The sequence below is a fragment of the Hyperoodon ampullatus genome (assembly GCF_949752795.1).
Source record: "Hyperoodon ampullatus genome assembly, chromosome: 2".
In the NCBI taxonomy this organism is placed as follows: Eukaryota; Metazoa; Chordata; class Mammalia; order Artiodactyla; family Ziphiidae; genus Hyperoodon; species Hyperoodon ampullatus.
In genome coordinates this window covers 194342193-194486371 of record NC_136915.1, presented here as the reverse complement: position 1 = coordinate 194486371, position 144179 = coordinate 194342193, and the positions used below count along the sequence as shown (strand labels likewise).

At 38.0% G+C, this 144179-nt stretch overlaps 1 protein-coding gene across 1 annotated transcript; it reads right to left on the bottom strand.

Annotated features, from left to right (window-relative positions):
- Positions 1-45537: 45537 nt before the first annotated feature.
- On the bottom strand, positions 45538-130535 carry NEK7 (NIMA related kinase 7). The gene is made up of 10 exons (XM_079697591.1): positions 130464-130535; positions 112464-112604; positions 101774-101836; positions 100085-100195; positions 81633-81741; positions 80662-80769; positions 67065-67159; positions 62857-62970; positions 48374-48506; positions 45538-46216 (listed from the first exon to the last, which is right to left on the bottom strand). The coding sequence occupies exons 1-9, from the start codon at positions 130518-130520 to the stop codon at positions 48396-48398; spliced, it is 909 nt and encodes a 302-aa protein (XP_079553717.1). The 5' UTR covers positions 130521-130535; the 3' UTR covers positions 45538-46216; positions 48374-48395.
- Positions 130536-144179: the final 13644 nt, after the last annotated feature.

The window sequence follows — 144179 nt, the reverse complement described above, 5'->3', positions numbered from 1 at the left end:
TTGGCAAATGTTTGCTATTAGTAGTCTCAGGGTCCTTTGAATTTCCATGATGTTGATTGTAACTGCTTGTTTTTCATTGGTACATTTATTGGTTTGAGCTCTCTCCCTTTTCTTTCCTGAGGAGTCTGGCTAAGGATTTTGAATATTGTTTACCTTTTCAATGAGCCAGGTTTTAGTTTCATGGAGCTTTTGTTTGTTTGTTGTTTGTTTTTTAGGCTCTATTTCATTTATTTCTTCTCAGATGGTTATGATTTCTTTCCTTCTGCTAACTTTGGGTTTTGTTTGTTCATTTTTCTGGAGTTACGTTTGGTGTAAAGTTACATCATTTATGTAAGCATTTTCTTCTTGTTAACTTCTATCACTGAAACTTCCCTCTTAGATCAGGTATTGCTGCATCCCATTGGTTTTGGGTCATTGTGGGTTTTTTTATTTTTCTCTACGATTTTCTTTTAATTGATTTAATTGAAGTATACTTGATTTACAATGTTTTGTTCCTTTTGCTGTACAGCAAATTGATTCAGTTACACACCTCTCTGTCTATCTAGGCATTCTTTCGCATTTTCTTTTCCAGTGTGCTTTATCACAGGATATTGAATACAATTTCCTTTGCTACTCACTAGGACATTGTTCCTTTTTAAAATTAAATAATTAATTTACATTAAAAAATGTTTATCTTATTTTAGAATAGAGTTGAATAACAATGCTGTGTTAGTTGCAGGTGTGCAGCAAAGTGATTCAGTTATAAATTATATATGTTCCTATTCGTTTTCATATTGGTTCCCATTTAGGTTATTAAAAAATACTGAGCAAAATCCCTGTACTATACAGTAGGTCCTCATTTGTAATCTGTTTTAATAGAAGAGTGTGTACGTGTAAATCCGAAACTCCCAAACTATCCCTCGCCCCCACGCCATTTCCTCTGGTAACCATAGGTTTGTAATCTGAGTGTGTGAGTCTGTTTCTCTTTCGTAAATGAGTTCATTTGTATCCTTTCCTTTTAGGTTCCTTATAGAAGCCATATTGTGTGATAGTTTTACTTCACTTAGTATGATCATCTCCAGGTCCAGCCATGTTGCTGTAAATGGCATTATTTCATCTTTTTGTTGGCTGAGTAATATTCCATTATATATATGTACCACTTCTCCTTCATCCATTCTTCTGTCAATGGACATTTTGGTTGCCTCTGTGTCTTGACTAGGGTAAAGAGTGCTGCAATGAATATTGGGATGCATGTATCCTTTAGAACTATGTATTTCTCTGAATATATGCCCAGCAGTGGGATTCCTGGATCATATGGTAGGTCTACTTTTAGTTTTATAAGGAACCCCCATACTGTTCCCTATAGTGTCTCTACCAATTTACATCTCCTTTAAGAGTATACAAGGGTTCCCTTTTCTCATGACCTTGTTCTTTCTCCATTCTATGTACAATAGTTTGCATCTGCTAACCCCAAACTCCCAATCCATCTCTTTCATGCTTCCCCTCTCCCTGGCAACAACCAGTCTCTTCTCTATGTCTGTGAGTCTGTTTCTTTTATGCAGCTCCGTTCTTTTGTGTCAGATTTTTCATTCCACATATAAGTGATAACATATGGTATTTCTCCTTCTCTTTGTGACATGCTTCACTTAGTGTGATCATTTTTAGCTCCATTCATATTGCTGCAAATGGCATTATTACATCCTTTGTTATGGCTGAGTAGTATTCCACTGTATATATGTATACCACAACTGCTTTAGCCATTCAGGTGTCAGTGGACGTTTGGGTTGCCTCCATGTCTTGGCTATGGTTAATAGTGCTGCTGTGCACACAGGGATACACGTACCTTCTTGAATTAGACGGTTGTCTGGATATATACCCAGGAGGTGTGTTGCTGGATCGTATGGCAAGTCAATTTTTAGTTTTTTGAGTAAGCTCCACTCTGTTTTCCTCAGTGGCTGTGCCAGTTTACATCCCCATGCACAGTGTAGGAAGGTTCCTTTTTCTTCACACCCTCCCCAGCATTTATTGTTTTTACATTTTTTGATGATGGCTATTCTGAGTAGTGTGAGATCATATTTCCTTTGAGTTTTGATTTGCATTTGTCTAATTATTAGGGATGTTGAGCATCTTTTCATGTGCCTGTTGGCCATCTATATGTCTTCTTTGGAGAAATGTCTATTTAAGTCTTCTGCCCATTGTGGCTGATTCTTTCTTTGGTTTTTTTTGTTTTTTTTTTTTTTATTGACCCACATGAGTTCTTTTCAAATTTTGGAGACTAATCCCCTGGAGGTAGTATCATTGGCAAATATTTTCTCCCACTCTGTGGGTTGTCTTTTTCTTTTGTCTATGGTTTTCTTTGCTCTGCAAAAGATTTTCAGTTTAATTAGGTCCCGTTTGTTTATTTTTCTTCTTATATCCATTACTCTAGGAGATGCCTAGACAAAGATATTGCTCCGGTTTCTCATTGAGTGTTCTGCTTATGCTTTCCTCTAAGAGTATTATAGTATCCTGTCTTATATTTTGATCTGTCATCCACGTTGTGTTTATTTTTGTACATGCTGCTAAAGAATGTTTTAATTTCATTTTATTTACGGGAGTTGTCCAGCACTCTTTGTTGAACAGACTGTCTTTCTTCCATGTATATTTTTGCCTCCATTGTCACAGATTAATTGACCATCGATGTGTGGGTTCATTTTGGGATTTCTATCCTGTTCCATTCATCTATATTTCTGTTTCTGTGCCAGTACCACATTCTTTTGATGACTTAATCTGTGTAGTACAGTCTGAAGTCAGGGAGCCTGATTCTTCCCGCTCCATTTTTCTTTCTCAAGATTGCTTTGAATATTTGCCTCCATACAAATTTTAAGACTATGTGTTTTAGTTCTGTGATAAATGCCATTGGTAGTTTGATAGGCCTTGCTCTGTATCTTTACACTGCCTAGGATAATATAGTCACTTTGACAATGTTGATTATTCTAATCCAGGAACATGGTATATCTTTCCATCTGTTTGTGTTGTCTTCTATTTCTTTCATCGGTGTCTTAGATTTTTTGGAGTCCTGGCCTTTTGTCTACTTAGGTAGGTTTATTCCTAAGTATAGTTTTCTTTTTGATGTGATGGTAAATGGCATTGTTTCTGTAATGTATTTTTCTGACCTTTTGTTGTTAGTGTTTAAAAGTACAACTGATTTCTCTGTATTTATTTTGTATCCTCCAACTTTACGAGATTCTTTGATGAGCTCTAGTAGATCTCTGCTTACATGTTTAGGATTTTCTATGTACACTACCATGTCATCTGCAAACAATGACCGTTTTATGCCCCCTTTTCCAATTTGGATACCTTTTGTTTCTTGTTCTTCTCTGATTGCCATGGCTAGGACTTCCAAAACTATGTTGAATAATAGTGGCAAGGATGCACATCCTTGTCTTGTTCCTGATCTTAGCGGAAATGCTTTCAGCTTTTTACCATTGAGTTTGATGTTAGCTGTCGGTTTGTCACATACGTCGAGGTGTGTTCCCTCTATGTCCGCTTTCTGGAGAGTTTTCCTGATAAATATGTGTGGAATTTTGTCAAAAGGTTTTTCTGCATCTCTTGAGATGATCATATGATTAAGATTCTTCAACTGGTTGATGTGGTGTATCACACTGATTGATTTGCGGATATAGAAAATTCCTTCCATCCCTGGGATAAATCCCACTTGATCATGCTGTACGAGCCTTTTAATGTACTGTTGGAGTCTGTTTGCAATATTGTGTTGATGATATTGGTATCTATGTTCATCAGTGATGTGGGTCTGTCCTTTTATTTTCTCTGTGAGATATCTTTGTCTGCTTTTTGGTATCAGAGTATTGGTGGCCTCATAGAATGAGTTCAGAAGTTTTCTTTCCTCTGCAGGTTTCTAGAAGAGTGGCAGAAGGATAGGTGTTAACTCTTCTCTAAATGGCTGGTAGAATTCCACTGTGAAGTCATCTGGTCCTGGATCTTCATTTGTTGATTCAGCTTTTAATTACTAATTGAATCCAGGAAAGGTAGTTGTTTAGTTCATATATTCCAGTACTAGTACTTCCCGGTTCAGTTTTAGGAGATTGTACCTTTGTATAAATGTGTCCATTTTCTCTAGGTTGTTCATTTTATTGGCAAATGTTTGCTATTAGTAGTCTCAGGGTCCTTTGAATTTCCATGATGTTGATTGTAACTGCTTGTTTTTCATTGGTACATTTATTGGTTTGAGCTCTCTCCCTTTTCTTTCCTGAGGAGTCTGGCTAAGGATTTTGAATATTGTTTACCTTTTCAATGAGCCAGGTTTTAGTTTCATGGAGCTTTTGTTTGTTTGTTGTTTGTTTTTTAGGCTCTATTTCATTTATTTCTTCTCAGATGGTTATGATTTCTTTCCTTCTGCTAACTTTGGGTTTTGTTTGTTCATTTTTCTGGAGTTACGTTTGGTGTAAAGTTACATCATTTATGTAAGCATTTTCTTCTTGTTAACTTCTATCACTGAAACTTCCCTCTTAGATCAGGTATTGCTGCATCCCATTGGTTTTGGGTCATTGTGGGTTTTTTTATTTTTCTCTACGATTTTCTTTTAATTGATTTAATTGAAGTATACTTGATTTACAATGTTTTGTTCCTTTTGCTGTACAGCAAATTGATTCAGTTACACACCTCTCTGTCTATCTAGGCATTCTTTCGCATTTTCTTTTCCAGTGTGCTTTATCACAGGATATTGAATACAATTTCCTTTGCTACTCACTAGGACATTGTTCCTTTTTAAAATTAAATAATTAATTTACATTAAAAAATGTTTATCTTATTTTAGAATAGAGTTGAATAACAATGCTGTGTTAGTTGCAGGTGTGCAGCAAAGTGATTCAGTTATAAATTATATATGTTCCTATTCGTTTTCATATTGGTTCCCATTTAGGTTATTAAAAAATACTGAGCAAAATCCCTGTACTATACAGTAGGTCCTCATTTGTAATCTGTTTTAATAGAAGAGTGTGTACGTGTAAATCCGAAACTCCCAAACTATCCCTCGCCCCCACGCCATTTCCTCTGGTAACCATAGGTTTGTAATCTGAGTGTGTGAGTCTGTTTCTCTTTCGTAAATGAGTTCATTTGTATCCTTTCCTTTTAGGTTCCTTATAGAAGCCATATTGTGTGATAGTTTTACTTCACTTAGTATGATCATCTCCAGGTCCAGCCATGTTGCTGTAAATGGCATTATTTCATCTTTTTGTTGGCTGAGTAATATTCCATTATATATATGTACCACTTCTCCTTCATCCATTCTTCTGTCAATGGACATTTTGGTTGCCTCTGTGTCTTGACTAGGGTAAAGAGTGCTGCAATGAATATTGGGATGCATGTATCCTTTAGAACTATGTATTTCTCTGAATATATGCCCAGCAGTGGGATTCCTGGATCATATGGTAGGTCTACTTTTAGTTTTATAAGGAACCCCCATACTGTTCCCTATAGTGTCTCTACCAATTTACATCTCCTTTAAGAGTATACAAGGGTTCCCTTTTCTCATGACCTTGTTCTTTCTCCATTCTATGTACAATAGTTTGCATCTGCTAACCCCAAACTCCCAATCCATCTCTTTCATGCTTCCCCTCTCCCTGGCAACAACCAGTCTCTTCTCTATGTCTGTGAGTCTGTTTCTTTTATGCAGCTCCGTTCTTTTGTGTCAGATTTTTCATTCCACATATAAGTGATAACATATGGTATTTCTCCTTCTCTTTGTGACATGCTTCACTTAGTGTGATCATTTTTAGCTCCATTCATATTGCTGCAAATGGCATTATTACATCCTTTGTTATGGCTGAGTAGTATTCCACTGTATATATATATACCACAACTGCTTTAGCCATTCAGGTGTCAGTGGACGTTTGGGTTGCCTCCATGTCTTGGCTATGGTTAATAGTGCTGCTGTGCACACAGGGATACACGTACCTTCTTGAATTAGACGGTTGTCTGGATATATACCCAGGAGGTGTGTTGCTGGATCGTATGGCAAGTCAATTTTTAGTTTTTTGAGTAAGCTCCACTCTGTTTTCCTCAGTGGCTGTGCCAGTTTACATCCCCATGCACAGTGTAGGAAGGTTCCTTTTTCTTCACACCCTCCCCAGCATTTATTGTTTTTACATTTTTTGATGATGGCTATTCTGAGTAGTGTGAGATCATATTTCCTTTGAGTTTTGATTTGCATTTGTCTAATTATTAGGGATGTTGAGCATCTTTTCATGTGCCTGTTGGCCATCTATATGTCTTCTTTGGAGAAATGTCTATTTAAGTCTTCTGCCCATTGTGGCTGATTCTTTCTTTGGTTTTTTTTGTTTTTTTTTTTTTATTGACCCACATGAGTTCTTTTCAAATTTTGGAGACTAATCCCCTGGAGGTAGTATCATTGGCAAATATTTTCTCCCATTCTGTGGGTTGTCTTTTTCTTTTGTCTATGGTTTTCTTTGCTCTGCAAAAGATTTTCAGTTTAATTAGGTCCCGTTTGTTTATTTTTCTTCTTATATCCATTACTCTAGGAGATGCCTAGACAAAGATATTGCTCCGGTTTCTCATTGAGTGTTCTGCTTATGCTTTCCTCTAAGAGTATTATAGTATCCTGTCTTATATTTTGATCTGTCATCCACGTTGTGTTTATTTTTGTACATGCTGCTAAAGAATGTTTTAATTTCATTTTATTTACGGGAGTTGTCCAGCACTCTTTGTTGAACAGACTGTCTTTCTTCCATGTATATTTTTGCCTCCATTGTCACAGATTAATTGACCATCGATGTGTGGGTTCATTTTGGGATTTCTCTCCTGTTCCATTCATCTATATTTCTGTTTCTGTGCCAGTACCACATTCTTTTGATGACTTAATCTGTGTAGTACAGTCTGAAGTCAGGGAGCCTGATTCTTCCCGCTCCATTTTTCTTTCTCAAGATTGCTTTGAATATTTGCCTCCATACAAATTTTAAGACTATGTGTTTTAGTTCTGTGATAAATGCCATTGGTAGTTTGATAGGCCTTGCTCTGTATCTTTACACTGCCTAGGATAATATAGTCACTTTGACAATGTTGATTATTCTAATCCAAGAACATGGTATATCTTTCCATCTGTTTGTGTTGTCTTCTATTTCTTTCATCGGTGTCTTAGATTTTTTGGAGTCCTGGCCTTTTGTCTACTTAGGTAGGTTTATTCCTAAGTATAGTTTTCTTTTTGATGTGATGGTAAATGGCATTGTTTCTGTAATGTATTTTTCTGACCTTTTGTTGTTAGTGTTTAAAAGTACAACTGATTTCTCTGTATTTATTTTGTATCCTCCAACTTTACGAGATTCTTTGATGAGCTCTAGTAGATCTCTGCTTACATGTTTAGGATTTTCTATGTACACTACCATGTCATCTGCAAACAATGACCGTTTTATGCCCCCTTTTCCAATTTGGATACATTTTGTTTCTTGTTCTTCTCTGATTGCCATGGCTAGGACTTCCAAAACTATGTTGAATAATAGTGGCAAGGATGCACATCCTTGTCTTGTTCCTGATCTTAGCGGAAATGCTTTCAGCTTTTTACCATTGAGTTTGATGTTAGCTGTCGGTTTGTCACATACGTCGAGGTGTGTTCCCTCTATGTCCGCTTTCTGGAGAGTTTTCCTGATAAATATGTGTGGAATTTTGTCAAAAGGTTTTTCTGCATCTCTTGAGATGATCATATGATTAAGATTCTTCAATTGGTTGATGTGGTGTATCACACTGATTGATTTGCAGATATAGAAAATTCCTTCCATCCCTGGGATAAATCCCACTTGATCATGCTGTACGAGCCTTTTAATGTACTGTTGGAGTCTGTTTGCAATATTGTGTTGATGATATTGGTATCTATGTTCATCAGTGATGTGGGTCTGTCCTTTTATTTTCTCTGTGAGGTATCTTTGTCTGCTTTTTGGTATCAGAGTATTGGTGGCCTCATAGAATGAGTTCAGAAGTTTTCTTTCCTCTGCAGGTTTCTAGAAGAGTGGCAGAAGGATAGGTGTTAACTCTTCTCTAAATGGCTGGTAGAATTCCACTGTGAAGTCATCTGGTCCTGGATCTTCATTTGTTGATTCAGCTTTTAATTACTAATTGAATCCAGGAAAGGTAGTTGTTTAGTTCATATATTCCAGTACTTCCCGGTTCAGTTTTAGGAGATTGTACCTTTGTATAAATGTGTCCATTTTCTCTAGGTTGTTCATTTTATTGGCAAATGTTTGCTATTAGTAGTCTCAGGGTCCTTTGAATTTCCATGATGTTGATTGTAACTGCTTGTTTTTCATTGGTACATTTATTGGTTTGAGCTCTCTCCCTTTTCTTTCCTGAGGAGTCTGGCTAAGGATTTTGAATATTGTTTACCTTTTCAATGAGCCAGGTTTTAGTTTCTTGGAGCTTTTGTTTGTTTGTTGTTTGTTTTTTAGGCTCTATTTCATTTATTTCTTCTCAGATGGTTATGATTTCTTTCCTTCTGCTAACTTTGGGTTTTGTTTGTTCATTTTTCTGGAGTTACGTTTGGTGTAAAGTTACATCATTTATGTAAGCATTTTCTTCTTGTTAACTTCTATCACTGAAACTTCCCTCTTAGATCAGGTATTGCTGCATCCCATTGGTTTTGGGTCATTGTGGGTTTTTTTATTTTTCTCTACGATTTTCTTTTAATTGATTTAATTGAAGTATACTTGATTTACAATGTTTTGTTCCTTTTGCTGTACAGCAAATTGATTCAGTTACACACCTCTCTGTCTATCTAGGCATTCTTTCGCATTTTCTTTTCCAGTGTGCTTTATCACAGGATATTGAATACAATTTCCTTTGCTACTCACTAGGACATTGTTCCTTTTTAAAATTAAATAATTAATTTACATTAAAAAATGTTTATCTTATTTTAGAATAGAGTTGAATAACAATGCTGTGTTAGTTGCAGGTGTGCAGCAAAGTGATTCAGTTATAAATTATATATGTTCCTATTCGTTTTCATATTGGTTCCCATTTAGGTTATTAAAAATACTGAGCAAACTCCCTGTACTATACAGTAGGTCCTCATTTGTAATCTGTTTTAATAGAAGAGTGTGTACGTGTAAATCCGAAACTCCCAAACTATCCCTCGCCCCCACGCCATTTCCTCTGGTAACCATAGGTTTGTAATCTGAGTGTGTGAGTCTGTTTCTCTTTCGTAAATGAGTTCATTTGTATCCTTTCCTTTTAGATTCCTTATAGAAGCCATATTGTGTGATAGTTTTACTTCACTTAGTATGATCATCTCCAGGTCCAGCCATGTTGCTGTAAATGGCATTATTTCATCTTTTTGTTGGCTGAGTAATATTCCATTATATATATGTACCACTTCTCCTTCATCCATTCTTCTGTCAATGGACATTTTGGTTGCCTCTGTGTCTTGACTAGGGTAAAGAGTGCTGCAATGAATATTGGGATGCATGTATCCTTTAGAACTATGTATTTCTCTGAATATATGCCCAGCAGTGGGATTCCTGGATCATATGGTAGGTCTACTTTTAGTTTTATAAGGAACCCCCATACTGTTCCCTATAGTGTCTCTACCAATTTACATCTCCTTTAAGAGTATACAAGGGTTCCCTTTTCTCATGACCTTGTTCTTTCTCCATTCTATGTACAATAGTTTGCATCTGCTAACCCCAAACTCCCAATCCATCTCTTTCATGCTTCCCCTCTCCCTGGCAACAACCAGTCTCTTCTCTATGTCTGTGAGTCTGTTTCTTTTATGCAGCTCCGTTCTTTTGTGTCAGATTTTTCATTCCACATATAAGTGATAACATATGGTATTTCTCCTTCTCTTTGTGACATGCTTCACTTAGTGTGATCATTTTTAGCTCCATTCATATTGCTGCAAATGGCATTATTACATCCTTTGTTATGGCTGAGTAGTATTCCACTGTATATATATATACCACAACTGCTTTAGCCATTCAGGTGTCAGTGGACGTTTGGGTTGCCTCCATGTCTTGGCTATGGTTAATAGTGCTGCTGTGCACACAGGGATACACGTACCTTCTTGAATTAGACGGTTGTCTGGATATATACCCAGGAGGTGTGTTGCTGGATCGTATGGCAAGTCAATTTTTAGTTTTTTGAGTAAGCTCCACTCTGTTTTCCTCAGTGGCTGTGCCAGTTTACATCCCCATGCACAGTGTAGGAAGGTTCCTTTTTCTTCACACCCTCCCCAGCATTTATTGTTTTTACATTTTTTGATGATGGCTATTCTGAGTAGTGTGAGATCATATTTCCTTTGAGTTTTGATTTGCATTTGTCTAATTATTAGGGATGTTGAGCATCTTTTCATGTGCCTGTTGGCCATCTATATGTCTTCTTTGGAGAAATGTCTATTTAAGTCTTCTGCCCATTGTGGCTGATTCTTTCTTTGGTTTTTTTTGTTTTTTTTTTTTTATTGACCCACATGAGTTCTTTTCAAATTTTGGAGACTAATCCCCTGGAGGTAGTATCATTGGCAAATATTTTCTCCCATTCTGTGGGTTGTCTTTTTCTTTTGTCTATGGTTTTCTTTGCTCTGCAAAAGATTTTCAGTTTAATTAGGTCCCGTTTGTTTATTTTTCTTCTTATATCCATTACTCTAGGAGATGCCTAGACAAAGATATTGCTCCGGTTTCTCATTGAGTGTTCTGCTTATGCTTTCCTCTAAGAGTATTATAGTATCCTGTCTTATATTTTGATCTGTCATCCACGTTGTGTTTATTTTTGTACATGCTGCTAAAGAATGTTTTAATTTCATTTTATTTACGGGAGTTGTCCAGCACTCTTTGTTGAACAGACTGTCTTTCTTCCATGTATATTTTTGCCTCCATTGTCACAGATTAATTGACCATCGATGTGTGGGTTCATTTTGGGATTTCTCTCCTGTTCCATTCATCTATATTTCTGTTTCTGTGCCAGTACCACATTCTTTTGATGACTTAATCTGTGTAGTACAGTCTGAAGTCAGGGAGCCTGATTCTTCCCGCTCCATTTTTCTTTCTCAAGATTGCTTTGAATATTTGCCTCCATACAAATTTTAAGACTATGTGTTTTAGTTCTGTGATAAATGCCATTGGTAGTTTGATAGGCCTTGCTCTGTATCTTTACACTGCCTAGGATAATATAGTCACTTTGACAATGTTGATTATTCTAATCCAAGAACATGGTATATCTTTCCATCTGTTTGTGTTGTCTTCTATTTCTTTCATCGGTGTCTTAGATTTTTTGGAGTCCTGGCCTTTTGTCTACTTAGGTAGGTTTATTCCTAAGTATAGTTTTCTTTTTGATGTGATGGTAAATGGCATTGTTTCTGTAATGTATTTTTCTGACCTTTTGTTGTTAGTGTTTAAAAGTACAACTGATTTCTCTGTATTTATTTTGTATCCTCCAACTTTACGAGATTCTTTGATGAGCTCTAGTAGATCTCTGCTTACATGTTTAGGATTTTCTATGTACACTACCATGTCATCTGCAAACAATGACCGTTTTATGCCCCCTTTTCCAATTTGGATACATTTTGTTTCTTGTTCTTCTCTGATTGCCATGGCTAGGACTTCCAAAACTATGTTGAATAATAGTGGCAAGGATGCACATCCTTGTCTTGTTCCTGATCTTAGCGGAAATGCTTTCAGCTTTTTACCATTGAGTTTGATGTTAGCTGTCGGTTTGTCACATACGTCGAGGTGTGTTCCCTCTATGTCCGCTTTCTGGAGAGTTTTCCTGATAAATATGTGTGGAATTTTGTCAAAAGGTTTTTCTGCATCTCTTGAGATGATCATATGATTAAGATTCTTCAATTGGTTGATGTGGTGTATCACACTGATTGATTTGCAGATATAGAAAATTCCTTCCATCCCTGGGATAAATCCCACTTGATCATGCTGTACGAGCCTTTTAATGTACTGTTGGAGTCTGTTTGCAATATTGTGTTGATGATATTGGTATCTATGTTCATCAGTGATGTGGGTCTGTCCTTTTATTTTCTCTGTGAGGTATCTTTGTCTGCTTTTTGGTATCAGAGTATTGGTGGCCTCATAGAATGAGTTCAGAAGTTTTCTTTCCTCTGCAGGTTTCTAGAAGAGTGGCAGAAGGATAGGTGTTAACTCTTCTCTAAATGGCTGGTAGAATTCCACTGTGAAGTCATCTGGTCCTGGATCTTCATTTGTTGATTCAGCTTTTAATTACTAATTGAATCCAGGAAAGGTAGTTGTTTAGTTCATATATTCCAGTACTTCCCGGTTCAGTTTTAGGAGATTGTACCTTTGTATAAATGTGTCCATTTTCTCTAGGTTGTTCATTTTATTGGCAAATGTTTGCTATTAGTAGTCTCAGGGTCCTTTGAATTTCCATGATGTTGATTGTAACTGCTTGTTTTTCATTGGTACATTTATTGGTTTGAGCTCTCTCCCTTTTCTTTCCTGAGGAGTCTGGCTAAGGATTTTGAATATTGTTTACCTTTTCAATGAGCCAGGTTTTAGTTTCATGGAGCTTTTGTTTGTTTGTTGTTTGTTTTTTAGGCTCTATTTCATTTATTTCTTCTCAGATGGTTATGATTTCTTTCCTTCTGCTAACTTTGGGTTTTGTTTGTTCATTTTTCTGGAGTTACGTTTGGTGTAAAGTTACATCATTTATGTAAGCATTTTCTTCTTGTTAACTTCTATCACTGAAACTTCCCTCTTAGATCAGGTATTGCTGCATCCCATTGGTTTTGGGTCATTGTGGGTTTTTTTATTTTTCTCTACGATTTTCTTTTAATTGATTTAATTGAAGTATACTTGATTTACAATGTTTTGTTCCTTTTGCTGTACAGCAAATTGATTCAGTTACACACCTCTCTGTCTATCTAGGCATTCTTTCGCATTTTCTTTTCCAGTGTGCTTTATCACAGGATATTGAATACAATTTCCTTTGCTACTCACTAGGACATTGTTCCTTTTTAAAATTAAATAATTAATTTACATTAAAAAATGTTTATCTTATTTTAGAATAGAGTTGAATAACAATGCTGTGTTAGTTGCAGGTGTGCAGCAAAGTGATTCAGTTATAAATTATATATGTTCCTATTCGTTTTCATATTGGTTCCCATTTAGGTTATTAAAAATACTGAGCAAACTCCCTGTACTATACAGTAGGTCCTCATTTGTAATCTGTTTTAATAGAAGAGTGTGTACGTGTAAATCCGAAACTCCCAAACTATCCCTCGCCCCCACGCCATTTCCTCTGGTAACCATAGGTTTGTAATCTGAGTGTGTGAGTCTGTTTCTCTTTCGTAAATGAGTTCATTTGTATCCTTTCCTTTTAGATTCCTTATAGAAGCCATATTGTGTGATAGTTTTACTTCACTTAGTATGATCATCTCCAGGTCCAGCCATGTTGCTGTAAATGGCATTATTTCATCTTTTTGTTGGCTGAGTAATATTCCATTATATATATGTACCACTTCTCCTTCATCCATTCTTCTGTCAATGGACATTTTGGTTGCCTCTGTGTCTTGACTAGGGTAAAGAGTGCTGCAATGAATATTGGGATGCATGTATCCTTTAGAACTATGTATTTCTCTGAATATATGCCCAGCAGTGGGATTCCTGGATCATATGGTAGGTCTACTTTTAGTTTTATAAGGAACCCCCATACTGTTCCCTATAGTGTCTCTACCAATTTACATCTCCTTTAAGAGTATACAAGGGTTCCCTTTTCTCATGACCTTGTTCTTTCTCCATTCTATGTACAATAGTTTGCATCTGCTAACCCCAAACTCCCAATCCATCTCTTTCATGCTTCCCCTCTCCCTGGCAACAACCAGTCTCTTCTCTATGTCTGTGAGTCTGTTTCTTTTATGCAGCTCCGTTCTTTTGTGTCAGATTTTTCATTCCACATATAAGTGATAACATATGGTATTTCTCCTTCTCTTTGTGACATGCTTCACTTAGTGTGATCATTTTTAGCTCCATTCATATTGCTGCAAATGGCATTATTACATCCTTTGTTATGGCTGAGTAGTATTCCACTGTATATATATATACCACAACTGCTTTAGCCATTCAGGTGTCAGTGGACGTTTGGGTTGCCTCCATGTCTTGGCTATGGTTAATAGTGCTGCTGTGCACACAGGGATACACGTACCTTCTTGAATTAGACGGTTGTCTGGATATATACCCAGGAGGTGTGTTGCTGGATCGTATGGCAAGTCAATTTTTAGTTTTTTGAGTAAGCTCCACTCTGTTTTCCTCAGTGGCTGTGCCAGTTTACATCCCCATGCACAGTGTAGGAAGGTTCCTTTTTCTTCACACCCTCCCCAGCATTTATTGTTTTTACATTTTTTGATGATGGCTATTCTGAGTAGTGTGAGATCATATTTCCTTTGAGTTTTGATTTGCATTTGTCTAATTATTAGGGATGTTGAGCATCTTTTCATGTGCCTGTTGGCCATCTATATGTCTTCTTTGGAGAAATGTCTATTTAAGTCTTCTGCCCATTGTGGCTGATTCTTTCTTTGGTTTTTTTTTTTTTTTTTTTTTTATTGACCCACATGAGTTCTTTTCAAATTTTGGAGACTAATCCCCTGGAGGTAGTATCATTGGCAAATATTTTCTCCCATTCTGTGGGTTGTCTTTTTCTTTTGTCTATGGTTTTCTTTGCTCTGCAAAAGATTTTCAGTTTAATTAGGTCCCGTTTGTTTATTTTTCTTCTTATATCCATTACTCTAGGAGATGCCTAGACAAAGATATTGCTCCGGTTTCTCATTGAGTGTTCTGCTTATGCTTTCCTCTAAGAGTATTATAGTATCCTGTCTTATATTTTGATCTGTCATCCACGTTGTGTTTATTTTTGTACATGCTGCTAAAGAATGTTTTAATTTCATTTTATTTACGGGAGTTGTCCAGCACTCTTTGTTGAACAGACTGTCTTTCTTCCATGTATATTTTTGCCTCCATTGTCACAGATTAATTGACCATCGATGTGTGGGTTCATTTTGGGATTTCTCTCCTGTTCCATTCATCTATATTTCTGTTTCTGTGCCAGTACCACATTCTTTTGATGACTTAATCTGTGTAGTACAGTCTGAAGTCAGGGAGCCTGATTCTTCCCGCTCCATTTTTCTTTCTCAAGATTGCTTTGAATATTTGCCTCCATACAAATTTTAAGACTATGTGTTTTAGTTCTGTGATAAATGCCATTGGTAGTTTGATAGGCCTTGCTCTGTATCTTTACACTGCCTAGGATAATATAGTCACTTTGACAATGTTGATTATTCTAATCCAAGAACATGGTATATCTTTCCATCTGTTTGTGTTGTCTTCTATTTCTTTCATCGGTGTCTTAGATTTTTTGGAGTCCTGGCCTTTTGTCTACTTAGGTAGGTTTATTCCTAAGTATAGTTTTCTTTTTGATGTGATGGTAAATGGCATTGTTTCTGTAATGTATTTTTCTGACCTTTTGTTGTTAGTGTTTAAAAGTACAACTGATTTCTCTGTATTTATTTTGTATCCTCCAACTTTACGAGATTCTTTGATGAGCTCTAGTAGATCTCTGCTTACATGTTTAGGATTTTCTATGTACACTACCATGTCATCTGCAAACAATGACCGTTTTATGCCCCCTTTTCCAATTTGGATACATTTTGTTTCTTGTTCTTCTCTGATTGCCATGGCTAGGACTTCCAAAACTATGTTGAATAATAGTGGCAAGGATGCACATCCTTGTCTTGTTCCTGATCTTAGCGGAAATGCTTTCAGCTTTTTACCATTGAGTTTGATGTTAGCTGTCGGTTTGTCACATACGTCGAGGTGTGTTCCCTCTATGTCCGCTTTCTGGAGAGTTTTCCTGATAAATATGTGTGGAATTTTGTCAAAAGGTTTTTCTGCATCTCTTGAGATGATCATATGATTAAGATTCTTCAATTGGTTGATGTGGTGTATCACACTGATTGATTTGCAGATATAGAAAATTCCTTCCATCCCTGGGATAAATCCCACTTGATCATGCTGTACGAGCCTTTTAATGTACTGTTGGAGTCTGTTTGCAATATTGTGTTGATGATATTGGTATCTATGTTCATCAGTGATGTGGGTCTGTCCTTTTATTTTCTCTGTGAGGTATCTTTGTCTGCTTTTTGGTATCAGAGTATTGGTGGCCTCATAGAATGAGTTCAGAAGTTTTCTTTCCTCTGCAGGTTTCTAGAAGAGTGGCAGAAGGATAGGTGTTAACTCTTCTCTAAATGGCTGGTAGAATTCCACTGTGAAGTCATCTGGTCCTGGATCTTCATTTGTTGATTCAGCTTTTAATTACTAATTGAATCCAGGAAAGGTAGTTGTTTAGTTCATATATTCCAGTACTTCCCGGTTCAGTTTTAGGAGATTGTACCTTTGTATAAATGTGTCCATTTTCTCTAGGTTGTTCATTTTATTGGCAAATGTTTGCTATTAGTAGTCTCAGGGTCCTTTGAATTTCCATGATGTTGATTGTAACTGCTTGTTTTTCATTGGTACATTTATTGGTTTGAGCTCTCTCCCTTTTCTTTCCTGAGGAGTCTGGCTAAGGATTTTGAATATTGTTTACCTTTTCAATGAGCCAGGTTTTAGTTTCTTGGAGCTTTTGTTTGTTTGTTGTTTGTTTTTTAGGCTCTATTTCATTTATTTCTTCTCAGATGGTTATGATTTCTTTCCTTCTGCTAACTTTGGGTTTTGTTTGTTCATTTTTCTGGAGTTACGTTTGGTGTAAAGTTACATCATTTATGTAAGCATTTTCTTCTTGTTAACTTCTATCACTGAAACTTCCCTCTTAGATCAGGTATTGCTGCATCCCATTGGTTTTGGGTCATTGTGGGTTTTTTTATTTTTCTCTACGATTTTCTTTTAATTGATTTAATTGAAGTATACTTGATTTACAATGTTTTGTTCCTTTTGCTGTACAGCAAATTGATTCAGTTACACACCTCTCTGTCTATCTAGGCATTCTTTTGCATTTTCTTTTCCAGTGTGCTTTATCACAGGATATTGAATACAATTTCCTTTGCTACTCACTAGGACATTGTTCCTTTTTAAAATTAAATAATTAATTTACATTAAAAAATGTTTATCTTATTTTAGAATAGAGTTGAATAACAATGCTGTGTTAGTTGCAGGTGTGCAGCAAAGTGATTCAGTTATAAATTATATATGTTCCTATTCGTTTTCATATTGGTTCCCATTTAGGTTATTAAAAAATACTGAGCAAAATCCCTGTACTATACAGTAGGTCCTCATTTGTAATCTGTTTTAATAGAAGAGTGTGTACGTGTAAATCCAAAACTCCCAAACTATCCCTCGCCCCCACGCCATTTCCTCTGGTAACCATAGGTTTGTAATCTGAGTGTGTGAGTCTGTTTCTCTTTCGTAAATGAGTTCATTTGTATCCTTTCCTTTTAGATTCCTTATAGAAGCCATATTGTGTGATAGTTTTACTTCACTTAGTATGATCATCTCCAGGTCCAGCCATGTTGCTGTAAATGGCATTATTTCATCTTTTTGTTGGCTGAGTAATATTCCATTATATATATGTACCACTTCTCCTTCATCCATTCTTCTGTCAATGGACATTTTGGTTGCCTCTGTGTCTTGACTAGGGTAAAGAGTGCTGCAATGAATATTGGGATGCATGTATCCTTTAGAACTATGTATTTCTCTGAATATATGCCCAGCAGTGGGATTCCTGGATCATATGGTAGGTCTACTTTTAGTTTTATAATAACCCCCGTACTGTTCCCTATAGTGTCTCTACCAATTTACATCTCCTTTAAGAGTATACAAGGGTTCCCTTTTCTCATGACCTTGTTCTTTCTCCATTCTATGTACAATAGTTTGCATCTGCTAACCCCAAACTCCCAATCCATCTCTTTCATGCTTCCCCTCTCCCTGGCAACAACCAGTCTCTTCTCTATGTCTGTGAGTCTGTTTCTTTTATGCAGCTCCGTTCTTTTGTGTCAGATTTTTCATTCCACATATAAGTGATAACATATGGTATTTCTCCTTCTCTTTGTGACATGCTTCACTTAGTGTGATCATTTTTAGCTCCATTCATATTGCTGCAAATGGCATTATTACATCCTTTGTTATGGCTGAGTAGTATTCCACTGTATATATGTATACCACAACTGCTTTAGCCATTCAGGTGTCGGTGGACGTTTGGGTTGCCTCCATGTCTTGGCTATGGTTAATAGTGCTGCTGTGCACACAGGGATACACGTACCTTCTTGAATTAGACGGTTGTCTGGATATATACCCAGGAGGTGTGTTGCTGGATCGTATGGCAAGTCAATTTTTAGTTTTTTGAGTAAGCTCCACTCTGTTTTCCTCAGTGGCTGTGCCAGTTTACATCCCCATGCACAGTGTAGGAAGGTTCCTTTTTCTTCACACCCTCCCCAGCATTTATTGTTTTTACATTTTTTGATGATGGCTATTCTGAGTAGTGTGAGATCATATTTCCTTTGAGTTTTGATTTGCATTTGTCTAATTATTAGGGATGTTGAGCATCTTTTCATGTGCCTGTTGGCCATCTATATGTCTTCTTTGGAGAAATGTCTATTTAAGTCTTCTGCCCATTGTGGCTGATTCTTTCTTTGGTTTTTTTTGTTTTTTTTTTTTTATTGACCCACATGAGTTCTTTTCAAATTTTGGAGACTAATCCCCTGGAGGTAGTATCATTGGCAAATATTTTCTCCCATTCTGTGGGTTGTCTTTTTCTTTTGTCTATGGTTTTCTTTGCTCTGCAAAAGATTTTCAGTTTAATTAGGTCCCGTTTGTTTATTTTTCTTCTTATATCCATTACTCTAGGAGATGCCTAGACAAAGATATTGCTCCGGTTTCTCATTGAGTGTTCTGCTTATGCTTTCCTCTAAGAGTATTATAGTATCCTGTCTTATATTTTGATCTGTCATCCACGTTGTGTTTATTTTTGTACATGCTGCTAAAGAATGTTTTAATTTCATTTTATTTACGGGAGTTGTCCAGCACTCTTTGTTGAACAGACTGTCTTTCTTCCATGTATATTTTTGCCTCCATTGTCACAGATTAATTGACCATCGATGTGTGGGTTCATTTTGGGATTTCTCTCCTGTTCCATTCATCTATATTTCTGTTTCTGTGCCAGTACCACATTCTTTTGATGACTTAATCTGTGTAGTACAGTCTGAAGTCAGGGAGCCTGATTCTTCCCGCTCCATTTTTCTTTCTCAAGATTGCTTTGAATATTTGCCTCCATACAAATTTTAAGACTATGTGTTTTAGTTCTGTGATAAATGCCATTGGTAGTTTGATAGGCCTTGCTCTGTATCTTTACACTGCCTAGGATAATATAGTCACTTTGACAATGTTGATTATTCTAATCCAAGAACATGGTATATCTTTCCATCTGTTTGTGTTGTCTTCTATTTCTTTCATCGGTGTCTTAGATTTTTTGGAGTCCTGGCCTTTTGTCTACTTAGGTAGGTTTATTCCTAAGTATAGTTTTCTTTTTGATGTGATGGTAAATGGCATTGTTTCTGTAATGTATTTTTCTGACCTTTTGTTGTTAGTGTTTAAAAGTACAACTGATTTCTCTGTATTTATTTTGTATCCTCCAACTTTACGAGATTCTTTGATGAGCTCTAGTAGATCTCTGCTTACATGTTTAGGATTTTCTATGTACACTACCATGTCATCTGCAAACAATGACCGTTTTATGCCCCCTTTTCCAATTTGGATACATTTTGTTTCTTGTTCTTCTCTGATTGCCATGGCTAGGACTTCCAAAACTATGTTGAATAATAGTGGCAAGGATGCACATCCTTGTCTTGTTCCTGATCTTAGCGGAAATGCTTTCAGCTTTTTACCATTGAGTTTGATGTTAGCTGTCGGTTTGTCACATACGTCGAGGTGTGTTCCCTCTATGTCCGCTTTCTGGAGAGTTTTCCTGATAAATATGTGTGGAATTTTGTCAAAAGGTTTTTCTGCATCTCTTGAGATGATCATATGATTAAGATTCTTCAATTGGTTGATGTGGTGTATCACACTGATTGATTTGCAGATATAGAAAATTCCTTCCATCCCTGGGATAAATCCCACTTGATCATGCTGTACGAGCCTTTTAATGTACTGTTGGAGTCTGTTTGCAATATTGTGTTGATGATATTGGTATCTATGTTCATCAGTGATGTGGGTCTGTCCTTTTATTTTCTCTGTGAGGTATCTTTGTCTGCTTTTTGGTATCAGAGTATTGGTGGCCTCATAGAATGAGTTCAGAAGTTTTCTTTCCTCTGCAGGTTTCTAGAAGAGTGGCAGAAGGATAGGTGTTAACTCTTCTCTAAATGGCTGGTAGAATTCCACTGTGAAGTCATCTGGTCCTGGATCTTCATTTGTTGATTCAGCTTTTAATTACTAATTGAATCCAGGAAAGGTAGTTGTTTAGTTCATATATTCCAGTACTTCCCGGTTCAGTTTTAGGAGATTGTACCTTTGTATAAATGTGTCCATTTTCTCTAGGTTGTTCATTTTATTGGCAAATGTTTGCTATTAGTAGTCTCAGGGTCCTTTGAATTTCCATGATGTTGATTGTAACTGCTTGTTTTTCATTGGTACATTTATTGGTTTGAGCTCTCTCCCTTTTCTTTCCTGAGGAGTCTGGCTAAGGATTTTGAATATTGTTTACCTTTTCAATGAGCCAGGTTTTAGTTTCTTGGAGCTTTTGTTTGTTTGTTGTTTGTTTTTTAGGCTCTATTTCATTTATTTCTTCTCAGATGGTTATGATTTCTTTCCTTCTGCTAACTTTGGGTTTTGTTTGTTCATTTTTCTGGAGTTACGTTTGGTGTAAAGTTACATCATTTATGTAAGCATTTTCTTCTTGTTAACTTCTATCACTGAAACTTCCCTCTTAGATCAGGTATTGCTGCATCCCATTGGTTTTGGGTCATTGTGGGTTTTTTTATTTTTCTCTACGATTTTCTTTTAATTGATTTAATTGAAGTATACTTGATTTACAATGTTTTGTTCCTTTTGCTGTACAGCAAATTGATTCAGTTACACACCTCTCTGTCTATCTAGGCATTCTTTCGCATTTTCTTTTCCAGTGTGCTTTATCACAGGATATTGAATACAATTTCCTTTGCTACTCACTAGGACATTGTTCCTTTTTAAAATTAAATAATTAATTTACATTAAAAAATGTTTATCTTATTTTAGAATAGAGTTGAATAACAATGCTGTGTTAGTTGCAGGTGTGCAGCAAAGTGATTCAGTTATAAATTATATATGTTCCTATTCGTTTTCATATTGGTTCCCATTTAGGTTATTAAAAAATACTGAGCAAAATCCCTGTACTATACAGTAGGTCCTCATTTGTAATCTGTTTTAATAGAAGAGTGTGTACGTGTAAATCCAAAACTCCCAAACTATCCCTCGCCCCCACGCCATTTCCTCTGGTAACCATAGGTTTGTAATCTGAGTGTGTGAGTCTGTTTCTCTTTCGTAAATGAGTTCATTTGTATCCTTTCCTTTTAGATTCCTTATAGAAGCCATATTGTGTGATAGTTTTACTTCACTTAGTATGATCATCTCCAGGTCCAGCCATGTTGCTGTAAATGGCATTATTTCATCTTTTTGTTGGCTGAGTAATATTCCATTATATATATGTACCACTTCTCCTTCATCCATTCTTCTGTCAATGGACATTTTGGTTGCCTCTGTGTCTTGACTAGGGTAAAGAGTGCTGCAATGAATATTGGGATGCATGTATCCTTTAGAACTATGTATTTCTCTGAATATATGCCCAGCAGTGGGATTCCTGGATCATATGGTAGGTCTACTTTTAGTTTTATAATAACCCCCGTACTGTTCCCTATAGTGTCTCTACCAATTTACATCTCCTTTAAGAGTATACAAGGGTTCCCTTTTCTCATGACCTTGTTCTTTCTCCATTCTATGTACAATAGTTTGCATCTGCTAACCCCAAACTCCCAATCCATCTCTTTCATGCTTCCCCTCTCCCTGGCAACAACCAGTCTCTTCTCTATGTCTGTGAGTCTGTTTCTTTTATGCAGCTCCGTTCTTTTGTGTCAGATTTTTCATTCCACATATAAGTGATAACATATGGTATTTCTCCTTCTCTTTGTGACATGCTTCACTTAGTGTGATCATTTTTAGCTCCATTCATATTGCTGCAAATGGCATTATTACATCCTTTGTTATGGCTGAGTAGTATTCCACTGTATATATGTATACCACAACTGCTTTAGCCATTCAGGTGTCGGTGGACGTTTGGGTTGCCTCCATGTCTTGGCTATGGTTAATAGTGCTGCTGTGCACACAGGGATACACGTACCTTCTTGAATTAGACGGTTGTCTGGATATATACCCAGGAGGTGTGTTGCTGGATCGTATGGCAAGTCAATTTTTAGTTTTTTGAGTAAGCTCCACTCTGTTTTCCTCAGTGGCTGTGCCAGTTTACATCCCCATGCACAGTGTAGGAAGGTTCCTTTTTCTTCACACCCTCCCCAGCATTTATTGTTTTTACATTTTTTGATGATGGCTATTCTGAGTAGTGTGAGATCATATTTCCTTTGAGTTTTGATTTGCATTTGTCTAATTATTAGGGATGTTGAGCATCTTTTCATGTGCCTGTTGGCCATCTATATGTCTTCTTTGGAGAAATGTCTATTTAAGTCTTCTGCCCATTGTGGCTGATTCTTTCTTTGGTTTTTTTTTTTTTTTTTTTTTTATTGACCCACATGAGTTCTTTTCAAATTTTGGAGACTAATCCCCTGGAGGTAGTATCATTGGCAAATATTTTCTCCCATTCTGTGGGTTGTCTTTTTCTTTTGTCTATGGTTTTCTTTGCTCTGCAAAAGATTTTCAGTTTAATTAGGTCCCGTTTGTTTATTTTTCTTCTTATATCCATTACTCTAGGAGATGCCTAGACAAAGATATTGCTCCGGTTTCTCATTGAGTGTTCTGCTTATGCTTTCCTCTAAGAGTATTATAGTATCCTGTCTTATATTTTGATCTGTCATCCACGTTGTGTTTATTTTTGTACATGCTGCTAAAGAATGTTTTAATTTCATTTTATTTACGGGAGTTGTCCAGCACTCTTTGTTGAACAGACTGTCTTTCTTCCATGTATATTTTTGCCTCCATTGTCACAGATTAATTGACCATCGATGTGTGGGTTCATTTTGGGATTTCTCTCCTGTTCCATTCATCTATATTTCTGTTTCTGTGCCAGTACCACATTCTTTTGATGACTTAATCTGTGTAGTACAGTCTGAAGTCAGGGAGCCTGATTCTTCCCGCTCCATTTTTCTTTCTCAAGATTGCTTTGAATATTTGCCTCCATACAAATTTTAAGACTATGTGTTTTAGTTCTGTGATAAATGCCATTGGTAGTTTGATAGGCCTTGCTCTGTATCTTTACACTGCCTAGGATAATATAGTCACTTTGACAATGTTGATTATTCTAATCCAAGAACATGGTATATCTTTCCATCTGTTTGTGTTGTCTTCTATTTCTTTCATCGGTGTCTTAGATTTTTTGGAGTCCTGGCCTTTTGTCTACTTAGGTAGGTTTATTCCTAAGTATAGTTTTCTTTTTGATGTGATGGTAAATGGCATTGTTTCTGTAATGTATTTTTCTGACCTTTTGTTGTTAGTGTTTAAAAGTACAACTGATTTCTCTGTATTTATTTTGTATCCTCCAACTTTACGAGATTCTTTGATGAGCTCTAGTAGATCTCTGCTTACATGTTTAGGATTTTCTATGTACACTACCATGTCATCTGCAAACAATGACCGTTTTATGCCCCCTTTTCCAATTTGGATACATTTTGTTTCTTGTTCTTCTCTGATTGCCATGGCTAGGACTTCCAAAACTATGTTGAATAATAGTGGCAAGGATGCACATCCTTGTCTTGTTCCTGATCTTAGCGGAAATGCTTTCAGCTTTTTACCATTGAGTTTGATGTTAGCTGTCGGTTTGTCACATACGTCGAGGTGTGTTCCCTCTATGTCCGCTTTCTGGAGAGTTTTCCTGATAAATATGTGTGGAATTTTGTCAAAAGGTTTTTCTGCATCTCTTGAGATGATCATATGATTAAGATTCTTCAATTGGTTGATGTGGTGTATCACACTGATTGATTTGCAGATATAGAAAATTCCTTCCATCCCTGGGATAAATCCCACTTGATCATGCTGTACGAGCCTTTTAATGTACTGTTGGAGTCTGTTTGCAATATTGTGTTGATGATATTGGTATCTATGTTCATCAGTGATGTGGGTCTGTCCTTTTATTTTCTCTGTGAGGTATCTTTGTCTGCTTTTTGGTATCAGAGTATTGGTGGCCTCATAGAATGAGTTCAGAAGTTTTCTTTCCTCTGCAGGTTTCTAGAAGAGTGGCAGAAGGATAGGTGTTAACTCTTCTCTAAATGGCTGGTAGAATTCCACTGTGAAGTCATCTGGTCCTGGATCTTCATTTGTTGATTCAGCTTTTAATTACTAATTGAATCCAGGAAAGGTAGTTGTTTAGTTCATATATTCCAGTACTTCCCGGTTCAGTTTTAGGAGATTGTACCTTTGTATAAATGTGTCCATTTTCTCTAGGTTGTTCATTTTATTGGCAAATGTTTGCTATTAGTAGTCTCAGGGTCCTTTGAATTTCCATGATGTTGATTGTAACTGCTTGTTTTTCATTGGTACATTTATTGGTTTGAGCTCTCTCCCTTTTCTTTCCTGAGGAGTCTGGCTAAGGATTTTGAATATTGTTTACCTTTTCAATGAGCCAGGTTTTAGTTTCTTGGAGCTTTTGTTTGTTTGTTGTTTGTTTTTTAGGCTCTATTTCATTTATTTCTTCTCAGATGGTTATGATTTCTTTCCTTCTGCTAACTTTGGGTTTTGTTTGTTCATTTTTCTGGAGTTACGTTTGGTGTAAAGTTACATCATTTATGTAAGCATTTTCTTCTTGTTAACTTCTATCACTGAAACTTCCCTCTTAGATCAGGTATTGCTGCATCCCATTGGTTTTGGGTCATTGTGGGTTTTTTTATTTTTCTCTACGATTTTCTTTTAATTGATTTAATTGAAGTATACTTGATTTACAATGTTTTGTTCCTTTTGCTGTACAGCAAATTGATTCAGTTACACACCTCTCTGTCTATCTAGGCATTCTTTCGCATTTTCTTTTCCAGTGTGCTTTATCACAGGATATTGAATACAATTTCCTTTGCTACTCACTAGGACATTGTTCCTTTTTAAAATTAAATAATTAATTTACATTAAAAAATGTTTATCTTATTTTAGAATAGAGTTGAATAACAATGCTGTGTTAGTTGCAGGTGTGCAGCAAAGTGATTCAGTTATAAATTATATATGTTCCTATTCGTTTTCATATTGGTTCCCATTTAGGTTATTAAAAAATACTGAGCAAAATCCCTGTACTATACAGTAGGTCCTCATTTGTAATCTGTTTTAATAGAAGAGTGTGTACGTGTAAATCCAAAACTCCCAAACTATCCCTCGCCCCCACGCCATTTCCTCTGGTAACCATAGGTTTGTAATCTGAGTGTGTGAGTCTGTTTCTCTTTCGTAAATGAGTTCATTTGTATCCTTTCCTTTTAGATTCCTTATAGAAGCCATATTGTGTGATAGTTTTACTTCACTTAGTATGATCATCTCCAGGTCCAGCCATGTTGCTGTAAATGGCATTATTTCATCTTTTTGTTGGCTGAGTAATATTCCATTATATATATGTACCACTTCTCCTTCATCCATTCTTCTGTCAATGGACATTTTGGTTGCCTCTGTGTCTTGACTAGGGTAAAGAGTGCTGCAATGAATATTGGGATGCATGTATCCTTTAGAACTATGTATTTCTCTGAATATATGCCCAGCAGTGGGATTCCTGGATCATATGGTAGGTCTACTTTTAGTTTTATAATAACCCCCGTACTGTTCCCTATAGTGTCTCTACCAATTTACATCTCCTTTAAGAGTATACAAGGGTTCCCTTTTCTCATGACCTTGTTCTTTCTCCATTCTATGTACAATAGTTTGCATCTGCTAACCCCAAACTCCCAATCCATCTCTTTCATGCTTCCCCTCTCCCTGGCAACAACCAGTCTCTTCTCTATGTCTGTGAGTCTGTTTCTTTTATGCAGCTCCGTTCTTTTGTGTCAGATTTTTCATTCCACATATAAGTGATAACATATGGTATTTCTCCTTCTCTTTGTGACATGCTTCACTTAGTGTGATCATTTTTAGCTCCATTCATATTGCTGCAAATGGCATTATTACATCCTTTGTTATGGCTCAGTAGTATTCCACTGTATATATGTATACCACAACTGCTTTAGCCATTCAGGTGTCGGTGGACGTTTGGGTTGCCTCCATGTCTTGGCTATGGTTAATAGTGCTGCTGTGCACACAGGGATACACGTACCTTCTTGAATTAGACGGTTGTCTGGATATATACCCAGGAGGTGTGTTGCTGGATCGTATGGCAAGTCAATTTTTAGTTTTTTGAGTAAGCTCCACTCTGTTTTCCTCAGTGGCTGTGCCAGTTTACATCCCCATGCACAGTGTAGGAAGGTTCCTTTTTCTTCACACCCTCCCCAGCATTTATTGTTTTTACATTTTTTGATGATGGCTATTCTGAGTAGTGTGAGATCATATTTCCTTTGAGTTTTGATTTGCATTTGTCTAATTATTAGGGATGTTGAGCATCTTTTCATGTGCCTGTTGGCCATCTATATGTCTTCTTTGGAGAAATGTCTATTTAAGTCTTCTGCCCATTGTGGCTGATTCTTTGTTTGGTTTTTTTTTTTTTTTAATTGACCCACATGCGTTCTTTTCAAATTTTGGAGACTAATCCCCTGGACGTAGTATCATTGGCAAATATTTTCTCCCATTCTGTGGGTTGTCTTTTTCTTTTGTCTATGGTTTTCTTTGCTCTGCAAAAGATTTTCAGTTTAATTAGGTCCCGTTTGTTTATTTTTCTTCTTATATCCATTACTCTAGGAGATGCCTAGAGAAAGATATTGCTCCGGTTTTTCATTGAGTGTTCTGCTTATGCTTTCCTCTAAGAGTATTATAGTATCCTGTCTTATATTTAGATCTGTCATGCACGTTGTGTTTATTTTTGTACATGCTGTTAAAGAATGTTTTAATTTCATTTTATATACTGGAGTTGTCCAGCACTCTTTGTTGAACAGACTGTCTTTCTTCCATTGTATATTTTTGCCTCCATTGTCACAGATTAATTGACCATAGTTGTGTGGGTGCATTTTGGGATTTCTATCCTGTTCCATTCATCTATATTTCTGTTTCTGTGCCAGTACCACATTCTTTTGATGACTCAATCTGTGTAGTACAGTCTGAAGTCAGGGATCCTGATTCTTCCCGCTCCATTTTTCTTTCTCAAGATTGCTTTGAATATTTGCCTCCATACAAATTTTAAGACTATGTGTTTTAGTTCTGTGATAAATGCCATTGGTAGTTTGATAGGCCTTGCTCTGTATCTTTACACTGCCTAGGATAATATAGTCATTTTGACAATGTTGATTATTCTAAGCCAAGAACATGGTATATCTTTCCATCTGTTTGTGTTGTCTTCTATTTCTTTCACTGGTGTCTTAGATTTCTCGGAGTCCTGGCCTTTTGTCTACTTAGGTAGGTTTATTCCTAAGTATATTTTTCTTTTTGATGTGATGGTAAATGGCATTGTTTCTGTAATGTATTTTTCTGACCTTTTGTTGTTAGTGTATAAAAGTACAACTGATTTCTTTGTATTTATTTACTGTCCTCCGACTTTACGAGATTCTTTGATGAGCTCTAGTAGATCTCTGCTTACATGTTTAGGATTTTCTATGTACAGTACCATGTCATCTGCAAACAATGACCGTTTTATGCCCCCTTTTCCAATTTGGATACCTTTTGTTTCTTGTTCTTCTCTGATTGCCATGGCTAGGACTTCCAAAACTATGTTGAATAATAGTGGCAAGGATGGACATCCTTGTCTTGTTCCTGATCTTAGCGGAAATGCTTTCAGCTTTTTACCATTGAGTTTGATGTTAGCTGTCGGATTGTCACATACGTCGATGTGTGTTCCCTCTATGTCCACTTTCTGGAGAGTTTTTCTGATAAATACGTGTGGAATTTTGTCAAAAGGTTTTTCTGCATCTCTTGAGATGATCATATCATTATGATCCTTCAATTGGTTGATGTGGTGTATCACACTGATTGATTTGCGGATATAGAAAATTCCTTCCATCCCTGGGATAAATCCCACTTGATCATGGTGTATGAGCCTTTTAATGTACTGTTGGAGTCTGTTTGCAATATTGTGTTGATGATATTGGTATCTATGTTCATCAGTGATGTGGGTCTGTTCTTTTATTTTCTCTGTGAGGTATCTTTGTCTGCTTTTTGGTATCAGAGTATTGGTGGCCTCATAGAATGAGTTCAGAAGTTTTCTTTCCTCTGCAGGTTTCTAGAAGAGTGGCAGAAGGATAGGTGTTAACTCTTCTCTAAATGGTTGGTAGAATTCCACTGTGAAGTCATCTGGTCCTGGATCTTCATTTGTTGATTCAGCTTTTAATTACTAATTGAATCCAGGAAAGGTAGTTGTTTAGTTCATATATTCCAGTACTTCCCGGTTTAGTTTTGGGAGATTGTACCTTTGTATAAATGTGTCCGTTTTCTCTAGGTTGTTCATTTTATTGGCTAATTTTTGCTATTAGTTGTCTCAGGGTCCTTTGAATTTCCATGATGTTGATTGTAACTGCTTGTTTTTCATTGGTACATTTATTGGTTTGAGCTCTCTCCCTTTTGTTTCCTGAGGAGTCTGACTAAGGATTTTGAATATTGTTTACCTTTTCAATGAGCCAGGTTTTATTTTCATTGAGCTTTTGTTTGTTTGTTGTTTGTGTTTTAGGCTCTATTTCATTTATTTCTTCTCAGTTGGTTATGATTCCTTTCCTTCTACAAACTTTGGATTTTGTTTGTTCATTTTCCTGGAGTTACTTTTGGTGTAAAGCTACATCATTTATGTAAGCATTTTCTTCTTGTTAACATTTATCACTGAAAATTTCCCTCTTAGATCAGGTATTGCTGCATCCCATTGGTTTTTGGACATTGTTAGTTTTTTATTTGTCTTTAGTATTTTCTTTTAATGGATTTATTTGAAGTATACTAGATTTACAATGTTTTGTTCCTTTTGCTGTACAGCAAGTTGATTCAGTTACACACCTCTCTGTCTATCTAGGCATTCTTTCGCATTTTCTTTTCCAGTGTGCTTTATCACAGGATATTGAATACAATTTCCTCAGGGACACACGAGGACATTGTTCCTTTTTTAAAGTAATTTACATTAAAAATTGTTTATCTTATTTTAGAATATAGTTGAATAACAATGCTGTGTTAGTTGCAGGTGTGCAGGAAAATGATTCAGTTATAAATTATATATGTTCCTATTCGTTTTCATATTGGTTCCCATTTAGGTTATTAAAAAACACTGAGCAAAATCCCTGTACTATACAGTAGGTCCTCCTTTGTAATCTGTTGTAATAGAAGAGTGTGTACATGTAAATGCGAAACACCCAAACTATCCCTGGCCCCCACGCCATTTCCTCTGGTAACCATAGGTTTGTAATCTGAGTGTGTGAGTCTGTTTCTCTTTCGTAAATAAGTTCATTTGTATCCTTTCCTTTTAGATTCCTTATATAAGCCATATTGTGTGATAGTTTTACTTCACTTAGTATGATCATCTCCAGGTCCAGCCATGTTGCTGTAAGTGGCATTATTTCATCTTTTTGTTGGCTGAGTAATATTCCATTATATATATGTACCGCTTCTCCTTCATCCATTCTTCTGTCAATGGACATTTTGGTTGCTTCTGTGTCTTGACTAGGGAAAAGAGTGCTGCAATGAATATTGGGATGCATGTATCCTTCAGAACTATGTATTTCTCTGAATATATGCCCAGCAGTGGGATTCCTGGATCATATGGTAGGTCTACTTTTAGTTTTATAAGGAACCCCCATACTGTTCCCTATAGTGTCTCTACCAATTTACATCTCCTTTAAGAGTATACAAGGGTTCCCTTTTCTCATGACCTTGTTCTTTCTCCATTCTATGTACAATAGTTTGCATCTGCTAACCCCAAACTCCCAATCCATCTCTTTCATGCTTCCCCTCTCCCTGGCAACAACCAGTCTCTTCTCTATGTCTGTGAGTCTGTTTCTTTTATGTAGCTCCATTCTTCTGTGTCAGATTTTTCATTCCACATATAAGTGATAACATATGGTATTTCTCCTTCTCTTTGTGACATGCTTCACTTAGTGTGATCATTTTAAGCTCCATTCATATTGCTGCAAATGGCATTATTACATCCTTTGTTATGGCTCAGTAGTATTCCATTGTACATGTGTATACCACAACTGCTTTATCCATTCAGGTGTCAGTGGACGTTTGGGTTGCCTCCATGTCTTGGCTATGGTTAATAGTGCTGCTGTGTGCATAGGGATTCACGTACCTTCTTGAATTAGACGGTTGTCTGGATATATACCCAGGAGGTGTGTTGCTGGATCGTATGGCAAGTCAATTTTTAGTTTTTTGAGTAAGCTCCACTCTGTTTTCCTAAGTGGCTGTGCCAGTTTACATCCCCATGCACAGTGTAGGAAGGTTCCCTTTTCTTCACACCCTCCCCAGCATTTATTGTTTTTACATTTTTTGATGATGGCTATTCTGAGTAGTGAGAGATCATATTTCCTTTGAGGTTTGATTTGCATTTGTCTAATTATTAGGGATGTTGAGCATCTTTTCATGTGCCTGTTGGCCATCTATATGTCTTCTTTGGAGAAATGTCTATTTAAGTCTTCTGCCCATTGTGGCTGATTCTTTGTTTGTTTGTTTGTTTGTTTTTATTGACCCAGCTGCGTTCTTTTCAAATTTTGGAGACTAATCCCCTGGAGGTAATATCATTGGCAAATATTTTCTCCCATTCTGTGGGTTGTCTTTTTCTTTTGTCTATGGTTTTCTTTGCTCTGCAAAAGATTTTCAGTTTAATTAGGTCCCGTTTGTTTATTTTTCTTCTTATATCCATTACTGTAGGAGATGCCTAGACAAAGATATTGCTCCGTCTTTTCATTGAGTGTTCTGCTTATGCTTTCCTCTAAGAGTATTATAGTATCCTGTCTTATATTTAGTTCTGTTATCCACGTTGTGTTTATTTTTGTACATGCTGTTAAAGAATGTTTTAATTTCATTTTTTTTACTGGCGTTGTCCAGCACTCTTTGTTGAACAGACTGTCTTTCTTCCATTGTATATTTTTGCCTCCATTGTCACAGATTAATTGACCATAGCTGTGTGGGTTCATTTTGGGATTTCTTTCCTGTTCCATTCATCTATATTTCTGTTTCTGTGCCAGTACCACATTCTTTTGATGACTTAATCTGTGTAGTACAGTCTGAAGTCAGGGAGCCTGATTCTTCCCGCTCCATTTTTCTTTCTCAAGATTGCTTTGAATATTTGCCTCCATACAAATTTTAAGACTATGTGTTTTAGTTCTGTGATAAATGCCATTGGTAGTTTGATAGGCCTTGCTTTGTATCTTTACACTGCCTAGGATAATCTAGTCATTTTGACAAGGTTGATGATTCTAATCCAAGAACATGGTATATCTTTCCATCTGTTTGTGTTGTCTTCTATTTCTTTCATCGGTGTCTTAGATTTTTTGGAGTCCTGGCCTTTTGTCTACTTAGGTAGGTTTATTCCCAAGTATATTTTTCTTTTTGATGTGATGGTAAATGGCATTGTTTCTGTAATGTATTTTTCTGACCTTTTGTTGTTAGTGTATAAAAGTACAACTGATTTCTCTCTATTTATTTTGTGTCCTCCAACTTTACGAGATTCTTTGATGAGCTCTAGTAGATCTCTGCTTACATGTTTAGGATTTTCTGTGTACACTACCATGTCATCTGCAAACAATGACCGTTTTATGCCCCCTTTTCCAATTTGGATACCTTTTGTTTCTTGTTCTTCTCTTATTGCCATGGCTAGGACTTCCAAAACTATGTTGAATAATAGTGGCAAGAATGGACATCCTTGTCTTGTTCCTGATCTTAGCGGAAATGCTTTCAGCTTTTACCATGGAGTTTGATGTTAGCTGTCGGTTTGTCACATACGTCGATGTGTGTTCACTCTATGTCCACTTTCTGGAGAGTTTTTCTGATAAATATGTGTGGAATTTTGTCAAAAGGTTTTTCTGCATCTCTTGAGATGATCATATGATTATGATTCTTCAAATGGTTGATGTGGTGTATCACACTGATTGATTTGCGGATATAGAAAATTCCTTCCATCCCTGGGATAAATCCCCCTTGGTCATGCTGTACGAGCCTTTTAATGTACTGTTGGAGTCTGTTTGCAATATTGTGTTGATGATATTGGTATCTGTGTTCATCAGTAATGTGGGTCTGTCCTTTTGTTTTCTCTGTGAGGTATCGTTGTCTGCTTTTTGGTATCAGAGTATTGGTGGCCTCATAGAATGAGTTCAGAAGTTTCCTTTCCTCTGCAGGTTTCTAGAAGAATGGCAGAAGGATAGGTGTTAACTTTTCTCTAAATGTTTGGTCGAATGCCACTGTGAAGTCATCTGGTCCTGGATCTTCATTTGTTGATTCAGCTTTTTATTACTAATTGAATCCAGGAATGGTAGTTGTTTAGTTCATATGTTCCAGTTCTTCCTGTTTCAGTTTTGGGAGACTGTACCTTTGTAAAACCTTGTCCTTTTTGTCTAAGTTGTTCATTTTATTTGCAAATATTTGGTATTAGTAGTCTCAGGGTCTTTGACTTTCCATGATGTTGATTGTAACTGCTTGTTTTTCATTTTTGCATTTATTGGTTTGAGCTCTCTCCCTTTTTTTCCTGATATGTCTTGCTAAGGATTATGAATAGTGTTTATCTTTTCAATGAACCAGGTTTTATTTTCATTGAGCTTTTGTTTGTTTGTTGTTTGTTTATCTGGCTATATTTCATTTATTTCTGCTCAGGTCACTATGATTTCTTTCCTTCTACTACTTTTCGGTTCTGTTTGTTCATTTTTCTCTATTTACGTCAGGTGTACAGTTACATCATTTATTTAAGTTTATTCTTCCCTGTTAGCTTGTATCACTAAAGACTTCCCTCTTAGAACAGGTATTGCTGCATCCCATAGGTTTTGCGTCATTGTGTTTTTGTTTTTATTTGTCTCTAGGGTTTTCCTTTAATTGATTTAATTGAAGTATAGTTGATTTACAATGTTTTGTTACCTTTGCTGTACAGTAAATTGTTTCAGTTACACACCTGTCTGTCTATGCATTCTTTCTAATTTTCTTTTCCAGTGTGGTTTAGCACAGGATATTGAATACAATTTCCTCTCGTAAACAGTAGGCCACTCTTCCTTTCTTAAATTAATTAATTAATTTAAATTTTATAATGTTTATTTTATTTTAGAATATAGTTGAGTAACAGTGCTGTGTTTGTTGCAGGTGTGCAGCAAGGTGATTCATTTATACATTATATAGGTACTTATTCATTTTCATATTGATTTCCATTTAGATTATTAAATAATATTGAACAAAATCACTGTACTATACAGTAGGTACTTATTTGTTTTCAGTTTTAATACAACAGTGTGTACATGTAAATCCTAAACTCCCTATCTATCCCTCGCTCCCCACCCCATTCCCTCTGGTAACCGTAAGTTTTTAATCTAAGTCTGTGAGTCTGTTTCTGTTTTTAAAGAAGTTCATTTTTGTTATTTCTTTTTAGGTTCTGTTTATAAGCAATATTGTATGATATTTTTACTTCACTTAGTATGATAATCTCTGGGTCCATCCTTGTTGCTGTAAATGGCATTATTTCATTCTTTTTATTGGCTGAGTAATATTCCATTGTATATATGTACCGCATCTCCTTCATCCATTCTTCTGTCAATGGACATTTTGGTTGCTTCTGTGTCTTGACTATTGTAAAGAGTGCTGCAATGAATATTGTGATGCATGTATCCTTTAGAACTATGTATTTCTCTTAATACTTGCCCAGGAGTGGGATTGCTGGATCATATGTTAGCTCTACTTTTAGTTTTTTAAGGAACCCCCATTCTGTTCTCTATACTGTGTGTACCAGTTTACATTTCCTTTAAGAGTATAGGAGAGTTCCCTTTTCTCCATGACCTTGTTCTTTCTCCATTCTATGTACAATTGTTTGCATCTGCTAACCCCAAACTCCCAATCCATCTCTTTCATGCTTCCCCTCTCCCTGGCAATAACCAGTCTCTTCTCTATGTCTTTGAGTCTGTTTCTTTTTTGTAGATAAATTCTTTTGTGTCAGATTTTTCATTCCACATATAAGTGGTAATATATGGTATTTCTCCTTCTCTTTTTGACTTGCCTCACTTAGTGTGATAATCTCTAGCTCCATTCATATTGCTGCAAATGGCATTATTTCATCCTCTTTTATGGCTGAGTAGTATTGCATTGTATATATATACCACAGTTGCTTTAGCCATTCATGTGTCAGTGCACATTTGGGTTGCTTCCATGTCTTGGCTATGGTTACTAGTGCTGCTGTGCACATAGGGATTCACGTAACTTCTTAAATTAGAAGATTGTCTGGATATAACCCAGGAGTTGTGTTGCTGGATCGTATGGCAAGTCAATTTTTAGTGTTTTGAATAATCTCCACACTGTTTTCCTAAGTGGCTGCAGCATTTTACATCCCCATGCACAGTGTAGGAGGGTTCCCTTTTCTCCACACCCTCTCCAGCGTTTGATATTTGTAGACATCTTAATGATGGCCATTCTTACCTTTGTGTTGTGGTGCCTCTTTGTAGTTTTGTTTTGCATTTCTTTAATAATTACTGATGTTGAAAATCTTTTCATGTGCCTGTTTGGCCATTTGTATATCTTTGAGAAATGTCTTTCTAGGTCTTCTGTCCATTTTTTGATTGGGTCACTTTTTTTTTCATTGTTCTCTTGTATGAGATGTTTGTATATTTTGTAAATTAAGGCCTTGTCAGTTGCCTCATTTGCAAATTTTTTCTCATAGTCTGTAGGTTGTCTTTCCTTTTTCTTTATGTTTTCCTTTGCTGTGTCAACACTTTTGAGTTTGATTAGGTCCCATTTGTTGATTTCTGTTTTTATTTCCATTACTGTAGGAGCCAATACTAGAAAGATATTGCTGCAATTTATGTCAAAGTGTTTTCTTTCTAGGTTTTCTTCTGGGAGTCTTTTAGTATCCAGTTTTCCACTTAGGTGTTTAGGTCATTTTGTGTTTATTTTGGGATAGGGTGTTAAGAATGTTCTATTTTTATTCTTTACATGTTGCTGTCCAGTTTTCCTAGCACCACTTATTGAATAGACTGTATTTTCTCCATTGTATATTCTTGCCTCCTTTGTCTTAATCTAATTTACCATAGCTGAATGGTTTATTTCTGTGCTTCCTTTCGTGTTTCATTGTTCTGTATGTTGGTTTTTTTGCCAGTAGGCCATACTGTTTTGATTACTGTAGCCTGGTAGTATAGTCTGAAGACAGGGAGAGTGATTCCTTCAGCTTCTTTCTTCTTTCCCAAGATTGTTTTGGTTATTCAGGGTCTTTTGTGTTTCCATACAAATTTAATTTCCTTTTGTTCTCATTCTGTGAAAAGTGCCCTTGGTCTTTTGATAGGGATTTCATTGGATCTGTAGATTGTTCTGAGCAGTGTGATCATTTTAACAATATTGATTCTTCCCATCCAAGAACAGGTCTTTCTTTCCATCTGTGTGTGTCGGCTTTAATTTCTTTCATCAACATCTTATAGTTTTTGGAGTAAGGGTCTTTTGCCTCCTTAGGTGGGTCGATTTCTACAATATTTTCTTCTATTTGATGCTATGATAAATGGGATTGTTTCCTGAGTTTTTTCTTCGGATCTTTCACTGATAGTGTATAGAAATGAAGCAGATTTCTCTGTAATAATTTTGTATCCTGCAACTTTACTGAATTCATTGATGAGTTTTTGCAGTTTTCTGGTTGCCTCTTTAGACTTTTCTATGTGTACTAACATGTCATCTGCAAAAAAATGAGTTTTACTTCTTCTTTTCCAAGTTGGATTCTTCTTTTAAATTTTTCTCCTTTGTTGCTCTGGCTAGGACTTTGAAACTTATGTTATATAAAAGTGGTGAGAATGGACATGTTCATTATCTTGTTGTTCTTTATCTTAGAGAAAATTCTTTCAGCTTTTCACCATCAAGTATGATATTAATGCCATGTTTGTCATATATGGCCTTTATTACATTGAGGTATGTTTCTTCTGTGCCCACCGTCTACAGAGTTTGGTTTTTTTTTTTTATCATAAATGGATGTTGAATTTTATCAAAAGCTCTCCCTGCCTCTCTAGAAAGGATCATATGGTTTTTATGTTCAATTGGTGTATCACACTGATTGATTTGTGGATATTGAAAAACCCTTGCATCTCTGGGGTAAATCCCACTTGATCATGATGTATAATCCTTTTAATGTATTGTTGGATTCTGTTTGCTAATATTGTGTTGATAATTTTGGCATCTATGTTCATCTGTGATATGGGCTTGTAATTATCTTTTTTGTGTGTGATATCTTTGTCTGTCTTTTTTATCAGGGTGATGGTGGCCTCACAGAATGAGTTCAGAAGTGCTCCTTCCTCTGCAGTTTTTTGGAATATTTGCAGAAGGATAGGTGTTAACTCTTCTCTAAATGTATGGTAGAAATTCCCTGTGAAGCCATCTGGTCCTGGGGTTTTGTTTTTGGGACTTTGTAAATTACTGATTCAATTTCAGGAGTGGTAATTGGTCAGTTCGTATATTCCAGTTCTTCCTGGTTCAGTTCTGGGAGATTCTACCTGTGTAAAAATGTGTTCATTTGCTGTAGATTTTCCAGTTTATTGGCAAATAGTTGCTCATTGTAGTCTCTTAGGGTTCTTTGTATCTCTGTGATGTCAGTTGTAACTTCTTTTTCATTTCTACATTTATTGATTTGGGTTCTCTCCCTTTTTTTGATAATGAGTCTGGCTAAGGTTTATCAATTTTTTTATGTTTTCAAAGAACAAGGTTTTAGTTTCACTGATTTTTTTTTTTAAGGTTCTATTTCGTTTATTTCTGCTCTGATCTTTATGGTTTCTTTCTTTCTACTAACTTTGGGTTTTGTTTATTCATCTTTCTCTAGTTACATTCAGTGTAAGGTTAGGTTATTTATTTGAGATTTTTTTTTTCTTTTTAGCTTGTATTGCATAAGACTTCCCTCTTTGAACTGCTTTTGCTGTGTCTGATACATTTTGAGTGGTCATTTGTCTCTATGTTTTTTGTAAATTGATTTAATTGACATATAGTTGATTTACAATGTTGTGTTACTTTCTGTTGTAAAGTGATTCAGTTATATGTCTATCTGTCCATCTATACATTCTTTTTCATTTTCTTTTCCATTATTCTTTGTCACAGGATATTGAATAGAGTTCCCAGTGCTATACAGTAGGACCTTGTTCTTTATCCATTTTATGTATAATAGTTTGCATATGCTAAACCCAAACTCCCAAGCCATCCATCTGGTGCTCCCCTTCTCCCTTGGCAAACACTAGTCTCTTTTCTATGTTTGTGCGTCTGTTTCTGTTTCAGAGAAGTTCATTTGCATCATATTTTACATTGCACATCTAAGTGATATTATATAGTATTTGTTCTTCTCCTTGTGATATGGGCCAGTAATTTTCTTTTGTGTGTGTGTGATTGTCTTTTTTTTTAATTTTTGTTTTATATTGGAGCATAGATGATTAACAATTTTGTGTTTGTTTCGGGTGTACAGCAAAGTGATTCAGTTATACATATACATGTATCTATTCTGGTTCAAAATTTTTTCCCATTTAGGTTATTACAGAATATCGAGCAGAGTTCCCTGTGTTGTACGGTAGCTCCTTATTGGTTATCTATTTTAAATATAGTAGTGTGTACATGTCATTCCCAAACTCACTATCTATCCCTCCCCCTGACCCTTCCACCCTAGTAACCATAAGTTCATTCTCTAAGTCTGTGAGTTTTTCTGTTTTGTAAATAAGTTCATTTGTATCATTTTTTCTTAGATTTTGATTTAAATGATATCATATATTTGTCTTTCTGTGTCTGACATACTTCACTTAGTATGACAATCTCTAAGTCCACCCATGATGATGGAAATGGCATTATTTCATTCTTTTTTATGGCTGAGTAATATTCCATTGTATATCTTTATCCATTCATCTGTTGATGGACATTTAGGTTGATTCCATGTCTTGGCTATTGTAAATAGTGCTGCTATGAACATTGGGGTGCATGTATCTTTCGAATTAGAGTTTTGTTCGTATATGTGCCCAGGAGTGGGATGGCAGGATCATATGGTAGTTCTATTTTTAGTTTTTTAAGGAACCTCCATACTGTTCTCCGTAGTGGTTGTATCAATTTACATTCCCACCAACAATGCAGGAGTGTTCCTTTTTCTTCACACCCTCCCCAGCATTTATTGTTTTTACATTTTTTGATGATGGCTATTCTGACTGGTGTGAGATCATATTTCATTGGAGTTTTGATTTGCATTTCTCTAATAATTAGTGACATTGAGCATCTTTTCATGTACCTCTCGGGCATCTGTATGTTTTCTTTGGAGAAATGTCTAGGTCTTCTGCCTATTGTTTGATTGGGTTGTTTGGTTTTTGGATATTGAGCTGCATGAGCTATTCATAAATTTTGGAGACTAATCCCTTGTTGGTCACATCATTTGCAAATATTTTCTACCAATCTGTGGGTCATCTTTTCGTTTTGTTTATGGTTTCCTTTGCTGTACAATAGCTTTGAGTTTAATTAGGTCCCATTTTTTTATTTTTGTTTTTACTTCCATTACTCTAGGAGTTGGCTTGGAAAAGATATTGCTGTGATTTACGTCAAAGTGTGTTCTGCCTATGTTTTCCTCTAAGAGTATTATAGTATCCTCTTACATTTAGTTCTTTAATCCATTTTGAGTTTATTTTTGCATATGCTGCTAAAGAATGCTTAATTTCATTTTTTTACATGTAGCTGTTCAGTTTTCCCAGCACCATTTGTTGAACAGACTGTCTTTCCTCCATTGTATAGTCTTTCCATCTTTGGCGTAGATTAATTGACCATGGATGATTACATTTATTTCTGGGCTTTCTATCCTGTTTCATTCATCTATCTTTCTGTTTTTGTGCCAGTATCATATTGTTTTGATGACTGTGCTGTGTAGTATAGTCTGAAGTCATGAAGACTGATGCCTCCAGCTCTGTTTTTCTTTCTCAAGATTGCTTTGACTATTTGTCTCTATACAAATTTTAAGATTATTTGTTCTAGTTCTGTGAAAAATGCCATTGGTAATTTGAAAGGGATTGCATTGAATCTGAATTGCCTTGGGTGGTATAGTCATTTCAATAATATTGATTCTGCCAATCCAAGAATATTGTATATCTTTCAGTCTGTTTGTGCTGTCTTCAATCTCATTCATCAGCATCTTATAATTTTTGGAGTACAGGTCTTTTGTCTCCTTAGGAAGGTTTATTCCTGAGTATTCTTTTCTTTTTGATGTGATGGTAAATGTGATTGTTTCTTTAATGTCTTTTTCTGATCTTTCATTATTAGAGGATAGAAGTGCAACAGATTTCTATGTATTAATTTTGTATCCTGTAACTTTACCAAATTCATTGATGAGCTCTAGACATTTACTGGAAGCATCTTTAGGACTTTCTATGTATAGTATCATGTCATCTGCAAACAGTGCCAGTTTTACTTCTTTTCCAATTTGGATTCCTTTTTTTCTCTGATTGTCATGGCTAGGACTTCCAAAACTATATTGAATAAAAGTGTTGAGAGTGGACATCCTTGTCTTGTTCCTGATCCTAGAGGAAATGCTTTCAGCTTTTCACCATTGAGAATGATGTTAGCTATAGGTTTGTCATATATGGCCTTTATTATGTTGAGATATGTTCACTTTATGCCTATTTTCTGTAGAGTTTTATCATGAATGGTGTTGAATTTTGTCAAAAGTTTTTTCTGCATGAATTGATCATATGGTTTTTATTCTTCAATTTGTTGATGTGGTGTATCATACTGATTGATTTGAGAATATTGAAAAATCCTTACATCCCTGGGATAAATCATGATGTATGATCTGTTCTTGGAGTCTGTTTGCTAATACTGTGTTGAGGATTTTGGTATCTATCCTCATCAGTGCTATGGGCGTGTAATTTTCTTTTAGTGTGTGCTATATTTGTCTGGCTTTTTTGGTATTGGGGTGATGATGGCCTCATAGAATGAGTTAGGAAGTGTTCCTTCCTCTGCAAGTTTTTGGAAGATTTGCAGAAGGATATGTGTTAACTCTTCTCTAAATGTTTGGAAGAAATTCCCTATGAAGCCACCCACTAGATTTTTGTTTGTTGGGACTTTTTAAATTATGGATTCAATTTCAGGAATGGTAATTGGTCAGTTCATATATTCCAGTTCTTCCTGGTTCAGCTTTGGGAGATTGTGCCTATATAAAAATTTGTCTGTTTTCTCTAGGTTGTCAATTTTATTGGCAAATATTTGCTTTTAGTAATCTCTTAGGGTCCTTTGTATTTCTGTGATGGCAGTTGTAACTGCTTGTTCTTCATTTGTACATTTATTGATTTGGGTCCTCTCCTTTTTCTCCTGATGAGTCTGGCTAAGGATTATGAATATTATTTATCTTTTCAAAGAACCCAGTTTTAGTTTGATTTTTTGTTTTTGTTTTTGTTTGTTTAGGCTCTATTTCATTTATTTCTGCTCTGATAGTTATGATTTCTTTCCTTCTACTAAATTTGGGTTTTGTTTGTTAATTTTTCTCTAGTTAAGTTAGGTGTAAGGTTAGGTTATTTGAGATTTTCTTCTTCTTAGCTTGCATCACTAAAAACTTCCCTCTTAGAACAGCTTTTGCTGCATCCCATAGGTTTTGGGTGGTTGTGATTTTGTTTTCATTTGTCTCAAGGGTTTTTTAAATAATTGATTTAATTGAAGTATAGTTGATTTACAATATTGTGTTACTTTTTCTGTACAGCAAAGTGATTCAGTTATACATCTATCATCTATCATCTATCATGTATCTATTCATTCTTTTTCATTTTCTTTTCCATTATGGTTTACCACAGGATATTGAATAGAGTTCCCTGTGCTATACACTAGCACCTTGTTTTTTTATCCATTCTATGTATAATAGTTTGCATCTGCTAATCCCAAACTCAACAAGTTTTCTTGTTTCTGGCGTCCACCCCTGGTGGGTGAGACTGTTCTAGAGCCTGGAGCCTACAGGCTGTTGGATGGGCCAGATCTTGTTGCTCTTGGCTCAGGCAAAATGTCTGCCTCTCTTAAGAGTTTCAAGTAGATGAATACTCCCTTATATGTCTACTACCAGCTTTTATGACCCCAGAGAGAGCCACAGCCGCCCCCTGCCTCCCTAGGAGACCCTCCAAGAGCAGCAGGTATGTCTGGCACAGGCTCCTATGAAGTCACTGCTTTTGCCCTTGGTCCCAGTGCATGCGAGTTCTTGTGTGAGCCCTTTAAGAGTGCATCTCTATTTTCCCTGCCTTGTGGAGCTCCTGCGGGCACACCCCACTGGCCTTCAAAGCCAGATGCTCTGAGGACTCCTCCTCCTGATGCCAGACCCCTAGGCTGTGGGGCTTAGAGCTCTCACTCCTGTGGGAGAACTTCTGCAATATATTCTCCAGTTTGTGGGTTGTCCCTCCACATTATGGGATTTGATTGTATCATTGTGGTTCCTTCTTTTCGTCTTTGGTTATAGAATATCTTTTTTGGTACGTTCCAGTCTTTTTAATCGATGGTTGTTCAGCAGTTAGGTGTGATTTTGGTGTGCTTGTCCGAGGAGGTGAGCACAAGGTCCTTCTACTCTGCCATTTACCCAGATTTGTTTTTTAAATGATCACAATTCCCCCTGCCAACATCAAAAGAGTGCATTTTCTGCATCTTCTCCAGCACCCAATGTCATCACTTTTCATGTGTACTGATTTCTTTTGCTATTATTAATTGAATTTATTCTACTGTGAATTGTCTGTTTTATATCTTTTGCTCTTTTTTCTTTTTTCTTGCATTTTTACTTACCAATTTTACTAATCAATCTGAGGATATTTACCTATATGTGATTCCCAGTTTATCATTTGTATTTTGATTTTGTTTGTGGTATATGTTGACATATGATATCCACTGCCAATTATTTATGTGGTCAAAAATACGGCTATTATTTCTTTTTAGTTTCCTATCTAGATTACTCCCATGGTTATGCATTCTCCTAAATTTCTAATTGATCTTTCTTCCTTTCTTTCCCCCTTCCTTCCTTCCTTCCTTGTTTTAATTTAGATCATTAATTTATCTGGTATTTACTTTTCTGTATAGTGTGAGTTAGAAATCTGTTTGTTTTCATCTAGTGCCTTTAAGAAAACATACATTACCATAAATGTCATTCTCTCTCATATATTAAGGTCCCACAATACTTTGATTGACCTTTATATTTCATTCCACCACTGTTCATTGATTCCTCTGCCAATACTATACTGCTTTAAGTAGCTTCATGGTAGGTTTTAATATGTAATAAGTCAAGTTCAGTCTATTTTTATTTTTTAAAAAGTTTTAGGCTCTTTTTATATATTTATTTTTCCATATGAACTTTGACATCATTTTATCTGGTTGCAAGAAATTATGAGATTTGGATCAACAATGCATTACTAACAAACATTATATAGTACTTGATATTTAACTTTCACATCCAAAAACACGGCCTCTTTCTATTCAGGATTTTCTTTGTGTTCTTAAACAAGATTTTATAATTTCTTTCATATAGGTCTTATATGTTTTTCAATTATTTCTAGGTACCTTATAATTCTTAGCTATCATAAACTCTTTTCCTGTTTATATTACCAAGTTCTTGTTGCAAATATAGGGAAAATATACACCTGCAAACCCACCATGCATCCCTCCACCCCGCCTCACCCCCCTCACCTTTTGCTTCTTGGACTGCCAAGCTACTTCCCATCTGAAGCTTCCAAGGCATTCTTCCTCTGCCTTCCAAGATCTTCCCCTTGTCTGTTCGTGGACTGACTCCTTCTCATGCTTTATGTCTGGACTTAAGTGTCACCTCTGCAGTGTCTCTTTTCCTCCATAGGAAATTTCCTCATCACAATTTGCATTTACATATTTCCAGAGACGTACTTGGACTTGATTTTAAATCCATGGAAACAGAGACATTTGCTCATGACTGTATTATGGATCTGGTATACGGGGATGCTCAGTGAACATTGGTGGGGTTAGTGGATCAATTCTTTGATCTCATTCTTTTTTATCACCTCTGCACTCCCGATCTAATATTTTCAGTTTCTTCACTTGCTACTACTCTTAACCATCATTTAATCTTTAAAATTGAGCTACTACTACTCCTGGTTACCATTTACTTTTTCTCCATATGCCATCTTTTCTATTTTTACCCCTTGTTTTCCACTCTTCTCCTAGTGAATTGGCCACTTTGAACATCACCATGACTTCCTCATTAAGTCCAGGGTCCCAATCTTAATCCTTATTATCCTAATTTCTTTGTAACTTTTGGTAGCTGATAACTTCATGTTTTTCTTCTGGTTTAGGTTCTGTTTTTGATTCTTTTACATCCTTACTTGTCCTTCCTTCCCTGACTGCTGCTGTTTCTGCACAATCCCCTGGAGTACTCAGCTCCACTTCCGGCACTATAAGCACTATTTATTAATTCAAGAAGAATAAACTGCGTGACTACCATGAGGGGGGCACTGTGTTAAGTGTATAACACCACACTGAACAACACAGGAAGCACCTGTCCTCCTGGAGCTTAGGGTCTAGCAGATTACAAGTTAACCAAGAGTCACACAAGTAATCATTTGGGCGCAGTGGGGTCAGCACCAAAGGAAAAGTATAGGATGAGTGGCTCCTGGAAAAGTTCATTTGATGTCAGCCACGGAAGAGTAGGAGGATTCTTTCTGGCCAAAGGGGAAGAGCTATTTAAGCTGTACTGGCCCTAAGGTGAGAAAGAACTTGGGGCTCTTGGAAAACCAGTCCTGTGGGCCTAGAATGGAGAGAATTAGGCAAAAGTAGATAAAGACTGGGGTCAGAAAAGATGCATATGGTGTAACAACAGCTCCGTTTAGCAAGCACTCGCTTGGTCCCAGGCATTGCACTTAGCCCTTTATAAAATGCACTGCAATTTAATTCTCTTGTAGTGTTTACGAATTTACATCCCTACTTTATACTTGAGAAAGTGAGGATTAGAGAAATAACGTATGAACAGGATTATGCTTCTGGGAGTGAAAAAAATTATTTTCTATGCATTGTAATATTCGCAATGAAAATAATTTACTTAAAAACCCCTGGTTACAAATATTAACTTTCAAGTTCTCTTTTACTCTATTTTTCTCTTTTAAGATTAAAATTAGAGACCCAAGTGAACAATGAAATGGGTGTGTTAAGAAGACCAGAAAAAAACTCGCTCAGAGAAACCCCTCAATTAAAATAAACTTCACAAACATCCCCATATTTCTCTGAAAAACAATGAGGAGTCTGTTTTAATTCATCATTAATTGCATCTGGAATTCACGTTATTAAAAATAGATAATGTAACAACTCCATGGATATTTTTTGGTAAGGTTTTGTGGCAGCAATCTTTGTCAGTATGTCATCATTTTGATTTTAAAGTTAGTTACTGCAGTAGTTTGGTGGTAAAGGTAGCTGCACCAACTAATAATCCATGTAAACATAGATGCCTGGTACTGACTTTTCTAATTAACAAACATACTTTTGAAATAAAATTTCAAATAGTCCAACAGCATCTAGAACCTAAAATTTCCTATTACTTACAATCACACATGCACACACACAGTGAGGCTGCAGGTTCCTTACTATCTGTCCTAGGTTATAAAATGAGCTATACTTCACCACAAGCTACTGGGAATGTGATCCTGATGTGTGAGGTATACCCCTCGCTCTACTACCAGCCTGGCAGATTTTACCCCATTAGGATATTTCGGCCTCCAAGTCTCCAGGCATGGTAGTGGTTGTCACTTCCTATGTGAAAAGAACATTCCAACTATCTGTAATATTATTAGGGGTATACTACAGTGATAGGAATAGAATCTGTTGCCTGAGTTTTAGACACCTTTTATAATTTTAAGAAACTTTTCTTACTCAAAGACAGCAGATGATGTACCAAAGGGAACAGGGACAGGTGAAGATGTGCCTTCATTTAATGCATATTTAAAAGCCTACTTCTTAGGGTCTGTCAGCCCTCCACTATCACCACCCCCAACTGTTTTAATTCTCAGGCTTCTCCAAAATGATAGAGTTATGGAAATGAAGAAGAACTGTTTCTGTAGATTAAGTGTTAAGTAAAATAAACAATGGTAGGTTTTAGAGGAAAAAAAGCATAGATACATAAAAATTTTTACTGTACTTATTTTTTAATTTTATATTTTTATTTATATTAGGATATTATACAATTTTCAAAGCTAACAACTGAGTCTTTTTAGTATGTGTATTGGTAGCATAACAAAATAAAAGTACTTCACAAAAGAAGTCCATATTACAGTACTATTGAAATAGGCATATGATAATGATGCATTCGTGGGTTATAAACATAATACATTCATTTTAAAGAAAAAACATTTAATATGAATAACATTTTGGTTAAAATAAATATGCAGGTGTTAACAGTAACACCTGAAGTGTATATTGATACAAGAATGGTGTTTTGTAATAGACACTATGTAGAATGGTAAGCGGTCATGAAGTGGCTGTCCTGTCTTACTAAATTCACAATCATTGCACATTGCTGAGTGCTTTATTTATACAGAGATATGCTTCATCCACCATTCCTAAACCTCAGCATACGAAACAAAGTCACCCCATGTTGTGTCCTGGGGAACTGGTACCAAAGTCTAAAATAAGGGTTATAATCAGATGTACCTTTCATTTTACTGTTCCTCATATCAACTCAAATGTTTTACTTAATCAATACAAAATTTACTTATAAACAGAAATACAAAGAACATTTTATAGGTGATTATAAAAATTAATCATCTTCATAATTCTTTGAAATGATCCCGTTCAAAATTAAAATTTGTTATGTGCAGTGGTTTCTGCAAGAAAAATATGAACACTTAGATGAAGATACAATATCCAAAACAAAAAGTTTCCATATGTAGAAAACAATAATGGATTTCCCTGATCAATAAATTCTTCCCAACTATTTCCTTCCAGCAGATAGATTCACTTAAACGAAAAGTTTAAATCTTTGCTTAGAAGTCCTGTGAGGGGTTAAGCTGATGACTTTTAGATGCATGTATCTTTAAAGATTGCAAGAAAAAGGAGTGTATCTGTTCCAACTAGAGAACATTTCATCTCCATGAATCATATTACATTAAAATGAACATGACACTAACGGTCAACAGAAACAATTCCCCTCGTCACTCTGGAGAAGGAGGGTGCGGGCGTCCAGTGCGGTCAAAGTCACCAGAATCTGGGAGAAACGGCATGTCCGGCCCTCACATATGGAATGACCAGCTCTCCTCTGTCTGTCCCGGGATAAAATTACCCTCCATTCAGAACTGATTAAGATACTGTAGCTGACTAAATTTAGAAAAAAAGTTTACACTTTTGCCCTTTGTACATTTTCAAAGTTTACAAATGATTGTAAGAAAAATACTTCTGTGGAAAAAATAAAACCAGCAGTTATATGGGCTAAAGGTAGGTGTTCTCTGAGCATGAGGGTTTCCTGTCGGCAGGATTATTGTCTCAAGGTTACATGGTGGCACAGTGTCCTTAGGCAGTGACTGCCATGCAGCCTTTTGGCTTCACAACTCTGAGAGGAGCTGGTCACCACTAACATGAAGGCATTCAGGGAAAACATCTCCATGACAGCATTTACTAAACTCTGCCCATTTCCTTAAACTAAACGAAGTGTTACCACCTCTGTTATCTTTATGCATGAACACAGTACTTTGCCTAAAAGCTTCTCAAAAGAAATGTTTAGCTCATAAAAATTCTGTTTGTGGTAGTGGCCAGTTTTCATTTCTTTAAACATATTCTCAAGTTACAACCTTGTCGGATAAATTGAAACAGCAACATTCACAGCTACAGTACAATGCACATCCCTCTTTCTAACAAGACAATGCACGTGCATATACAGTGGCCCAAATTTTCAAAATTGAAAAAAAAAATGTTTTCAACCCAGGAAAAGTGTTGGTATATCAAATATTTATTTTAAGGTTATTATGTTGTCAGAAAATCTGAAACATTAGTGGATAAAATGCACGTACAATATAAATAGGAAAGTAACGAAGAATAAAAAAAATTTCTGAAGGGGATCAATCAGAACTTCAATAAAATCTATGAATAAAAACATATGCTTACACTATAGTGTACAATCATGAGTAGAGCATTTAAATTTATAAAGAAATTGAAAATAGTACTGCAGGATTATTCGAAGAATATTTTTCAAATGTACAAACAATAAAAACACACAAAAAAGCCTTGGGCAATGTGCAACTTAGAAAATTACTACCACACCAGCCAAACAAATCCTTAACCACTTTTTAAATGGATTCATTTATACCATTTTAATGCAAGGAGAATTTCAAAGATATTAAAATAAAACAAAATAAAACAGAAAACTCTTCAGTGTCTGACTCACATTTTATCCCCAAATCTTTTCACATTTAATAGTTGCATTTTGAATGTATAAGCTATTTTAAATCTATGAGAGTTTTAAATGCTTCTCAAATAGTTCATATGTCTACATTTATCTTTAAGAATCCTATTTGAAAGCTACAATGCTAAGAACTAACACACATACTTCAAACTTCTAAAAAAATAATCACAAAAGTTCACAATTGGGTTCATCTCAAATGTCCATAAATGACTGGAGAGCAGCACACAAGGCACATGTTCAGATACCTTCCTCAGGCTGCACGTCTGTCCCAATGGGGCCAAGCCGAGCCGCCAACATTTGGCACTGAGAGTCTACCTGAACACGACTTATCAGCACAAAACTCAAAATAATTCTAAAAATCTTTAGCCATTAAAAACCATCATGTTCCATTTGCTCTCCTAACACGCAATCTGATTATTCCAAAGTCACTGGGGTTTGCAAGAAGGTGACTTAAATTGGTACAAAATGAAGCTTAGATGAAAACTGGTTAAGGATTCAAAGCACACTAGCTCTGAAATATTAATCTTAACACCCAAGAACAGGGAGGTATGATTTGCACAGAAATACTTGAACTTGGGTTGCTTACGTCCTCCACGCCATCCATGCGCTCAGCTGCTGGCCATGCAGGCGTGCATCCTCTTGGCCACGTCGTACACATACGTGATGTCTGGTCGCTTTTCTGGGTCTGGGTTGATGCACATGTTCACCAACTGCCGCAGCTACAAAGACAGAAAAGACAACCTGCTTCAGGAAACCACTGTGGTCAGACAGGAACACACTTTGAACAGCTATAGACTTACAGGGTAAGTGTTCCGCTAAATGTTTATTTGGCTGGAAATATATGTGACCACTGTCAATGACTTTACAATTAGTTGAAGGATCTAAGAAGCATATTCATTGGTGAGTGTTAATGTCAAGCAAGGAGCATTCTCCATAATCAGAGGCTTTACAATGATCTTATGATCTTTCAAAGAAGTTTAATCAGAAGACAGAAGTCATGAAAGACGGTAAGTTTTAAACTCTAAGTCTCCAAATTAACTGAAGATCTCTACACATTTATTTGATCTAAGGTTTATTACAATAGCCTTGATTGTAAGTTTAAATTTTAATAGCTTACTATATATCTAAATGTATACAAGGAAATTAGGATAAATGGCTATCACATACATTTATCATAAACCAATTTATATATTTGTATATATATATAACATTTTTATTAAAGTAAAAGCACTCCTCCAAACTAAGAATAATAAAGGCAAGCTAAGTAACAAATAGTATTCTAATTCTCAACTGTATGAAGTAGTATTTATATCCTCATTTTATAGATGAGAGGACTGAGGTTTACTTATTTATTGGGTTGGCCAAAAGGTTCATTTGGTTTTTTGTGTAAGATGGCTCTAGTAGCACTTAGTTGTCTTTAACTTCATTCAAAACAATTTTGTTAGATTGTATGTGACACCTGTCATATCAGCGTGCATTTAAAAAAAGACTTATCAAAGTTGGTAAAGTTTTGTGTAACCATTTTAATATTGAAGATGGAAAAAAAAGCAACATTTTCAGCATATTAAAAATGCAACTGAAATGCACAAAAAAATTTGTGCAGTGTATGGAGGTGTTGTGACTGATTCAATGTGTCAAAAGTGGTCTGTGAAGTTTGGTGCTGGAGATTTCTCACTGGATGATGCTCCATGGTCGGGTAGGCTAGTTGAAGTTGATAGCAATCAAATCAAGACACTAATTGAGAACAATCAACGTTATACCATGTGGGAGGATAGCCGACATACTCAAAATATCCAAATCAAGCACTGAAAATCATTTGCACCAGCTTGGTTATGTGAATTGCTTTGATGTTTGGGTTCCACATAGGTTAAGTGAAAAAAACCTTCTTGACAGTATTTCCACAGGCAATTCTCTATTTAAACGTAATGAAAACATACCATTTTTAAAACAAATTGTGACGGGTGATGAAGAGTGGATACTATACAACAATGTGGAATAGAAGAGATCATGGGGCAAGTGAAATGAAGCACCACCAACCACACCAAAGGCCAGTCTTTATCCAAAGAAGGTGATGTTGTGTATATGGTGGGATTGGAAAGGAGTCCTCTATTATGAGCTCCTTCTGGAAAACCAAATGATTAATTCCAACAAGTACTCCCAGTTAGACCAGCTGAAAGCAGCACTCGACAAAAAGTGTCTGGAATTAGTCAAGAGAAAACACATAATCTTCCATCAGGATGACGCAAGACTGCATGTTTCTTTGATGACCAGGCGAAAACTGTTACAGCTTGGCTGGAAAGTACTGATTCATCCACCATATTCACCAGACACTGCACCTTCGGATTTCCATTTATTTCTGTCTTTACAAAATTCTCTTAATGGAAAAAATTTCAATTCCCTGTAAAAGGCACCTGGAACAGTTCTTTACTCAAAAAGATTAAAAGTTTTGGGAAGATGGAATTATGAAATTGCCTGAAAAATGGCAGGAGGTAGTGGAACAAAAGGGTGAATACATTGTTCAATAAAGTTGTTGGTGAAAATGAAAAATGTGTCTTTTATTTTTACTTAAAAACTGAAGGCACTTTTTGGAGAACCCAATACATCACAGAAAACACATTTTGACAAGTTAAGAAAACATCCTTCCATCTGATCCTACAGCCAATGAGTGAAAAATATAGAATTTTATTCTTAATTCTAATTGCCATAGTTTATGAAAACACATGTCTGTAATCTGGTCTTTCCCAGATGACAAGCCAAATCAAGAGGAAGAACCAGATTCTTTAGTATTTATGTCTTTAGAAATTATTCAGATATTCTGAACACTTGCATTAACTCTTTTTCGCCATTATAACAGCACTTAAATTATCAAATTACTGAAATTTCTTCACAGTCCTCAACTTCCACCATGAAGATTTTTTTCATCTGGAGGAAACAAGCTGGTGATAAAATCTGTGGGCTGAGTCTGTTAACAGTGTGACGAGGAAGGCCACTACCAGTGAGAAAAGTCAGCTGGAAAGAAGGTGTGTGGAAGGAGGCCCCCAGGGGAGGGGAGAGGAGGGGAGGAGACGCACAGGGTTGTGGAAGCCAGGCTCGCTCAAGGCACCTGCAGCCCTGAGGTAAGGCACTGTCTCCCGAGGTTTATTTCTTCATCTATTCAAAAAGGAGGCTGGAGTAGATAACCTATAAGGATTCTTCTAGCTCTAGCCCCTAGGTTATATGATTCTACCAGAATTAAGTTTAATAATACAACTTCACATCTAGAAGTTCAACAATGCTGACAGTTAATGGCAGACCCACTGAGAGGGACTGAGGATTGCAATTTCTATTCTTTGCAGTGGTGCAGAGGATAGTAGTATTCAACATTCTAAGGGGTATGGCCATACACAAGGCATCTTACTATGGTGATCTGCGAGATTTAAATCAGAAAGAGGTTGGCATTTTACCCATTAAAATAAAAACAAATACACCCAGTTATCCACAATATAGAAAACAGTAGGAAAACTATAATGATACTTATATTTTAAAAGATAATGTTTTCTAACACGTCACCTAGTTGTCAGAAATTTTGTTTAGAGATGAAAATGATAAAAGGAGCAGAAAGGATAACTGGTACCAAAATTAATTCTATTTAACCAAGATACAAGCAGATGCAATAGCCATTTTTTGACTGAATGAAAACTGCTGCACCCTTCAGGCTAGTCAAGAAACCTCACTTTTTCTGCACAGTAATTCAGAATAGGGTGAACTTTCCAACCTACTGTAGCAAATGCTTGTCCCTCAGATGCTCCCGCCATGAGGATTACAGACAGACCAATGCAGGTGCAGCGGAAGGAGACAGGATCTCTGGCTCCCCGGGTGGAAGACGAGAGCCAGAAGTAATCGAAGGGGGAAGGGACCAAGAGTGAGGGAAATGGAGAGGTGGATGAGCAGCGTGAGCAGAAGGACAGGCTTCACAGGGACAACAGGCAAAGTGGAAACCCCACAGCAGATGGAGCCAGAACAACCCACCATCTGCTTTTTCCTCCCCATTTATGTGGCTCAATCTCCTTCAAATACGTGGTTTATTTTCTCATAAAGACTTTTCTGGGGGGGGTGGAGATGAGATGGCAGAGTAGAAGGATGTAAGCTCACCTCGTCTTATGAAAACACCAAAATCACAATTAACTGCTGAACAACCATCGAGAAAAAAATTCTGGAACCTACCAAAAAAGATATCCTACATCTGAATACAAGGAAGAAGCTACAATGAGATGGAAGGAGGGGTGCAATCACAATAAAATCAAATCCCATACCCGCTAGGTGGGCGAGACACAAACTGGAAATAATTATATCACAGTTCTGAGCCCCACGTCAGGCTCCGCAGCCTGGGTGTCCAGCAACGGGAGGAGGAGCCCCCAGAGCATCTGGCTTTGAATGCCAGTGGGGTTTGATTGCAGGAATTCCACAGGACTGGGGAAACAAACTCCACACTTGGCACACATAGGGTCTCGTGCGCACCAGAACCCAGGGGAAAAGCAGTGACCTCATACGAGTCTGGGACAGACCTACCTGCTGGTATTGGAGGGTCTCCTGCGAAGGTGGGGGGTGGCTTTGGCTCACTGTGAGGGAGAAAGACACTGACAGTGGCAGTTCTGGTAAGTACTCACTGGCATGAGCACTCCTGAAGGCCACCATTTTCTCACCAAGACCTGGGTCCACCCAATAGCCTATAGGCTCCAGTGCTGGGATGCTTCAGGCCAAACGACCAACAGGGCGGGACCACAGTGCCACCCATCAGCAGAAAGTCTTCAGGAGGCCACAGCTGCCTGCTAAACACACCCCTTGACATGGCCCTGCCCACCAGAGGGAAAAGACCAGGCTCCACCCACCAGTGGGCAGGAACCAGTCTCTCCCACAGGAAGCCTGCCCAATCCTCTTAGATAGCCTCATCCACTAGGGGGGCAGATGGCAGAAACAAGAAGAACTACAACCCTGCAGCCTGCAGATTGGAAACTGCAATCACAGAAAGTAAGACAAAATAAGAAGGCACTAGACTATATCCCAGAAAAAGGAACAAGATAGAACCCCGGAAGACAAACTCAGTGGAGATAGGAAATCAACCCAAAAAAGAATTCAGCGCAATGAGAGTAAAGATGATCCAAGATCCTGGAAAAGAATGGAAGCACAGATTGAGAAGATGCAAGAAATGTTTAACAAAGACCTAGAAGAACTAAAGAAAAACAGATGAACAACACAATAACTGAAATGAAAAATATGCTAGAAGGAAACAACAGCAGAGTAACTGAGGGAGAAGAACAGATAAGTAACCTGGAAAACAGAATAGTGGAAATCACTGCTGCAGAACAGAATAAGGAGAAAAGAATGAAAAGAAATGAAGACACTCTAAGAGACCTCTGGGACAACACTAAATGTACCAACATTCACATTATAGGGGTCTCAGAAGGAGAAGAGAGAGAAAGGACCTGAGAAAATATTTGAAGAGCTTATAGCTGAAAACTTCCCTAACATGGTAAAGGAAACGGTCACCCAAGTCCAAGAAGTGCAGAGTCCCAGGCAGGATGAACCCAAGGAGGAACACGCCAGGACACACAGTAATCAAATTGACAAAAATTAAAGACAAAGAAAAAAAAATATTAAAAGTAAGAAGGGAAAAGCAAAAAATAACATACAAGAGAACTCCCATAAGGTTATCAGCTGATTTTTCAACAGAAACTCTGCAGGTCAGAAGGGAGTGGCATGACATACTTAAAGTGATGAAAGGGAAGAACCTACAAAGAAGAATACTCTACCCAGCAAGGCTCTCATTCAGATTTGACAAAGAAGTCAAAAGCTTTTAGACAAGCAAAAGCTAAGAGAATCCAGCACCACCAGACCAGCTTTGCAACAAATGCTAAAGGAACTTCTCTAGGAGGAAAAGAAAAGGTCACAACTAGAAACAAGAATATTATGAATGGAAAAGCTCACCAGTAAAGGCAAACATACAGTAAAGGTAGGAAATCATCCACACAGAAATATGATATCAAAACCAGAAATCATGAGGAGGTGGTACACATGCAGGATATTGGAAATGCATTTGAAATTAAAAGACAAGCAACTTAAAATAAAGACTTCTATATCAAAACTTCATGGTAACCACAAAACAAAAATCTACAATAGATACACACCAAAAAAAACCCCAAAAAGGAATCCAAGCACAACACTAAAGTTAGTCATCAAATTACAAAAGAAGAGAACAAAAGAGGAAGGGAAGAAAAAAGACCTACAAAAACAAACCCAAAACAATTAACAAAATGGCACTAAGGACATACATGTCAATAATTACCTTAAACATAAACAGATTAAACACTCCAACCAAAAGACACAGACTGGCTGAATGGATACAAAAACAAGACCCATATATATGCTGTCTACAAGAGACCCACGTCAGACCTAGGGACACACATACAGACTGAAAGTGAGGGGATGGAGAAAGGTATTCCATGCAAATGGAAATCAAAAGAAAGCTGGAGTAGCAATACTCATATCGGACAAAACAGACTTTAAAATAAAGACTGTTACAAGAGACAAAGAAGGACACTACATAGTGATCAGGGGATCAATCCAAGAAGAAGATAGAACAATTATATATGCACCCAACATTGGAGCACCTCAATATATAAGGCAAATACTAACAGCCATAAAAGGAAAAATCGACAGTAACACAATAGTGGGGGAATTTAATACTCTGCTTTCATCAACAGACACATCTTCCAGACAGAAAATAAGGAAACACAGGCCTTAAATGACACATTAGACCAGATGTAGTTACTTGATATTTATAGAGCATTCCATCCAAAAGCAGCAGAATACACATTCTTTTCAAGTGTGCATGAAACATTCTCCAGGATAGATCACATACTGGGCCACGAAATGAGCCTCAGTAAATTTAAGAAAATTGGAATCATGTCACACATCTTTTCAGAACACAATGCTATGAGATTAGAAATCAAATACAAGAAAAAAACATAAACACGTGGAGGCTAAACATTATGCTACTAAACAACCACTGAAGAAATCAGAGGAAATCCAAAAATACCTAGAGACAAATGAAAACGAAAGCATGAGGTAAAAGCAGTTCTAAGAGGGAAGTTTATAGCAATACAAGCTTATCTCAGGAAACAAGAAAAATCTCAAACAACCTAAACTTACACCTAAAGCAACTAGAGAAAGAAGAACAAACAAGACCCAAAGTTAGTAGGACAGAAATCATAAAGATCAGAGCAGAAATAAATGAAATAGAAACAAAACAACAGCGAAGATCAATGAAACTAAAAAGCTGGTTCTTTGAAAAGATAAACAAAATTGATAAACCTTTAGCCAGATTCATCAAGAAAAAAAAAGGGAGAGGACTCAAATCAATAAAATTAGAAATGAAAAAGAAGTTACAACGGACACCACAGAAATACAAAGGACTCTGAGAGACAACTAAAAGCAACTTTATGCCAATAAAATGCACAACCTAGAAGAAATGGACAAATTCTTAGCAAGGTATAATCTCCCAAGACTGAACCAGGAAGAAATTGAAAATATAAACAGACCAATCACAAATACTGAAATTGAAACTGTGATTAAAAAACTCCCAATAAGCAAAAGTCCAGGACCAGATGGCTTCACAACTGAACAACCGAATTCTATCGAACATTTAGAGAAGAGTTACTACCTGTCCTTCTGACCCTATTCAAAAAATCTGCAGAGGAAGAAATACTTCTGAACTCTATGAGGCCATCTTCACCCTGATACCAAAGTCAGACAAAGATAGCACACAAAAAGAAAATTCCAGGCCAGTATCACTGATGACCACAGATGCAAAAATCCTCAACAAAATACTAGCAAACCAACTCCAACAATACATTAAAAGGATCATACACCATGATCAGTGGGGGTATCCCAGGGATGCAAGGAATTTTCAAGGTCTGCATATCAATCCATGCGAATCCATCATCCACCAACTGAAGAATAAAAACCGTATGATCCTCTCAATAGAGGCAGGAAAAGCTGTTGGTAAAAAATCAACATCCATTTGTGATAAAAACTCTCCAGAAAATGGGCATAAAGGGAACGTACCTCAACATAATGAAGGTCGTATTTGCCAAAACCACAGCTAACATCATAGTCAATGGAGAGAAGTTGAGAGCATTTCCCCTACGATCAGGAACAAGACAAGGATGTCCACTCTTGCTCACCATTTTTATTTAACATAGTTTTGGAAGTCTTAACCACAGCAATCAGAGCAGAAAAAGAAATAAAAGGAATCCAAACTGGAAAAGAAGGGGTAAAACTGGCACTGTCTGCAGATGACATGATAGTCTACATAGAAAATCCTAAAGATGCTAACAGAAAACTACTAGAGCTCATCAATGAATTCAGCGAAGTGGCAGAATACAAAATTAATACACAGAAATCTGTTGCATTTCTATACAACAAAAGATCCAAAAAAGAAACCCAGGAAACAGTTCCATTTACCAGCACATCAAAAACAATAAAATACCTAGGAATAAACCTACCTAAGAAGGCAAAAGACCTGTACTCTGAAAACTGTAAGATGCTGATGAAAGAAATAGAAGATGACACAGATGGAAAGGTATATCATGTTCTTGGACTGGAAGAATCAATATTGTGAAAATGACTATGCTACACAAGGTAATCTACAGATTCAATCCAATCCCTATCAAATTACCAATGGCATTTTTCACAGAACAAATTTTTTTAAAATTTGTATGGAGACACAAAAGACCCCGAATAGCCAAAACAATCCTGAGAAAGAAAACGGAGCTGGGGGAATCAGGCTCCCTGACTTCAGATTACACTACAAAGCTACAGTCATCAAAACAGTATGGTACTGGCACAAAAACAGAAATATAGATCAATGGAACAGGACAGAAAGTCCCAAGATAAACTCATGCACCTATGGTCACCTCATCTGTGACAAAGGAGGCAAGAATATATAATGGAGAAAAGACAGTCTCTTCAATAAGTGGTGCTGGGAAAACTGGACAGCTACATGTAAAAGAATGAAATTAGAACATTGTCTACCACCACATAGAAAAATACACTCAAAATGGATCAATGACCTAAATGAAAAACCAGATACTATAAAACTCTTAGAGCATAACATACAGTCACCAAAAGGGAGAGGGAGGAAGGGAAGGAGGGATAAACTAGGAGTTTGAGATTAAAAGATACAAACTATTATACATAAAATAGGTAAACAACAAGGACCCACTGTATATAGCACAGGGAACTATATTCAATATCTTGTAATAACCTATAATGGAAAATAATGTGAAAAATATATATGTATATAACTGAATCACTTTGCTGTACACCTGAAACACAATGTTGTAAATCAACTACACTTCAATTAAAAAAAAAGAATAATGAAAATGATGCTGGAAATTCTTAGGCATTTGAGTGAAGTGGTAGGGAAGACTTTGCCAGTGTGCACCACTGAACTATTCCTGGGAAAAACCCTCCCTCCTGCCTTCCATTTCTCTAACTTAAAAAAAAATAAAAAAGGAGGAGGGGGGAATTATGGCATTGTCTAAGAAAGGAAGAAATCATAATGGAAGTAATAAAGTAAAAAGAAAAAAATTGTTATTTAATGATGTTAAACATTCACCTCCAAAATGATAATCTTTTTCTTTATGACATTTCATCCATTCTCCATTAGTTCTTTGGATGTGACCTTTTAGGCTGATACTTTATAGGATAATTGCATATTCGAGAAGTAGTTCCACTAACTGAGTTTTTTTTTTTTTTTTTGCGGTACGTGGGCCTCTCACTGTTGTGGCCTCTCCTGTTGTGGAGCACAGGCTCCGGACATGCAGGCTTAGCAGCCATGGCTCACGGGCCTAGCCACTCCGCGGCATGTGGGATCTTCGCAGACCGGGGCACGAACCCATGTCCCCTGCATCAGCAGGCGGACTCTCAACCACTGCGCCACCAGGGAAGCCCAACTAACTGAGTTTTAATAGTAACTGATATTTTTCTATCTGTGGGCTGGAGGTATAAAGCCACAAAACAAACAGAAATTTAATGTACAAGAGAGGCATTAAATAATGTGAAAACTGATTAATGGTTTAATAATTTTAACTCCAATATTATATTTTGGTTTCTTCACCTATAAAAGAACTAGTAAGACCTACTAAATTATCAAGTTTTCAAAAATATAATTACAAGGTAACCACAAGTACTGTGTCCTAAAATAGTCTTTGTCACTTATAATAAATTTAAAATTACTACTAAACAGATAAGCATTTGCCATAATAGTTCAGATCCACAAGCACTGCTATCATAACACTGTCCACTTTATTAAAAAGCTTTAACCATCTGGCACTTAAGTTTCTTTTTCACTCAAAGTATGGTTTTCAAATCTTCAATTTAATTTCTCCTTACTCTGTTTTCTCAGACAGAGAACACTCTTCTTCTCTCATTTCCATTTTTCAGTTTCATCTACAAACTCTTTACTCACCTTTTCAGAACTTCCTTCCAATCTGCTGAGGCAAAATTCTCTTCAACCTTTCCTGTGTATTCTCTATTTATGCTAGGATTTTTTAATTAAAAAAAAAGTTAAAGACACAAATCTATATTTCGCATTCTGTTAGTGCTCAGATTTTCAGATATCTGTTAAAAAGAACTCAGTAGAGAACCACACTTTACACTTTCTATATAAATGATTTTCAATAAACTATTCACTATTTTTAAAATTTAGATTCTCCTGAGATAAATTAGTGAATAGTGAAAATGCACAATTCTGATGATTACTCCAGTGTCTCCCAAAGAAATTAAATATAGAAACTGAAGGGAAAAAAATCTATTTGCCTTATTTCCTAGTAATGGACATTGGACATTCCAGATATGATGTTGCTTGCTTATCAGAATGAAAAAAATCATATAGCAGGTAATATCAATAAAAGGAAACATACCTCTGACCTGTCTTTTGAGTAATTTTCTTCCTCACTGCATAGAGAGTTCTGTAAGAACATTCACTCATTTAATTGACATTAACTGGTTCACTCATTCTTTTCATTTATTCCTTTAATCTCACTCTATCATTCACTCAATTGATTGATCAATCAATCACTGAACCTTTTTTAGTGTGCCAGGCCCTAGAGACACACAGATAAAAAGCAGTTACAGGAGCCAGACAGTCTGGAGTGGGGAGCCACATGTGCAAAGAAGACGTGGTATATATACACAATGGAATACAACTCAGCCAGAACAAAGAAAGAAACTTTGCCATTGGCAACAAGATGGGTGGACTTGAAGGGTATTATGCTAAGTGAAGTAAGTCAGACAGAGAAAGACAAATACTGTACATCATAACTTATAGGTGGAATCTAAAAAAGAAAACAAACGTGGCTATAACAAAAAAGAAACAAACTCACAGATACAGAGAACAAACGAGTGGTTACCAGTGGGGAAGGGGGAGGGACAAAAGGGGATTAAGAAGCACAAACTACTATGCATAAAATAAATAAGCTACAAGGGTATACTGTACAGCACAGAGAATACAGCCAATATTTTATAATACTTATACATGGAGTATAACCTTTAAAAATTGTGGATCACTATGTTGTACACCTGAAACTTACATAATACTGTAAATCAACTCTGCCTCAATGAAAAAAGAAACAATTATAATGCAGTGTGGCTGCCAAGGGAGGAGGGTTTGAGGGGTGGAGAAAGGGGAGCAGGATAACTTTACGCAGGAGATGACGGCCATGGTTTGTCCTAAAGACAATGAGTTTGCCTGATAAAGAACAGGGCAAGGAGCGTTTCAACACAAGGGAACAGCACCCACAGAAAGATGGAAATTCATGGGCCTTCTAGTAGAACCTGCATGGGCAGAGTTCAGGAAAGGAGAGAGTACACTGTGATCAGAACGCCAGGAGAGCTCAGCCCAGACCAGACTACGAGGGGCCGTGGGAATTACAACTCCTTGGACATAGTAAATGTTCAATAAATGTCTGCTTCACTGATGCTAATTTCTTGATCACCAACACCACCAAGTTTAATTAAAACTAAGAGGTATCTCAGGGAAAATATCTACCTTTTTTTTTTTTTGACCCAATATTTTTATTGTTAAGTACAGTAATTCCCTATTGCTACATGGATGAGATCACTACTAGAAAAGGAAAGAATACTGAACACCAAAGTCATAAAAAAAGATACTTTAGTCAGCTACAAATATATATACGTTCCTAATATCATTCATGCGCAGCTGAGATAATTCAGTTTGGAACCCTAAACTGTACATAATAACAACAACATAATTCAAAAGGAAATATCTGACATACAGGTTTATTCTTCCAAAGGATACTATTTCTCAGCTTTGGTTTTTAATGCTTAAGTGTATCTATGTCTTAGATTATAAGAAATTTAAAAATCGTAAGCTCTTAAACTCTGAGCTGTTCTACATGGAATGACTGTATCTGGAAATAAACCTTGTAGAGCTCCTCAGGATTCTGATCAGTCGAGGCTGGTTGGCAGGCATATGCCTTTTATTCTCATGAAATGCTCCCTGTGTGTCCTCTTTGGGCAGGAGCCTTAAAAATTTAGCAGTAGCTAAATCAACTCAGTAAGCTTTCAAATAGATATTTGGTGGGAAATTAATTTGCTTAAAATGTTTAGTTTTCCAACAGACATAGAGTCTGTTAGCATTTGAGCTATAAAATTGACACCTAATGGATTGGTCTTTTAACTAAAAGTTCACTGTTGAAAAACTTTACACTTCACTTTTCATTGTTTCCTAAATTTTGCCCTACTAAAAAAGCGAAATGGCAATTTGGACTTTTAAAAGATCTATAAAGCCTACTATATAAAGGAATATTAAGATACCGTTAAAGTATGGCAGCATGGAGTCTGTTCAGGTTTTTTGCTACCATAAATTCTGTATAATTATTTTCCAAACAAACTGAGTTCCTACTTAAGGAGAGAAAATATTTATTAGCACATCTGCATTTCAAAGCTCTTATTCTGAGAACTTTTCTACATAACTGAAAAGACTAAAGTAAGATCATTAGTCTGTATTTTTGGTATCTCATTTCTTCAGTAAGAATTCATTTCCCTGTTTACCTACGCATTACAGCTTTCAGTTTTATCATCGTGCAACAGCAAATTTTACCAATGGGAGAGACTGTACTATCTTTTTTGGAAAGTACATCATATAACATGTTTTGCTTTATATCTCTCTTCAAAACTGGTAACTATATAGAGTGAAGTAAAAAAGTGTAATCTGTTTTCCTTTCCCAGCCATAAGACCTTCTTCTATCTGGGCCAGACTTTGATATTTGCCCCTTGGCTGAGAATCCGCAAATCCAACTTCACACTTAGCTGCAGTGAAGTAGCCCTGCAGGCAGGCCGACTTCAACGAACCACTAGTGGTATCATCATTAAAATCCTGCTGAAGGTCACCATGGCAACCGCCTGCTGAGGCTTCACTGCTGCACTCGGCATCTCCTAATCAGCTACCATGTGAAATGCAAATTCAGACAGTCTGAAAATTAGTCAAGAAGAATAGGGGATGAGGATGCAGATATGTGAAATATTCATGCGCTTCGTGGAAAAAAGAAGACAGCATGAATGACACAACAAAGGACGGCCCCTGACATTCTCGCTATCATTTTGCATGACTATTCACACCCTACTGTATTTCCAGGCCGAGAGTTCTGAAGTTGGCTTTGTGAAGTGCCGTATTTATATTCTATACCCAAAATAGTAATTAAAAATGGCTAACATAATAGCATTAACATCAAATAAAGATAATACTTCTAAATTACCACCACTGCCTTGTAAGAGTTTGTTCTAATTACCTGAATACCAATGCTGTGAAACAAAAAAAAACAAGCCTCATTGATTATCAGTATCAAAACTATTAGAAACAAAAAAAAAGGTACTTTCAACATCCTAGGACCACAAATGCCTTACATATGGTAAAAATTCTTTAGAGATATTTATTATTCAAGTTACATGGACTCACTCTTCCTTATATAAAATTGGAACCGACTGCATTCATTTCACATAGAAAGAGTGATAAGACCACCTAAAAGGTGAACATTATAATTGTTTCATATTTTTCCTTTGCCCCTTTCCATTTTCCTTGGGCAAAACATCTGCTGCTCATGAGCAGGTGAGATGTCCTAAAACAGTGGTTTCTCTGGGTGGGTCCCCAGTGAGCTTTCCAAAAAGAGTTATGTGAACACACTTAGTTAACCTGAGACACTGCTATTCTGCATATCTCCTCCTTAAATATAGATCAAATCATGATGCATTAGGCAAAAATGGGAGATGTTTTGTTCAATGAAAAACTGGATGTTGGGTGGAGCCCAAACAACTCATTTCAGTGGGTTTCCAAAGCAAGCAAGGATCCAGCTCAGATCTTAACAAGGTAAAGTCTTCTAAGATTTTCAATTCTACCCAATGTACTTTTTACCACATCTACAGTGATAACCACAAACATTTCCTACAGGAATCTGACTATAGCAGTGAGGTGGTGATAGGACAGATCTCGTAAAAGTAAAAGGAGGGAGGGTAAAGCTGAAAGAATAAGGCTGAGAAGCATGCAGCGGAGAGATGTTTGCTTCCATTCTGGGGAAACATGGGCCGGAGGGAGGGAAGCAAGTGGTACCAGAAGAGAAAGTTACAACTGTGTGCTGCTCTGAGACCACAGGCATGAGGCGGGACCCTGTTAAGAGGGGCCACTGGACATGCTGGTCGCCCAGAGCCTGGCTTCAGCATTAATTCTGCCCTCTGCCGTGTTCAGGAGGCTGCAGTCAGCCACTGTTCCCACCCCACATAGGAAGTGGCCGATGTCACACCACGTGCTGTGCTGTGTTCCTTTCCACGTGATGAACTAACTGTGGTCACCTCTCTAACAGCCAAGCCTCCGAGAGAAGGTAAACGGAATGAAGGTGCTCTTTCTGCCACCTGTACTCGTCATTTGTATCAATGGATAAAAGAATATTCTGTAATAAAATGCAAACGTCAGCAAAATGAACAACATGAGTGCATGACTGAAAAATGACTTACCTCCTCTGAATAGTGATCTGAAGGAAGAGGTGGGTAGTCACACTGCTCTATCTTCTTACACAGCGAGTACAAGTTCATTTTGTCGCCATAGAAAGGACTCTGTAACGCCGCCATCTGTAAAATGCTCCCAATGAAACTGATATAGTTACATGATAACTTTAAGGGAGATTTCATCAAGTATATTACACTGTGGGGTGGGGTGGGGGGTAATTACAAATACTTTAAATAAAGTTCTCTAGGCATTTTGTGTTTCATGAATATCCTTTTCAGAGAATTATTAAGTCCTAAAAAGTCTTACTTCAATTTTTGGTTATTATTTTCAACATTTAAACTTCCCTAAAAGAGAGAAATGGTTAGCATATAATTATTTAAACACATACACACACACACATATGCAGTATAAAACAGTATTAGAAGAATAAGAAAATAACTTAAGACTCTTTGTAAATACAATGCTATAGGAACAACTAGTATATCTCATGACTAGACAGACATCAATGGTATATATCAACCATGTAATGGTCACAATACAACAAAAATGAAACTGAAGTTAAAACTGAATTATAATCTAGCAATGCTTGGGGAACAGAACACATAGCATTTTATTTCACATGACAGTTTCTGTAGGAAAAGGTTATTTTGAGATAAAAAATGTCTTCTCAGTCTGAATGTTATAACTGATCCTCAACTAGTTCACAATGAATTAGAACTGCTTTTCTTTTTTGATGATGTCTCGAAAACACGAAATGTGCTCAAAAGCCCTAGGAGTCATAGCCGCTACTTCAAGGCATCCAAATGAGATTTTTATGCAGAAAAAAAAAAAGACGACTCTAAGAATGAATGCCTTTAAAAAAGACATTATTGAATTTAACTTTAAGACCAGGTTCTAACTTGACCTGATTTCAGGTGCGAGTAAGGACTGCGGTTAGCAGGGATACAAACTAAAAATTCAATTGAAAATGTTCGCCTCCTGAATCTTTGAACTGCGGGCGCGAGACTACAACACAGAGTACGACGCTGCCCCCAAGTCAGTCACCCTTTTCTACATGTGCTAATAAGTTTGATTTTGGAAGGACAATGTGTACATTCCCCAGACAGGCCGGGCGTACGCGCAACACGCTGGGCCGAGCAGTGCTCCTCGGTGGGGTGGGCGTCGGCGGGGACACATGAGCTGCGAATGGCTCTCATTTGTCTGGGCCGCTGCAGGCAGAGCTTAACTCCTTCCCGGCCTGGACCGCGGGGCTGGGGGGAAGCAGAGCGCAGAGCTGCCCGGCAGCCCTTTCCTAGATCTCCTGCAAAACTGCCTTAGGAACAGGTGTTCCCCACAAAGAGAAGAAACCCCCAAACAAGGTGCATGTCCCTAAACATATAAATTTCCACTCCATTTGAGAGGAAATTTCTAGAAGAGGGGCTACAATAATAATTACATGTTTTGTTGAAATGCGAGGACATTTTATGATAAAACACAATCTTTAAAATGCCCCCCTTGAAAAATACACTGTGTGTGTAAACTATTGTCTCTCCGTGTTTGCAAAAACTGTAAGTAAACGTCCATATATTCATTATCATGTGCCAGGAGTTCATTACAGTACTTTTGTCTCAATACTGCAGTGTTAAAAAAAAAAAAAAATCTGAATGTCCCCTAAGGAGTTAAACAGGAATAGTATATTTTCATGCATCTCCTGCTTTGACAGATGAAAAATGTCAACTGTCCTGTTTTTATTTTCAAGCTTTTGCACTATTCATCTGGTTCATTAGTGCATCTCGATGCTGCCCCTGACAGCTGCTCGCCCTCTCCTCCCAGCAGCTGAATTTTTCAGGCTAATTTGATCCTCCACACTGAGACGGTCGCTAGAATGATTGACTTGCTCCCTGACCTCCAGGGTCCGACTTCCCTGATTAGTATTCTGGGGGTGTTGGAGGGACGAAAGCCCACTGTCTGTCTTTGGGGCTGGTGGCAGCTCTCTTTTTTTTTTGAACTGTAAGCCACCAACCTACAACCCTGGAAGGATGCAATTGCTGCACTGAACAATAAAGGAAATGTGTAAAACCTACTTTTCCATGTAAAGGTCCGTGTAGCAAAAGCACAGCATCTTGATTTTAATTAGTAAAGTCTACTTTGTTGCATATCAATTAAAACTGTACTGCTAGTTTTTTTTTTTTTTTTTTTTTGAGGTTTCAGGAATATTTGAAAGTCTAATTTTCTGAGTTTAAAATACGTTTTCAAAAAAGGCTTCCCACTCCATCGTGAATGGTAAATTGTTAGGGGGGTACAATATAAAATATCGATGTGATGCTATGGCCCATTTTTTAAAGCTAAACTACTGGGCATTTTTATTGACATTCTATTAATACATAACCAGAAAGAGGTACAGCATCAAGGTAAATTAAATCCTTAGAAAAATTCTAGTTCTTCCCAATCACCTGCACGGAGCAACTGAGAAAATGTGCTGAGCTGAAAACTAATGTTACCATGTTAAATACTGTAACTCAAAACCATCCACAACACATAACACGCATGAATGGAGGAGTGTCCAAAGAAATAATTTTTACTTTGGTGTTCAAGTATACATAAAAATGGGACACTGCCTCTCAAAGGCAAATCCAGAATGTGAAGAATTATTTCACTTTTGACATGGGAGTCTGCTGGTCCTACAAGAATTAGCAAACTTCCCAAAAACTGCGTATTACCTCAACTGAACTTTTTCTTTTTCATTGCTAAATTTAATTTCTTTAGTGGAAACCAATTTGCTGTTTACTTTTAGGTGTATAAAGGGAAAACGTTGCTTTGATAATATTATTAGACTATGGCCTGAAGGAATCTAAGGTCACCTAAACAGGTATAAAATATTTTAAAATGTACAGAGTGCCTTTTAAACTTTACAATAACTTAATATAATCAAATCAGTGCAACACTGTTCCAACCTATTAATAGAATATAATATAGTAAGCATAAATCTCTTTTAATCTCATGTGAATACATACAAACATGTATTTTGTTCTATCACTAATTCATAACTTTTCTCAACAAAAATTATCCTAAGGATGTTCTTTAAGAACGTTTTTAAAATCTCTTTCTTTTTAAGTGGTCATTAGTTTATTTAGTAGGAAGAACAAAATAATCTCAGGTTCCTTAAATTAAGGAAATTTGAACCTGCAATCTGAAAAATAATAAAGATTATGATACACATTTTAAAAAACCTTCTGCTGCTCTACTTCCAAGTAAAGGTGGAACAATTAAAATAGATGATCTCATATATTTCATTTAAGTCAAGAAGACAAGAGACATAAAATAAAGAGTAAGAAATACACTGGTTTCTATCTATCCAGTTCAGATTTCCTTTGTATATCTTAAAATATGAAAATGATTCAATGCATTATTTTCCTTCATTTTATTTTATTAAAAGAGTTACCGAGATGTAGGTTAATTTTTAGTTAACAGCTTTGACTGAAAGCCTATATTCCTAGGAAAATTACCATTCAATTAAAGAAGTAAATTACAGAAGTCCCTAGCATGAGTGTTCTCTGATACCATTACTATATAACATGAATATAAAATGTGCTCATAGCATGCTTTCTTCTCTTCACTCAAACTGTCACACTGCAATACTTGCTAGAGGATCTATCTACATGATTCCGTCTTCCTTTGATAAATTATCACCAGTAGAACAGGTGAGAGTATTTCACTGAGTTTTACCAATACAAACCGTTACTCATGGAAACTAAGTGATAACCTAGAAGAATTATCTGTTTACAAACTATCCTTAAAGCTGAATTAATCTACATAAAAGTGAAAAAAAATGTGACAAAGCTATTTACTATGCTTTCATATTTTATATCCATTCTATTATATCTATCCTGTTATGCATGGGCAACAGTTTTTTTAAAATAGATGTTCAAATGTATATTTTTATAAATAAGATTATACAGCAACATTATATTAACATAAAAAACATTTAAGAAATAAAACTCCCATCAAAAGGAAACAATTTAAAATTATATTAGAGGAAGTAAATGTGTAGAAATGTATAGTTACTAAATTTCATTATAAAAACAGTTACTAAGTCAATGAATTAACTTCCTCATAATTAAAAAGCTAATTCTTAAACATCACCCAGAAAAAAATAACTATATACTATTAGGATAGGGGAAATATATTCCAGTAAGTAAAATCACTTCAATATATGGAATTTATCACCATTACCTACCTCATACAGTAGACAGCCAAGGGACCAGATGTCAGATTTGAAGTTGTACCCATTTTCATGTATTCTCTCTGGAGACATGTAATAAGGTGTACCCACTGCACAAAGAAACCAAATAAAACAAGAGAAGGAAAAAAATGAAGATGCCGCTACGCTAAGAAATTACATCCAAAATTCCAGATTTAAAATGTCATCAAAATAATTCATTAGGATCAGAAAATTGCTCTGGGGAATACTCAAAACTTTTAAATTTCCTCTTTCCTCCCTGATCCTTGAACAGCATGTTTTCAACTATCCCACTTTAAAAAGGGTGTGGTGGGTTACACTTTATTTCCTTTTTATCAATTCAGGGAGAATCTAGGGAGCATAACTAAAGAAAAAGAAAGGAATTCTAACATGGAAATCTACTAAGTGACTCACATTGGTTTCATTTCTTGATTTTTTTAACCATGGCTTGTATATCCCAAATAATTAAACATGATGATATAATAATTTTAAAATAAATAGCAATACATAACTGAGTAGAGTACGTATAAATAAATCATACTTATTAACTTTTATAGAAACATCCCTTAGAACATTGTTGTGCCTCTTTAAATTACAAATGATATAATCATTAACCTTCAGTACCTTACTCCCACTTTAGAAAGAATAAAACAGACTTTTGTACATCAAAGGGTTATATAATAACATATGTGAAAGGTCACTGACATCTCTGAAAAAATGTCCGAGACTATTACTGCTGAGAACTTTATAGAGACAAGATACTCTGGATAATTTTGGGGTTTGCTTGTTTTGATGTGTGAGTACATTTTTCGGTTTTTTATGACCATTTTAGAAAACATGAACATGATATAATGAATGCTAATACATTTAATTTAAAATTTATTAAATATCTTAAAATAAGTAAGACATATACATTATATTTTGAAGGGTAAAAAACACTGAAGTGACTTTGGAAGTGAATATCTTAAGTCTCAAACTTAGATGACTATTATTTCACCATTATTTGCCTAAGGCTTTTTGCCAAATAGAAAATCAAAGTTTGAGAACACTATTTAGAAATTTTACTTGCTTGAGGCAACAACTACCAAAACTATGCTGCTGCTCACAGAGAAAAGCACATTCCCTTCTCCTACAAATTTTTAAGTACTCCCTAGGAGTTTCCAGTAAATCTAATGAGAGTGTAAGTCAGAATGCTGAGCAGCAGTGTTTAGTCAGAGGCAACAAGAGGCGGCACATCAACAGTCAAAGCATCATCCTCAAAGGCATCATCCTCTTCTTCCAAAAGAATGAAGTTATAACCTAATGGCTATGTGCGGAAACTATGCTGGGCTAAAAGCTGAAACCATCATGAACCATCTATTCATGAGAAATCCTATCTATACTGGAATCCATTTTTCCTAGTAATGGATGGTCCTAGTCAGAATGGATGAAAGGGAGGTATTTACAGAACTGAAGAAGTGAAAAAAGGAGTATGCAAACAGGAGGATAAAAGAAATTTAAAGTATGAAGTATTCGGACATGATATTAGAGGCAAACTTCAAGAAATAAATGATTTAATTGCAGCATTTCTTCTGAAGACAAACAAGTAAGTTTGCCAAATTCTCTCAGGGTGAGAAAAACCAAGAAACTTTTAGAAATGGCTATGTTTAAAGAATCTGTATTATTACTGAGTCAGATAAACACAAGCTCTGCAGCTTTGGGCGCTGTGGCCCCTTCCACTTTGTAGTTTTCACAAGCGACACCAACTGTGGGCATACTGAACACTCTCCATTCGAGGGGGGAGGGGTGCAGCTGGAATAATAAATGGCTCTGTACAGGCTCCCGGGTGCAGGACGTGCAGCCAGTGACCGGCAGTGAGGGATGTGCAGAGAGAGAGGCTTCACGGAATCCACAGGGGGCGACTGAAAACACTGAGGCTTGAAGGTTCAGAGTTTACCAAAAGCAAAGGTAATTTTAACCAGTAGCTCTGGGAAACCTGCTGATACATTAGGGGTTTGATGTGAGTGTAAAAGATTGATGAGAGGGAAAAAGAAGAACAAATGCTTGCATTTTACAGAGATTAGCCCCGGCATCACACCTTAACTGCCACACAGACCCAACGCACGGCCGGCCTGAGAGCCAAGGAGGCAGAGAAGCGGGATGATTAGTAATCCCACTAAACTAAACCTAAAACCTGAAAAACTGCAAGATACAGAAGAGCCTCTTAGGGAGCTGCTGGAGGTCATTACCAACAGTTACACACAGAGTTAACGCTGCGGCTTTAAACCCAGACGAGGGTTCTCCTTCATATTACCAGCAACCAGCGTCTTTATACTAAATACGCATGTTTTGGTATTTCAATTATGTGTATCTTGCGTATATAATAAAATGGAAATCTGAGTATGCTACTCACCTCTCTGACCGACACATCATGTCCAAAAGCGTCATTAAGTGGGAAAGGAGAAAGTCTGCCTCCTGCACTACGATTACTGATGGGAGAGACTCATCATTAGGCGAGAGGCAGGCTCCCCCGCCTCCCCCACCTGCCCCCGCAGGGCGCCCCCGTCCTGGACGCCAACACTGAGCACAGGCTGGGCCCCTGCCCATGAAGGGTCCATCCTCGCCTGTCTCTACCGGGCACAGAGCTGCAAAGTTTAAGTGCCCAGGAAACTGCGAAATGCGTTTAAATGCAGTGAGACGTTCTCCACATTTCAAACTTAATGAACACATGATTATTTCCTAAAAACCTTTTTTTCTAAAATTCATGACAGCTGTGTGTATTAGTGCTGTTGCCTCATGAGTGTGGTGACTTCTTAACAACTGTACAAGACAAGGGGGCGGTGCAAAGTGACATGATTAGACACTAAAACGACCACGCAAATTACTGTGCGTTGAGGAGCCTCAGACGGCAGGACGCGTGATTCCACTAGTCTTTCCAGAATGCGTGGCTGGAGGTAAAACGGGAATATATTTCACTGCAGCAGATACTTAAGGCATTTTAACTTCCTGACAGGAGTAAAAGTGAGTAAGAAATGGATGATAACATTATAAAACACAGAAAGTCTGATACTAGAGGAAAATTGTTAACAACTGAAAATGCTATCTGACCCTTCTTTATAATAAGACAGTCATTCAAATATTAAAAAAAAATCATTACGTTAATTGACTTATTCTAGCTATATGAGAAAAGTTTTACATGGGAAGTACTCTATTAACAATAAATACATCCTAAAATGTATCCTTAACAAAATGAAGACTGATTTTCACAAGTTCTACAATATGTTTAAGAAAGCCAAAAACTTCTGTTAACATGCTATCATAGAATAAATGAATTAATAACTTTCATTTCATCAGAGTAAGTTACATACAGAATTTTTTCAATAGTTTATAAACATTTAGCAATTTCTGCAAAGCCTTGAATGAGAAAAAATAATAGAACCACTGAAGCATCTTTTTATATGGTTAGATTTGGGTTGCTATTTTTTTTTTTTGTTTTGTTTTAAGTAAGGGAGGAAAGGAAAAATCAGTCAAAGGTCAGGAAATCTGTTTCACATGTTACCTTTGCCACCAACTAACTAGGACCACTTAACCTCTCTTTTTATTACTTTCCTCATCTGTAAGATGCAGTGATGAAGAAGATGAGATTGTTTCTGAGATCCCTTTGCTCTCAAATTCTCCAGCACTCATAAAAACCCTGCAAACACCCATACAGAAAGTAAAGTGGAAAAAAGTGATATATTCCTGTTTTAAACTATTACCTAGGACAATTGACTGAAATGTTTTACATCAGAGGGTAGAAACAAGCAAATTCCGTTTAGAAATGTTGCTTCTTTCTCTCAGAACAAATTGCAGAAAAGAAAGCTTTGAACATCCCTTGTTGGGAGAACTGAAAGGACACAATTCATCTTAAACCTCAATTTGATTTAAACACACACACACACACACACACACACGAACACACACGACTTCAGGGAACAGGAATTAATTTTCATTTTTTCCTTCATACTCTTAAGCCAGCCCAGAAATTATGTTGGCAGACTCCATGGAGAGAGGCCAAATTTACTTAATTGTAAGGAGTGTTATCTGAGGTCAGTACAGAATGGCTGAGTGGTAGATCAATATTTCTTCTACAAAAGACATTTATTAAATAAATTTTTCATCTTTCAAGTGTAACCAATAACATTTAAAAACCCAGAAAATTTTCTAGTTACTGTTTCTCTGCTCCAGGCACTGTGTTCAATGGATCACATGTATTACCTTGCTGAGCTTTTAACAGTTTATCAGGGCCCACACTGCTCTAGGTGCTGGGGAGACAGAAGTAAACAGGCTGAATCCTTGTCTTCATGGGGCTCACTGGCTAGTGAAATGGGGGCTATTATGAGGTAGTTTATAAATTAATTTATTTTATTTATTTTATTTTTGGCTGCATTGGGTCTCCATTGCTGCGCACGGGCTTTCTCTAGTTGTGGTGTGCAGGGGCTACTCTTCGCTGCGGTGCGCGGGCTCTAGGCACACGGGTTCCAGTAGTTGTGGCACAAGGGCTCAGTAGTTGTGGCTCACGGGCTCTAGAGCGCAGGCTCAGTAGTTGTGAAGCACGGGCTTAGTTGCTCCGCGGCATGTGGGATCTTCCCGGACCAGGGCTCGAACCCGTGTCCCCTGCATTGGCAGGCGGATTCTGAACCACTGCGCCACCAGGGGAGTCCCCAAGAGGTAGTTTAATGAGATGTTACCACTATTATTCTTGCTGTAGAGAGGATGCATAAGGAAGTCAGGTAATTTGCCAAAGATCACAAAGCTAGTAAAGTGTGGATGTAGAATTCAAGCCAGGTCGTTCTGTCCCTTGCATTTAAACAGTTATTTCATTAAAATTGACGACTGTGAAATACGACTGGGAAAAAAAAAATCTGTATCTTTCCAAAATAAGCAGCAGAGAACTCTTCTACAAGTCTCAGCATGTACACACCAAAGGCCAGGAGTGAGGGTCAGGGTTCAGTGCTTCTCTGCAGCTACTCTGTTTCAAATAGATACTTGTTATGGTAGCTGAGAGGTTAAACATGCACAGTTTACAGTTAGATAACAGCTTCTTCCCAGCCTGATTATTTAAGTCAAGAAAGGACTGCAAGTTAAAAATAAATCAGTGAAAGCAGTCTTTAATACTGAGCAAGCATATGCTGCCTTTAAGGCTCCAAACCACGCTGAACTATGATGGGGTACACGCCAAGGGAAGACCCACAGAGAGGTGCTAGGGAAGGTGTGGGAAGGACAAGCACGTGACCACAGGTGGCACTTGGCACCAAAAATGAAACTGTTTTAATGCCTGGTTCAAGAACACTAATTTTCCGAGTTGTAATCAGAGGATATATCACACTTGGAAATAGTGTGGGGAGCATGAATTGTACACTCAAAGAGACCCCAGTGTGAAAATTCTGATGCTGGTGGAACGACGGCCATGCGTTTACTCAGCTGGCAACATTACAAAATAAGAGAACCACTGTCTCATTTTGAAAGGGAAAGAGGAGTTCAAGCAACCCTGTAACGCAAACAACAACGACAACCACAACACAATTTCTCCCCAAGAGGTTTCAAGTATTTGTCCAACTCAAGGACCAGTATCAGAGCCCCCTAGCCAGCTCTTTGTAAAAATCCATTCCATCCTCAGGAGGTACAACAAGCATATATAATAATTAAATCACACACTTACGTGCAAAAAGGAAACTATCTTTGCTCTTCCGGGAGACATTAAGAAAGCAAGTAAAATGCCATATTAGAACATGATTAAGCTGTTGTTGTTTTTTTTCTCCTTTTCACTAGAGCAAGCGGTCAGATAGGAAACACTTCATTGTAAGTAATAAATGCAACTTTGATGCAAACAGATTTGCTTGAATAGCAGATAACTACCCTTAATTACTTACATATACCTTTGGAGTACATAATGTGGTTATATCTTATGGCAGTTTAATTTTTCTAATTAAGTTTTGTTAAAATTGCTTTCTATTTCTGTCCATGAGAAGGCAAGGCACTCAAAAGCAAGACTGGCACCAAGGAGAGACGACCCTTGAGGATTAAACGAGCTTTTGTAAATAATTTAAAAAAAAAAAAAAGAACTGTTAATAAACTAATAGTAATGATAGAAAAAGACTTGCCTGCAAAACTTACATGAATGCAAGTGTGGTATTTTCTCCCTTGAAAAGTAAACACATATCACTGATGAAAGTCTATAATTAAAAATGGGAAATTTTAACGTTAAGACGTCTGTCTAAAAAAGAAAGTGCTTAATTTCAGTACTGTGAACTTCCACTAAAACCTCTGACTTTTAAACCACGTCACCTTACCGGGCTTTAGAGGAGGACACCAAAGACTCTCCAGCCGTCAGGTCGACTAATCCGGGGAGGCGGGCAGCACTTTGGCACCTGGTGTTACGCCCTGAACGTCACATCACACGGCAAAGGGACCTGAAGCTAGGGAGACTTCCCTGGCCTGTCCGTGACATTTGCAAGGGCAGGGGCAGGGGAGATTCCAAGTGTGAGAGGGTCTCCACCTGCCACTGCGGGACTTGAAGATGGAGGAAGGAGGGAGAAGCCAATGAGGGCAGCTTCAGAAGGTGAGACGCAGCCTCGGGAGGACACAGGAAGGAAAAAGGGGCCTGGGTCCGGCAACACCAAAGACCTGGATTCTGCCAACAACCCGGATAAGTCTCCCCTCGAAGCTCCAGAAAAAAGTGCAATTCTGCAGATGCCCTGATGTTAGCTGGGTGAGAGCCATGTTGGAATTCTGACCTACAGAACTGCAAAAATAATAAATCTGTGTTGTTTTAAACCACCGCATTTGTGGGAATTTGTTAGGGCAGCAATAGGAAATAGAGACATACAAATACAAATGCACTGACGATTCACGCGTCACGTGGGCCAATTCCACGTGCCGAGCCGGCCACAGGCCAAGAACCCCACAGGAAATGCTTGTGGTCTAAAGCATCCTCGACCTGTACGAGTTCACTGGACAGTCTGGGGATGGGATGAGGTACATTCTTTGAGGGGTTTTTTTTTGGGGGGGGGGTAGAAGCCAATACATTTACCATAAGAAGAATAAAAGAATAAAATGATGATCTTTTATCATTTAAAAGAGCTCTGGTTGTTCATTAACTGATAAGGACCCTAAACCAGGTAATCACAACCACTTTAAAGATTTGAATTCGAGATGCAGAAGAGAAAGCAGTTCACGTGCTACATGGCACTCAGTGCACAGCTGGTGTTTGAAGTTTGGTAAGTAATAATTTTTATTATAAATGTTTTAAATTGGCCAAAATAAGGTCCCTATCACAAGTACATCCAGGAGGGAAAATTACAGATTTACTGATCAAGAGAAAACTCACCAGGGACCAATACTCTAGCGTACCTCATGAATCATTCTGGATTTAAAAATAAGCTCTCTGCTCAGAATCTCCTAATTCAGAATGATGGACACTCCCTAAGGCTATCCATGGCTCCCTGTTCCTTCCCCCCGGCCACACAATCCCATCAAGAGAGCTAATTACCCTTCAGGTGCAATAGCTACAAATAAGTCACAAAAATAAACAAGGAGAGATGGAGTACAAACCACATAAACAAATGAATGAGGCATGTTTCCTTCATCTCATGACAATGAAGTGGGACAACGTTCACTTTCACTGTTTCCGGTTCTCCTCTTCCTGAACACCTGGGAGAATTATTCATCCACTCCTTCAAGATGGATGCGGCCACGAGACTTGTTGTAGCCAATAAAATATGAATGGGAATTAATGTGTTATACTCAAGTAGAAAAACTTAACTAAGAGCCAGTAAGTGATTCTCCATGATCTCTTCATCTCATGAAGATCACACAAGGCTGAAGCCCCCTGAAATGCCAAGTGACCACCTGGAGGGCGGGCGGCCACCGGGACCGACACGGGGGCCCACAGCTGACTCCGGGTGACCACAGAAATAATACGCTTCAGTGCTAAGCAACTAAAGGCTGTTATTGTTTCTTCCTGCGGCATAATCTAACCTATACTTACTGATATATTTAGTTAAATCCATCCTTTGATGTGTAGCCTGTCTGTAATTCATTTGATCAGTATGCACTGAGCATCTACTATGTGCAATGCCCTCTCCTACACATCTGAGATACATCAGAGAAACAAAAACATGAAGATCCCTGTCCTCATGAAGCTTCCACACAGCTGAGGGAGAAAGACAGAAAGTACTAAGCATAATAAGTAACACAGCATATTCAAAGATATGAAGTCCTAGGAAAAACAGAAAAATGGAAATAGGATAAGGATCATGAATTGTAGGGATGGTGTGGGAGGGGGGTCAGGTTCAGTATTAAACACAGTGAGCTCAGTAATCCCCACCTACCCCCACACAACGTGAAGGCACAGAGGAGAAAATGTGCTTTAAAACTGCCTGCAGGGCTTCCCTGGTGGCGCAGTGGTTGAGAGTCCGCCTGCCGATGCAGGGGACACGGGTTCGTGCCCCGGTCCGGGAAGATCCCACATGCCGCGGAGCGGCTGGGCCCGTGAGCCATGGCCGCTGAGCCTGCGTGTCCGGAGCCTGTGCTCCGCAACGGGAGAGGCCACAACAGTGAGAGGCCCGCATACCGCAAAAAAAAAAAAAAAAAAAACCAACAAAAAAAACCTGCCTGCAAATAATAAATGCTGTGCACATATTCACTGCTATATTTGCTGTTGATATTTAGTAGCCGTGGACGATTCCTCTGGGTCATTATCACAGGAAATTAGGGCAGTTTGATATGGTTTGACTAACAATCATACATTTGGATTATTTTAAAATAATCCAAGGTGACATGAGAAAAATTACACCTTGTTTGCCATGTTCCTACTTCACAGGTTTTGGTGAAGTTTTAGTTTTCAGTCTAGAAGAGCCACTTCCTTAGAAATATCAGCCCCAGCAGCTGGTAGACAGGATGGTTGTGAAGAAAGACTGCCGTCCTGTTTACTTCTGAGTCTTGGGCATGCACAAGAGTCAAGTGCAGGATGGGGGCAAATTGCACTTTCACCTGTAGGCCCCTCAGCTATGTGCACAGCGGGATAAGGTAACCCCGATGGAGGGAAGTAACAACAAGTCAGAAAACAACGGCAGAGTCAGGGAAAACGCCACAAGGTCTGGACACAGCACAAACATACAGTGCCGGGTGGGAGAGGGGCCGCAGACTAGGGAAGCTCGCCTCACTGGTGTCCAGGTGCCAAGCCCACTCGCCTCCTATGCCTCAGTCTCCTGGGCTCTAGAAGGGGAACAGTTTGCATCCATGGCTCACGTCCTACTGTGAGGACCTCAGGGAGCTGAAAGGCTGCAAACTGTACGGAACGATCAGGCACATTACTCCCCACCTCCAGGAGCACAGGCAACTCCGTAAATGACCGCACTATGTCTGGCCAACCGAACCGGACAGAGAGTAGGACAGCAGAAGGTCTACAAGGAGAAGGGAGCAAAATGGGAATCTGTCTTTAAGTAAATGGAGCAGCATGAAAGTACTGTAAACACGGACTCATGTTTTCCCAGTTGCAGGTTATCACCCATTAATGAGTTGGGAAATCAATTTTAGTTGATTTAGCACCTATGTCTTTGAATGACTCAGTTCAGGTATTTCAACAGAATAAATAAATCTCACATGACTTCCCTCTCCTCTTCTCCCCACACCACTGTCATGTTAACATAAGCAACTTAACATTTATACAGCAACTTGGAGTGTTCAGAAAACATGTTTGCGTTCATTTTATCATTAGGTTAGGGGTTGCTTGACATAGGATGGTTATTACCCACAATTCCATTTTTAGAAACCAGGAAACTGAACCTGAGAGAAGTGAATGAAGGGCTTGATCAGGGTCCCACAGAAGAATGGGCAGGTAAATCCAGGTGTCCTCTGTTCTGTCTCACGTTCAGAACAAGGCAAGAGGAAAAGCACGACGGACATCATGAGGTAGGTGGGTAGCCAAAGACGGGAGCGGGCCAGCGGACACCGACCTAGAGGACCCCAAACGCGAAGCCAAGGACTTTTCACGATATTCTTTAGGCCACAGGGAACAGTCAAAGATTTGGAGGAAGTAACATGATCAGATAATGTCTTTGGGGAAGGAATATTACAAACAAGGGAGGATACTTTCCTCGTCCAAACATGAAGTTGTTGTGGATTAAGGAGGACAGGACAGAAAGTGGAGAGACTGGGAGACACTGTGTGTGGTGGGAGCAGAAGAAAAGCTAAAGGCCTCTGAGATTTTTTTTTTTCCAATTTTGAAGAACTGAACATGGTCTGAACATCCAGCAACATCAGATTTAGTATCTGTAATTTTAACCCTGAATTTAAGGAATTATTATTATTCTATGTTGACATACTCCTTAGTTAAAAAAACTGGTTGTGAAAACTGACTGGAAACGTGACCACCTACACAACTTCATTTGCTGCAGAAAATGTGAGAGAACCAGAGATTTTATTGCATGTCGATATGTTACCATGTAATTAAATGATACAAATAAGAGATAGAAATTGAAGAGACAACTGAAAAATTCAAGGACTTGACAATCTCTTAAGGATTGTTAAATACAAAAAAATTTGGAAGTGTGTTCCTTACTAATGATTGAATAAAAATAAGTGAAAAATCTTTGATTTTTGAAAAAAATGTATTTTGAAATAAAGTATAAATCTGTTACTACAACAAGATATTTCTAAAATCCTAGGTATTTTTGCCCTTTTGAATTAAATTCCTGAAAAAAATCTCCTTTACAAAATTAAACAAAATTTGGCACCAGAACAGACTTCATTCAAAGTAAACTTATTTGGATTTTCCTTTATGAACAATATACAGATCTCATTCATTTGTAGTTTCACTAATATTTAAACCTGCACTGTGAATAAATAAATCATGCCCTACAGATTTAATCCTCAGCAAAATCAGAAAAAAAATCAACATACTATAAAACATACAGTTTATCATATTTTCTGTGAGCAAAATAAATTTGTATAGGTGGCCACATTTTCAAGTACTTTTTGGAAAAATAAAAGCAATCTTTTATTTTTTATTATATTATAATTTATATATTATAAATTTCCAGTGTACAATACAGTGTTTCAATATTTTTACAGATTATACTCCACTTAAAGTTATTACAAAATAATGGCTAAATTTCCCTATGATGCACTATATATCCTTATTGTTTATTTTAAAAGCAATCTTTTAAATTTGCTCTTAAAAATAAAAATATATGTCAGTAACACAGGAGGGCAATAATTCTTTAAAAGCAGAAATCAGGGTCAACTTGTCAACAAACCTAAGTCTATGTCACAATTTCTGTCCTTGTTATTTTATACATATTCTCTGTTAGCAAAGAATTTTTCCTGACCCTTCTACATAGGATTTTTATTGGGTCCAAATACCTTGGTAGGCTAGAGTTCAAACCTTAATTCTTGACGGTCAACGTACTTTGCTTAGTGAACTTCAGTTTCAACCATCAAAATCTTTACTTCACAGAGAAGATAGGCAGGAATAAAGCATGTTTTCTTATTTTAAGAATATTTTTCTCCAAATAATATAGAAAAAAAATACTTGTGAAACAAATTTTTCTACTGATTCATTCATCAAACAAACCAGCCTCATTGCTACTTCCTCACTGTATGTACTTCAGGTGTGTCTCAGAATGTTTTATAATTATGGGCATCCCCATTTATATGTGTGTGTGTCCATACACACACACACACACACACACACACACAAACTACATGACCCTAAGTGAACTGATTTAGATAAAAACTGACATTAGAAATTCTTAATGAATTATTAAATCTATTAAATTTTTACTCTCTATATCATATAATAATACATCATCTAAATCTAAGACATGCATACACGTTTGTAAACCCCACTGAGGACTTTTGTAAGAGGCAGTGACAGGCAAGCTAAAGAAGCCCATTTCCTAAACTGTTAAGATTTGGTTTTCACATAGTACGCTGGATACTTAGGGTCAGGTAACTACGGCATGCTCAGAGCGACAGTCTGCAAAGCAGCATTTACACAATACATATGTGTGTGCAGGAGCATGGATACATGCAGTTGTGCCTGTGTGCATGTATGTGTGTGCGTGTGTAACTGTAACCCAGCATTTCTAAGTAGATTAACAACAGAGTGCTGTTAGGATATTCCTTTCAGATGAGTAACAGTGAACACGTTATCTTCCCTAACGATCAGTGGCACTGGCTTGGAACAGTCTAGTTTTCTTCACAGAAATCCTCTACTATTTGCATTGTCCTATTGGAACTTCCAAATAAAACTTTATTAAAGTGCTCTGCAAATTTATGCATTTCTTATGGAACTTCATGTCAAATTTTCCTATCCTGAAAAAATTGTAATGTTCTGCAAAAATAAATGTAAAGTGAAAGAAAAAACTAAAACATTGTTACTCGGCATCAGTTGAAATTTTATTTTCTTAAAGTACTGGACAAAACTGAAACTCTGTGTGAAGGGTAAAGTATTATCTTCCCACCACTTCTTAATCTAGGACTCAATATCCTGTCATTCAGCAAATACTGATCAGGTGCCTACTTATGTGCCACACACTATCCTAGATACAGAAGAATTAAATGACAGGTTCAAGGCCACACAGGACCTTTATGACAAAGCCATTAAAAAATGTCCAGTCAACTAATTCAGATGCTCGTTTCACTACTTCGTTACTTAGTGTAACTCACCTATTCCTTATCAAGCCAGTTAAAATTTTTTATTTCTCATTTAAAAACAATAATTTTATCCAAAAAAATCAATTGTTTTCAATGATTTCATCTTTCACCAAAGATGGGCCATCATTAAATTAAAGCCAACTTATTTTTATCTTAATCCTTGTTTTATTTTGGTTGTTACCATTTTGACAAAGTCATATTAGGAGGGGACAATATGATTTGAAGAGTTTCAGGAGAAGCTCTATCACTCCCTTTAAGTTATTCAATTAAAAAAATTATTTCTTCCTAGTAATTTCTATTGTTTCTAAACTGGACAACCTTCTTTCCATTAATATAATGTTATAATAGCTACATTCAGTTCTATTTTAGGTACAAAGGACACTCGTATATTATCAGCTCTAGAATGAATAAATTACAAGTATCTTCTTCTTTATAACTTAGGGGAATATCTTCCTCCTTAGCCATAGATCATCTCTAGGTCCCCCCTCTAGAGCAATCACAACCATGTATGTTACTTTAATAAATAAACATTTACAAACAACTACAGTATTTTTAAATGGTCGGGTGAGGTTCTTTTTCAAGATATGGTTTATTCTTCATATTACCTTAATATTATTAATGTAAAAGAAAAGGAAGGATCCATGGCAATGGTTAAAACTAGATTTGTTCATTGGCATTTTCTTTTACTAAATGCCTGCCTGATGGTCAAACTAACAGAAGTATCCAACTGTCACATGAATGGACACATTATACCTGACAGGTTTCAGCTCAGGACCTGATGATTTTTAAAATAGTTTTATTTAGACTATAAAAGCTAGCATGTAATCTGTACATCCCTCACATTTTTAACCATATGGGTGGGGTGGGGGGAAGGGGGGTAGATAACCGAATGAAATTATACAGTGTCTCTTACCTAAAGAATGTGCAGCTGTGGTTTTGGAGCTAAAAAACCGACCAAGCCCAAGATCTCCAAGTTTGACGACCCCAGTGGCTGTAATGAACACATTAGCTGGTTTTATATCTGTGAATAAATGAAGTGATCAGGTGAAAGATGATGTCAGTTTAGGTATATTCAAGGGATTAAAAAACACTTCTCATTGAATTTAAAATATATCTCAAAAATGAAAGTCAGTTTGAATTTTTAACCAATTATTTTGAGTAATTTTCATATAGCCTAATATTTCTGAGTTCTCAGTCCCCTGACAGATAATCATCAATGCAGGATGATGATCACTATTCATTTTCATTAAAAATGCATTTTGTTTTCCATTTTCAAATAAACTTCTGTGAAATTCAAAGCACAAAATAAATTTGTGCCCTTCTTATATCAATTTCAAATAGAATATCCCACTAAAGAGTAATTTATTGACATGTTTACATAAAATATAAAATCATAACTCTGACACAGGTAATTATTTACTTAGATGACCTTAGAAATTTTAATTGCTTAAATAAATTGTACTGAAATTTTTCAAACCCCCCGATCAAGGGATTAATGCCTTAGTGATGTAACCTTCATACATTCCACCCAACCATTTGACTGATAACTAAGAATATATTAACAGTGAATGCTGAACATTCAAAATCTAAGTAGCTGTAATGTATAGTTCATTAAAAAAAAAAAAAACTCTTCCTTATGCATGTTCAACTGCTTTCCTGCATCTATTTTTTTTCTTTTACCAATATAATCAGTAAAAAAAAAAAAAAAAAGTCAAACAGAAAAATAACTAATTCTCATTCTTATTTAAAAAAAAAAACCAAGTAGTCTTCACTTAAAGGCTTATCATTCTAGTAAAATCAAAACTTGGAAATAAATTACCTGGGAAAGCCTGATACTGTGCATCACTGACACCAGCACTAAAAGTTACTCATGACTGAACTCACCCCGGTGCATGACTCGTCGAGAATGCATGTGCTCCAGGGCACTGCACAGCTGCACGAAGTACTTCCAAACGGTCCTTTCAGGAATTAGCCTCTTTTGTTTCTTAAAATGCTGTTTAAAAATTTTTAAATAAGATTTAGAAATAGAAACTATCTTCAGATTAGATTCTGACTTCAGTCAGAAAAACACCTACTTTTATCTACCTATTACCAGCTAAAAAACATGATTTTCCATAGTGAAAGGATACCAAGATTTTTACCGGACACAATGGCTTAAATGTCTCCCTATTGTATCTAAGGTCAGCACAAGCCATATCATGCTACGTCTTTGTGGTGTCCATCTATTTCAAAAAATTAACATCCACATAAAGTAATTTCTTATCCTAAAAGGAGAATGTCAGATTTTATTTTAAGAATAGCCGGAATAAAAGAGTCTAGAGACCTGGAGGTGATTATGTTCATTACAAGACAGTCCTTCTCTTGACAGAAGGTAGTGAAGTAGAATTCCTTTAAATATTGAACCATCCTTGGTGATTTGAAATATCACTTAATTTATTAAAAATTAAATAAATAAAAGGGATTTATGTGAAAAGTTTTCATGAGTATTTCCACTGCATACTCCAAGTCAATCTTGTACTACTTTGCTTTGAACGAATGAAACTAAATATGGGAGCAAAACATTACAGGAAGACCAGGGCAAAAAAGCTGAGTGTAAATATGCTAGCTTGGAAGGAGTGGGCCATCACGCATAAGAGGGCAATAACTAAATAACTGCAAAACCAAAGGTACATATTCATGCCCATTTTTCTACATTACCTTTGCTAGAAGAATATACTAATAATATGCTGATTCAAGAACACAGTTCGTGGCTTCATAAGATTTATAAAGATTCTTTACATAAAAATTATTTTTCAAAAACAAAAGTGTAATTGGTTTCCTACTTAGCAAAGTCTATAAATGACCAACATGAAGAAGTATTTCATTTAAACAAATTTTCAGACAATTTTAACTTTTTAAGATATACATTTATTAATAGGCATCGACATTTAAATACGTGCTTTAATGCACTTTATCTGGTGACTTGACATTTTTGAAAGTTCAACTAATTTGATTTTTTTTGTTATTGAATATGGAGAATGGTACTTCAGATGATTCCAAAATAATGAGCTGTGTCAGTTCCTACCCCTGTGACCAGTTGAGGGCAGGCTGAAAGGAAAAACAATACAGGGAAACAAATCTGCTAGTATCCCTACTTCATACTTAGCAAAGGATTATTATATCTACTGTCTCATATGCACTCAATACGCCAAAGGATAAATCTTTAAGGAAAAGCAAATCACTTTAGGTTAATCTTTATTGGAACACATACTATAGAAATGAACTTATTAGCAATTTCAATAGCTATTACATCAGTAGCAAAAAAACAAATAACAATTAGATGACCAGGATATTAAAAAGCAAATCAGGGTTAATACTAAAATGGTGAAAACCTCCCATATCATGTTTCAATGTTAAGTCTTATTAATTGCAGACTGTGTCAGCATCGGTTTTCATTCTATGAGGGCAATGCTGCAAAATCAGTTCTATACACATAATATTCTTTCAGACTTGGAATGACTCCAAATAAAGCCAGTCTATGTGATTTCCCTCACTCTGGATTAGCATATCAGAAGACTGTTTGATGTCAACAGGAAGATGGGGACCAGGTTTCTTTTCATTCAGAAATAAATGTACCATATCATGTAAGTATCAGACCATGAGAGAAGAATCTTAGGCTTTAATATAGATTCTGAAACCGCCGTAATTATAATTAACTTGACAATTTACCTTTAAAGTTCCATTATTAAAAAATGAATCATATATAAAGGAAAGGGCAGAATGAAAAAATTGCCCTCAAAATGGAAGATGTAATCAGGCCAAGATAGTCTGACTATTTTCATGTTTTCATATTCTTGTTTAGGATCGTTTCTTTCAATAACAAATTAAAGATGATAACAATAAACTGGCATCAATATAATGCTACCGAGATGGAATGACTTGGCCAAATGTAACTATCTAAATTACTAACATGTTTCTGAAGAATAATTTTAGGAATTTGACTGGATCATAAAATAAATCAAAAGCAGTTTCATTACGTCATTGGTTATCTCCCAATATTTTTTATGTGTCTGTTTAAACACATGCAGTTTTTCAACCATCCTTCAGTGTAGGATTTTTTTTTTTTTTTTTTTTTTTTTTTGAGGAAACCAATACTTATGATGAGAAAAGGCTGTCTGTTCTGATGGTGGCACTGTTGGCTATCTCTTAAAAAGAGGATGAACAGAAAAAGGCAATACAAATTTGAATTCTTTTTACTACTGGTAAAATTTATATTAGCACTACAAAGGAGGAACTTACAAAATGCCAATGTATTAAAAAAAGAACCACCTTTTCTTAACTTATTCTAATATATACATATCTTTTAAAAGTTAATTATCCAGTTAAATAGCATTACTGCTCAAAAATCCTATTTTTCTCTCAAAAAAAGATAGTCCCACATAAATATTCAGCTCTAGGTTTGGAAAAAATCTAATACCAATACACAGAAATTAAAAATGTACATTTATTTGTCATGTGGTAAGTTTTTAATAAAGCAATAAATAATTTTTAAACGTTAGTATTAATAAAGATTTCTGTGAAAAAACTTACATGACATGTCATTTTTACTATATTTATGTTATAAAATAGAATTTTAACTTTTTATATCTGAAAATAAAATATCTAAAAAGTCATGAAAAGACAGAAATTAGCACTCAGGTATACCTAACCACTTGGACAGGATTATTATTTAGTCTTTTTTTCAAAGGTACATTCATCTTTTTTCTACGCAAAGCTTCAAATATTGTTTACTTTAAAAGCATATTTTCTATCTCCATCAACATTATTCAAATAAACACTGAACATTATTCACATCAAAAAAAAAAGATGTAACAAAAAGGGCAGCCAGGGTACATGTAAAATGCATATACAACCATCAGGTTATATTATATTCTCACTTATGTGTAAAACGATTACCAGCATCTCACTTAGGTGAAATTCAGCATCCCTGGTAAAACATGTGCAATGTCACTGAATGATGTATATTAATATAAAAGAGGCTAGCTGATGCAAGCTGCTTCCATTCAAAGATTTTTGGAAAATAGTCACATCTTTTTTTTAAATTGTCAAACATCCTCCTACAAATTAAATGCCCCAGACCAAATTACATAGTGGACACTGCTTATCAAGTATCAGTTTTTGGGTCACTTGGTTCCTGAATCTAGACACCACTACTCCAAACAACACATACATTTATTTCTAAGTTTTATAACTCTAGCATTCCTCCTCAGGAAATCTTGGGGAAAAAATTTAACAGTATTACCCAGCATAAACTCATCAACAGAGAAAGAACAGAAAATTATCTTGTTGGATCAAAACAAAAAAGTTAATCTCTATAGTGTATCAAAATATTTAAGCCCGTAGTTTGGTATATTAATTTTTAACAAGAAAGTTTCAGACAAAACACCCAGAACCAGAGTGCCAGCTTCACAGGTGTGCGGCCCATACGTTCAAGCAGGGCCTTGCACTGAGTGTAATGCTCTGTTCTGCCACCTAGAAATTCCTAATCATTTGTCAACAAGGGGACCCACAATTGTGTGCTGGTCCTGGGAACCATATACCAAGCATCCTTTGGAAACAACATACTGTTGCAGTTAAAAACAAAACCAAAAAAACAACAAATACAATCCTGTCAGGCAAATCATTCTTGAAGAAAATTAGGAGAAATGGTAATTAAATAACAAGAAATAATGAAATTATATGAGAACTGGCATTGCAGGCATCAGCTGTTTTCCATCTCTTCCAAGTATCTAACAAGAGGAAGTAAGTAATTTATGTTCACTATGAGGAACTATTTCCTGCTTGGGAGTGTCATCAAATGTTTCATGTGCCACTCACAGAATCCATATGCGCCTTTAATAACAGACCTGATTCTTGACAGTAATGGTTGTGTGACCTTGAACAAGCCGATTAACCTTGCTGGGCCTCTGTGTCCTCACTATATTAAACAGAGTTTGGAGATGATCTGTGTGGCACCTGCCGCCTCTAAAGTATCTCAGTTACAAATAAAACACAAAAAATAAATGCCTGACTGGCACATTTTCACACTTAAAAATAACAAATTTTACTGGTATGTCCTGTCCTTTAAATCTCCAGCTGATAAAAACAAAGCAAAAATAACAATCCTAATACCTCTGAGATCCCCATAGGTCCAGTTAATGCTATAAATGGCCTTCACGTGAGATAACAGGTCAAATTTTTGTAATTAGGTAATTATAAGGTAACTGAGCTTGTAATTAGGTCAACCATTTACCAACAGAAGGGATGTTATGTTCCCAAACATTTCTGTAAGTATAATGCATTTTTATAAGATGATATTTTGCAGTGGTTATTTCAAAGAATCAAATGCACAGTGACTGGGTGATGGAAAAGACAGGATGCTTCTAAAAGTGTAATTGACAGTTCTAAGTGTGATTTTTATTATGTATCAATCTTTCTAGGGAAATATTTTTATTCCAAAGGCATAAGAAGGTGTCAACAGACTAAACTGTACAAGTATTTGCTATACACCAATTTTGGGAATTATATAAATGCATAAAATAGTTATGTCCCAATTAGAATTTTGGTATGTGATACTAATTTGCAATGTGTGAATATTTTCACCCTTGGCACTCAGAATAAAATTTAGGTATCCTAAGTTGCTTTAGAAGATGCAAGTAGAATGGGCTTGGCAGTCAGGAGATCACTAAAAATAGTTATCATCTGCATCTAATTTTATCCTCTTTGATAAAACATTTCTCATCCAAGCTCTACTTGTCTTTTTCCTTTCCTATAAATGTTAGAAAAGCTGCTAAGTGTACTCAGCTGTTTCTAATTATAATTTAATAGAACATCAGTGTAATCCATTCATTCCCCAAAGTCAAAATCATATAGGTTAATAATGGAAGTGGAAAACATATTTTATCTTATGGTATAAAATGTGAAACAGATAAGATTTTTTTTGAGTAATTAAGCCTTGGGGGGGAAAAAGACCTTATTTAGCAAACAAGAAAAGTAAGTTCCTATAAAGTCACAATATTCTTCCCCCTGAAAAGTTGCCTTCTAAATGTTCATTCATCAGTGTCTAGGAAACTTAGGATATTTTTAAAAATCAATGAAAAAGATATGAATGCACCAGAATTACTACAAGGAATGATGCCTGCATTGCTGCCACGTTGATAATTCTTAAGAGAAGCTTCCATGTTCCTAAAATTCATGGGGAAATACTTGGAAATACTTAAGATGTTGTCTCTACTGCATTAGAGGACTAGAGACAGAGGTGGTGAGATGAAAAAGCAGAAAGTCCATCTTTAGGACGACATGGAAGGTCACAAACAGAGAGGGCAACACTTGCCTCTTTGATGAATTCTTTCTAGTTATGTTACACCAGACAATAGTAAGAGAGTTAGAAAGATATTTCAATATTCCTAATGGACAAGGAAGACAGCAGAACAATAATGAGACGATAAAAGTCTCTCAGTAGAAATTTGAACAAAGAAAAATGGGACAGAAGTCTGTATCTCTTCTCTCTACTGAATTGTCTACAGCTACCAGCACTACTGCTCGTGGTGGTAAATGGTTTATAAAGGCAGCTTTCAATCAATATTACCTTCAAATAGAAGGAGCAAAAAGTTCCCTGAAAATTATCTTCTTATTTTTTCCTAAGTAAATATAGTTCAAAACTTACACACCACTTTTTCATTATGCTCACAGGACGACATAACGGCCATTATGGTACATAATTTTCAATTTATTAAAATCCCTAAGTTCAATACTACTTTATTACCAAACTTCTCAGGTATCAAAGAAAACCCAAGGGATACTTTATCAGTAACACTGCTTCTGTAAAAATAATGCTGTATAACACACCTACATATACATACCACACAGACATAAATCTACATGGTTACACACACACAGGTGTACATGCATGATGTAGGTAGGTAGGTACCTACATATAGAATATTCGATTCTGTATAGTTTTTTCAGATAGTGCCACTAATCTGTAACCTTAAGACTTCTGAATAATTCTTAAGTCATGTATAAAATAAGATAGATAGCAATCGTATACAAGAGATTCAGCAGCAAACAGACTGCATTTGGAATCGCTGGCAATTCTCCCTGTGGTCTGGCTTGGGCTGCACACTTTATGCCAGATGCTGAAATGGACAGTGTCTGTATCCTCTAAACCATAAATCAGAGTCAGCAAAGATAGATGGTGCTGCTGGGGAGATTTTACTGCTTCAAGGATCCAAAGGTCAAGAGTGTAAAAGACATTTCTAAGTGATTTTATTACCAGTACAGCCTCTAAATTTGGATAAGAACAGATAAGAATATGTCTGCAAATGCAAAAAAATAACTACACCAAGAAGGCGAACAAGATTTACATGTTATAATATTTGAAGATAATAATTATCTCCAAAACAATTCATGTTTTAGCTAACTTATCAAAGTTTGTGGTAAGCAGAATTCTCAGACATACCTCACCCCTCAAAATCCTCAAGTCCTGGTGCACCATCCCCTCCCCTTGAGTGTGAGCTGGGTGGTGAATGTGATGAACTATCACCCCCATATTAGGTTATCTTATGTGGCAGAAAGGATTCTGCAGACATAATTAAGGCTCTAAATCAGCTACTTTTGAGATAATCACCAGGAAGATTATCCTGGGTGAACCTGACCTAATCGGGTAAACCCTTCAAAGAAGTCAGAGAGATTCAAAGCCAGAGAGACTCTCCTGCTGGCCTTAAGGGAGCAAACTCCTACAGCAGAGAGGGCCACATGGCCTCGAAGATGGCTCCCAGTTGACAGCCAGGAAGAAAGCAGGGACTTCCATCATACAGCCTCAAGGAACTGAATTCTCCCAACAATCAGTGAACAAGGAAGAAAGCCCTAAACCTCAGATGAGATCATAGGCCCAGCTGGCACCTTGATTTCAGTTTCTAAGACCTTGAGCAAAGAACCCACAAACCAGTAATGTGAACTTACTGACCCCCCCACAAATTGTGACATAATAAATTTGTGTTTCTTTAAGCTGCTAAGTTTGTGATAATTAGCAATTAAAAACTAATACAAAGTGCATTTATAAACACAGTAAAAAAATCAGTATAAAATATTAACATGTCTGTATAAAGGAAGAGTATTAAAGCTCCTACAAAATTTAAAAGAAATACCACACAGGTGGTAACAATGTAGAAAATACACAGTTGACAATCCAAAAACACAGCCTATATCTAAATATATTACAAATAAGAAGAGGTAGCCTAACTCAGGAACAAGACACAGGAGCCACTCTCGCCACCCTTATTCAACACAGCCCTGAAAGAACCTACCAGAGCAATCAGGCAAGAAAATAAACAAATTAAGGGCATCAGAACCAGGTAGGAAGAAGTAAAATTGTCTCTACTTGAAGATGACATGATTTCATAAGTAAAAAATCCTAAAGACTCCACCAAAAAACCATTAGTTCTAATCAACGAATTCAGTAAAGTTTCAGGATAAAAAATTAACATATAAAAATCAGTAATGTTTCTATACAGTAATAGTGAATTATTTGAAAAAGAAATAAAGAAAACAATTCCATTTACAGTAGCATCAAAAACAATAAGATACTTAGGAATATCTTAACCAAGGAGGTGAACAATCTCAGAAAACTACAAGATATTGATGAAACAAATTGAAGAAGACACAAATAAATGGAAAGAAATCCCATGTTCATGATCAGAAGAATTAATATTATTAAAATGTCAATCCTACCAAAAGCCATCTATAGATTCAATGCAATCCCTATTAAGATTCCAATGGCATTTTTCACAGCAGTAGACAATACAATTCTAAAATTTATGCGGAGCCACAAAAGACCCCAAACAGCCAGAGCAATCCTGAGAAAGAAGAAAAAAGCGGGAAGCATCACACTTCCTGATTTCAAACTATATTACAAAGTTACAGTAATCAAAACAGTATGGTACTGGCATAAAAACAGACACATAGATCGATGGAAAAGAATTGAGAGCCGAGAAAAAAACCCAAGGATTTACAGTCAACTAATACTTGACAAGGGAGCCAAGAATACTCAATAGGGAGAAGACAGACTCTTCAATACATGGTACTGGGAAAATTGGACATCCACATGTAAAAGAATAAAACTAGACCCTTATCTTTCACCACTCACAAAAATTAACTCGAAATGAATTAAAGACTTAAATGTGAGACCTGAAACCATGAAACTCCTAGAAGAAAACATAGGAAGAAGCTCCCTGACAATGATTTTTTGGATATGACACCTAGAACATAAGCAACAAAATGAAAAATAAACAAGTATGATGACATCAAACTAAAGATCTTCTGCACAGCAAAAGAAACAATCAAAAAGTGAAAAGACAACCTACAGAATGGGAAAAAATACTTGCAAACGATAGATTTGATGAGGGGCTAATATCCAAAATATATAAAGAACTGATACAACTCCACAGCAAAAAAACCCCAAATAATCCAATTAACAAACAGGCAAAAGACCTGAGTAGACATTTTTCCAAAGAAGATATATGAATGGCCAACAGGTACATGAAAAGATGCTCAACATCACTAGTCATTACGGAAATGCAAATCAAAACCACAATAAGATACCACTTCATGCCTGTTAGAATGGCCATCAAAAAAAGACAAGAGATAACAAACACTGGCCAGGATGTGGAGAAAGGGGAACCCTTGTACACTGTTGATGGGATTGTAAACTGGTGTAGCCGCCGTGGAGGAGCCTCAAAAAAGTAAAACTAAAAATAAAAAACTAAAAATAAAACCATGTGATCCAGCAATTCCACTTCTGGAAATATATCCAGAGGAAATGAAAACAAACTCGATATCTGCACCCCCATGTTCCTGCAGCATTATTTGCAGTAGCCAAGACATGGTAAAAACCTAAGTGTGCATCAATCAGTGCATGGATAAAGAAGTTGTGGTACATATACAATGGAGTATTATTCAGCCATAAAAAATGAGGATATCCTGCCATTTGCAAAAACATGGATGGACCTTGAGGGCATTGTGCTAAGTGAAAGATAAATACTGCATCATGTCACTTACATATGGAATCTAAATAAAAAACACACACACAGTCTCATAGAAAAAAGAGATGAGATTTGTGGTTGCCAGAAGTGCAGGGGAGGGGGGAGGGGGAACTGGAGGAAGATGGTCAAAAGGTACAAACTTCCAGCTATAAGATAAATAAGTACTAGTGATGCAATGTACAGCATGATGGCTACAGTCAACACTGCTGTCTGATATACAGGGAAGTTGTTAAGAGAATAAATCCTAAGCGTGCCCATCATAAGAATAAAACCATTTTTCCCTTTTTTTTGCATTTTCTTTCTATTGTACCTATACGAGCTAATGGATGCTAACTAAACTTACTGTGATATTCATTTCACAATATATTACATGTAAGTCAAACCATTATGCTGTACATCTTATACAGTGATGTATCTCAATTATATCTCAATAAAATTGGAGGGGAAAAAAGATAGCCTTAACTAATTATTTGAGATTGTGCCAAACTCTTGGCACAAAACAGAGTTCAATTTAAATTATTTGTATTTCATATTTCACTAAAAAAAAATCTGTAAGAATAATATTTACTTCCTTCTTAGCCAGTGTGGTGTGATATGACAATTTTTTGGCTGATAACAAACTTCTGAGTTTTCCTTCATGAGACTTTTTATGTTGGGTTATATCTTGTTTTACTGATATTTTAGTAAAGTATAGCTTTAAAAAATATAATGTTAAATATATGCACTTATATTTTCTTCTATCTGTCTCAAACTGACTTTCTAATAGCCAATTATAAATATAGGAACTTATAAATAGTTCAAAGAATAAACTATATTTTGGCAAAATAGGCTATGAAAATTTTAAATATATTTTAGCAATATTTCTACTGACAAAGTGTAATAAACAAAGCTCTAGTTTATATATTTCTGAGATTAGTCTCTTATCTCCTCTATACTAAGTCTCCATCACCAAATATGTTTCTTAGCAACAGAAAAGTGAAATAAATAGTATTAATAAGGCATACTACAAAATGGAACATGTGTTGGGTCCAATTTAGGATACAATAAAGAAAATGTATAGCATATATATATATCACAACTTGGTAAACTATAATCCAACTGTGACTTTTTGTAAGAGTCTTTCCTTTAAAATTCTGATTACTGATGATAAAGAAAAATATGATGAAAAATTCTGGATTTCCTTTTATCTTAAAACTCATCTGGGAAGTATTTCATCTGACCACAGCCTCAGGTATTCCTCTGTCACTAATTAGAGAAATACTGAATATTTCCACTATAAATTGCTTAATTATATTTGTCAGCCTGCTCTAAACCAATTAATTATTTACTTGTAAAAATCTTTGATGCAGTGCTATCCAGAGGTTCATTTCTGGAATACAGACCAGGAGCTATATTTCCTCTTCTACCCCAATTAAGCTGAAGGGTTGAGACAGTGAAATATATTGTTGTGATGAACAATGATTTACAACATTACTCACCAAAAAGAAATGAATCACGTTTCTTACAATTCAAGTATCTACTGCTGTCCTTTATAAAGCACTATGTCACTGTCATGTTCCTTCATAAAGAAGTTCCTATGATTTTTTCCATAATGTGGTCTCTTTTATAAAGACTGGCTTATAACACAAATCAAAGTGGTTAGAAAACAATTCTAGGATTTCTTAGGGCCAAAAAACCCCCTTCCTGGATCAGAACGCTGTCTCCTCTCAAGCCACATGTCACTCGATATCTTAGCAACTCCTCATGGGACCGGAGTATGAAACAGTAGGAAACATGTGCCTGTCATACCACCACCCATGTTTACTGATGGACTCCTGGAACAGAGGTGAGACAATCAACTGTTACACATACACTCTCCACACATTTATTGAGTTTCTGCTATCAGCCAGGTACTCCCTGGAAAATGAAGGCAGGCTGATGAGCGAAGCAGACACAGTCCCCTGTAGTCAGCAGGGCTTTAGGTCAAATGGGAAATCCAGACATCAGGAAAATAATGCCACCAATAAATGCATTCATATCTTACGAAGCAGTGAGAGAAGAGTATGCCGGGAGTATTAAGAGCATAAAGTCGTCTACAGGTCAAAGAAAACCATCCCTGAGAAAGTGATGTCTGAGCAGAGAGCCGAAGGACAGACAGACATAAGCCCAGGCAGCCTGGGGGGCACAGCACCTGGGGCAGCGGGAGCTGATGCTCGACTGCCCTGAAGAAGAACTGAGAGGCCGCTGCTGGGGCCTGGGAGGGGAGGCGAGGCAGATTCTACAGCAAGGGTTTGCTGAGCACCTACTGTGGGCAGGGCTCTGTCCTCAGCACGAGGGGTGCGTGAGGACACGACTCAGAGGAGGGTTCCTCTCTCCGAGAGCCTACGTTCTGGATCACACGTGGTTCTGTACGTCTCGTCAAACATCTTTATCTTTACTTCATTGGGAAACTCTAGGAAGGTCTGAAAGCAGAGGTTTTTCTTTCTTTGTTTTTCTCTCCCTCCTCACTTCTCTTAAAGACTGGTGGAGAAACAGAATAGATTTGAGGGATGGATCCTGGATGCTGGGGGATTAGGTTAAAAGCTCTCGGGCTTCCCTGGTGGTGCAGTGGTTGAGAGTCTGCCTGCCGATGCAGGGGACACGGGTTCGTGCCCCGGTCCGGGAAGATCCCACATGCCGTGGAGCGGCTGGGCCCGTGAGCCATGGCCGCTGAGCCTGCGCGTCCAGAGCCTGTGCTGCGCAACGGGAGAGGCCGCAACAGTGAGAGGCCCGCGTACCACAAAGAAGAAAAAAAAAAAAAAAAAAAAGCTCTCACGTTCCGGGTGAGAGGTGACAGTCCTTCACTCAGCAGGGAGAGAAATGGAAACAGAGCTGCGTGGAGAAATCTGAGAGACACTGAGAAGGAAAGTAAACAGAACTCGGTGACAGACTGAGAAGGGGAGGTAAGAGAGAGAGAATGTCCGAGAAGACTGCTGGGGTCCAGCGTGCACCCTGGACAGCCGGGGGCAGCCTCCATGAGGGAAACCACGGGTCCGCGTGCAGACGAGGGGAATCGCGTGTGCTCAGGATTCAGGCAGGGCCCCACACTACAGATAAGAAACTGGATCAACACGAGCCTCAAGAGTAACTGATCCACCGGCAGGAACAAGATCAACTGAGAAGGGAGGGAAAAGCAAAAAGCAAAAAAAATGCCAGGACTGAAACTTTTAAAACTCCATCATTAAAGACTGGGAAGAAGAGAATGACTCAGTCAAGAAGAATCAGAGTCTCCAGAGAGGCAGGAAGAAAACCAAGGCACTTTGGGACTCAACTAGCCATAGGGGGAGTCTTTTAAGAAGGAGGGGAGGAAAAGCAGAGGCAAAGGCGGCTGAGGATCAAGCAGATCGAGGACCGGATCCGGCCACTGGATTGAATGGCACGGCTCACTCGAGAGCCATGCCCTGTGGTGTGTTTGAAGCCGGGTCAGCAGTGAGTGTCTGACTGTGGAGACAAACAGAACTCGGGCAGCAGGAAGGGAAAGCCAGGCAGAGGCGGGGTCGGCAGGACTGAACTCAGCAGGGCCTCCCTTCACCATCTGGTTTAGAGCAGCAACACCCTCCTCTGAACCTGATTTCCTTTTTCTCCACTGTACTGACCGACGTCTGACATACTGCATTTCCACTCGCCTGTCATTCTGTCTTCCCCATTAGACATACGGTTCTCGGATGAATCAATGAATGCGTGAAGGCGGCACGTGTGTGAATGCACGTGTGTGCGTGTGAACGTGTTTAAGGTAACAGTGACCTGAGCATGTTCAAGTGGTGTTAGAAGGACCCAGCAGATGCCTCCAGGATGGGGAATAGATAACTAAGGTTTCTGAGAATCGGGGTAGAGAAAGAACAAAGAACCCAGGTGGCGACACACACAATCCCTTCTGTCCAACAAGGAATACGGAGACAGGAGGGAAGGAAGAGAGAAGAGTGAAGGCCAGGCTGGTCCAGCAGGTTCAGCCACGGGAAGGTGAAGGCATCCTGACTGATGACGCCCGTTCACAGGAGGAAGATGACGTCACCTTCCTCCTGTGAAAGAGGAGGCAGGCTGCCATCTGTGAAGTGTGGTGAGAGCAGAGGGGAGAAGGGGTGACCGGAGTATTTAAACAGAATAAAGAACGTTCCAGTACCTATCAAGTAGATAGCACACATTCAGATAGGCACATGTAATTATAATACTTAAGTATGTGCACACATCTGTACATATGCCTACAAAAATAAAATACCTATATATTATTTAGCCCTCATAGGAAGACTATAAGGCAGGTATTATTAACCCAATTTCATACCTAAGGAAACTGCAGCTCAATCATTAAGATTAAGTAGTTAAATCAAGGCCACAGCATCACTGCTTAGAGTCCTCTATCACCCTCAGAAGCTCCCAGTCTGTCTGGTACAAACTACCATTCTAACCTATCCTACTCCTTTACAAAACTTATTACAACTCCAGTTACACAGTTTTCTATGAGTGCCTGTTAAATGCCTCTCTCCTAGACAAGTTCCAAGAAGCCATAAACCAGGCGTACAGCACACAGTCAATGTCCAGTAAATAAACAAATTAAAGAGTGTTATTTTCTTTAAGGCTACAAATTGGCATAACTATTTGAGAGAACAGTTTGGCAGTATCTGTTATGATTTAAAATGCATAGACCCTATTGATCAGCAATATTATTTATAGAAACCTGTGTAACTGTCTATTAAATACAGTGTGTATGGTACTGTTGTATTGAAGTACACAAGGTTTTGTACTGGAGCTTTCTCTGTAAGAATTAAATGATGGAAACAGTCCAACTGTCTACAATAAAGCAATAATTAAATACACTGTGATGCGTCTGAGAAAGAATACATAATCAATCAGTATATATTTTTGTATGTGTGTGCATGTGTGTAAAGATACAAAATAAAGTTGGAAAGGTTTTATGCACATAAAAGTCAGTGGTTTATCTGGGAGATGGAAATGCAGGGAGGAAAGTTAAGGCTTTCACCATTTGAGAAAAGTAATCAGAGATATTTTATATTTGAAAAAACAATAAACAATACGCTTACTAAGTCAAATGGAGAGAAAAGCCACAACTATGTGTTCTACTGAAATGCATCAATCCATAATCAGAGTAATTCTGTTTGATGGAGGACCAGGAGAAATCTCACAGGTCAGATGCTCCCAAGTTATTAAATTACTCTCTCCCAATACAATTAGGTATTTGGTCAGGTCTAGAATATCATACTGCAAAAGGCATACATGACTATAATCAGGATATGAAGACATTCTACTCACGTGAATCTGCTTAGTCAAACTTTCTATTCTGAACACTAGTCAAACTTTCTGTTATGGTCATTATGCTGAGATTACTGTAAGATCTACAGACTTGATAGTATTACTTTCAACCTTTAGAAGTGCAGCTCCAAGAGGACCTGGAAAACCAGACCCAAGAATGTCTTCTATCTTGACTAGGCAGACTGATGGCGGCTCTAACAAAGGACAGGATCATTCAAGGCTTACACAGTAAAGCCTATGGGTGAGGACGGAGGAAGGATAGCACTAATCCTGTCAAGAAGAGCCACTTCAGTATTCTACCAAAGTACACTATGTTGCTCTAAAAGCTTATAACTTACGAGGAATCAGTTGATACATTTTATTTTTTTTAAAAGTTCCCTAAATAGTCTTTTACATCATAGATACTTTCAATTTTAATCAGTAGCCCCTGACTAAGGGTATAGCTATCCATTCTATAATGGTAAGTTATTACTTGTTACCAGAGTTCTGTTCTTCTGAATCTATCTTACTAGATCCACAGGGTCAGCTGATTAAAAATTTCCTTGATAATGTCGAGGGATGGCAAGTCTGTTTGAATATGGAGCTGAGTTCACCACCACAATAAATATAAGATCACACTGACAAATTTTTCCTTCCTCACGGGCCGAAGAAATCTGAATCTGCTGAAGATGGAGATAACAGGGCTTCTGTAAGGCACTCTGGTTTTGAGTTAGTTTTCTCAAGTGTGAAAGGATAGGAGAACTCTTCCAAGGTAAATGTCATAGGCCCAGGCATGCCTTGGCATTAGGCCAGGAACAGCAATCTTTATATGCGAAGTAGGAGCAGCAAAGGAAGAAAACCAGATTGAACAAGAGCAAAAACTCTAAAAGACAATCAAGCCCCTAAATCATCAAGCTCTCAATCTAGGGCAAGACTCTGTAACTGAAATTGTCTGTTTCTTTTATCTGCTTCAGCAGGCATTTGCTCAGTAGAGATTTGCCCTCTTTCTTTTGCACTATAAGTAATTAAATAACTCTTGTACCTAAAGTTTCAAGCAGAGAATTTTATGTTAGTTGTCTCTCTTGTAAGGATTATTTACATGAGCTTTTATGTGTCTCATCTTGATAGGGAGCTGTTTTGTAAGATTTTCCACTTGTGTATTTGCATTTCTTTTTAAAATGAAGACTACATTTTTTTATTGTTAATTAATTTGCAGACACTGCAAATCAATTGGTGGTTAGCTATCTGTGGTAGCGGTGGGAAGTCCCTACAACAGAAAGTCAGACAACTGATGGGAAGTGTGTCATCTACCACAGGACTTTAAACAGAGCCAGCCTGACAGCATTCTGTGATAGCAGGAATGTTATCCTCCTTTTATGTAGCGTTTTTATAATTTAGAAAGCAATCTCAAAACTGTCTCTATCTTACAAACGAGGAAACTGACCCTAAGAGAAGTTAAGTAATGAGAGTTTAAGTGGCTGACACTGAACTCACACTGGAGAGCAGGGTTCTCAGCTACTGCTAGTAAACCCACAAACACCTTGATCAGAACATCTGCAAAGGGCTTGGAATGGAATGCAAATTGTGTATGTATCAGCATCTTCCGGGGGAAAAGGTCAAGAGTCTTCATTTGATTTTTCAAAGGAGTTTTGTGATACAAAAATTCTTAAGGGCCACTAAAGAAAAACACATGGGTTTTTACATCAGACAAACCTAATTTCAAATACAGTTCTTCTATTTATTAGTAATGATACTTATCTTCTCTAGGTGTCAAAATTACCTCTGAGAATTCTTCTGACGAGGAAACAAGATAATGCATACAAAGCACCTAACACTGTTTTTAAAAACCCCTTCCTTACAAGAACTCCATGTAGCAGAGATCACTGGTTGTGCTCAGGTATCTCTTAAGAGACTGAATACACAAATAGACAATGGCCAGACCACACATAAAAACAGAACTCTGAACCACAATCCCCAGCAACCTGACCAGGAAACCAACCTTCCATCTTTAACAAGCAGCCCGGGAAGCCAGCCTGCTCCATCAGGCTCGGCGGAGGTCAGACCGCTCTCTCTAGTGACAATCCAGTAACTTCTGTAACAGTCGGGCCCAGATGGCCAGGATGTAATAACTGACAGCTTCCCCAATATTCATCCTTGCTTCCAACTTAGGACCCACCAGAGAAAGCCAAATACGCAGCCTCGCCAGTCACCTAAGATGCCCGACTTGGAGTGAGCTCACCAACAGCTTCTGTGTGCCAGTGGCCTCCCATCAGGGCATAGCCGAAGCCTCCTCTTTCATCCACTATAAAGAGTCCCTCCTCCTCTACCTGCCCGAGAATCTCTGCCAACACGCTGGTGACAGTGGTTGACTCCGTTGCTGGAACAGGCTCAGAATGAACAGCTCTTGTTTTTCTCATTTCGTTGGTCTTTGCTGATTTCCACACTGTTCAATTCAGCTTCCAGAGTAAGAGAAGGTTTAGCTCACACATGGACAGCCAAATGAAGACTACACATGCCAGCCTCCCCTGTACCTACACACGTTCATGAGATGAAATTCTGGCCAGTGGGATGAAGCGGAAAACAGTGTGTGGCAGCATCCAGTGACATGCCTTAGATACAGCCAGCCAGTCCCCTTTCTCCCTTCATGCCTACGACTGGATCAGCTGTAAACAGGCCTGGTCTCTGAGAATTTGAGATCAGAACCGCCATATTAGCCCCAGAATTTTATGCAACAGAGAAATATACATAATAACACTAATAATACAGCAACAGCTTCCATTTACATAGCCTTCCTATACGTGGGACACTCTTCTAAGTTCTTAGTAAATATCAATTACTTAATCATTTAAAACAACCCTATGAAGTAGTTTCTATTATTATTATTTATTTATTTATTTTTTTTGCGGTACGCGGGCCTCTCACTGCCGTGGCCCCTCCTGTTGCAGAGAACAGGCTACGGACGCACAGGCCCAGCAGCCATAGCTCACGGGACCAGCCACTCCGCGGCACGCGGGATCGTGTTCCCTGCATCAGCAGGCGGACTCTCAACCACTGTGCCACCAGTGAAGCCCTCTATTATTATTTTGTTTTGGAAAAAATATGGCACACAGAAGTTAAGTAAGTCCCTGGTGGTCCAGTGGTAGAGAATCCGCGTTGCAGTGCAGGGGACATGGGTTTGATCTCTGGTCAGGGAACTAAGATCCCACATGTCACAGGGCAACTAAGCCCGCGTGCCACAACTACTGAGTTCACGTGCCTCAACTAGAACCCGCATGCCGCAAACTATAGAGCCCACACACCCTGCAGCCTGTGCGCCACAACTAGAGAGAGGAAACCTGCACAGCACAACTAGGGAGAAGCCCGCGCACCACAACGAAGAGCCCACGCGCTGAAATGAAAGATCCTGCATGCCACAACTAAGACCCGATGCAGCCAAAAAAATAAATTAAAAAAAAAAGAAATAAGTTAAGCCCAAGGATAAGCAGTTTTTAGCCTACTGTTATTTGGCAGTTTCTATAACTTGTAGCTGAACTTAAGCCCAATTAATATGCCCTTAGAAAAGAAATAACTTTTAAGTGGTCAAATCAGGGTTTGATGTGCAAGTTTGAATCTAAGGCCCACTTTCTTCTCTGAGCATCCCTCCCAGGAGCAGGGACAGCCCAGGTCAGGATTGCTCTACAGTCTCCCACTGGTACCTCTGTTTGATGTCCAGAGATGCAGGATTGAGGGTGCTCTGGCTGGAGAAATCAAGCTGCAAAACTATAACTTCAGCTTACAGAAGACGAGCCCTCGGTCTATTTCCAGGTTGGTCTTGGAGTGTTCACATATCCAGTGTGACTTCACCAGGTATCTAGCTTCATATATCATAATCATCACTACTGCCTACCACTTATTACAGGGTTACCTATGTTAAGCACCGCGTTGAGGTCTTTAAAGTAGCTAACATGCCTATATTTTTAACCTACAACTCTATTAGAAAAAATAAATCTTCAGTTTAAAAAAAAAAAAACTTACCTTTATCATTCTGGATAGATCACCAGCATCTGCTAATTCCAAAACTATGTTTAGTTCATTATCTTCAATGAATGATGCATAATATTTAATTACATTAGGATGGTTGAGTTGCTGAGGAAAAAATAAACAGGCATCAAAAAGTTTTCTTACTGTAAATACCCAAGAGTCAGTTTCGTAACTTAAGAATAAAGTTAGTTACTGCATTTCATTTTTAAGTTACAGAAATCTTAACATGACTATATTTTTCTTTAATCTAGTGAATTTTGAAATAAGTATTGTACTTATTGAAAGTAAAACTAGACATCATTTTTATTTTAATATTTTTATTAGAAATAATAGAGTAAATTATACACTTAAAATTTTAAAAAGTATTGCTATGTTGAACAAATATATAAATACATGCATACAAATGAATGACTAAATTAAATCACCAACTGTTAAAAATTATATCCTTCAAAATGATAACTGTCATTTAAGGCCACTCAATGTTAAATAAAGTATTCCTCTTTACTACTATTTTGAAGTTAACGGTGATCCTAGTATAACTCCAGCCAGTGGTAAAAATCTGGCATCTACTATATTGTATCTAAATATCACTTTTACATCAAATAATATAAATATTCTGAACTTATCTATGGGGTTGATTATTAAATTACCTTAAAAATTTCACCTTATAGAAATATATTCATAAATCTATACATATTTACAGTCTTTTTGTACAATCTTTTCATTCAATCTTTAAGCAAGGTAACATAAGACAAATCATTTCTCAAAGAAGCTTATTCAAGAATGATTCCAAAGAGTATACACAGGATTTTCTTCTCTTCTTTCTACTTAAAGGTTTTCCTCCCACATTTTCTATGATGATATATTATTTCTCTAACAAAGGTTTATTAAAGCAGTCACTTCATGTCCCAGGAAATAACTACAACAAATAGAACAGTGGAAAGCATGGTTCCTTCTGATCTTACTCTTTATCTTTTTGAATAGCTCTGATTCACTTCAGGCACAAACAAAACTGGATGGCATAAAAATCATCCAAGTTTTATCCAAAAATTAAAAATATAACATAAACCACTGAATTCCTCAAAAGAAATTTCACTATAATAAATGCAGTGTGAAGGTAACTGAAATGTCAGTCCTATTCTTTGAGTGGATGAGAAACTGAAAAGCTAATTCTGACATACTCTTTACACCACCCTTTCTACATCTGCAAAAAGATATGGAAATATTATTTTTAAAACGTAAGCCGGGCTTCCCTGGTGGCGCAGTGGTTGAGAGTCCGCCTGCCAATGCAGGGGACACGGGTTCATGCCCCGGTCCGGAAAGAACGCACATGCCGCAGAGCGGCTAGACCCGTGAGCCCTGGCCGCTGAGCCTGCGCGTCCGGAGCCTGTGCTCCGCAACGGGAGAGGCCACAACAGTGAGAGGCCCGCGTACCGCAAAAAAAAAAAAAAAAAAAAAAAGCTAATCCTACCAAATGTTCCAATTAAATTATTGTACAGTAAATCCAAAAGGTAACTGCATTCTTCAATATATTGATTTCAAACTTATATGTTACTTGAAATCGGTGCAGCGTAAGCTGTATCTCAAAAATCTTTTTGTTTTTAAGTGTGATATTTTAATAAGTCACTTTTATCAACCTACTCAGTTATGTTCAAAACAGTCAACAGTTCGTTTGTTATTTACCTTAAGGAGATCTATTTCTTTGATACAATCAGCACGTGCTTTGGCGTCCATTAAATCAAATATCTAAAAATAAAATCCAGAATTACTTAATAAAATAGCAATCTATAGTTCAAGTTACCATGTAAGTCCACTGTAATACTTTGCACATAATTCCACACACACTAAGAAGTATTCTTTCCAATTAGCTTTTAGGAGCTGTGGAGATCTACAGGTATTTTATCCCATGTGACTAGAGGTTACATTTTCCCTCCAGAGGCAGTCAGTATTAAAAATGGGAAAAGAGAAGAGCTAGATATTTCAAGTCTTAAGTTCAAATCGAACAGCACGGAAGTTGTGAGATTGTGCTATATTAATATAATAACAGTTAAAATATTGAACAATATGTGCTAAATATACTGCATGAACCACCTCGTTTAATTCTCATTTAATCCGCATGAGGACAATAATGTTAGTACTCCCACTTTACACATGAAGGAAAGTAGGTTTAGAAAGCTTAAGAAATTGGCAGAAGTTCACACAGGTAATTAATGGAGCAGCCAGAATTCATTCTCCAAGTTATCCAACTATAACCCAAGCTCTGAACCATTAATCTATATGATCAAATCAGGTCTAAAAGGTCTAATGCATGCATTCTTGACAGGGCTGATACCCTTGTCAATTTTCCAAGGAAGTGAAAATTGGTTCTTCAGAGAGAGGGTGACAAAGTCTTACACTTTTTAAGCACAGATATACATACGATACCTAAACAGACACACTGTATCTACGAATTAAAATTTCATGGTGGGGGACATAATTGGGAAAAAATGTCTAAAAAGGTGAGGGGTGAAAATAAAGAAAAGGTTGAGAAACGTTGATCTAATGTAAAAAACATAAAAATAAATAATACAAAGGGCTCTTTAGTATGTCTCTGAAGACAAATCGCTCAATGTTCCAAGCATATGGAAAATTAACAATAAATAAATCTTAATAAGTCAATACTCCAAGCATTAATGAGGATAACACGTTCATTTTCTTGCTTTTCCATGATTCACAAAACTGTGTTGAATGCCAACTTATCATTATGTTTATTTATAGCTACAAATAAGGGAACCAGCCTGCAGTCCTCAGGATGCACACTGTCAGGGGCAGACTGCAGCCTGGAGCACAGAACATGACACTCAACCGGCAAGTTCTGCTGCACAAAGTGACGTGAGCACCTCGAGGGGCGGGGTGTGGCTGCCCAGGCTTCCAATGCTTGATTCATATATGCAGGAAAGTGCAATGCACCTCAGAAAGATTTCTTACAGAAATAAGTAAAATGACAAGTTCATTACTTAAAGGAGTAAACTCTACATTTAGCCATTTCACATAGGGAAGCCACTCATTACCCAAAATGCCAAAAGGTGCCAGAAAAATGATGTTGTCACTAAATAACAAATCAAACAACTATAACACATATTAATGTAAACAGAAAATTTTGAACTCGATGTTAGTTACTGATATGAAACACACACACACACACACACACACACACACACACACACTACTTATCTATGATGCCATTCTCGGGAACTACCACTCACAGGGGACTTGATACAACTTGAAGAAATGTGGGGAAGTACAAAATTTTGAATGTCTTAGACCTTGAAGGAATTCCTGAAAACTTTTTTTAAGGAAACAGAGAAAGGATCATTCTGGTACTAGTGATTAAAATGAAAAAAAAAAAATCACAAACTTGGAGACATGTATAAATCTAATCTCCCAGTAATCAATGTCTCTCTGATGGAAAAATATTAAAACACGAAAGACTGAGCGAGATGAGAATGTGTATGAGAGCTCTAGGAAACCCTAACTAGACACAAAATACCAAGATAGAACGGTGCCATGATGAAATCATGAATCTTTAATTCAACTTATAATTAACCTAATTCAGAATTACAAATTAACTTTTAACTTGAACTGAATTCTCAATACCAAAAGTCACTTCTCAAACACTGAGGAATGAAGCATTACTGGAGCATTTAAGGCAAAACTAAATTCTGAACCAAATACTTTTAATTGGAAATTCAGAAGTATCTTATCTTGCTTTTTCTCTTAGCCAGCATGTCAAGACAAAAACAGAAACTGAATCTTCAGATTAAATCATTCGCAGACATAGATTCAAAGCTGTCTGATTCCGTGAGCAAGAAAAGGCAATACACATGGAAAAAAAAAAATCTGGATTTTCATAAACTATTTACAAGACTGTCTTCAGAAGGCATCTTTCCAGCTCTACCAAAGTTTCTTTGGGTTTTTAAACTAATGTTTGATAAGAGCAAAGTTATTAGCAGTGTTTAGGCAAATGATTGGCTGATACATTCTTGGTATTCTCTGAATCATTTAAAAAGTTTTCTTTTGGGCTTCCCTGGTGGCACAGTGGTTGAGAGTCCGCCTGCCGATGCAGGGGACACGGGTTTGTGCCTCGGTCCGGGAAGATCCCACATGCCGCAGAGCAGCTGGGCCCATGAGCCATGGCCGCTGAGCCTGCGCGTCCGGAGCCTGTGCTCCGCAACGGGAGAAGCCACAACAGTGAGAGGTCCGCGTACCGCAAAGAAAAAAAAAAAAAGTTTTCTTTTGTCACCTTTAAATTTTGCCAAAATTACTCACGACTAATGAAACTGAAAAGGTTAACACTGGGTATCTTTGGAGGGAAAAGGCTTTCAAGTGACTTAAACACAAATGTCCTTAAAAGGGCATCTGTAAATCTGTTCGGAGAAAAAACACTTAAAATGTAGCAAAGGAAGTATTTCAAAAAATATACTGAGAGAGTTTGACAAACCTGTTACATCTTACTTTAAATAAATCTCACATAAATGGAAATCTCAACCAAACATCTGGGCCTCACCAGCTTCACAGAGCCTGAATAAATGAACCGAGCAGCTTGTCCCACATTGAGGCCTGTTTCCCACGTGCCCTCCGTCCTTCCTCTGATCTCACCCTGGGACTGTGCCTCTGTCTTTCCCGGTGTTCCTGCCCCTTGCAACGCAGGTGCGCCACAATGACTTCTGGTTCCCACACTTGCTGAGTGGTAGGCACAGACTTTCTTATTTGAAGGATGGAAGACGGGTGAGGGAGTTAGAAACTCCATGGCAGAAGGGCTGAGTGGCCTCTCTAGACGTAAATTACAATCATCGAACAAGATAATCTCCGAATAATGAAAGTCTCTACCACCAGCCCTTCCCTGACTCAATACACAGGCCCCTAAGGGGTGGAGGGGGGGCGGAAGTTAAGCCGGGTGCGGGCTCGAAGAGCTCTGCACTGGAGCCAGGAACCGCGCTCCTCTGACACCCAGGCCTGTAAGCCAGCGGCCGCCAGCCTTCCTCTCTTCATGCACCAACGTGTCTGAACTTCAAGTCAAAAGACCGGACTCAATTTCTTCCTCGTGGATTCCTTAAGGCCCTGGCAAATGATGGCAAGGAACTAGATACCTGTCTGTGCCCTTAATTTTTCCATGATTACTTAAAAAAAAAAAACCAAAACCCTTTGTTTCCAAGGGGATGCCTTTTAACTCAACAGGCTGGTATATAGTGATCTAACTCCTAGGGCCTCAATCAGCCCTGTTTGCTTAAAATTAAAAAGCTTCTAATATGTACCACAGGAAATTCATCCTTTGTTCAGACTTCCTGAGAGCCTGAGGCTCAGCAAAGCTTAGTCAGGGCGTCAGGGCTTCCAGAGGTTCAGAAGCCACCCTACAGGGGTCAGGGTGGTGCAGGAGAAGCAAACAATCCAAAATCATGACGGTGAGAAATATCCTGAAACGAGTGGGAAAAAGAGATGCCACTGAAGGAAATAAGGGATAACCAGAAAGACAGGAGAACCAAGCCAGTGTGGTTTGAAGAAGCTGTGGGTGGTGAAGCAACAGTTACTACGGAGACGTCAGTAAGAAAGTCAAGTGATGACACTGCAGGAGAGGAGAGGCGGATGCGGGAGAAACGGGCAGCAGCCGGAAAAGTCTCCAGGAAGACAGAAGAGAAAGATCTTGTCCAGAGCGCAGGCGGGGAAGATGAATTAGGATGGCTGTGCAATCGTGAAAGCACAGCAGATGGCAGAGGTCGTCGCTGTCACACAGGAGATGCCCGTTTCCACTAAGCGTGAAGGCAGACGGGCCGTGGCTGAGGCTTCAGAGTAGGTGGTAGTTTTTAACTCCACCACTGACAACACTGTAATCGTATGTACCTGCTGGTTTGTGTTCTTCTCACTACCGTGGTTAAAATATATCCAAGTAGGGAGTACAGGAGAGTGCATTTCCAAAGAAAGGTAAGCAAAACTCCGAGAAATAACCTGAACCCTTCTATGCTAGGGGGTGTGGAACAGTGGCTACGTGTGAACGGGGAAATGAAGAAATACCCAGTGAAGAGAAACCCTGCCCGGGGGGTTAGCAAGACAGGAGCAAGATGGGGGAGATTGTAAAGTGGAAACATCCGCATTGCTCAAATAGCTGACAAAGGTCCAAGAAACTTACGCAAGCAACTAAAATCAGACCTTAAATAAGAGGTCTAGAGAATATGGAATAGAGGGCCGTGGTCAGGATGAGGTCAAAGAACAAGCTTTGTGGAAAGATAGAATGGGAGAGAAATGAGACGGGGAGATGAAGAGGGGATGTGGAGAGTTAAGACAGGACAAGCAGAGCGCAGGGTGGGCTGTGACAGTGCTGCGAGCTGACCGGGTGCGGGGGGGAGGGGGGGCGTGCTGAGCAACCGTGACGCCTGGTCTCGGCAGAGTCAGCCTGGGGCCAGCGACGGGACAGAGGAAAATGAGAGCAAGGGGCTGAAAACATATTTAAGAAGAAAAGAAAAAAAAAAGGGGGGGGTGTTGCAGACTGGCAGACAAGGGGCAAGATGGAACGAATACTGAACTGGATGGGCTTCAAGGACAGAAGAGAATGACGGTGGCTGGGCACAGACTAAGGGGAAGAAACCCTAGTGAAGATGACGTCCCCGCATCCCAAGTCAAGGAAAGAGAAGCACCTTACACTGAGAGGATGGGGAGGACAGTGGGGATGTCGAGGAGAGAGAAGATTCACACAAAGAACAATATTTACTCACCGGGCTTGGCCACTAGAAGAGTTTCTCATTTAAAAATTTTAAGATAAACTCATATAATCAAAACTTGCATTTATCTTAATGATGACCCTAAGGTACCATAAGATGCTAAAAAAAAAAAACTGTGAAACATCAAAAAATGGACAAATAACTAAATTACTTCATTGATGTCCACTGTATCAGTTAAATATTTTAATGTTAGTAATCTATTTATGGTATATATCTTAATTCATTATAACCCCCAAATTTTGTTAACTAGAATGCCCCATTCTCTAAACATTCAATAAGGCTAAAAATTTACTACATTTTTATATGCCTCAAAATGCCTAAAATAAAATTGAAAGTACAAACAAATAAAATTAAGAAGCTTTAATTTTTTTTTTTTTTTTTTTTTTTTTTTGCAGTATGCGGGCCTCTCACTGTTGTGGCCTCTCCCGTTGCGGAGCACAGGCTCCGGACGCGCAGGCTCAGCGGCCATGGCTCACGGGCCCAGCCGCTCGCAGCATGTGGGATCTTCCCGGACCGGGGCACGAACCCGTGTCCCCTGCATCGGCAGGCGGACTCTCAACCACTGCGCCACCAGGGAAGCCCGAAGCTTTAATTTTTTAAGATGATGTCTCTGTCTCCTTGACAAGTAAACTAGTATCAATTACTAAATTATTCTCCAATTTAAAAAATATATAATATAAATTATTCTTACAAATGCTTCCTAATTTTCATTTGCTCAAGTATGTATTGAAAGTTTCAAAGAAGTCTATAGGGATTAAATAATGAAGTTAATAAAAGCTGCAGGACGAATTCCGAAATCACAGTGAACACTGAAAAAGAGACTGAATATATGGCTATAAAGTGTTACAAATATATTAAAATCAGTGTATGCATTACGGAAGAAGCTACTGCCCACAAATTTCTAATTGCATGCAAATCCTAATGTCTAATTACATGCAAACATGCAAAATCTTTAAAGTTAACACATGTAAAAAAGCAAGTTATACTCATTAATTATTCTAAAAAGTGATTTTCTTGATGAATGCTTTAACATAATCATCAAATATAAGTAAATATAAGTAAAACAAATATCAAAGAATATTTGTCCTTTCAGAAAGTTTTTTTGAGATCACCCGGATCAAAAGAGTGAATCTGAACAAATACTGTATATTATCACTATTTATGTTTGTTTGTAAGTATACAAAAGTTCTTTATACAAAAGTGACTCTAATAAATGTCACTGACTGACAATGGATGTCCCACAGCAAAACAGTATTATTTAGGCATACAACTTAAGAGTAAGAAAGACAAATTAAGCATTAATGAACTAAGGATCAAACTACTTCACCTACGATTAAAAAGTCAGGGTAACAAAGGTCAAAGAACTGAGACACAAAAACCCAAAGTTCATGCTATAACATCACGTCTACCAATTCCAATTACACAGCTCTAATCAATGAACTAAGTATAATAAAACAGAGATTAAGTGGACCAGATCAAAACAATTCTTTGATAATTGTCCAACACAAAGAACTGTGGTTCTGAGACCCAGCCCGACGCCTATGAAGACTTTCCCAACCTCCCTCTCACCCTGGGCCCCTCAAGGCTGCATCCACTGTGGTTCCTCCCTCACTATTTCAGACGTGCCTTGGCTGCACTTCCACTGGGATCCATGAGCCCCGTTATTCTGTTCATGCTGGTGTTCTCAAAGCCTTAAGACACTAACCGCTGAACATCAGGTGATCGCTAACAATGGAGAAGTGAACCGAACGAGCAGCAGGAAGGGAAGCAGGGAGACAGGGCAGCAAAGCCAGCATGTGGAATTTCAAAAGGTTCCATCAGTTAAGAACCATCTTAATTTTGGCAAACAAATCATGACGGGATGTGGGCAAATTTTCTAGAAGGTTGGTTAATGCTGTCATACACTGCAGGCTCTCAACCTCTTTATGATTTCAAAGGAGGAACGTGCATTCAGTACACACTCTTTCCTTTCCACACACAGGTAACAGGCAAACATCCAGGAAAGTCACCAGGGCTTCCGGCAAGATGGCCACAGAAAAGTGAAACCTGACACACAGGACAAAGTACAGAAGAGCCTGCAGAACTACGCTGAGGAACCTGCACGCTGCTTCTAGAGAGTCTCATCAAAGATTTGTGAGCAGAGAAATGAGTTATAAACGCAACATTTCAACACATGAACTCAACCAGGAAGGATTCTAGAAGAGCTGGAAACAGTGACATGGCCCTTTAGACCAGTAAAGTAGCCTTAAAATAACAAATTGCATGAGGAAATTCAATGTTTGATTCCTTATGAATTTTTTGAAGAGGGGCTAGGATTCTTCAGACAGGAAAAGAGTCTGGTCAACAACAGTTTAAAACATTTTCATACTAAGCTGCAGAGGTGGATTTTTAAAAAGGAAGAACCCTGGTCTTTATTGTTCAGTGCAAGTGTAATGCATCACAAAAATCAATAACGTGTCTGAAATGCAAATATATTTCTCCTCAGAAAGGTTTAAGATACTGTTCCCTAATTACAGAAGCTAAGAATATCTTTACAGCATCATTTCTCTCTTGTATAAAGGAGTTACGTTTAAACCAGAATATGTCCCAATAGCAACCCTAAGAAGCACAGAAGAAGGCAAAGCCCAAAGGACAAACTTGAACTCGGCACAGCGGGAGGCAGCGGTCTGGGGTTTACCATAGTGTGAAGTGTGGGCAGCTGGAGGGGCATCTGCCCTGCACCGACTGGAAACACGACCATGCGCATCCACTCCTGTCCATTCAATTTTCCAGTCAAAGGAAAGAAAGATACAGGCAACCAGAAACGATGTAGACGGTATTACAAGAGGCCTGGAAGAGCTTTTGTTTTCTCTCCCTCCCTCCCTTTTCCCTTCTTTCTCCCCTTCTTTCTAAGTATTTCCAATGACAAGGTTCTGTGATTTAAAATGCAATCCTTAGAGACAGAACTGAGCACTCTCTGTCCACACTCAGGGTCGGGGGTGGGGGGTAGGGGGGCGAGGGAAGCCAGGAAGGCCGCAGGGACTCCACCTGGATGGTCTCTCACTCCATCCATGCATCCATCCACCCATCCATCCACCCACCCATCCTCCCACCCAACCAAGCATCCACCCACCCACGCACCTACCCATCCATCCACCCACATATCCATCCATCCATCCATCCACCCACCCACATATCCATCCATCCACCCACATATCCATCCATCCATCCATCCAAGCATCCACACACCCACGCACCCACCTAAACATCCATCCACCCACATATCCATCCATTCATCCATCCAGCCAGCCAGCCAGCCAGCCAGCCAGCCAGCCCCACCTTGACACCTGGGGCAAATCAGCAGTTGTCTTCTCTCTAGTCAGTTCTGTGTGTTCAGCTTGTACTTTTATCTTGAAAATAACCAATTTTGAAGATTATTACCCTCCTAGAGAATCCATAGTGAATCCTCACTTCCCTCCTACTCAAAGTCCTGTTCCTGGTTTCAGAGCTCTCCAGGATCCGGTCTCACCTCGACAGCCTGGCCACGCCAACAGCTCATACTAACATTTCCTTTCTGCGAACTAGGGAAACCAGGAATCCACGCCCCAGGGTTTAACGTTTCATTGCTCTAGATAGACTCTTTTTCCCTTGGTGAGCGGGAATAAAATTGCTAGCTTCTTTTTCCCCCCCCTCAGTGCCCAGAGATACATAGTAGAAATTCAATACATTTTAAAAATGGATCAGAGGGCTTCCCTGGTGGTGCAGTGGTTGAGAGTCCGCCTGCTGATGCAGGGGACACGCATTCGTGCCCCGGTCCGGGAAGATCCCACATGCCGCGGAGCGGCTGGGCCCGTGAGCCATGGCCGCTGAGCCTGCGCGTCTGGAGCCTGTGCTCCGCAACGGGAGAGGCCACAACGGTGAGAGGCCCGCGTACCGCAAAAAAAAAAAAAAAAAAAAATGGATCAGAGTTCTGTTGTTAGGAAATAATCATTCCCAAAGTCATCTGTGTCATAAACACTAATACCTGCATTGTATATTTTATGTTCTTACTGTAAATGGCAGATTACATGAGAGAAGACGGCTACCCTCACGTGCTGCTGGAGAGGAGGTCAACGGTGCAACCGCTGGAAGAACTCGGTATAAACTTGCAGCACTGACCGTGCGTGGCCCTGGGGCTCATCACTTCCATCCTCGGGCACATGCAAAAGGGAGATTCTTGCATGTGTGCACCAGGAAACATACACAGGAACATCACGGAAGTACTGTTTGTAACAGCAAACAATTGCACACAACCAGTAGCACGTAACAAGAACTGGATAGTATACACACGTAGTATGTAATACTACACATACACACGCATATCTACATATTGAATACTAGATATATAAAGAATAAAGCATAGCCACACACACCAACATGTGACATTTATATAAGTTCAAAAATGCAAAAGCAAACAACAGATTTATTCAGAAATGTATACAGATTTGGAGAAAAGCTCTAAAGAAAAGCAAAGGAACAATACACACAAATTCAGGACATGGTGACCTCTGAAGGAAGGGGGTGGCAGAAGTGTGTCAAAGGCGAGTGGTAGACATGAGAGCGTCTGTCCTATTCTCTATATCTAACATATATGCCCCATAAAACCTTTCATAAATATTTACTATTTGCTTGAAAATATGAGTGAAAACTGTTCACCTCTGCAATAGCTGTTGCAAGTATACTGATCCCTTACGAAATTAAAATAATAATAATAATAGTAAGAGGACACTGAGGTTCTGCAGGTTTCGACACAGAAAAGACACCAGGGCTGCAGAGTAAGATGGGAAGTCTACAGGCAGGTGTGAACAAGAACGACCTTCCCTGAAAAAGCGAAGTAAAACGGTACAATGTCAAACACACTCTGGGGCAGAAAGGCAAGTGCTTTCGAGACCAGAGGCGAGTGGACCCGTCAGGGTAGTGACCTGTCCTGGGCTCGGGCTGGGGCAGGGCCTGGCCAGGTGAGCTGGGGCAGGTCCATGGACCTGAGGAACCCAGACAGAGTCAGGACTGGAGAGCAGAGCTGATGCTAGAATGACACCAATACAACGTGCGGATTTTACGTAGGACATCAATCCTCTAAGTTTACCTATTTCATTTTTTTTGTATTCTCCAGTAAATAAAGTTCACTTCAGTTTTCTTTCATTTATTGCCAGTGTGGCTCTCTACATTAACGAAAACCTCCCCTTACCCTTGCCTGCCGTTTACTGACTTCATTAGGCAGTGCATTCTGTGAGCCTGGTTTCCTCCTGCAGTGCCTGCAGCTCAGGATACAACACGTAGCCACACGTCCAGTTAGGAGCCATGGTGACAACTCAAATCTGCCTCTTAAAACCTAGAGCTGTGAAAGCTTTTCTAAGATCATTCTAGTCATTACTGAATCTGGGTGAACAAAACCAGCTGAACTTTAAAAGTAGTATTAAAACTAAAAAATGATTTCCACCATGGATTGCACTTAATGCAAGTGTTTACAGTACAATTTTTATTCTTTCCCGTCATTCTCAACTTAAGACTGTCATGACCCAATCATTCAGGATGTACTTTTCTCTATTTATTCTTCACAGAGTATAATTTTACGTGGATTTATATAATTAAAGTCATCTTACCTGCACTTTTTTTAAAGCTACTGGTACTCCATCCAAGAGACAGGCTGCTCTATAAACTTCACTAAATTGCCCGCGACCAATTTTCTTTTCTATTCGAAAGTTGGCTAATGTATTATAGCCCATATCCGGTCGTAAGGCCTTCTGTAATTAAAAAAGTCAGAAAAGTTTTCAATCACACAATATACACACAATCATTGATTGTCTTCACATAAGTAGGTGATTTCTATGGTAAACCTGAAGACAGCCATTCACTCGACAAGTATTTATCGAACTATTCATATTATATAAAAATACACACATATACATATAAATTCACTTGGCCCAACCTGCCAACTAATGTATGAAAATCTTCTAAACTTCCTGACAATCATTTAAGTTCTACCAAGAACAATTCCAGTGGCAGTGAGTTCACCACCTCGTCATTCAGGTTTTTTTAAAAAGACGTAATTGTGTAAAAGCAGCACTACTAAGAGGAAGGTGCAGGGGTCCCCCATGCGCCCCCTGGTCCCACACGTGCACTGCTTTCCCCGTTACCAACACCCGCCCAGAGTGGGACTTTCGTTACAACTGATGAACCTGCACTGACACATCATTATCACCCAAAGCCCGTGGTTCACGTTAGGGTTCACTCTGGGTGTCGTACGTTCTGTGGGTTTGGACAAATGTATAATGACATTCATCCGTAATTACAGTATCATACAGTATACTTTCACGGCCCTAAAAATCCTCTCTTCTCTGCCTATTCACCCCTCCCTCCCCACTAACCCCCAGCAGCCATGACGTTTTACGGTACCCATCGTTTTGCTTTTACCAGAATGTCACATAGTTAGAACCATACAGTACTGTAGCCTTTCAGATTGGCCTCTGTCACTTAGTACATAATTACATTTTTAAACAATACTTTTTCATTGTTTGTGGAAAATGTCATTTCTTTTTGAAACTAACACTTTTTAGTACTTACTATGCATCAGGCACTGTACTAGCTGCTAGGGAAACAGAGATGCATCAGAAATGCTTCTGCTCTGAAAGAGCTTACACAGGTACAGGGAAGGGGCTCCCAACGGTGCTGAGAAAGAATGACAGGTGCCGGGAGGCAGCACCCCAGCCGTCCCCATTTGGAGGCTAATCCCAACTCCTTATACATTTTATCCACTGTCCTAGTTCTTTCGTTCATTGTTTACACACTCATTCATTCATTCAACCAGTCATAGGACAGACCTGAACTGAACACCCACTAGGATCCAACACTGTCTGCTGCTGAGGTTACCACACGTGTCCAAGGAATACTGCCTTTTAAGCTCCGCATGACACTCATAATCTATCTGTAGCGATCTACCTATAAAAATATAACAATAGTTTAGCCATCACATGCCCTTTTATCTTCTCTTTTTTGGCTAAACACACATGGGCCTTTTCGAGATTCCTGGATTACTGATAAGTACACTCTTCTTGGCCTTTTACCACTATGCTCACATCCTTCTGGACCAGCTCTACTCTGAGCCGACTCAGAGTAAACATGACGTTCTTGTGGGGCCTGACTGGGCCCCCTCTAGTAAGACTGAACATTAAATGCCTATTAATGCAACCAAAGGGTGCAATGGTTCCTAAACCCACTGAAGTAATTTGAACTCTGAGTCCCTCAAACAAACCTTAGTCAAGGCTGATGACCCCATGACTTATGTAAAAGGCTATTTTGACATATGGGCATTACATTAACCCCTAATACATGTTACCTTGTTCATTTCACTACATCTGTCATGCTAGCAAAAACTCTAAAATTCTGCTAAAGTTTCGCTGTCATTCAAATACAATGTTTCTCAAAAAGAGAAAAAAGGTAGCAATGATTTCTACTCTTGTGCATTGCTTTTCTTTCTTCGGAAAGCCCAAAATATTGTCAAGAAAAATACCACTCTTCCTTTAAGACATGCAAAATAATCAGAATACAAATTTCACAAATTCATTATATAAATATAAAACCATAAATAATTGTTAGAATAACAATAGTAACATTACTACAATAATAAAAGGTTCTGTTTTGGTACCTACAACTTAACAGGTCCTATAAATTAGTACTTCATATGCCATCTAATTCAATTCTCATGACAATCCTATAAGGTAGATGTTATCAAACCAAATCTATGTCTAGCTGATTCCCAATCCCCAATTCCTAAGTATATGCTTTACTATACTGCCAGGGTTACTAAACAAAGTCACCTACAACGTGATACAACATTATGGGACCCTACATGATGATCCACAGTATTTTCAAGTTCAATTTTCAATTTCAGGCCTTTTGATGAAAAAACAAAACTGGGACTAGAAACATGTATGTCAAAAATGAAAATAAAAATAAAAACAAAATTATAAAATAAAGGGAGGAGCTTCCATGGTGGCGCAGTGGTTGAGAGTCCGCCTGCCGATGCAGGGGACGCGGGTTCGTGCCCAGGTCTGGGAGGATCCCACATGCCGTGGAGTGACTGGGCCCGTGAGCCATGGACGCTGGGCCTGTACGTCCGGAGCCTGTGCTCCACAACGGGAGAGGCCACAACGGTGAGAGGCCCGCGTACCGCAAAAAAAATAAATAAATAAAATAAAATAAAAATAAAGGGAGACAACTTGCCACTCTGTTCATATATAAGATTTCTTTTTGCAGTCATTGAGATGAATTTATAATTAAGTGTCACTGTGACACCTACTTAACAAAGGAAACTTACAAAGCCTCGCTTCTCAGATATATTCAGTGGATATTAGCAACTTTTTTAGTTTTCTTAACTTTGTTTCATTTAAAGAGGAGAGACTTTTTAAATTGTCCAGGCTTTTCTAAAAAATCTTTTTTTAATTTTTTAATTTACACACTAGGATAGTCTGCAACATCTGAGAAATAGGTTTTCTTCCTCTCCCCAAAATGTACAGACCATTCCTTCTCCCGATGAAACCTGTCAATCTCAACAGTGAAATACAGCTTCATCATTAGGAACAGTATCACGCAATCCATATACTTTAAACCTGACTGGGAATTCCATCTTCTGTCTGCACAATAACTGACAAATATTAGCGTGAACTGCTAAGGCAGTGTGACAACCGCATGCTGAGAGCAAAGTCTCACTAATGTGTTTTGGCATGCAGGGTTGTAATCACACATTTACATATGCAATGACCTACATTTGCATGTCAGATCACACACTGTCTCGGTTTATTAAGGCTGGGCACCTCCCTGTGCTTGGCGGCCTGAGCGGGCGAGAGAGGGCCAGAGGGCGGTGTTTTTTGGCAGTTGAGGGATGAACTGCCACCAAGGATTAGGTTGATATGGCCTGAGCATTAGACACTTCATTAGACGTAATCTGTTTAACAGTGGGCAGTGTATGTAAACTTCACAGCCCATTTGCGGCACCTTTTCCCCCCATGGCCTTTCTTCAAAGGGCAGTGTGGGTGAGTGACAGCTTGTCTCATCTGCCCCCATGTCCTGTCACCCAGTGTAGACGTGCAGAGCTGACACGAGAAGGAGCATAGCTGCACATCTCCGACTACCCCCCCGTGTCTGTGCCACGCTGCAATTTGTATAAAAATAAGCCTGTGTAGGATGAGGTCTCCTTTAAGAGATCGCCAGGCAGGTTATACATATACTTCGGTAATGACTCTCTGATACTGCATTCAGTGCCACACTTCATTTTGATGAGTTATGCCCCATGTAAGCAGCACTGTATGAGGTGCTTAAAATAACAAAGATGATATCAAATCAGTGCCCACGCAAGTAAACAACTATTTTTAGGAAAGAGCTATATTCTCTTTTTTGGATGATGTCCAATTCCCCATATTCTTTAGCTTAGCATTTGAGCTATAATGGGAATAAAATAACCCAGCAAAATAATGAGATTCAAATCAGTATAAAATATAAACCAAATAAAATCACTTAAATTGCCTTTCCGTGCTCTCATTCTGGTGGATAAACCGGGTCTCAGTCTCTGCAGTCCCTTAATGGCCAGGGTATCTGTCTGAGCTGCACAAAATGGCTTTTGGATTTGATGTGAGTCATTTAAAGGCTTTTCAACTTTTATGAAAGTAAAAAGCTACTCTGCTTCTTCCGCAACACACTGACACCCCCCTACGACGGGGGCTCTCTCAGTCACCTGGCCCCTGCCCTGGGCCTCCCCTCCAGCCACACCGCTCGGCCCCAAATGCGCCTGCAGCTCCGGCCCCTCCGTGCAAAGCATGTGTGTGTCCCAGGCCCTCCGAGGGACTGCGCCCCTCGCGCCTGGCCAGCCCAGCTCGCCCTGGGGGCTGACTTGCCAGCCCTTCTCAGGAATCGTCCTCAGCTCGCCAGGAGGCTTTGCTTGCTCCTGCCCCTGGGCCGGCACAGCAACCGACAGCAGTCAACTCTCCACACAGTGGTGCAAACTCAGGCACTGAGCTAGGTTCCAGACCTCACTGGATTTTAATTATTTGTTTACACGTGTATATTTCTCCCTCCGAACACAGAGTTTCTCAAAGACAGAAACCAAGTTTTATCTTTGTGTCCAGATGCCATGAAGGCAGCGCAACATGAAACAGACAATAAATATTTACTAAGTAAGTGAATGTAGCTGAAAGAACTTAATGAATATAAAAGTTCTAAGTGCATCTGCATGACCGTAACCACGGAGAAGCTCCCAGCAGGTCTGAGGCAGAAGCTCCATGGGGAGTGGGGAAGCTCCAGACCTGCAAGTGGACGCTGTCTCTGCCAGTAACAGCTTCCCAACAGGTGAGACAGAGACTCCCCTTGCACCCGCAGCAGGAAAGGGGACCCTTAGTGCTAATTCACTGCGCTCTTAGGGCAGTACAGCAAGCCCTGAACACTGTGCTCTGAGGCCGGACCTGGGCCAGGCGGTACAGAAGAATCCACTGAGTTCCCATAAAGCCCCACAGAAACGGCACAGGTTCTGGAGTCAGTCAGCAAGGCCTGGGCTCGAAACCCCAGTTCTAACGCCCAGTATCTTTCTCAGCTGGGCCAGCTACCCAAACCTTGTTTCCCACTTCTCTAGCACAGGGGTGAACCCCCACAAAGAACTGTGCGTGGGTGTCCCCTGGGACAGAGCCAAGCTCACTCACTCGCTCACCGTCATCTACGCCCCCTCCCCCAGGGGCGCCAGCGGTAACAGCCTGCCACCGACCCTCTCTCCCCACAGGCTCTGGATTTGCACAGCCTCCTGCATGTCCTCGGGTTTTCAAGACTGAAATTCTTTAGTCTTGACCCCGATTTTCTTCTTTGGTCCTCTTCCTCTGGCCGAAACTGGAGTTAGTCTGTATCTACAGCTAGGCTTCCCATATGCCAGCTGCATCCTTACTAGGGTCTCTGAGTACCGCCCAGCCTTGGGCTCTGCCTTCCAGCCAGGACACCCCAGTTATCACGTGGACTGTCTTCCTGATTCATGAATGAACACAGCCTGACCCCTTGGGTGTAAGGCTCCTTGGTGCCATACACTATAGCTAACTAAAATTATTCTGCCCGAAGGCCTCCTAATTGTTGTGGGGGAGCATGCAATAAACAAAAACCATGTGTGGCGGTAATTCAGCTATCGGGTTGGAACATGCTCACAGTAAACTTTAAAGTCACAGGCAAAGTGAAGACAATAACTGCTTGAAAGCCCATAAACCCTACAAGTTTGAAGCTGCAAGCTCTTCGTGACAAAAGAAACTGAGAAAGGGTGTGACTAATTCAGCACAGGGTAGCTTCTAAAATTACTAAATAAAGACTACATACCCCATACAAGAATTTTCAAACAGATTCATTTTTGGAATAAGTCTCAAAATATAACTAATTAACGTGAATAACATAACTGTAAGCCTACATACATTGTTTTGATATTGTTTTATTGTTTATTGTTTTTATTGTCATTATTTTATTTATTAATTACTAATTATAAGACACCCACAACTCCTTAAATAACGGACACAATTAAAACAGATGTTGGAAGCATTTGCATTACATTTTTGTGGTAAATGATGTTTCGTCTCTTGAGATATGTGAATCTGCAAGTTATACTATAAAAGAATCCTAAAATCTCAGAAACATAAAATAAATACTCAAAATTACATATGACAACTAAAAAAATCAAACTCTAGAGTGAAGGAAGCTTTTTATAACACCTTAAGTGTTCTGCATTCTCATTAATGAAATCTCTTGTTGATCTGAATGCACTTTAATTACATACCGCCAGATCTTGCTAACTAATTGGGATTAACTTCTACATGTCAGTCTGTTAACTGCTTCCTTCACATAAATACTTTTCATTTTAAAATAAAATTCCTTCTGCTATGCCACAGGCTCATACTATCACAGGTGCAACCTCGTTAAATAATTAATAATTTCCCATGACTAAATTAATTTCTTTAATTTCCTTTAAATTTGAAGGCAGGAACATTTAATGAGCAATAAGATAATTCAGGGTAACATTATGATGATAATTCTCTCTGGGGAAATTAGAAGAGTCACAGCATGGACTCAACAGACTCCCCAGAGAGAAAATTATGTCCTGATAATTCCTAGAGGTATTGTTATCAATGATCTAATATACAAGCCAGTATTAATTACAATATTTAACATCATTAATACGGTTTTCACTGTTCCTGCAAATTCACCTCTTACGGGTGATTTTCATATTACCAACTATGTAATCTAATAAACTATATTTATATTAACATTATTAAATTTCTCAAAAATTTAAGTTACAAAACTTCAAAATGCCCTTCAATTTTATTTGGCAATAAAGCTCATGCTATGTATGATCTTTAAAGAGATATTACTCACCTCCAAACTACAAAAACTAGAACATCCTTTTGACAATATCTAACATAAAGCTGTTATATATTATTTTCTACAAACCTCACTAGAAATAAAAAAAAAACAACAACACATGTGCCAGCAGAGTCTAATTAGTCATGCTTCTTCCCATTTGAAAAATGATCTCCCTAAAATTTCTTTAACTATTTCAGAAGTAACCTATTCCTAAAGACACTAAGTGTCTTGAGATTTACATCAGTTGGAACAATATGCCATTGATCATTGTAACTGGCTTTTATCAAACAAAGGAGAGAATTCACTATAGCATAAGAAAAATGAGTGATCAAATACAACCAATTATCTAGTTAAACATTTATAAGACCCTGGTATTTGTATCATTTAATCATCATTAGTTATACTACCCAGCATAATCACTATATCCAAATTATGTAACCAGAAATACTGATGACCTTTCCCAGCGTTTCATGAGTAGGATAATGACGAAGACACTCCCATCTGCCCCATGAGCACCACCAGCCATACCTGGTAAAATTAAACATGGCAAGCAAAAGCCTTTCCCTGAGAGAAACAGAGACAGAGACAGACACAAATAGAGGGGAGAGGGTTTCTACAATGTATTCATTTATTCCACAGTTATTAATAGAGGAGGGAGATTAAACAAATACATAATCCAAAACAATAAAAAGACAATAAGCAAATACATAATAGTATCTAATATTTAAGCACATGCAGAGAAATAAAATAGAGTGATATAATGGAAAATGAGTGGATGGTTATTTTAGAGTGGGTAATTCCGGGATGACCTCGGTGAGAAGGTGTCGTTTATGGTGAGATTAAAAAACCAGAAGGAAAAAAAAAGGGCAGAAAGAAAACCTGGAGAAAATGTCTCGAGGAAAGAATGAGCTGGGTGTGTTGAAGGAACACTGGCCGGAGGATGGAGCACAAGGGCGACAGGGTGAGGAACGAGGTTAGAGGTGAGCAGGACAAAACCGCACAGCACTCTGACAGCACCAGTGAGGGACTCGGGTCTCCAGCAGGGAAGCACGGTACTGGGAGCTAACACACATTTCACAGTGACAACTCACGACGCTGGTGGGGAAGGAATGGAGAGGAGCATGAGTGAAGCAAGAGGGGAAGCAGGGAGACTGGACAGGAGGAAGTGGACCTGACCTGACTGTTGCAGGGACATGCGAGCAGCAGATGGAATCAGGGTATGATCTTGAGGTGGAGTCAAAGGAGCTGCTGATGAATTGAGTATGAGGAGAGAGGGACAGAGAGAAATCAAGGATAAATCATGGATCTGGGGCTTGAGCACCTCGACGGATAGTGATGCCACTGACTGGGATAAACAAGGCTAACGAAGCAGCAGTGGGGGCAGAAGGCAGGTAATAAAAATGTAATAAAGGATGTAAGATGATGCAGAACCAACTGCTGGTAGAGAAACCTATGCTCCAAGAGAACGTCGTCATCCCCACCCTCCTCCTCATCCCCATCGTCTGGGTTCTATCTACGTGCCAAGCACAATACTAGAAGCTCCAGAGCTCATAGGAGGTAAAAACTATGATTCCTCTAATTTACTGATAAGAAAAGTGAAACATACCGATGTTCAATAACCTGTCCTCCATCACACAGCCAGAAAGTGGGGCATCCAAGAATTGACCCCAGGCAATCCGACTTCAGGGCTCAGGCCCTGAACCACCCCACCAAACAGCCAGCGCTTCTGACTCCTCCCAGCTCCCCCACATGTTCCTCCCCATATAAATTCTGGTGTCCACAGGGCTCCATCCTCAGCCTTCTCTTCTCACTTTGCTCATCACTCTGGGCCACGTAACCCATTGCTCCATCTCTCTCATGTGTTGGTTCTGGAAGTTAGTGCTGAGTGAAACTGAGCCCTGGTGCCCCTCTAACCCTCTACTGGATACCCTATCAGAACTCTCCTAGAAATTCCTCCTCCTCCATCCCCTCTTCTCCTACACTGAATGATATCCAGTCAAGGAAAAAAAATCAATAAAAGGAATGCATAATTAAATGTATTCTACATAAGTATTCCTGGAAAAAGAAGTGCTTATCAAAATTTCTAAATCTGAGCAATATTTGTTTTATGAATATTTAGTGAGAAAGATGTATGAAACATAACCACAGTCATATGAAAAAGTCATAATATTCACAAAATAATAATATAAAGGGAGACAAAATATAAAGGTATGCTAAATGTAAAATGACACAACCGAATTCTAACAAACATATTAGAATCTATACATTCAATGTTGCCCTTCAAACAAGCACCATGAGAGGATATGGACTTACTCCAGGAAGGCTTCCAATACTGAAAATATGTTTGAAATTCCTCCTTGGATTGTAATCAGTCTGTGAATCACATGAAGATTACCGGTCTCATTTAAGAAGATATCTCATTTTGATCGAAAGAAGAATACCAAGACTATTTACTTTTTTCACCAAGTACATACTTGGCTCCAAAAGATTTCTGAATCTTCCAAATATTACGTTCACCCTCAAAAATGGAACAATTTTCAATACTGTATTTATTAAAACTATATTTCAGGCTCTGAATGCAATTCCAAATAGAACTGGGAAACTGTTTTGATTAATGTCGACCTCATCTTTGCCCACATCAGACTATTCAAATAGGAATTTCCAAGAGAGCAGATGAGATAATCCTTACCGTATTCCCATTCTTTTAAAAATCATCTAAATTTCTCAAGGCATTTCCTTTAAAATTTAAGGAACACTTACCCCTAACTATGTAAATACGAACAACCAATCTAAATTCAAAACTCAACTAAGCTTTAAATATTTTGATATCACTTCTCATTTGACAGATTTCTTATTATTCTATATTGCCACAGTCTTTTCCTAAAATAACTCTCAAGTAACTAAAATCTATACAACATAATATAATTAGATTGATCAATATTTAGCTTTCAATTAGAGATTAATTCATTCATCCAACAAATATTTATTGAGTACCCATGACCTACTACTCATTGATATAAAGCATGATTTACAGAAGTGAACACTGCATTGCTGGTATAGCATATTCTGATCTGTTAGAAGCATACTAGTATAAGAAATTACCCAGAAATCATAATTTTTCTGAGAGTAATCTTTTTGTTGTCTTCCAAATTACATATGTCCTCTAGGATAATACTTTCCTTAGGGCCTCTACCATGTAGTTCATCCACATTATAAGGAGCCTTTATGCTATTAGGTTCCATTAGGGACTAAATCTCCTTGAACGGCTCCTGAGACCATTACCTCAGCATCTGAGATTTGGAGCCGAAAGAGAGCATGGTATAAGCAAGACACAACTGAATCTGTGCCCAAAATAGGGAAAGACACAAAATGCTGCTGGAGAAGAAAAAGGTGACCAGATGATGCAAGACCCTCTACGACACACAAAGAAATGCAGAATCCACCCTTAAGAGCCACAGAAACCGGCGCTTTTAGGAAGTGATACAATAAAAAGTACACTTTGGAAAGATGACTTTCAATACAATGTAAGGAATGAACTAGAAATGGTAAAATGAGAGGTAAAGAGATCAGTTCAGAAGCTTCTGCGATAATCCAGGCAAAAGGTGGCAGTAATCTAAATAAACTACAGTAGGTACAGTCAGGATGTAGAGAATTAGAAGATTCAAAAGCTATTTAGGGAGTAAAATCAGGACAAGAGGAAAACTGCCTAAATATAAAGTATGCGATTCACTTGTTTGTAGTTTGGACGGCTAGATGGACGGTGCTAACAGTCACAGGCAAAAGGACAATCTTGGGCAGGAAATAATAAATTCCATCTTGAAGAGCAGGAGCTTGAGGTACCTATAAAAATATCAAGAGTCACGGTGATTGAGAAGATCAGACTGGCCAGGAAACGGATGAGGAGCTTTTTCTGTGAAACTAAAGAGTGAGACGTGGGCTTCCCTGGTGGCGCAGTGGTTGAGAGTCTGCCTGCCGATGCAGGGGACACGGGTTCGTGCCCTGGTCTGGGAAGATCCCACGTGCCGCGGAGCGGCTGGGCCCGTGAGCCATGGCCACTGAGCCTGCGCGTCCGGAGCCTGTGCTCTGCCAACGGGAGAGGCTACAGCGGTGAGAGGCCCGCGTACCGCAAAAAAAAAAAGAGTGAGACAGACCCGGTGCCAGTCCCAGCCCCGCCATTTACCGGCTACCTGACCAAGCGTGAGTTAGCTCATTGGTCTGAGCCTCAGTCTCTTCATTTGTGAAGTGTGACAGATAACGCCTCCTACAGCTTGCGTTAGGAATAAATGAAACACACATTCACAATGCTTCGCACAGGGTGGGCACACTTAAGAACTCAATCAGCAGCAGGTACTGGTAGCAGCAGCAGGGCTACTGCCCTGGACAAAAGCCAGGAGCCAGGGGCCAAGTGTCCAACTAGTGCAAGGGGTCATGAGGAGGTCAGGAGACAACAGCGACAGGGAAGGTGAACGCCCTTTCTTAGGGTGGCAGAGCCTCGACGCAGCAGGTTTCAGCCCTCCCTACCCCAAGAACAAGGAGGAATCGTGGTCTGGAAGAGGCTCTGTGGATGGACAGGCTACCATCTGACCCCCGATCCTCACGGCATGGGGTTATTAGAGAACCAGCAGCCTCCACTGAGAGGGTGACGGGAAACAGTGTCCTCGGGGGAAAGAGGTCTGTTCCAGTTAAACCAAGGAGGTGAAAAAAAGTCCATAAGAAATGGAGGATGTAAGTGGTTTTTTTTTTTTTAATAAACCATTTAATATATATTTACTTTTGTATATAGACTGTTACTCAAGAAAAACAAAAATGGTAAATTAAGAGTTCAGACATCTTAGGCCACACCTGACTTCTGGGCTCACAAAGATGTGGAAACCTGCCCTGGAGAAAAGTTCTTTCTTTTTCTCTGAGCTCTTCTTCCCTGCTTCAGCGCAGGCTGGTCTCTCACATCTCGGTCTAACAAAGCGTTGCCAAGAATGGCTTCCTATCGTATTTTTGATGTAGGTACCAAGGCACAGGCCACTGCTTGAGCTTGTGCCAGGAAGAGAAATTCCAAAGACATTTATGTATCTTAATATTCATTTAAAAGGTGGTGCTTGAAAAGGTGGAGAATGGGTTGATCTGACACCCAGTTTGTCTTCAACAAGCATTTACTGAACGCCTACTATGTGCCCTAGGTACCACTCTGGGGTCTCGGGATGAAGCTTATACTCTAGAGAAAGCAGACAGACAATGAAAAAGTGAAAAGGCGATCAATTCTACGCAGAAAAATATGGCAGCAAAGGCTTACTGGGTGGGTGTGAAGGTTCAATTTTCATTAAATGCTCAAAGAAGGTGATAGTTAAATATACCCTGGAAGATGATGAGTGAGTAAGCCTATGAGAAACTACTAGAAGGTTTTAAACAGACACAATTTGACTGAAATTTTGTATTTTACATTTAAAGTTTATATAATTTTGTATTGAGAGCAGGCTGAAGGGAGGCAAGGATGGAGGCTGGGAAGCTACTGAAGTACGCTATGTGAAAAAGTAAAAGTACTGTGACCACAGCAGTGGCAGCAGAGGAGGCAAGAAGTATCCCAGTTCTAACTGTGTGTTAAAGATGGAGCTGTGGGGGGCTTCCCTGGTGGCGCAGTGGTTGAGAGTCCGCCTGCCGATGCAGGGGACAGGGGTTCGTGCCCCGGTCCGGGAAGATCCCACATGCCGCGGAGCGGCTGGGCCCGTGAGCCGTGGCCACTGAGCCTGCGCGTCCGGAGCCTATGCTCCGCAACGGGAGAGGCCACAACAGTGAGAGGCCCGTGTACCGGAAAAAAAAAAAAAAAAAAAAGCTGTGGGGTCTGGGAACAGGTGAGATACAACACGAGAGAGCTGGAAGAAGCCAGGGACGTCTCCAGGAGCTTCAGCCTGAGCAAGGGAAGGATGGACCCGCCACCAACTGTGACAGAGAGGCCTGCAGACAGAGGGGCTGGGGGGGACCATTCAGAGCTCAGCTTCACACATGCTCGCTTTGAGACACACAAATTTGAGGTCAGGCAGGCAACTGGATATGTGAGTCTGGAACTCAGGACAGAGGTCCAGGTTGAGATATAAATGTGAGAGTCACCAGCATATGGATCATACTTAGAATCATGAAACTGGAAGAGATCTCCAAGCAGGGATATAGATAGAAAGAGGTCTCAAGCCTTGAAGCCCTCTATTGTTAAGAGGTCCAGGAGGTGAGGAGAAATCAGCCAAGGATGGACCAGTAAGACAAGAAAAACAAGGTTCTTGGAAGCTGAACAATGAACAGGTTTCAAAGAAGAGAGTGCGATCGACTATTGAATGCATCTGATGAGCCAAGGAGGATGAGGCCTGGAAGCTGACCAGGGATGGAGCACCTGCACATAACTGAGACCTTGACAAGGCAGTCTAGCCAGGAGTGTGGGGAGAAGGCTTAACTGGAGCACATTTCAGAGAATGAAGGGGGAAATGGGAGACAAACCTACAAATAAAGCCAAGAATTAGCAATAAAAGGCAGCAGAGAAATAGGTTAACAGCTGGAGAAAAGAAGGACTTTAAAAGCTGGGTTTTGGTTTGGACTTGTTTTGGTTTTGAGATAGGCTGGGACAGGGGACCCTCTACCTGAGTGCTTGCACTTGCACCTGGGCAACAGGATATAAAGAAACCATAATGGACTAAAAATAACTGCACGCATGTGCAGTCAGGCAGTTATGAACAGTAAGATACACAAAAGCCACAAACCAACGGCCCCTTCTGAGGTGCCAGGAGCAAAAGCAGGGTCCTGCACAAGATCCCTGCACACAGGATCACCCAGAGGGCGAGCAGACCACCTAAGACCACCTAAGCCAGGCCTCCTGCCAGACCTACCCCGCCCTCAGCCCGTCTGATGAACCAGCTCAAGCCCCCTCGGGGAGCAAGCAAGGGCACCTATCGCTCGTTTCCACCCCCAAGCCCCACCCCGCTGCGGCACGAGTCTCAATAAAGCCTTGCCTGAATCTCTCATCTGGCCTCTTACCAATTTCTATCGATTAAAGAGTCCAAGGACCCGAGCAGGTCACTGTCTGTTGTTGAGACGGAAGAGAGAACCACGCGATGGTGTGCTAGTGAAGGGCCTGCAGAGAGGGGCCACCAGGAGCGGGGGGTGGATGGGATCCGGTGGTCAGGGGTGCGCTGGCCTTGGGCACAGTGTGGCGGGTTCATCTGGTGACAGAAAAGGCCAGTCATGTGACTACACGTCTGGGAGAAGTCGGTGGAAGTTCTCTTCTGACTGTTTCGGTGTTTTTAAGCAAAACAGGAAGCAAGGGCATCAGCTAAGTGTGAGGATGAGGGAGACAGTGCTGGGGGTTTGAGGAGAACAGAGATGCGAGACGTCACTGAGGGCAGGAGGAGTGGAGATACCAACAGCACGACTGCTGGGCAGGTGTGCTTTACTTGAGGTTCACAGTCATGAACGGAAACCACGGCGAGAGCCTGCTTTCCTCAGAACAGCTGCTGCTCGTTCTCCTGTACCTAAAGTCATTCACTGAAGCCAACTGTCAAAGGGAGAACATCACACCAAAATTTCTATCAACAATTCAAAAAACAGAAACTGTACTCAATGCTACTTATAACAAACACCTTGGCAAAATCAATTTATCAAAAGAAGTACACTACATGATGACCCTTATTTCATAAAGTGATTCTGTAAGATGAGCTAAAGACAGGGGAAGGTGATCCAATCATCATGTCCAAAACTCATCCCACTCAACACAGTCCACTGGGGGCAACGTCGCTCTGGCCCACAAAGCGCCCAGATCACTACCCCAAACATGCTACAAGGTTAGCTTCATCTCATCCCTACACCTCGCTCCACAGGGATGCAAAAGCACAGGGGGACTGCAATTTGGGCCACCAGGAAGCTTAAAGGAATGGCTGATCTACCTTACTGCTTGGGTTGGAAGACTCCCAGACAAGGTTCTCATACCTTCCGAGCAATAAAAACGAGGAACGTCTGTTTTCCTACCTGTAGATCTCGAAGCTTTCCCTCTTTCACAGGTAGCCAAAGTGTTACACTAGGTATCTTCAAATTTACAAATAATAATAATTATAACCTAAGTCCTGGTGATTATCATAATTAAAATTAATCCTCCCTTCGAATCACTCCCATAAATTCTTAAAATTGTGCTCTGATTATAATTGTTTTACATTTATCTTTACGATAAAAAGTGAATGTACCATAGTGCTCTTCACTCAATGATCAGAAATCAAAATACTCAAAAAATGTTAGTTGTAAACTTCCACTGTTTAAAATTAGTCTCATAGTAAAATATTTTAGTATTTTCCTATTTCTGTGTCACCATCTTTCATATAGTCTGAATTTTCTTTTTTAAATTAAGCTAAATCCATTGTTCCACCAACAGGAGTCCAACACGATACAAATCTAGTCAAAACATCCTTTCAGTACTTTCTGGCTTTAGTAGAGGAATCAAAGGAAAAAGGGAAGGAAAAGGAAGCTGATAGAAAAAAAATTTCCCTAAGTTCAAGAGAATGACAATACACACAAAAAAATTAATAGAGATACATAAATCTCACATCCTAAAGCTTATTAAAAAGGAACTCACACAGTACTAAAGAAAAAGGAGCTCTCACAGTAATATGTGAGACCACATATTACACATTACGGGGTTAGAGTATTCATCTCAGAACAAGAAAAAGAAAGATATGCCAAGAATATACATCACTTGTCATTATACAGGGGATTGGTATTTGACACTTAGAAAGCTGACTTCGTTTTCTGTTTATGTCCAGACACGTATTAGCATCACAAAAGTAGGAGTCACTCAGCTAACCATATGTTGCCGTATCACCCCGTTATTCAGGCCAATGGTGTGGAACAAAACAAAAGAAGGTTGTCAGCCCCTAGCAGAGCCTGTCCTTTGCCAGCCTTTAAAAATCATGCTACTGAGAGCAGTAACATTTTTCAAAGACTTAATAAGCAATAACGCCTGTAAACTCTTGTCAGGTAATCTCACACCATCAGTCTGGACGCAGAGACAGGAAAAACCCTCCCTCTTTCACCCACCCCTGGGAGCAGCAGCAGGAGGCAGAGATGAAGGGAACTGTGTGAAAAGAGATGCAGAACCACAGACGTGGTTCTGAAATGTATGCTGCATGGTCCCAAGAAACCATGACTTTCCTGGCTGGTGAGTCAGTAGAAGGCAAAAATGAAAGTGCTCATTTGTTTTTTCCTTTGAAATTTAGGACTGTTCAAAACAGAATTTCAAAATCATGACATGAACTACCTAATTTCAGAAGTGCTTCTTTTACTGCCTTCACTAGAAACAATATAATATGGACCCATAGTATCTATGTATGTGTGTAAAACTAGCACTAAGATACGTCTGTATCTAATAGATAGAAACTGCTTATTATAATCTTGATAATTTATGATCATACACAAAATATAGATGGTAGATCTAAAAAAAAACAATCATCTTGAAATTAAAATATTGGCCTTACTCTAAGCTCTAAAGGGTCTCTTTTCTGAATACGGTACAGAGGATTCAGACGGGTGTAACAAAGAAAACAATGTAAAATTCAGTTGGGTAAAGGGTTAATTTAAACATGTTCATTTGAAGGCGTCCCTGGTTGGTTTCAATCACACATTCTTATTGAGACCCTGCTTCATGTGGGGAGCTGCAGTATCACAGGGCATCCAAAGAAAGTAAGACACAGTATAAATCCTCAAGGAGAGTTTAACCCAACAGCAAAGATAAGGAAAATGCCTATGTAAAATGACACAAAGGCCTCAGAAATACCAGAAGAGACATACAAAGGATGCACCATCACGTTTCCAAGGAAAAAATATTACATTCACAAAATCAGAAAAAGCTTCATAGTGGAGATGGCATTTTAGACGGTCCTTAAAGGGTGGACAGGATTTCAAAAATTGGAGAGGGGGATGAGGGTACAAGATGAATAAAGTCACAGAGGCAGAAAAGACAGTTTATTCTGCAGGCAGTATTTCCTGCACTGTGCCTCACGGACATGGATTCTGAGAGAAGCCAATAAATGTGCTTAAACAAAAAGGATCCCGTGGTCAAATAAGTCTGGAAAACACTACACCCCAAAACTCCCTCCAGGAAATTCACAGTGCACCCTAATAATACAGGGAAGGCTCTGAGAAAGTACTGTCATGAAGCAGCTGTGTAAATCCAAGTCTCCCAAACTTATCTGACTACAGAACTCATTTGAAAGAACATCTATAACAGACCAATTACAAGTACTGAAGTTGAATCTGTGATTTTAAAACTCCCAACAAACGAAGTCCAGGACCAGATGGCTTCACAGGCGAGTTCTATCAAATATTTAGATGAGTTAACACCTATCCTTCTGAAACTATTCCAAAAAAACTGCAGAGGAAGGAACACTCCCAAACTCATTCTATGAGGCCACCATCACTCTGATACCAACACGAGACAAAGATACCACGAAAGTACATCTACCAATTCTTCATTTCCAGAAATACGATCAAGCAAAACTCGGACAAGGCTAGCACAGTAAATTTGGGACACTGTAGAAGGTCTCCAACACCAAACTGAAAAAACATGGTATTTATTAATAACAACAACAAAAACGAACTGCTGCCTCTGTGCAGGGATGAATGTTATTTTAGATGCGTCATCATACATCGGGCTTTAGGGCAAGCATCCATAGAGAACACAGCATCCAAGGTAATTAACTTCTATAGTGTGTGTACATGTTCTGCTGAAACATTCCTTTAACTTCATTTCATGTTATTAAAAAACGAGCAACTACATAACAGGGGAAACACATTGCTACTCAGAGAAAATAAGAAAAGTGACAGTAACAGAAGGCAGTCGTGGGCAATGCAGGACCAGCCAGAGCAGAGACAGGCACTAGACACACAGGCGCCGCCTTGCCTTTTCTCTTCCTCTCTGAGCCAAACATTAGCTCCCAAAGCCTGTAGGTCATTCAATTCAAGTTAAAAGCTAAAGCTGCCCCCGCTCTTTTTCCATATTTGTACATGAGAAGTAAATATTCTAAAACAGTATTTTATAATAGAAACAATCCTGATTGAAGCTTGGAAATTCATAACTAGCATTTTTGGCTACTTTATTTCCTAAAGGGACTATTCATGTACTACTTCCTTCCTCACTGCATGTACATCTATGTCTACACACACACACACACACACACACACTTACAGCTGCATTTATTAGAACAAATTACCTGCGGTTGGAACTGAGGAACAGGTGGCCCTTGCATCCCTTGTGATTGCTCATCCATCGTCTGAAGCAACAGGAACTTCAGAACTCTGCAAAAAATGTAAAGTTGAAATTTAAATAATGCAATCATTACCAATACATACTTGAGATGAACCTAATGCTTCAAAAATGTCCATTAAGACACTCCATACTCTTATCTGCCATTTGCTAAATCCAAGCTCTGCTTAGCTAACACAAATATTCACGATCTCAGCTAATTCTTATCGAAAGTAGCATGTTATGCTTAGAAAATCCCGTTTTGTGAGATGAAATTCTCTCTTCTCCATTACATCTTATAGATCAAAGAGGCTTCCCCTCTCCCTCCCGGACTGAGAAGATAATCACCACGGTAAGCTTCCCAGAATTGTGGCTAACATTTTACATTCCTAAAATGCACTTCAGCTTCATATTCTAAAAATGTTAGCACTTTTGTTCTTCGTGTCCAACTATAATGCTTACTGTGATTTTTAGGTTTAAACTTAAAAGTCCTGTCCTCATATGAGGGTGTTTACTCTTTTATGCATATATTTTTTGTAATTACAAAACATCCACCCATTAATTCAGTAAACACAGGCTGAAGACCAAGCATACGCCAAGTCCTGCACAAGGTTCAAGAACTGAACTATAAACACGGCCGACACCCCTGTCCAGGAGCCACATCTGCACTGATTCTACACAACATCAAGTATCTCTAGGTTCTTCATAAGTGTAATTTTATAACTAAAATCTTGTGGGTTAAAAAACTAGGGTCCATTTAAATAGGATCGACAGAGAAATTAAAACACATTTTCACTTCATTATTCCTTTTAAAAAGCAATAAAAATATTCTAGACATGGGTTATTTGTATTGCAAATATTTTTTACCATCTTGTAGAAAACCTTCCCAATGGCATCTTTTAATTAACTTATGAACAGAAATTCATAAATTTAATATGTTCTAATTGATCAATCTTTTCCTTTATGGTTAATGCTTCTGTGTACAAAATGCTTAATAATTTAAGAATTATTTCTCTACTCTAAATTCTCATACATTATCTTTCAATGTAAGCTTTATTGCTTTGCCTTTCATATCTAAATTTGCAATTGATCTGGAATTAAAGTTTTGTACAACATATGGTGAAGTCAATATTTAGTTTGTTTTTCCATATGGCTATCCAACTGACTTCAAATCATATACTGAAAAGACTGTCGTTTACCCCACACCCCATTACAGTGCTACTATATCATTCTCATCATATATCAAATGACTGCACACACATATATACTTAGCAGTGTATGGTGCAGGTTTATTATAAAGTCTTGTTACATGCTTAATCACATATATGATTTTAATACAAATTTTAGAACCAGCCTTTTTGTTTCTATTTTTAAAAAAAAGTCTATTGAGATTTTGATTACAAGTACATGAACTCTATAGATCGATCCATTTGGAGAAAACTGACATTTAATAATATTGGGTCTTCAGACCCATGAATACAGGATATCTCATTTATTTTAGGTTTAATTTCTTTCAATAATGGTTTTCAGTTTAAATACTGGTCTTTCACCTGTTTTGTCAGGTTATTTCCTAAGTATATTATATTTTTTGATACTATTGTTAATGGTAGGTGTTTTTTATTTCAATGTTCTGATAGCATACAGAACTACAACTGACTTCTGTATATTGACCTTTTATCTTGCAAACTTGATAAACTCTCTTATTGGTTCAAGTAGACTTTTTGTAGTTTCTTGCCTTATTGCAATGGCTAGAACCTCCAGTACAATGAATAGAAGCAGAGACATCATTTTCTTATTCCTATCTGAGGAGGAAAGCATTCAGCCATTTACCATTAAGTATAATGTAAGATGTACATTTTTCATAAATGCCCTTAATTTATCAGGTTGAGCTAGTGCCCTTCTATCCTTACTTTGCTGAAAGATTTTATAAAGAATAGATGTTAGATTTTTGTCAAATTCTTCCTCTGTGTCTGAGCTGATTATACATGTTTTAAATTGTTAAAATGTTGAATTTTGGTGGTTCATTTATTTTAAATTTTGAACATTCATTTTGGTGAACGCTAAGCCAGTATTCATTTCTGGGATGGACCCCATTTAGTCATGATATATAATCCTACTTACGTATTTTTGGATTCAATTTTACATAGTGTTGGATTTGAGGAGTGAGGAGAGGGAAGGAGAAAGAGAATCCCAGTAATGAATTAGAATACATTTTAGTGTGAAATCTGAATCATTAAACAATCAAGAGACAATGCTTTAAGGCTACACATTAAGGCAACATTGGTTATTTAAAATGTGTATAAGCAAAAAGGACACTTTTGCAAAAGGCAGTATAAATTAAACAGTTTCTCCAGCTTAGGAAAAGAAAAGCTATTACAAGCCAACTACACATCCAAAATGGTATCTTACAACTTAACTGCTATTATTCTAATGCAGGACAGATTATTGCTCAAAACTGCACATTTGAGAACACCAAGAAATTTTCATTTTTTTGTTACCTTTTAAGCAAGACAACATCAGAATAAAGACTTTTAAAATTTAAAAAAAAAAGAAATCTAAATCATTAAAATCAACATTTCACATCTAGTGTCCCACAGATAGTTTCCCAAGACACTTCATAAAAAAAAGGTTTCCTGGTCAAAGACCTCTGTGAAATACTACTCGCTATATGAATCTCTCTTAGAAAGTCATAGTAAATATTAGCTAAATATTACTAAAGGACCCAAGCAGGCCCACAGTTTAAAAAAAAACAACTTCACTTATATTTATGTGCTTATTTAAGCACAAAATGCTTTCTTTGTGTAACATCTTTTAATATCCCACAGCTTGACCAATCCTAAGAAGAGAAGACACTATGAGAAATGTTGTGCTAGATTATAACAAAGTGGGTTTCATCACACCTCCTGATGTGTGACAATGTCTAAGCAAATAAAATTATGAAGAAAAGAAGCCAAAGTAAAACAACAAAAAAACACAAAAAAGAAACATAAAAATCAAAGGAAACTTAGAAGTGATTTAATCTAACAATCTGCATAACAGGGAAATCACTTCTACAGTATCCCAGACAGAGGTCAAAGAGCCTCTCCTTAGAAATAAAACTCTGTATGAAATACTCATATTGCACATAAGCTTAGTAATACAATGAATAATAACGCAACAAAATTTTCTTTGCATAATATCTAACACGGTTCCATTTGTCACTGGATTCTTAATGCTTTTACAGAATAAGAATATATCAATGTTTGTATACTGATTTAATATCATCATATTTCCAAAGGCCAAATATATTTAGGTATTATCTCTTTCCACTAATCTCCTCACAAATGAAATAAAAACACATTTAATGTATAAATATGTTAAACATGCATTCAGTCTTCTAGATTATAATTTCCATGATACAGGGATCTATCTGTGTCATCCACAGCTGTACCCCCAGTTCTTAGGTCAATGTTTGGCACAAAATGAGTGCTGAGCAAATATTTATTTAATGAATGAATAAATGTATCTCTGTCATAAAAACATCAAATAATAGTTGCTAGAGTTTAATAAGTCTAAAATCAATGGTGAGTAAAATCATGATCAAATTCAACAAATTTGTCAACCAATCTTCAATAAAAAAAAGGCTGCCCAAAGAAGGTGCTGCCTGAATCGGGTTTTCAATAAGGAAGAGAAGTTCACAAGGATTAGACGAGGCAATGAAGAGAGGAACCCTGGGAAAAGGAAAGGACACATCAAAATACCCAAAAGCAGAGCACAACATCTTATAAGTAAAATTAAAGTTGGCAGGTGGTGAGAGATAGCTGGGGGGAGTTAATATCAGAAGGTTAGCCTAACAACATAGACAGCTGTCCACTCATGAGAAAGCTTTTATGATATTTACTTTATCCAGCTGGTATCAGAGAGCTAATGCTGGGTTTCAAGAAGCTAAGAGAGGGAAGTTCATTTTTTGAAATACAACCTTTCTTGCTGTGTGACAGAGCAGAGGGGCTCACAACCACAAGCAAGACTAGTCAAGAAGCTACTGCAACAGTCCAGACAAGAGGTGATAAGGGCCCTCACCAAGGTCTCTTACTTCACCTCAACCAGCTTTCAACACAACTATCTCACTTTCTGGAAACGTTCTGTGCCCCATATTCTCCTGGATTTTCTCCCACATTATAGCTATTTTTTCTAAGTTTCTTTTGCTATCCATGCTAATACATTCTCTCAAGTCAACCCATCCAGCCCCATGACTTTGATTACTAACCATGTATGATTACTCTGAAATTTCTCTCTACTACACGCATCTGTTCTGAGCTCTGAGCCACAAACACCAATATCCAAATGACCACCTGATATCTTCACAATTCTTGAATAGAAGATTCCATCTCCCATTCTTAAAAAAAAAAAAAAAGGCAAGCTTCTCTAATCTTCTTTATCTCTTTATGTGTATCACCATCTACTCAGTAGATCCAGCCCAAACTTCTTAAACTTTTGGGTCATAAAGGTTAACTGCAACGTGGACTGTCAAAACTTACCAATGAACTTTTGTACTCTGTAATGTGAAAATCCAATGGCCTCCCTTGCCCTCTAAATAGATCTTTTACTCATGCATAATTCTGTAACATCATGCACTGGTCATCTGGAAAATTTTAGTTCCCTTGGTTACTCAGATCCTCTATAAATGTTGACCATTTCATTATACAATATTCAAAAACACGTTCATTAATATCACCACTAATCTCATCAGAAGTCTTTAAATACCAGGAAGATGCCAAGGACAGAGTGATGAATATAATTTTTCCAAAATTCCAACTTTCACTTTAAAAGTTCGAATTTTATCATTAGTAACAAACAATGTCACTTGTTTTCCCTTAAATGACAGGCACTTAATTTTCAAGAAAATGTCTACAAAACACCTAGGTCTGAATGTCAGTTGCTGTTTCAAGTGAAAACGGTGTCCCATGAAAACAGTAGCTGTCAGGCTGCTCCTCCAACACCTGAAGAGAGGCTTTTCTCAAGACAACTTTGATTTGCTGCCATGGTGCTTAAAGTCTACTTCCCATTTCATCGCACATATTAAGGGACTTGTACTCAAAGGTTGAAATGTGATAAAAATAATAATCTTTAACTGCTTCATTAAGTACATTTTAAAATGAAACTCATACTTTGTAGTACTATTCCATATGGGTAGAGAAGACAAAGACTAGTAGTTTGGTATTGCCGCACTGATTCAAGCTAAGACATCAGTGCTTTTACAAATAATGTCTTAATATTATAAAAATCACTTGCTCTTGCAGACCACATGAAGGAACCTCAAGGACCCCACCCAACCCCCAACCCTCACCATCCCCAGAAGCCGAAAGACCACACTCCCAGAAGCTCTGGTCCAGTCAAAAACCTAGAATTCATCTGCGATTCTTCCCTCCCCTTCACCTCCCTGCTCCCCATTCCAACACACCAGAAAGTGCCATTTGTTCTATTTCCAAAATAAATCTCAAATCTGTCCATGCTCCTCTATTGCCACTAATACAACCCTATAAGGTGTCATTATATCTCCGCCAGAGATTACTCTCGTAGCCTAGGAAGTGGTCTCTCTTCTTCCACCATTCTCTTCACAGTGGGATTTCCGATCTTACGGAAAAACCCAAACGAACTTTTTGGCCACCCCAATATTTTAAAAACACAAGTCACTTCATGACACTCCCATTACTCTTGGACTAAAATCCCAGCTCCTTGCCAAATACGGCAGGGCCCTGCAAAGCATCTCCTGCCTCCCTCTCCCACGTCAGGGCATCCTAGTCTCTCTCACTAATGACCTGCCATCAACACGAAAACCCCTCTGCTCTTGAAACCCTTTAAGTCTTTCCTGGCTTCAGGGCCTTTGTACGCTGTCCCTACCTTAACAATCCTCTCCAAAGTAGGACCCAGCCCTCCCTGTTGACCTTTCATATCATCACCCTTTCGCTCCTATGGAGCAATTATAACAATTTATAATTACCTTGTTCATTTTTTAAGTTGTTTATTGTTTATCTCCTCTGCTATAAGGCAGGTAACATAAAGGCAGGACCTTATCATTTTGTTCCCTGCTGTACTCCCCCAGCAAGAACCTGGCACATAACGGGCACCCAATAAACATCTGCTGAATGAATGGAAAATCAGGAATAGAGGACAGATTTTACAGTGGCTTGTGTTTAGACGTGTACGACTTCTGACTGATTAGCAAGTTAAAGGCAACTCCAAAGGTCATCATTAGCTTGGAGGACACGGGGCACGGTAGTAGCACCATCCAAACTAGACTGATAGAGAAGAAACCAAAATACGGTGGGTGTTAGGAAGAGCAGGGTACAGGGTGAAAATGATACAGGAAAACCTAACTGTGAGTTATTAGGAGAAAGGCCATATATAAAAAGTTCATAACGGCCAAATTTTGCCAAGTAGAATCTTTAGGAAAGGGGAATTCAATACACTGTCCTGTAATTCTCATATCGATTATTTTTATTAGCTAAAGCTCTTCAATGTGTTTGAAAACAGTTCTCTTTTTTTAAATTGAAGTGTAATTGACTTACAGTATTGTATTAGTTTCGGGCATACAACACAGTGATTTGATATTTTTATAGAACATACATACAAAGTTATTATAAAATATTGACTACAGTCCCTCTGCTGTACACTATACCCTTGTAACTTACTTATTGTTTACCTGGTAGTTTGTACCTCTTAATTCCCTTTACCTGTCTCCCCCTATCCCATGCCTCTCCCCTCTGGTTAACTATTAGTTTGTTTTCCGTGTTTGTGAGTCTGTTTCTGCTTCGTTATGTTGGTTCGTTTGTTTTCTTTTTTAGATTCCACATACAAGTGAAAACCTACAGTATTTGTCTTTCTCTGTCTTTATTCTGTGTCTATATAGCTTTATTCTCTATAGCTTTATTCTGTGTCTATAGACATCCTCAATGAATTAATTATTTCTTACAGAAACTGCCTTAAAATCATACATTTCAAAACAATAACCTGATTTTTTGGTCAATTATAAAGTACAGTACTAAACATATGACAGAATAAAAAAGATGAGACAAATATGCATTGATATTTGTAAGCAAATCATTTTGTGCATTTTATTTGTGATCATGATTTTGGTCAAAAAAGTTATAACTAGCCATTATATTAAAAAAATTTAATTATAGTCAATATTAAAGAATGCTTAGCTAAAGAAAAATATTTCCTTCATTCTGCAACAAAAATTACTTAACAATAAAGACTTAAAGGTCAGTCAATCTTGCAATCTTTCAATTAAACTTCTAACTTAAAGCTTAAAGTAAATGCAATTCAACTAACAATGGGTATGTATAGATTCTATTCATTAAAAATCTTTCTCTTTCTGTTTCCAAACATATATTTTGATAACTTCATCATTCTATCCAGTTTCTTAACAACCAGTTTTGACACAGTACTAAATCCTAAATATTGAACTATGTACATACCAATCTCAAGAGATTTCAGATAAACAATGATCAACTATATCGTTCCTTATCTAACACATACTTTTCTATATTATTAAAGACTCCGGAAGCTACTTCCTGCTACTCATTACAGAAATTTTTTAAAAGTATTCTCAACAAAGGAAAAAGTTAAAAATGGCAATCCAAGTATAAAATAATAAAATTCTAGCACTGGAAAAGCAGTAGAAGATCTAATTCTAGTTTAAATCTAGCGCTACAGTTTCATTCATAAAGCAGAATGTTCTGCCTTATTTTTGTTAATAGTTATAGGCACAAATAAATGTACATTAGAAATAAATATAAAAAATGTTGAATATCACTGATAAAGAATACAAATTTAAGCAACAATGAAATAGTATACACCTGATAACCTTTCAAAATGACACATATTTAAAAATTATACATAATGCTTACATACGTGTAATAACTTTTCTAGAAAGCAATATGGCAATAAACATTAATAATCATTCATACACTTTTACTCAGGACTCTCAATCCCACAACTCTATCCTAAAGAAATAAATCAGCAAGTGAATTTTGGATTACATACAAGAATGTTTATTAAAAAGCATTTATCATAAAGGAAAACTAGGAACAACATAATGGTCCAACAATATGAAAATGTCTAAATAAATTACAGTAAACATATAAAATAGAACCCTAGATTGACCAAATGTTTATTAAAAATTGTAATGATATTTAAAGATGTACCCAGTATAATGTGAAGTGAAAAAAGCAAGATTTGGAGACAAATTTCCATGTTATATGTACTCAAAGTATACTGTTCTTATCACTAACAATTAGATAATTGTGTCGTGATTTAAGCTAACTATCTTGCCAAAATATCAGCCAAGTAAGGGTAGGAAATTATCTGTTTTATACATCACTGCATCCCCCTGGTGGCTGGCACAGAGTTAAACATACAGCAAATATATAGCCATCTATGATTCTAACATGAATTCATTATATTTTAAATCAAAAACAGGAAGTTGCCTAATAGAATAAAATTATCTTTAAGAAAAGCACATTTATATACACGTATGGGTATTAAAAACAGTACAGGCAAACGTAGCTTCCATAATAGCAAAAAGATAATTCAGACCAACCCTCCCCTCTGAGGGCAATTAGTTACACAAAAGAAATATTTTTCAATCTGCTTGAATGCATCACGGAGCTGTGGAAATAGGGAAGAATTAAAGGACCAGTGCCTGAGGGATGAAGGAAACCAAGGAGAAGTGGGTCTAATATCTGGGCATTTTTTGTACTGCCTGTGGAAGGGCAGTTATGATGCCAAGAGGCTGTACAGCACTTCCAGCCTCTTGGGACTAGAGAAAGTGTAGTCCACAGCTGAACAAGGGGCTGTGGCGAACAGCCCCACAATTTGGGTTGGGACCTTGAAAGCCTTAACCCTGGTAAACACACCTTCACAATACTAAATCATCTGAAATCCTGAAACTGGATTGAGGTCATCTCTGATAGCTAAAACCCCCAGGCACCTGGCAGAAACACATGAAAATACACTCTGGAGAAAGAGAATCTCTTAGGTTTCAAATTACTGCTACAAACAATTCTACACATATAATCTCCAATGCATAATAAAAAATAACTAGGCACTCTAGCAAATAAGAGCACATGAACAAAAATCAGTAGAGAGAAAGGACAGAATGAAAATGCTCTCAGACAGAAGGTGGAAGATGCAGGAAGGAATCATAAATAAAGGCAATGGCAGACATTTAAGTAAGGATTATTGGCATGAACCAATAGATAAAAGTGATTGTAGAGTTAAAAATAAATCTAGAATTGAATACATGAAAACCAATATATAAATAGAAGGTTAAATGGAGATAAAGCATGTTAAGGTTCCCATTACAATGTGTGGAAAAAGGAAAGCACAAATTAGCCTTATCTTTATTCTTCTAGTCTACTGATCTTGTCCAAAATTTATTTTAGCACTTCTGTTTATTATGGTATAATTTATATACAGGAAACTTGCTATTTTCCTGTTCAATTTCCATACATTTTAACAAATTTAGTCTTGGAACTACCACCAGAATCAAAATTAGAACAGTTCCATGAGTCCATAATGGAAGTATCACTGCTTGTTTATCCACTCTCCAATTAACATACATTTGCACTGTTTTCCAGTTTGGGACAATTACAAATAAAGCCACTATAAATATCTGCATACAGGTTCACATGTAAGTTTTCACTTCACATGGGTAAATATCTAGGAATGGGATTGCTCAGGTAACGTTAGATTTTAATAAGGATGCTTGTAAAACAGAAGGTCTTTATTTGGTATGATAATAAGCAAACGAAAAGTACCTGAAATCATCCTGCTTCCCACACACCTCCTTGTGGTCTCAGTGAGGTTCTCCTTACTTATAAAATCATCACAAAAGATGGTATCATGTTTGCCTTTTGTATTTGTATTTTTGTCAAGTCACCATGTGAGGAAGAAGGAAATAAGAGATAGAATTTCTAATAAAAATGATGGCAAATTGAGAAATGTATTGAACCATTTAATTTTGTGGAAATGTAGACATTACCGTCCCCTGACAATTCAATGACTTAGAATTGGTCTAAAATAAGATAAGTAATTGGATGCTGAGAGAACGTAAATGCTGTATTTTCATTGAACAATTAAACCCAGTATGAGGACAGTTGTTTATGAATTCCTATTCCTATAAAATGTATATGGTTGTTGACTAGTCAATAGGAGTGGTGTATTGAAAAAAGTAGAACACAGATAGCCAGAGAAATATTTAAACTGTTAAATATAAACTTTTTTGATATGGAATAATCTATGGTGAATTTTTTCAAGAGAGTGAAATGAAGAAAAGTTCACAGCATTTGGCAAACAACTAAATTTTTTCTTTGAACTAAATCTTTTTAAAGCTGTTGTTATACTTCAGACATGTTCTCTAAAACATCTGAAAGAAGGGTTCTACATTACAAGGCAGATAAGTGTCTACTGAAGAATCACTTTAATGTTGTTTTATGTTAAAGCATCACTCAAAAGTAACAAAACAAAGGTTGAGATAATCAGGACTGATGTTTTTATTATGGTTCTTGCTGACACCTGCTGGTTCAATCTTATCTTCCTCCTTAATATATACATCCATGTATAAGCATCTTAGATGCAAAAGCTTGTAGCACGTTAAACAGAATCCTTAGATTAATCAAGGGACCAACGACCCAAAAACTAAATGAGCACACGTCAGGAAACAGATCACTTCCCATATCCACTGAGTTACTGAAATCAGTGTTGTGGCTTTACTATAACTCACTTCCCAATGAATTTAATTAATACAAATTGTTTGCGACCTAATACTTTGACTCTGCCTTATTATTTAATTCTGATACTAAAGTTACGTTTTTAACCTTCAACTACAAAAGCCAGTAGGTCATGCTGTTAGAACTCAAAAATGCCAAAAAGTGGACGTCTTTAAAAGTATTATCTAGGATAAGTTTCGATTTGTTGTTAGCAAATTCAAAATTCTATTCTTGTAAATAAGATGATAATACATGTCCCTTACTAAGTCCTCAAATTTTTACTCTCTTCCCTCCCTCCTTTTTTCCCCCTAAACCCATTATAAAATATTATTTTAGAGGATTGTGATCATAGCTACTACTACATTGCAACCTTTATTACCGATCTCATTAGACATCATGCAAAAGACCTGAATGCATGAACAACTTTAGATGAAACAATTTCTTCAGGATTATAAATTAGTAATAGAACTGCAAGGAAAAAGATTTTCAAACATTGGATTTCATAATGCTAAAAATGCTTCATTCTGTAGTTGAATCACCCTCTGAATAAATATATTAAACCTGAAAGAATAAAGTTTCTTCTTCCTAAAAACTTCGGTGTTTCATATTCCTAACATTAAAAAAATATTTTTAATGTCTCTTAAGGAAAAGAAATGCTCCAGTGAGCCATCTCTTTACTTATCTTTTTACTTGCTTTTATTCTTTCCCTAGTTCAGCAAACTTAATAAGAAACAGACTTCACGTACCACCATTCAGTAGGGGAAAGGATTAACTCAAATCCAAGACCAAGGATACACAAGAGGAAGTCAAAAAGTGTGCAATGTAGGCTGTGAGTAAATACATTTCCTTCATTTCTTAATTATGCATTAATATGTTTCTTCCACAGCAAATAGTTTTTTAAACCAAAGCAAGAGGTATTTTCTAATACATCATTCTGAACAAAATTAATCTTGAGTGCAGCCTATGAATCAGTAGTTTGAGACCCTGGTTGGCTACCAGGTCACCTGCAGAGTTGTTCTTGTTGTTGTTGTTTAGCTGCTTGGGCTCCCCGCCCAGATTCCTGCCCCCTGATTCTGACTGAACAGATCTGGAGTGGGACCGGCATCTCTCCATTAAAGAATAAATACATACCATTTCTTCTAGGTTATCCATTTTATTGGCGTATAGTTGCTGGGATATATCTGGAGAAAACCATAATTCGAAAAGACACAAGCACCCCTATGTTCATAGTAGCACTATTTACAACAGCCAAGACACGGAAGCAACCTAAATGTCCGTCGACAGAGGAATAAATAAAGAAGATGTGGTGTATACACACACACACACACACACACACACACACACACACACAATGGAATATTACTCACCCATAAAAAAGAACAAAATAACGCCATTTGCAGCAACATGCACCCCTATGTTCATAGCAGCACTATTTACAACAGCCAAGACACGGAAGCAACCTAAATGTCCGTCGAAGAGGAATAAAGAAGATGTGGTGTATACACATACACACACGATGGAATATTACTCAACCATAAAAAAAGAACAAAATAATGCCATTTGCAGCAACATGGATGGACCTAGAGATTGTCATGCTGAGTGAAGTAAGACAGAGAAAGAGAAATATCATATGATATCCCTTATATGTGAAATCTAAAAACAGGGTACAAAAGAATAAATACAGAAAAAGGTACACATATGATGATGGTGCACAACTCGGTTTGCAAACTACACAGCATTAGAACTTAATAAGGAAGCGGGGCAGTCTATTTCCCGCTTCGCCCTTGTGTCCAGGAGCATCACTGCAGCTGTGGTGACAAGCACTCTGGCCACCAAATCTGCCGCTGTGCTGGGCCCACTAACAGCGCTGCTTCAGAGGCAGGCAGAGAAGACAAAAGCAGCAGCTCACACTCAACATCTTTCTGAGTCTAAGCTGGACCCCAAAAGAAAGAAGCAGTGGGGTTTTTACTCCAGGACACTGACTGGTGACCTGGAAGAAGGAGGAGTGGGGGAGGGGCAGCCGCAGCAGGAGCTCCAGACTCTCTCTGATGGATTTCTGTTGTTAGCATGTTATTACTATATGTTATTTTTTTAAAAAAGGGAAATTAGAAGGAACACAAACATCTCTCAGCAACACGGAAATCTCTTCTGAATACCTCCCCCGCTCCTGGTTTAAAACAGATTATCCATTAGTTTCAAATCCGTATGTAATCTGATTTACTCCCTAAATTACCATGTTTGGAAGTTATTTCAGACAATATATATAAATGAAATATCCGAGTTTGATTTTTATTTATTTATTTATTATTATTTATTTTTGGCCGCGTTGGGTCTTCGTTGTTGCACGCTGGCTTTCTCTAGTTGCGACAACCAGGGGCTACTCTTCGTTGCGGGCTTCTCATTGCGGTGGCTCCTCTTGTGGCGCACGGGCTCTAGGCGCGCGGGCCTCAGCAGTTGTGGCTCACGGGCTCTAGAGTGCAGGCTCAGTAGTTGTGGCTCTGGGGCTTAGCTGCTCCGCGGCATGTGGGATCCTCCTGGACCAGGGCTCGAACCTGTATCTTCTGCATTGGCAGGCGGATTCCCAACTACTGCACCACCAGGGAAGCCCTCCGAGTTTGATTTTTAAAATAACAAATATATAGAGCTAAGCTACTGAACTTGAAGAACCATCAAGCATCTTACTATATGCAAGTTCAGACACATGCCAAGTAAGGTCTCAGCACAGCAACAAGTAAGTGTTAAGACATGCTCTCCCCTTCAGAGCTCTCTACTGTGTCATCAAGGTACAAACACCGCTACTTTACTGAAAAGGATCTTTGAAAAAGAAAGGATCTATAAAAGAAAACAGGAAGGAAGAAAAGGAAGGAAGGAGGGAAACCAAAGGAAGCCCAGTGAGTCAACCTCGGGCACTGTCCAGGCTGCGGATGAAA

Bases quoted from the DNA above. Each gene is read 5' to 3' on its own strand.
- NEK7 (XM_079697591.1), bottom strand. From the start codon at position 130,520: ATGGATGAGCAATCACAAGGGATGCAAGGGCCACCTGTTCCTCAGTTC. The intron at 67,160-80,661 runs GTAAGAGACACT...TTCTTTGTGCAG, and splicing joins CACAGCTGCACATTCTTTAG to TGGGTACACCTTATTACATG. The intron at 62,971-67,064 runs GTAGGTAATGGT...AGCATTTTACAG, and splicing joins TTGGCTGTCTACTGTATGAG to ATGGCGGCGTTACAGAGTCC.